At 31.7% G+C, this 144,179-nt stretch overlaps 1 protein-coding gene across 1 annotated transcript; it reads right to left on the bottom strand.

The window, feature by feature from the left end:
* Positions 1-28,925: 28,925 nt before the first annotated feature.
* LOC145279845 (transcriptional adapter 2-beta-like) lies at positions 28,926-123,000 on the bottom strand. Its single transcript, XM_080131288.1, has 2 exons — positions 120,937-123,000; positions 28,926-36,828 (listed from the first exon to the last, which is right to left on the bottom strand). Exon 1 carries the CDS (start codon positions 122,598-122,600, stop codon positions 121,128-121,130), a length of 1,473 nt encoding a protein of 490 aa, XP_079987414.1. The 5' UTR covers positions 122,601-123,000; the 3' UTR covers positions 28,926-36,828; positions 120,937-121,127.
* Positions 123,001-144,179: the final 21,179 nt, after the last annotated feature.

Below are 144,179 nucleotides of genomic sequence, written 5' to 3'. Positions count from 1 at the left end.
TGTTGTTTACTTGTATTAGTCTCCAAGCAGTGTACTTGGAATTGCTGCCCAATATGAGTACTCTGTCATTTTTACTGGCATTTATCAGGTTCACAAATTTATTTGATATGCCTACACATGTCTATTCGGATAATACCAACATTTTCTTGATGGTAGGAATAATATGATCGAAAGTATTTGTTTATGATGAATTCAAGGAACACTTCAGATTGACATTAATAGTTACGTCACCATTCCTCTTTATTTCATCTGACACAGAGGTGCATGGGAACGAATGATCCAGACGGTTAAACAATGTTTGAACAAATTAATTGGAAGGAAGAAATTAGAATATTTCGATTTCCTAACAATCATTTCAGATATTGAGAAAACTGTTAACGACAGACTACTCACTTATATTGCTTCTTCTGACAACACTCTAGATATTTCGACTCCAAACCATTTTTTGAAAATTAATTATAACCCACGTTTATTGCTGGGAAGTCATAGGGTTGATAACCTCTGTCCTGATCCTCCAAGTTGGATCGAATTGTTAGAAACTTTCCGATTAAGAAAGAACTTTGTGGAGAAATTCCTTAAAGTCTGGCAAAACAATTATCTCTTTCAAAGAAAAAGACAGGAATATGATGAGTCATTATACTGAGAAAATATCAATTGATGATGTTATTTTGGTGAAGTCGCCAAACAAGATCAGACCATTCTGGAGTCATGGTAGAGTTGTCTCATTTGTGGGAAGGATGAACGAGTATGTTCCAGCTGTATATTACGGGAAGGTTGTGGATAGATCCATTCCCTAAAGCATTTGTATCCTTCAGAAATTAGGGAAGTTTCTTCTGCAAATCATGCAAAGACTGAATTGGAAGAAAAGGGGGAACCTCATTTTTGTCGTACTTGTTCTGTTAGAAATGACGGTTCTTTTCCAATAATATGTTATGATTGCTGCAACAGATGGTACCACTTTGACTGTGTGGGAGTTTCTGAGGAAGAGATTGTGGAGAGTGTTTTTTTCCAGATTCTAAGGCTCAAAGCTCTTCTGTTAATCTTAATATGTAAAATATCTGTAAATAAAACTTCTCTTGTCTCATTTAGGATAAAGAGAAGATATAGCTTGAGATTAAAAAAAAAAATTCTTTGATTCTTATATAACCTTGAGTTTAAACATAATAAAACAATTAATTATTCATAACTTGTTGTAAAAGTTGAAAAATTATTCTTTATTGTAAAAAAAAAATGTTTAACATTTCTTCTGCAAGGTGGAACAATAAAATTGTCACCCTCAAGAAAACAATACTACAGATTTATTTTAAAACTTTTATTAAAAAATCAATTCAGGCAACTTGATTATGTAGTAGAGCTGACATCTATTCAATGTAACCGCCTTCAGCCTCAATCACCACCTCAATACAGGTCCAGAACTGGGAGCATGCCTTTTCCACAAGTGCCAGCAGAAGCTCTGTGAATACTTGGTGGATGATGGCGATCAGGCTGTCTTTGGTGTTGTGGGAGGTCATGTTGGTGGTGTTCTCAACATATGACCAAACGAAGTAGTCCGGCAGGTTCAGGTTGAGGTAGCAGAGGGGCCAGTGAGAGAAGGGTACAAAGTTGCAGCACTCCTGAAGCCAAACCTGAGTCTCTTTGGACTTGTAGGCCGGTGCCGAGTCCTGCTGCTACATCCAGCGTCTGCCAGTAGCCACCTGATTGCACCAAGGGATCATCACACTCTTCAACACTTCTAGATACAATTTGGTATTGACTTTCAAACCGACTTCGAAGATATGAGGTGGCATGATTGACCCTCACTTGAAACCACACTAAAGACCATAACTGTGGCCGGAAACTTTGTTTTTATCACCGTTATTTGTGGCAATCCAGCAATGCATTTTAAGGGTGCTGGCAATGGTCCTGTCATAACTTGGATTAGTAGAGAGCATGAGTTGTACAGTGGCGCACTTTTGATCTTGCTCGTTGAACATTGTGTCACTTTCAGACATGATAGAAGGCTCCCATCGCTCTTGGGATTTGTACACAATTGGTCAACTAGTAGATGGTCTGCAACAAAAAAAGAAAATCGGTTTTCATCAAACAGAAATACAAACGTCTTTTCTATGGCGACAATTTTATCGTTCCACGCTATATAAAACATGTAGTATTCTTTCTCTAGGAGCACTTCTGCTGGTGCATTTCAAGAGTTGCCTTTGAATGTTTTTTTTTTTCTGTAAATTGTAAAAGAAATTACTGTTTTGTCTCAATTTCTGTCATGAACTTTTCAACTATATGGTGGTACATATCATCACTATTCTTCTACGTTCTTAATTTGCTTCGGTGAAGAAGAATGGACTACTTAGATTGGCCACTACCAGTTCTGAATCGAGAAATTTGTTCAAGGTAGGTGTTATAGTTCTGTGAATTTCCTGTCTTCAAGGGTCTTTCACCTCTGTGAATTTTCTTCACAGTACTATCGGTTGCAAGTCCAAACAATGGAGGGGGAGGGGGGGGCTATAATTGGTTTCCTTTACCGAACTCTCGTCAGTCTCTGTTTATCTCTACTTCCCAGGAAAATTGTGGTTTGCATGTTGTGGAGGCAGACACAATTAAAAGCCAGAGAGTCTGGTAATGGAGATCAACTATATGTCCTCTTTGTTTGGATTTGAAAATGACTGTACCGATGTTATTCTGATTTTCTAAATAAACATTATGCTTTTATTTATTTTATTTTTCCTGATAATTGAGCACCCTGCTGAAATTTTCTCTTATTGTCACCGTGACATTTATTGGTGGAGATTGGACTAGTATTTTGTCTCATTTTCGATTTTTGAACAATTATCAATATTCCGAAGATGACTGGTTCATGTCCACCATTCTTTCTTGTTCTAACATAACACTCAACATTACTTGTGTTTCAAAGTAAATAAATGCTTTAAAATAAGTAAAAACCACAAACTTATCCAGGTAGGTAGAAGAGTAACTGATCTTGCATTTGGTATCATTTAGTTGCTATATATTTGATTCTTGATCACTTTTTCATTTTGTTGTCTATACGACAAAATACCCAAAATTTCTATCATCTCAGAAACGATTGTACATAGATTGATTGTTGATGTTGAATTCTTGGAGCCTACATAAATAATTTTCCCATAAATCACATTTTCTCTATCTCTCTCTCTCTCTCTCTCTCTGTATGTATGTGTGTATATAGGAATGTCATATGTTGAACCAAATATCTTGGTTGATGGTAAGAAATGAAATGTCACGGACAATTTTGTTTATCTGGGTAATACGCTGAGTAAGGACTGTATGCTTAATGCTGAGATAGATCAAAGAATAACCAAAGCCAGTTTTGCTTTTGGCAAACTGGAGAAACAGGTGTTGTCAGATCAGAAATCACATCAAAAACAAAAGCGAAGTGTTTAAGAAGTATGCGTCGTCACTATGCTGCTATATGGGTCAGAGATTTGGACAACATATAGAAGGGCTCTCAAGTTATTGGAAAGGTTTCATCAAAGTTGTATTTGGAGATTACTTAATATTAACTGGAGGACTCTAATGCCTGACATTGTAGTTCTTGAACGATCACTAGTACTAGTATAGAAATGAAAATCATTCAAAATCAGATGCGATGGACTGGACACTTGGTTAAGATGGACCACAAAAGACTTCCTGAACAACTGTTTTATGACGAGATAGATAAGGGTAAAAGACCACAATATAAACCAAGAAAAAGATTTAAGGATTCTCTGAAAAACAACAAGAAAAATATTTGAGATGGATGTACATTACTGGGAAGCCCAAGCAAAAGATTGATCACTGTGGAGAAAAACCATCAGAGAAAGATGTAAGATTTTTGAAGAGCAGCGTGTAGATCTTGTTGTTTTAAAACATGTTTTAAGAAAGCAGAACAAAAATATAATGTCAGAGAAATTACAACAAAAACTGAAGTGCACTGTATGTGGCAGATACCTTTTGTCAAAGCTGGTTTTGTAAGTCATCTGAAATCAAACAATCAAAGAAAGGAACAACAGTCTTATGAGGAGGCTTTTACAGCACATCCGGCAATGCTAAGTTGTAATATTTGTGGTCTAATCTTCAAATCTAAAAGTGGCCTGACACAACATTCGAGGGTTCACAATATTATCATGCGATCACCTTTATAAGAAGCAAAGTTTTTATGTTTTTTTTTTAATTTTCTTCCTTTGAAGATTGTAACGTTGGGTATGGGGCAGCCAAACCAGCTGCCAACATTGCACTGCTTTTTATTGAAACCAACCGAGAGCTCTTTTTAGTATCCTCATTGTTCCCTTAAGTGCAATTGTCTGGATCTCTTTTGCACTTGGTTCACTAGGAATATTAGTTAGGTAGGACTTCAGGTCACGTATGTGTACTTTCATGTAGGACTAAAGTGGTATTAAAAAGTCACGTGCGTGCACACATCTACGCAACACTTAACTGAAAAGATGGCAAACTTCTTTCAAGAAATAGCAATCATCATAATCTCTTCCAATGTTTGGATTTTAATCATGTCAAAACATACTTTATTTCCTTTGGACAGATTGATTGTTGCTATTTCTTCTGATGAGTTAAGGGCATAATAGATTCACTGATTGATATAATAATTAAGTGATTGGTTTGGCACTACAAAACAGATACTGTCAACTGAATTAAAGGAATAAATTATAAGATGGTCAACATCATGAATTTTGGAATATAGTTTTTTGTCATTTATTCACTATATTGCTCTGTAATTACATTGAGCTTCTTAAATAAGGATTGGTATATATAAGAATATACATTTCTACAGAAATATATATATATATATATATATATTCTTATGATTATGCATTACTATTAAGGTGCATATTCTATTTTAAACTGTCACATTTAAGTAAGCTTGATAAAAATGGATTTTCATTTTCAGAGCATGTATTATTATGTTAGCAGTTATCCTGCACCAGTGGGAGTTGCCTCCCTTTGTTTAATGTGTTTAATGTAAACTTTCGCCCAACATGAATAAAACAAGACTAAGCAGTCATCCATCTTGGTCTCAGTCAATATACTTCATTATTGTTCTATTTTCCTGATAAAAATATAGCAGAACATGGTGTCAGAACAAGGGATTTATGAATGAACATTAACAAAATACAAAGAAGGAATCAAACCAAGTATCGCACCCAAAAGTTGTACAAAAAAAAAAAAGTAAATAAATAAGTAAAATTTCATAAAAACCCAATATGACTGGTCATATGAGCCCACCAGAACCCTTTCCATTTGACCAACTCGAGTTATGGGAAAGATGGATCCAACAGTTCAGATATTACCAGACAGTATCCAGACTTTGAGAAACCAAGTCCTTGTCAGGTAGACACTTTGATATATTGCATGAGTGACAAAGCTGAAAACATTTTCACCACATTTAAGCGAGGAAGCACAAAATTTTGATATAATGGTATCAAAGTTCAATGACCACAAAGGCAACACAAATATAGTCTATGAACAGATTCAATCAGAGACATCAAGAGGAAGGTGAGTTGACTGATTCTTTAACCACAGATCTCCACACACTGGCTAAAAATTGCAATTTTCAGGACTTGCATGAGGAATTTGTGATAGAATTTTAGTCAGGTGCACGGATTCTAAGCTATCACTGAGTCTGCAAATGATTCCAGACCTCACCTTGAATAGGGCCATGAAACGTGCACGACAGTGAGACAAGTCACAACAATGATCACCAGAACATATCAGTGATGAAGGAATATTGCTGTCTATTCCGTTAGTCACAACAGAATTCGCAGACAAGATCAGAGCAAATACAAGACCAAATCCAGACAAATATCTCACTACGAGGATCAACAAAAGAAAGAGCGTACACAGCAGCATGAACTGGAGGCCGGGTGCCACCACTATGGTAACAAAACCCACCATCTGAAACGTGTATGCCTCATCATTTCGGTTACCTGCCACAATTGTGGTATAACTGGCCACTATGCTCAGTGCTGCCACACGGGAAAGCTACATGAAGTTAAACATGACTCAGATGACAGTGAAAGCGACCAGAATGCATACCTTGGTGTCCTGACAGTATCAGAAATCAGCCTGAGTAAACTATGGTGAACTGACATCATCATCAATTGAATACTGCTATAATTTAAGTTGGACTGGGGCAGGCAGATGTAACCACAGTCCCTGAACACATCTACAGGAGGGACCTATAAGCTCTCTCAGACACCCACAAAACCCTGCATGGTCTGAAACGTATTCCACACAAAGTGACTTGAATGGTTACTACAAACGTCTCACATAAAGAACTTGCAACAGATCAGTGGATATTTATTATCTTTAATCTTGAGAATCTGCTGTTAGGTAAACCAGCCATCAAAGCACTTGAGCTTGTAACGGTCCACCCAAACTTACATACTATCAGGAGCAAAATATTTCATCCTAAAAAGGAAATGCCAGCTCGTATTCACAGGCCTAGGCACGTTTGGGAAAGAATATAACATACATTTACACCCAAATGCGAGTCCATACTCAGTACCCTCCCCACGATGTGTACCAGTACTCTTGTTGAAGACAACGCAAGCAGAATTCCAGAAATTTACAAACCCACTGAATGGTGTTCTCCCATGGTGGTAGTACCAAAAGCAAAGAGGAAGGTTAGAATATGTGTAGATCTCAAAAAACTCAACAAGTGTGTAAAACATGAACTCAACATGTTCACCATAGCTGACCACCTTTTGGCTCAGTTAGAGCAAGTGAGAATTATGAGTAGGGCTGTGACAACAGCATATTCTTTTCTTTGTGTTGACTCTCGAGTATATATCTATTAATATCTTATATGTTTTTGCATTGACGGATGTGGTTTTTGATTGATTAAGTGTGTCTAACTGTGTTGGATATATACCTGGGAGTTAAAAGAATATTCTATTGTCACAGCCCTAATTATGAACAAACAGAACTCAGTGTTGACAGTTTGTGACAAAATCTGGAAAAACTTACTGATGTCTTCAAAATTCCCAACACTAACAAACAATAGAAACCTCCCGGTTCCAAGGCATGGTGAGCTAATTGGGAAAATTCATTCCACACCTGGTAGACATGACTAAGCCACTAAAGGACTTATTATACCAGAAATATGCACTTGTTTGAGACAATGTACAACAAAACACATTCAGCTCCATCAAAAAAGCACCGTGTTCAGCACTTATGCTATGCCTGTATATCCGATCAAATGAGACAGTGCTTTCTGCCAACACTTCATCTAACTGGGATGACACGAAATTGAATCGCATTGCCTATGCTTCATGAGTCATGTCAAAGACTGAAACTCGTTATGCCTGAATAGAAAAGCAATAACATGAGCTTGTGAATACTTTTCTGACTATCTTGTTGGACTACACTTCACAATGGACACAGATCCCAAACCACTGGTGCCACTACTAAGCAGCAAGGACCTCGGCGAACTACTGACAAGGATATAGAGATTTTGGATATGTTTAATGAGGTATGTATACACAAATCACTGTCTCTAGTAGGGAATTATATATAGCTGATGCTCTACCAATGACCCCACCAAACAAGGCAGGGACCTAGAAGAAGTAACAGCATTTGTCCATACCATGATGGAATCCTTACCTACCACAGAAAAACGTCTAAATGAGTTGGAGAGATCCATCAAAACTGCCAAAACCAGCAACTACATATCACAATATGTAAGAAACAGCTGGCCATCAAACGACCATGTTCCAGCACTGATCAAACCCTATTGGGTCTACCATAGCAGTATCACACACAAGAATGGACTACCATAGCAGTATCACACGCAAGAATGGACTACCATAGCAGTATCACACGCAAGAATGGACTACCATAGCAGTATCACACGCAAGAATAGACTACCATAACAGTATCACACGCAAGAATGGACTACTGATGTATGACACATGGATCATAATCCCATCACTGCTAAGACCGACTATGATTGCCAAAATCTACTCTGGTCATCAGGGAATTACTAAGTGTAGACAAAGAACTTGCCAATCCATATGGTGGCCAGGACTATCTGACCAAGTCAAAAGGACCATAGAAAACTGCCCAAAATGTACTGAGCTAAGATACCAACTGCCTAAACTTCTCATGACAACTGAGTTTACGAGACCATGGCACACTCTAGCCTCTGATCTATTTGAATGAAAGGAAACAGCTATCATAGTTATCAACTACTTCTCTCGATATGCAGAGGTTTCCATGCTTACATCAGTAACCTCCAGAACTTATATAAGTAGCCTGAAAGCTGTTTTTGCCAGACATGGAATATCTGTAATCTTAAGAACAGACTCAGAAAGTCAATACACCTCAAAAGATTTTACCAAATTCGTAGATGACTGAAGATTTCAGCATATTACAAACAGTTCTCGCTACTCTCAAAGCAACGGAGTGGCAGAGACTTGCGTAATAAAAAAAAAAAAGAAAAAAAAAAGAAAATAAAAGGATTGCTAAAAAAAGGCAAAAGACCCATATCTTTCTTTGCTTGCACACAGAGCAACACTAATGGACTGTGGGTTTAGCCTCAGTGAACTGTTAATGGACTAATTTACTAAACCCCAAATGGCCTGATCTTGAGGGCCTCAGGCAGAGGGAAAAGAACCAAAAGGCCCAATAATGACTCACACACTGCCTATCACATAAAGCTAAAAAGCTACAACCACTTGAAAATGGTATACCAGTATGGATCAAAAGTTCCAACCTTCCAAACCAAAAAGGCATCATTGTTGGAACAGCATCCACATCATTCCTATATTCTACAGACCAAAGATGAAGAGACAATAATCCAATGCAAGCGACGACATATTGTACCCAAATCTCCCAAAATAGTCGAAGCTTACAAATCTGAGTACCATAAAGGTGGTCATCCACCAAGAGAGGATACCTTGAGGACAGCATGTCCAACCATCATCTCTCAAGATTATACAACAACCAGATTTGGACATCAGTCATGACCACCTATTAAGCTAGATCCCTAAAAATAAATAAATAATAATAAATCAATTAGTTAAAGAATAAATAAATAAAAAAGATCACATAGCTTGAACACTGAAGAAGAACGTTAAAGACTATTAAATAAGAGGGAGATATTAGCAGTCATCTTGCACCAGTGGGAGTTGCCTCCCTTTATTTAACATGTTTAATTATCCAATGTGAATAAAACCTTATCCAATGTGAATAAAACAAGATTAAGACAATCATCCATCTTGGTCTCAACCAATATACTTTGTCTTGTCTTCGTCTTTCCCGATAAAAATATAAAACATGTATATCGTTAGTTATCATTCCAAAACCAGAAGACATTTAATTTATTTATATTTTATTCATATTTTTATGAAGTATGTCTTATGCGTGTTTCGTTAAATAACAGTTGAAAAGTTTTTGTTTTCCATCTTGAAATTAAAAAGGATTTAGTAAAGAAAAAATATTCATAAGAGGATATGGAAATATTTAAAATTTGCTAAATATAAGAATAAAAAAAAAACCACACACACTTATTTATTGCAGTGTTTATAAGCATCCACCCTAAAAAAATTCAAAGCACGTGTCCGTGGATGCTGTCTTATGCCCCCAATGCCTTTTCAAAATCAAATATTATGAATGTGAAATAAATTCACCTTCTGGTTTCGTAATTATAACTAATGATATACATGCTCTGAAAGTCAAAATTCATTTTCATTGCGCTTAATTGTGACAATATGAAAAACCTATAGAATTAATGGTAAATATTTCTTTGTAATCGCAACTATGTATATATCTATATGGTAATGTCGACTTATAGTCTCTGATGGCCGCTGATGGGTCACGTAACTCGTGTTTATGTAAAACTCAAACTAACGAACTAAATGAAACTGAAATGAAATAAATACACGTGGATCACCGTCAAGATTACTGCAGGACATTTTAATACTTGGGTCGTCTTACTTCAATGTTGACTTATTCTTTAATTTTTTAATGGTTTCATTCTTTGTTATTAATGTTATCAAGAATTTATTACAATTACATTTTCTTTGGTGCTTGTTAAGATAAAGTCGACAGATCGATTTTTTTTAATATGTAATTTTAAGCAAAAACGTTGCTTACTTGCTGAAAATAGTAATATATCCAAAAATTACGAAAATTCATCAGCACCTTTACTTTAAAAAAAAAAACAACAACAAAAAAAGCACAACAAAATTGTTGTTGCATTTTCTTTAATAAGAATTCCATTTCCCCAGCAACTATCGTCATGGTGGCTGGAAGATTTGTCCACAAAAAATTCGTCCATTTTTGCTAGTAAGAAAAATTGGGCCATTATTGAATAAATATCAACACATTTTATTGCCATTCTTGATTTTCAGTTAGCTACTGTCACTTCTTGACAGGGGCGGACATTGGTGGGAACTGGCAGACAAATCGTCTGCCTTCACTTGTCAGGATTGTCATAGAATAGGTTAAAATATTTAAAAGCACTACTGCAATGTTTTTTTTTGTAAGGTTAGTTTTAAAAAAGTAGATCTGATTAGGTTCAAGTTCTGTAGAAGCACCTCCCTCCTTTTTAATCTATTCTGAAAAGGGATACTTGTTAATAGGTATCCCAAACTAAAATTTTATTCTCATTACATCTAAAAAAAATTAATGTGGTCATATAGATTTTTGTAAACCATAAACAAAAGTACCAAATTTATTTTGGTAGCTCAATTAGCCATCAAGTTATGATCATTCAAAGTTTGTCGGAAAGTTGAAAATTTGCTATCATGGTCCAAAAGCCAAATTTCATAGTATATAACTAAAAATGTAAACTACTAACAAGTGAAAAATCCTTATAAATGTAATGTCATCTAGTGGTAAATGAAAATTAATACTAATGAAAGCAATAGTTATTAGATGAAACCAACCTAAATGCTAAGCAAAATCCCACTACCAATGGGAAAAAAGCGCAATTATGACAAGGAAATTATAACTTTGACTGTTCATATCAATTTCATTTCAATAGCTAATGTATTGAATCTTCTTAGTATGATTCATAACAAATTAGAGATCAAAATTTTTTCTTTTAATTATAAATTGATAAAACCACTGAATTATGGACCATGTAAAACAGACAATTTGGTGGAAAGGGCAAAAAAAAAAAAAAAAAAAAAAAAAAAAAAAAAAAAATGAGTCAAAAGTATACGTTACTGAAATTGCTGTAAAAATGTAACCATTGGAGGTAGAAGCTTGAAACTTTGCAACTTTACTAATTTTTGGGTGAGGAATAAAAAAAAAAAAAAAAAAAAAAATGTTTGCCTTGTTCCTATTTACAGTGCCTCCCCACGGGACAGAGTTAAATACCAGGGTCGTTTTTTAACGTGGAGAAAAGGAAAATGTTTGCCTTGTTTCTGATAACAAAACTTGGCCACAGAAATATTTTTACTTTGGGGAATTTAAACTCGCCAAAAAAGGGCCGAAAACAATAAGATTTAGAAATTTGTTATACAAAAAGTCACAACTCATTTTTTTCAAGCATTGAAAAACTTTCAACTTAAAAGACAAGTCAACAAGTAAGATATTTTATAGGCAGAGGTCTTACTAAAATTTCTTTCTTTATTGATTTTCTCACAGAATTTTTTCATAGGCTTCTGCTATGGTAGATATATCAAGAACACTCCAAATCCTACCATCACTTGAAACTGGCATTACCTCAAAACCCCATCTGTAAACAAAGGCTGACTCTACCTGTGCAATGTCATCTGACAAAGGCCACCAAAAAAAAATCTTTTCTAACTTTGGTTTGCGATAAAAATTTTATTACAGTGCTGGATGCAGACATAACCTCAATGACTTGGCCAATGTAAAAGTTGGTGTCATAGTAGACAGCAACTCATTGTCCTTGATGCTCATAACTGAAGATATCCTGAGATGGTTCTTCATCACAATTACAGGAGTTATCTGAATGTTCAGCAGATTCACTAAGGGACTTTTTTTTGTTGCTTTGGAGGTGGAAATGAATCAACTGGATTTCTTAAGTAGTCAGAGAGAGCAGCTTCCAGTTGAACTTTATTTCCAATGGTGTTGATTTTGACACCTAACACAACCTTGAGATATCTCAGTTCAAGTTTATCAAAAACACTTGATAGAACATATACGTCTTGGGGATACTTCTACAGTTTATTGCTGAAAATGGAGATACCATTTTCTTCGCACACCTGTCGTTAAAATCTGAGGGAGAAATCAGTATTTTAAACTATGGCCAAAGCATAAAATAAATAACAAAAAAATTAAACTAGATGATTTTTCGGTTTCATTTAAATTAATTTGTTGTTGACTTTTTAAAGTTGCCTTAATTTAAAAAAATGTTTCATTAAAATTATATTTTATTACGTAAACTTTTCAATAAATGTTTTTACAATTATATTTTGATACAGTAAATGTTTTGGTTTTTGAATGGCACGCGCCCAGTTTAGACAATTATGAATATGTCATTTTCATTTTCTGTTTTTAATAATAAAAATATATATACGTTTCATGAAAAACTCCCGTTTTCAGTAATTAAATAGAAACATTTTCAATTAAACAAGTACCCGGATATATGTTCTCTTTTACTTTCTTTTCATAGTTATTTCCGCAAGTAATTAATATCTAATTTAATTTTTTTGTTATTTATTTCTAACTTTGGCCATAGTTTAAAATACTGATTTCTCCCTCGGATTTTAACGACAGGTGCGCAAAAAAAAAAAAAAAAAAAAATGGCATCTCCATTTTCAGTGCTAAACTGTAGAAGAATTGGGAATTATTAAATAAACAAAAAGAAAAAATTATTTTTATAGTGAAATTAATTTTTTCATTTATACACCACATGCACATAACTCAACTATATTTTCGGTTATTATTTTTTAAGTAATGTACAGTGTAATAAAAAAATAATTTTAAAAAATCTTCAAATTTATCAAAAACGCCCAATAGAACATAAAAAAAAAATATGGACATTTTTATGTGAAATTAATTTTTTTTATTTACACATGGCTTGTTGCACATAACTTAAAAGTTAGCTATATTTTATTTTTTTTTTAAGTAATGTAAGTGTACAGTCTAATAAAAAATAATTTAATAAAATGTTAGATATATTAAAAACGCCCGACAGAACATAGAATTAAATAAGTAAACAAAAAAATGAGGCACATTTTATAAAATGAAAAAAAAAAAAAAAACCGTCAGAGTCACACGCAACTAAATGTTTTTTTTTTGGTTTAAAATGTACCCAATTTAATTTTTAAAAGATAATTTAACAATGCTGAAGTTTATCCAACCAAAAGAAGATAAAGCAAAGAACATGAAAGTTTGAAAGAAGATATCGAAAATAAACTGATATTTTTTAAATTGTAAATTTTCATTTCTTTCATTGATGCACTAAAAATATTATTTTAAACTTTCTATAACTTTTAAATAAACAAAAACTCGCCTAAGAACTTTGATATTAGTGAAACAAGTTTATTTTCGTTTGGTTGTGCGGCTTGTTCATGCTGACAGTTGATTTTCGTAATGATACTTCTTACTACGGTCACTTGGCATTAAGTTGTAAATCTTGATGTGTAGGTACACTAAACAGATTATTAAAGAGGAGATATTTCTCTACAAAATGGTGCCATTTTTTGAAATTTTGCAATTGAATTTCTTTCATATTTCTTTCACTGAAATTTTCAAGTTGGATTTTTTAAAATGAAAAACAACTTAAAACCCTTTTTTAAGCTCACCATATTGATAAGTGACCTTTTTTCTTTAAATGGTACTATTTTTTTATACATAGAGACTCACAATATCGCGCGCACCAAATTTGAAAAACACCAACATTTTTTTTGTGTGTAAAAAATAAAGCGACGTTCACCAAAATTAGCGATATAAATTAAAGTAGCCTTGAAAAAAAAATTATTAAAGACACAAGAAAAAGAATTATATATCTATAAAGTAAAAAGATTAAATTTTATTTAAATCAAAACTTTATCAAAATAACCACAAAAATAAATGAGATATTGCAAGTTGAAGTTAAGGGAAATTTAACTTTATTTACTAGTTTTTGCATCTTGAAGTAGGCTAGTTTGGGATACCTATTGTTAACTGTAAGCGTAAATTAATTTAAAGTGAAGTTTAGGTTTATTTGGGAAAAAAATCAATCTTGTTAGGTTCAAATTATCTGCTTATTTTGGATGATACCATTTTGTTTAGTAAGCGAGAGATATTTTTAACTATTTGAAATTCCCTCATTCCGATATTCATTTAATCTGATAAACATATGCAAGCAGCCAATGAAATTGGCTGGAATTTATGAAGGGAAGGGTCTTTGTTTTAAGCATTGTAAGCAAAAGAACTAATATTAAGCATATAAGAATAAAAGTATATATGAACAGTGCTGCAGTAAAAAAAAAAAAAAAATTGTAACAAGTCTAGCAAAGTTCCAGTCTTGTTGGAGAGAGAGAGAGAGAGAGAGAGAGAGAGGAGAAAATAATTAATGAGTAAATATTATGCTACCACCAGTAAGTATGACTTATTTTGAAATGTGACTCTCCTAGGAATAAGAATTTATGATAATGAATGAAAGCAACTGATAATATATGCATAATCTACATCAGATATTGGGCAGTAGTCTGACCATATTAAATTTATATGTGGCGTCAGCAAAGCTATGTTTTTTTGTAGATGAGAATAATCGATTTTGTTTTATTATACATAGAGAAGAAAATTAAATTTATGATGAGCTGGATCAGAGAGCTGGTAGGTGCCATATGTATTTAGGATGCATTAAAATTCAAGAACATAGAAATCACAAGGGTGGACAATTCAATTTGACTACCAAGATTTATACATTTCTCTAGAAGTAAGAGATCAATGGCTGCCAAAAATTATGCACCAAAAATAGTTGCATGCATTTTTGTTTATGCTCCATCGGCAGCCATTGGATAGGATAAGGCAAGACGCAGAAAATATCAAAATGTCTTGCAGTAATCTTAACAGTGACTCACCAGCATTTTAGTTTCATTACGGTGGGTAAGAGAGAAAGATGTGACTACATTTTTTTCTTTTTTTCAAATGAATGTAATAAAGTTTATAACATTGATAACACAAAAATGTAGTCTTAAAAAAGGAAGGAAATATAACAATAGTTGCAGAGGAATTGGAATTTTGGTGCCAGTCTATGGATGCGGTTCCCAAATGTTCGCATCGTTTTTACTTTGGAAAAATTAGATGACATAGTAGCAGCTGACTAGTGTCACATTAATTAACATAGCCTCCTCTTTTTTAATCCGTTACTTAATTGATTACTTTTATTGATTTTAATGAATAAAAAAAACAACAAAAAACCCCCTGAAAAATCAAAGAGCAGTTCAAAGAATTTTCCAGCATCTATTACTATAGACAACAAACCCAAAATATGCTTTTGTATCATTGTACATTCTGCAAATGTGACTCGTGTTGTTTATATCTGTTTCTATTTACTTGCTTCCCCATGAGGTCAGAGTTAGAGATAAGGTCAGTTTTTAATGTGGGTAAAATCCAGCTCCCCAAAAAAGGGCATTCTGGATAGGAACAAAAATAAAAATTGTCTCAGTCACAAAGGATTTCTCCTCCACTAACCGGACATAAAAGGTGAAGTGTAGTATCAGAACAGATACAACACTTTGTTCTTAGCCAAAAGGCCAAAGAGTTGATGTGACACTTGTCAGCTACATGTATATTATATGGCATTATCACATTGACCCACCGGTCCCCGTTAGTTCACCAAAGTTAAGCAACGTTGATTCTGGTCAATACTAAAATGGGTAACTATTTGGGAATTTCAAGTATTGTATGTGCTCTCTGCTTATCTCAGCATTGTTTTCAGTCATTTAGCACTTCTTGCCACCAGACTGAAGCAGTCAATTCAGGAGAGGTGTGGTTGCAGCTTGCACAACTCTTGCTTCACAATTATACATGAAGAGTTTGAGTTTGGTCACAGAAGTGAACAGACATGCTTCAAGTCAGCAATGAAAATGGGACTCTTGGAGAAGCATATATTATTCTTCTTATAAAAAATACCTTTATGTAAATATGAATTGTAATATATACCTGTGTGATAACTCTGATACAACAGGACTCAGTTTATATGTCGATATCATATCCTCTGGCTAAACAACAATACATACAATTTATACATTTATCTGGTGCCGTTTGGAGAACAATATATATCATCCTTCTATTCTAACTATGTAATATAACTGTTTTGGTGCGCCATTATAAGAATAATACCTCTCAATACAACATATGACTTCTTTGGTGCCATGAGGATTTTTTTTTTTTTTATTCATTAGAAATATTGTTAAAATATAATTAACATTGAAAATAATAATTGTGAGACGTCCCCTTACAAAGTGTTAAGAATCAAGAGGAAAATCTATAACAAAAAAATAGGAAATAAGTTTATCAGCAGAAAATAGATATAGGAAGTGGGGTTGGTGGGAAGGCATTTGAAAAGAAGTTGTTTACCAAGGCACACAGGCAACTAAAATAGTATTGTTAATCAAGGTGTGGCAGTAATGGAGAGAAAATAAAGAACAATAAAAGTCAATATATTTAGAGTTAATTTACAAACAGCTTTAAGAGTAGCAGTGAATTTTGTGACAGAGATAGTCTCGAGTTAATGACAGTTATCAGGTTGGAACAGTTGATGGTTCAGAGGTTCCTCTGAGAAATCAAAAACGGGTAAGAATAGATTGGGCTGAGAAGAAAATCACTGGGGACTGGTGCAATGCGACAACATTTAGGGTTTATTTTTCTATGCTACATGACGGTATCACACACAGAGCTCAACTGATTTACATCAAATATTCGTCTTGTGTTGTTTTATCATAGGTTGATCATGAAGGCGATTATCATGTCACATAATAAATGAATAAAAATAACTGCTTTGCCATTTCATTCACACATACAAATTATAGTCTAACCATACGATGAATATCAGTTGAGAGAAAGATCATGAATCCATAGTCATCTTTTAAAAAATGAATCTGTAGGATGTCCATAAAGTTTTCATACAATTTAAATAATTCATTACAAAGACAATTGATGAGATATTCTGACCAGATTTTTTTTTTTGTTTTAATCAGTATTTATTGAATTTTTTTATTGGCAATAAAATTTTGCATTGCACATATTTTGTTAAGGACAGCTGCTAAGTAAACACTTATAAGATGGTTACTTCTCAGGAAAAGGCACAAAAATGAAAATATTTTTAAATTGTAAAGAAACTTTATGGACACCCTGTATATTAAAATTATAGTAACCAAGATTTATTCAGTCATGGACTTTTTGTAAAAAAATGAATAAGAAGATTAATATAAAACACATTTTCTTTTTAATAATTCAAAAAATAATTTTTTTTAAAATTAAGACAAGAAAAACATTTGAAAAAAAAAAAAAAAAATTCAAAAAGGAAAAATATGGACAGATTTTTCAGACAAAGAAGACACACATTTTCATTTTTTTTCCAAATTTCCAGATATTTGATTATTTCTATTGTCTTAAAAATTGAGTAAGGCTTCTGTAAAGTCTCATATGCTGTTTTGACAATGTCACACTTGGTAGAATTCAATCTTTTAACCTCCTTCCCATCATTTTTTTTTTCTTTTGTTTTTAAGGAAGCAAGTTCGTTTTTTTTTTCTTTTTTGTTTTTCATAAATAGATAAATAGAAAAAAGGTGTTGATAAAGTCGTATTTAGACATAAAAATTGCTCTGAGAACTCCAACCCGCCCCCTTCCCACCCTTCAGAAACATTTTTTATTTGGAAGAAAATTGGGGATGTTTCTTGTATTTTCACTTATTTGGTTTTTATTTTTTGGGTAATTATTTGCAATCACCCCACTACGGAAAAAAGACCCCCATCTTCACTCTTAATAGTTTTATTTATTGTGCATATAAACTTTGGTTCATTTCAATAATAAATAGTTTTTATTTACATTTTACTTGTATGCCAGCCATGTTGTTCGTGTTGATATTAGATTGCAAAAAATAAATAAATAAAATACTATTTTGCCGCCTGGGCAATTTATGAACCTATTTTGGGGGCAAGTGATAAAATTATCATATAAACAAATAAATAAAATTTAAATAAGTTATTTGAAAATTAACGAAAAAGCTTAAAATAAGTTAAAAATTATATTATAATAAATTAAGGAATTTGAGGATATAAAATTGAATAATCGAATTTTTAACAAAATCTGCAAAAATAGGTTCATGAAGCAATCCAATGTTAAAATAGCAAATCGTTTTTTTTTTTTTTAAATGTTAAAGAACATGGTTGAAAGTGTAATGTAATCCTATTAAATATAATCTACAATTAAAAGAAATTAAATAACATTTGTCTATTATCGAAATTCATTGCTATTCCAGGAGTTTCTGACTATTTGAGTACTTACACCAAATGTTGGACTATTTAAAAAAAAAAAAAAAAAAGAAAAAAAAGGCATTTTTTCGTGATGAGGTGATTGTAAATAAAACACAATTCTTTATAATATTCATATTACAAATAAAAGACAAATAAATAAATAAATAAAAATAATGTTTGCAGGTAACAAACAAAATTAGTTTTGTCTTAATGATTAAAAAAAAAATGTTTAAATGTTTTTTTTTTATTCCAATATACAAAACAGTCAAATTTACGAATAATATTTTTCACATTAAATATTTTTTTTTTAAATTAAAAGCATTTTTTTTTTGTTTTTCAACGCATAAAAAAGTATTAATATTTTGCACCATTCACTGATGGTTTTTTTTTTGGTTTTTTTTTTTTATATATAAGAAGTTGGTTTTACAAATATTGAAAAAAAAAAAAAAAAAAAAATCAGAAAATAGCTTTTTGCTTCTTTATATAAATGTTAATTTTACTTTATTTAAGCTAATTCATATATATATATATATATATATATATATATATATATATTAGTAGCATGGTCAAACTCACATGCTTTAATAAACTCGATGAATATTCCACTTTTTTTATCCAAAGGTTCTACTATGTTATTCCAGAGCAATTATAAATTGATTTCGATTCCAGCAATACCATTGATGAAACAATCATAGAAAATTGAAAATAAACCACTTTACTTCATACATTTTTTTGGCATAGTCGGAACTGAAATTAAAAATATAATATATTTAAAGAAGTGACATGTTCTGACAAAAATTGTTTTTAATGAATGTAAATTTTAATTAATTTAGGAAAATAAAAAATAATTTTTTTATTTTAATTAAATTAATATTTTTTCTCTAAGTTAACTACACAATGAAATAATATTAATCAAATATTCTATCAATGCCCCCCCCCCCAAAAAAAAATAAACAGTCAAAGCAAGCAAGATACTGATTAAGTAGAGTCATGCATTTTTATTATTGCACCGACTGAACTCTTGTTTTGAGCCATGGAACCTTTATATAACAAAACAAAAAAAAAGAAAGAAAAATAGTTGGAATTAGACATTGCATCTTAAGATATCAGACATTCATCAGATATTACATGTCCATATGATATACTTTTGAGATCATTTTATTTACACATTCATAAAAAAGCAATAATTCGATTTATACACTTACTACTTAAACTAAAATATTTGAGCAGAATTTTGGTACTGCTATTAATGGGACATAGGTGGCAATTGATTTTTTTTATTAGTATAAAAAAAATTAATTAAAACTGAAAAAATGCATTTAACAAAAAGTCAAAAATAGTTTGAAATAAAAATGAATGAATGCTGCAGAAAAAATTTTTTAAATAAAAATTTGAAATGAATTATTTAGTAGTTTTTTTTTTTTATCACTAAAATAGAAACTTTAGAGAGGAGGAGGGGATGTCAATGTATTTCCTTTTGTATTAATTTTCCATTTTAGGCACAAATATTTCTTATGAAAAGAAATAGAAAGAAAAGTTTTAAAAAATCTTTGTACTCCAATTTTCTGTTTCAAGTACAAAACTTTGTGGAAAAAAAGAAAATACGATTACACACACACACACACACACACATATATATATAATTGTATGATTTATATTTAAATAATTTGCAGTAAAAATATAGAATTTTTAAACAAAAATTTATTATTTGAAGCAATGAATACATGAAATTTAAAGTTATTTCCTAGGAAACAACTTTAAATTTTGTGTATTCCTTGCTTTAAAAACATTTTTTGTTTAAAAATTCTATATTTTCTTGCAAAAAATTTAAATATAAATCATACAATTCTTCCTATGCTCTATCTTATATATTGAGCTATTCTATTTGGCTAAGGTTGTCTTATATAAAAATATTTGCTTCCACAATATTTTGTAAGACTGTAAACCACAAGATTAATTAATCTGTGATTTAACTCATCTCATTGTTCGGATATATATATATATTATATATATATATATATATATATATAAAAACACACTGTTTTGTATTTACATCTGCTAAATAGTTTTCATGGTAGACAACAGATGATCTTGACCATAATATTAGAACTAATGTAAATTTTGGGCAACAAACTAATGCAGTGATTGTAAAAGATTAACTGACTTACAAAGTTGTTTTTTTTTTTTTATTTCATATAGTTTTAAAAGTCGAAAAACTTTCAAGACGCATATATAATTTTATTTTAATTTACACTTTATATTAGTTTGATCTTCCATCGATATCTTCGGTTTCATGGAAATATTGGAAACTCAGCTCGCAGATGTCCTGATAGTGTAACACTTTTATCAGTGTGTTACTCTATCAAAACATCAACTGAAGAATTGGTTACATTCGGTATCTTTAGCCCTATGGATTGAGTTTTCAGTATTTTCATGAAACTGAAGTTATCGATGGAAGATAAAACTAATATTTAGTGCCAATTAAAAAAAAAAGAACATGCACATGTATTCTTATACAAATAATAGAGCACTCTGCAATAACACTAAATCACACACTCACATATATTTCCTATCTATATAAAGGAGTAAGTTTATTTGTTTATCATAAAAAACTAATATGTTAACAAATATTAAATTAAGGTTAAATTTTGCATGGAATATCATGACAGTATTCAAATTTTCCTCCAATTCATCTGAGCCCACCAAGGAGCAAATCAGATAAAAAAAAAAAAAAAAAAAAAATTAAGCCTCTTCGCCCCCCCCCCCACCCATTCACATAAATAACAAGAACAATGTTTAAGTTCATTCTATTCATAACAAAGCCCTGTAACAAGATTAAGCACAGCTTCACTTGAGTAGGATTTTACAAGAAGTTCAATGATGGAAGTTATGATTCAGTCTAAGTGCTAGATCATCTGAAATTTTCAATAAAATCTACTATGACAAAAAATGAACTGTTTTTGAGTGTTAAGGAGTATAAAAAAAAGTTAAAATAAATTGATATGCTTTGTTTTCATCTAATATATAAAGACGATTTTCATTTCTAGGTAACACCAGATATCTCTGCTAATAATATATATGTGTGTATGTGTGTGCATGTATCCTAATTTAGTCTAATAAAATCATAAGAAATTATTTTCATTCTGCTTACAATGATCTTTTACTCTTAATCTCTTTTCCCTATCAATTATTTTTCCTTTATTCATTTATAATATTATCATCCTCAATATGAAGACATCTTCCATTTCTCTTGGCATTTTCATATCTTAAGACGGTATATAATATACCAAAACAGCTCTGTTCACAGAAGATTTTCCAGTCATCTATATATATATTTCTTAAAGATCCTACATTAAAAGGAATAGACACACAAGTATTTACGCATTTTCAAAATGTTGGTCTTTTATTGGTAACATCTTGTTACCATTGTTTCATCCCCTGGTGGTAGATTTTTTTCCCCCCAGGTGGTGGCATACGAGTATACAACAATTTATCAATTATAATTTTGTGCAATTGGGCTTCATCAGCGTGTAGAAAAAAAAACAAAACAAAACATTTTTCAAAAGTTTTGCAGCCCACAAGTAGAATCTCTTTTATTAACACAGCAGGTATTCATTTTTATTTTATCCACAACATATAAACTATAAAACGGGGTTGCTCAGCATTTAAATTAAACACACTAGCCTTGCAATATAATAATCCCATAAATTCTTTTTACTGAACATGATTAATTTTTTCAAACTTCTGGTAATCACAGGCTAAAATTGTTGGGTTCATAGCAAGTTTTTTTTATTTGAAAAATTAATGAATAGAATTATTAAAAAAATTTGCTGCAAACCCAACAATTTAAGCTTGTGATTACCAAAAATCTGAAAAACTGAAACACATGCGATCGAAGGAAAAGAAATGCCAGCTACCTACTACTACAGAACTTGAGAATTATATTGCAAGGCAAAAATGTTTAATTTAAAATGCCGATTAAGTTCATTTGATACTTTATATATATGTTATGGATAAAAAATTTTTTTTAATGAATACCTGCTGGTTAATAAGAAAGGTCCTATTCATTGGCTGTGAAACTTTGGAAAATTGTTTTTTCTATACGCTGATAAAGCCCAATTATGCAAACTTATAATTGATGAACTGTTATATACTTGTATGCCAATACTGAGGGTTGAAACAATTGTACACAAGGTGTTACCAATAAAAGACCAACATTTTGGAAATGGGTAAATACTTCTGTGCCTATTCCTTTTAACATGGCATCGTGGAGAAAATATTTATAGCTATATTATCACACTATTGAGCTATCTAAAAGATAACTTTATAATATTTATTCACATATAATTATTATCCCAAGTAGTTAAATTATATATAAACATATATATATATATATATATATATATATATATATATATATATATATATATATATATATTGACGTTTTTTAAAGTAGAGTTTTGTATTTAACAGGTATATATATAACTTACAACCTGAGTCAACTACAAAAAGAAGAAAAACTTTAATCTGGCAGGATTTGAACCTGCATCTAAAACTGAGTTATAAGCAAGACTTGATTACTGATCAAGAAACTACACCATACACAATTGTTGAGGTTATATATATGTGTGTGTGTGTGTGTGTGTGTGTTTTTCAAGTGTTATAAAATAAATTTTATATTAATTCCCAATACAAAAGAAGTATGCTCAATATTGGGAACAGAGCATTATCACAAAAGAAAAAAAAATGATAAAGGATTTGAACCTGCATCTAAAACTGAGTTATAAGCAAGACTTGATTGCTGATCAAGAAACTACACCATACACAATTGTTGAGGTTATATATATGTGTGTGTGTGTGTGTTTTTCAAGTGTTATAAAATAAATTTTATATTAATTCTCAATACAAAAGAAGTATGCTCAATATTGGGAACAGAGCATTATCACAAAAGAAAAAAAAATGATAAAACAAATATACAGTTACATACTTTACAAGTTTTTTTTTTCAGATTCAAATAGTACAACAGACAAGGTTATAATAAAGTCCTTTAAATTATGTTTTTTCTTCCATTTGGAAAAACATGATTTAAAGGATGTTTTTATAAACTAATCCCCATTGTACTATTTAAGTATGTGAGTTTACATTTGTTTTATTATCATTCTTTTTCTTTCTCTCTCTCACTCTCTCTCTCTCTCTATATATATATATATATATATATATAGAGAGAGAGAGAGAGAGAGAGACGTAAGGTTAGTGGGAGGACGTTATTAGATGAGACTAGGATATGTGCACACTATTTATTTTTATGTACATAAAGTATGTATCTTCGACATATATATATATATATACTAATTAACTTAGGTGAAATATGCTGAAGATAGATTTTCATGTAAGTAAAATGAGTTATCTGTACAAATTCAGCCTTTGCTTGATCATAAGACTTGTTAATCAAGTAGTTAAATGAATGTCTGTAAGATGGTCCCTCTCCAAAGGCACAGGTTAAAAATCCTGTTCAACTCTTTGTGAATTTTTTATGTTTTCCATGTGAATAAGATAGAATAACCAATTATTTCAAAGATATTAAACATGCAAACACAAATATCAATCAAAATACTGTGTGATACATGTGCCAGGCAGAGGTACAACTGATGCTATCTCCATTGTGTGACAGCTGCAGGAGAAATACCTGTCAGTTAAGAAACCTCTTTCAATGGCTTTTGTGAATCTTGAAATTGTGTACCTCGACATGATATTTAGTGGATAATGAGGAAGCTTAGAAGGGATGATACATCTTGTTCAAGGAATGTACACTGATGCTTGGAGCAGAGGTCATGTTGGAGATACTATAGTAATGGGCATCCTGTGAATATTGGCGTTCATTTGGGTTCCATACTTAGCCCCTAGCTTTACATTTGGAAAATTCCTGGTAGATGAAGAAGAGGCTGACCTAAGTTACTTTGGAAGGAACTTTTGCAGAGAGGTTGTATGGCATCAAAGCTCTCTAAAATCGTTTCTCATGATAGTTTCTTGGAAGTATGAAGTGTGATCTATCATTTGTGCAGCTAGATCTAGACGGGAGTGTGTATATATAATTGTAAAACTGATAAATTTGCTCTTCAAGCTATCTATATATTACTAACACATAATTATGGCTGGTTTGCTTGTATATTGATTATGTTAGATAGTTAGAAGAAGAGTGAATAAGAAGAGAAATGAGAGAAACAGAAGGATTATATAAATAATGGCTGAATTAGACGAAAAGTGATAGGCATTTCATAAATAAATGAGGTAAATAAAAAATGGCATTTTGAAAAAAACTTTTGATTGGACATGTCATTATAAATTCATCTGGTCCATTGATTCTGTTACAGTTGCTTAAAACATTGGTACTCTTTCGATAGCTGAACCTCTCTGACCATTACACTTTTCCTTTTTATCTATTTAATGTATAATGTACCAATGTTGAACTAATATGTCACAACTCATACAGTAACCCGATTAAAAAAAAGAAAAGAAAAAAGACTTCCGGCTAAATAAATATCTTCTCCCAAAAATGTTTCATAAAAAAAAAATGTTGGGTTGGAGAAATGTTACTGCTGGTGAAAAATTATTTTGTAAGAAATACAGTTAGGAAATTAGTCAAAAACAATTTATTTTAGTTTACCTACTCATTTGTGAATTATTTGCATTGAAAAAAGTTTAATATAACTTTGTTAAGTTACCATAGATATTAGTTGTAAATAAAGTAATTAATGACAGTCATTTTGCTTTTTTTTCAGGAAGTAAGGTACCAGACTAAACCAAAAATGAGAGCCAAACATTACTTTATTCAAGCTACTAAATTTAAAGTGGCCTCTTTGATATGACCGAGGTAAATTTCTGGTCTGGTACTTTACTTCCTGAAAAAGGTAAGATGACTATCATTGATTACTTTACTTAGTGAATATTTACAGCGACTTAATTTATAATTTAAACTAGCAAGACTATCCAGCATCGCCTGCAGTAAAAGTGTATCATAACTTAGATCTCACTTTCTTTTCTTCCCAGCCCATTCCTCCCAGAACTTGAATGCCTACTAGACACTATCCTTGAGTGCCTAAGGTCTCTCTGGACAAAGATTTCTCAGGAAAACCTGACATGAGAATACTTTCTTCTACAAGTAAACCATGACTAAATATTAAAAATCGCATAGTATTTACGGCCCAAATAAGATCTTGGCATGGCTAACACATACTAGTCTTTTTATGATGAATGGTGCACCTTCTCCAAGTGATGTTACCTCAAGTAACAGCACAAAGCTAGATACTTAACCAGACAAAAGGAATTTTTGTTCTGGAATCCAGTAAGACCAAGAGACCACAAGAAAAGTATATTGTAACTTATTTAACTGGTCAATTGAAGATAGGAAAATTATATTACCAACTTCTTTACTAAGTGTTTGAGAGGTTAAGGAGAACTTTAATAGAATATTTGAATGTCTATGCACCTCAAATAGAGATCAAGTGTTAGCCCCAGGAAGGGGTCTCTTGATTCTTGAGAACTTTAAGTAAAATAAAACAATAAGAACTTAAGTTGTCATTAGGAAAATAATGGTGAAAAAAAAAAAAAAATAAATAAATGTTACTTCCTTTTGTATGATAACATTAAAAATAGTGTTTACTTTTTGATAATATTAAACAATATAAATGGATATTTGGTCTCCCAAAAGAAATCTATTTTTTTTCTCAATTTTAGATATTTTTCTAGGGTTATGCTGATTTAAAAATACCAACTTTATTGATGTTTGTTAAGTATTTTTCAAGTTTTAGTGAGACATAAAACATACACACAGACATTTACCCTTTATATTATAGATTAAATATTAAACTACTTTTTAACAAAGTATGAATCACAAATGAGTCGATAAATCGAAATAAATTGGGTTTTTTTTTTTACTAATTTTCACATTGTATTTCCTTTAAAATAATTTGTCACCAATTGAAATGTTCATTATTTTTTTTGGGGGGGGGGGGAGATCTTAAAATGGAAAATTAATATACAAAAGTAAATTTTGGCTAAAAGTACATTTCATATATTCATATTTTATCATTTTTTTTATAACAAATTTTGTAACATGCAAATTTATAGTTAAAAAAATTATTTCAGGCAGGGTATTTTTAAAACAAATTTAAACTCTTAAAATGGAAAATTAGAATACAAAAAGAAAACAGACTTTTTTTTAAAGAAAAAGATAATTTGGGTAAGTTTTTTTGGTATTGTATTTTTTTTCTTTCTGTTATTTAATAACATTTTAGAAAAGTCAGTATTGCCACCACAAACACCAACAACAATTGTGGAGACAAGTAAAAAGTAAAATTCTTTTCGATCATCAACAAGGCCAGCTCCAAGAGTAGAAAAATATTTTAAATTGGACAAATGTTTTGCATACACATTCACCAAATTGGAGATACATTTTTTTATCATCAAGGTTTGTTTGAGTTGGGCATTTTCATAAGATGGAATCTTGTATTTGTGGCAAGAAATGTTTAAAAATTTTTTTCTTTTTTCTTTTTATTAACAACATCGGACATTTGCTATTTTCCATTATTTCTGTAGCTTTTATATATATATATATATATATATATATATATATAAAATTCTCAGTTATCTTTCTTTTTAAATTATATATATATCTCAAGGTTTGTTGACCATTCAAAAAAATTATTAAAATTAATTGAAAAACTTCTCATCTTAATAAACCTTTTTGATTGGTTTAAGTTTCGTCTTTCTAACCAATGAAAGGAGTGGAAGCAAACAGCAATAAAAGATGGAGAAAAATAAATGCAACAATTAGTCAAAAAGGTTTGAAAAAGGGTAAGCATATTTTGTCAAGTAATTTAAATAAATTACAATAAATACTTTACCAGTACCAACTTTTAGATTATTATTTTACTATGAATAAATGCAAAAAAAAAAAAAATTTTTTTTAAATAAAAAAAAAAGGAAAATATACATAAGCTATATGTACACACGCACACACACATATATAACTAAATTATATTTTAGAACTTAAAAATATCGAATGCTTTATTGTGAAAAATGAATAAATAAAATGCACATAAGGTCTATTACAATGTTACTAACATTCTAGATTAGTACATTTATTCAGGTTGGTAAAACTTTACCTTCTGTTTGTCAGGAAAAAAATGTACTAACAACGAAACTATTTAGAACATAGTAGTTTTCCATTTCATTTATTTAAATATTGAACCCTGGTTTCATTTATGAGTAAAAATTTTAAAAAAATAAATAGAAATTGTAAACCAATGCATCTATATAATGAAAGATTCTCTTTCAAATTCTAAATAGATCTTTTTATGATTTTATTAATATTATATAATAAAATGCAGATCACATTTATGGTAAACCTTCTTTTGCTTTGGGTAATTGTATGAATCTTGGATTATTGTCATATATATATATATATATATATATATATATATTAGCAAAAATACCCGTCGTTGACTGGGTTCAAAAACAGCCTACAAAAAATGGACTCTGATTTATAAAAGTATGATAGGTTATGAAAAGGAAGGGTTGTAAAGAGATAGCTTCGAATTTGGGGGTATCAAAACCAAAGCAAAATATGATGAAAGTAAAAATAAAATAGATAAACTCCATAATTTATTATACCATACCTGTTCACACTGAAACACTTATCACAATATTCTGTGGATCTATATTAAAAAACCTTGTTAAACTTTGTGACATATTTCCATTCTATGGAGGTTAGGCGCGAACGAATACCACATAATTTTATTATACCATATTTCTTTAAACTGAAACATAATTATCAAAGTATACTTACTCAGATTAAAGTTTGTGCCTATTTCCATTCTATGGAGGCCAGACGTGAACGCAGACCCCACAATTTTATTATACCATCCCTATTTAAGTCAAAACATACTTATCAAAGTATTATTACGTACATCTATATCAAAAACACTTGTAAACGTTTATTTTTAATTTTTAAATTTTTTTATTTCCATACTTTGTGGACCAGGCGCTTATGCAGACCCCATAATTTTAATGAACCACTGTTCTGCCAGATCAAACATACCCATTCCTGTGTTTAGATACATCTTCTATCATTATATGTAATCAATTTTTTAAAATAGTCAACCATATAGGAGCCTATTCATGACCAGACACACACCCAGACATTCAGCTTTATATTATATATATATATATATATATATCAATTATGTATAATAGTATTTAAAATTAGACTTTCAAGTCCTATTTTGAACAAATTGGGATGTCTTTTTTGAGAGAAAAACATAAATCATTTTAATTTTGGGTAAAATAAAAACAAATATATATATATATATATATATATATATATATATATATTATTCAAATAGAACATAGCATTTACAATACCCTAAAGAATAATTGTTACCAATACTTTATAATTTATTTATTTTTTTTAATTTATGAGCCCTGTTGTGAAAGATACTCAATTATAAAAAAATGTTTTTCTTTTTAAATATGCTACACCAGAATCAGTCTGACTTGTTTGCTTATGGCATACTAAACATTTAATGGGTGATAATGAAACAATATATATTGTAAACAATTAATTGAAGACAAGTTGCTATCTTTCCCATACCTCCAAAATGAAGCCATACCTTTCCCAATGATATTGGTACAATGATACATAAATGAACTATAAGCTAATGAGATTTGATTTTTCTGTTTCCATTCCATATTCTGTCCTCCAATCAAATCTCTGGAGTGCAGTTTCAATTTCTGTTGTGCAAGGCTTGCAGCCATCAACAGCATTTCACCGTTTAAATCAGAAATAACAAATAGTCATCCTGCGTGTTTAATTACATTATCAATCAGCATCAAACAGTGATTCTTTTGTCTAATAAATATTAATTCAAGAGCAATCAAACAGTTGTATGCTTGTTTAATTACTGTAGGATATGTCGGTCGTCCAATTGTGGGATTCTGTTGGTTAAGAAATACATTGAACAGCTTGTTTGATTACTATATTATATAGTCAAATGGAGTGATTTCCCTGTTTAATAAATATATTCAACAGCAATCAAATAGAATTATCCAATCCTCGACTCTCATACTCTACTCCTACCACCTTCTTCACACACACACATACCAAGACAAACTTCTTAGTAATAGGACTATGATAAATAGATACACAATACATTTCATTATGGTTCACTGAAGATTAATTTGAAAAAAAAAAAAATCAACAAACTCAAGCAACTAAAAACATCTGTTGTTTGATCTAGATAGATCTTATAATAGATTTTAGTTTGGTTTGGTTGTTTTACGGCATATCAACTATTTTCAGGTTATTTATTAATACCGAATTTTTTATGCTCCTTTATATCTTCAACTATTTTATCATGACATTTGGTTTTGTTTTGTAGCAAAAAATTGTTGAACAGATTGAATTTTGCAAAGGAAAAAAGAACCCCCCCCCAAAAAAAAAACAACAATATCAATATTTGGTGCACTTTAGGTTAAGAAGCTGGTATTTTCAGACAGTCCAATCTGCTAGCACTCATAGACTTTATATAATAAAATATATATAAAAACTGTTAAATCCTCTCCCCTCAATCTTCCAGAGAAAGAGGAGGTTAACGGTGACATTATTGAAGCAAATAAGTATATCCACTAAATGAAATGCTTGTTCCATTATTTTCAATACTCTTATAATATTCATCTTCATTTAACTGATAATCTATCCATCTCATTAAACCTTATACTCAAGTGACTTTAAGCCTAATTGCTATTTCATTAATAAATTAAAAATATAATTCCTCATTTGAAAAACTCCATAAAATACATCTTCAGCCATCTTGCTAGTGTTCTTCATCAGTGTAAGGTGAGATTACAGACTTAATATTCATACTCCCACGAGAATACACAGGACTAGCAAATTTACCGAATATAGCTTGGATTGTTGAAACAAAACTTGGGAAAGTTAGAGTCTCCTCATTTTGCTTATTCATTGCTAACATAGTACAATAGTTCTTTTCTAGCAATCTGTCTACAATCTAACAGATTGATCATTTGTTATATAATTCTTAAACAAACTTATCAGAGCGAATAAAACCATAAACTTTAAAATACTATATATCAAAATGAAATGCCAGGATGTGTGAAAAAAGACAAAAGAAAAAACAAATTAAAAACAGAAATATATTATCATAAATAGCTTTACTGGTTTTCTCCCAATTAATGAACCTCTTCAGAAAAATGATTTATTCCTATGTTTAATTATTTTTTACTTTCGTCTTTTTTAGCAAAACAGTTTTTCTGTTAAAGACTATATAAACCCCACCCCTCCTCTTGGGTTGAACACTGTCATTAGTGATATTGTCAGCTATTACTATAAGTATAATGCAAAGCTTTTTATAGATCAAATGAAATATTGTCTAATCGCTGACAATGTTTACATAAAACCATTGAGCTATCATTTGTCAAGAACATTCATCTCATAGTTAGAATCACTGATTATCAACTAGTTGGAAGTTTAATTCCAGTTTAGGGCAGTTGTTAGCCTAACTGTACTAAAGAACTGTGATACAGTGAAATAATCTGGATGACATATATACATATCTATATATATATATGGGAAATGGTTATTGTATCTTGAATAAACTGAAATGAAAATAATATTCAATTACAGTGTGCATGCATATATATAATAGTGCCAGCATAATCAAGTACTACTTTTTATAAAGTCATATTCTCAGGAATGAAACTGGCCAGCCATCTGGTGTGAATGGTGACAGGTCACTCAGCAGAATAAACAAAGTCTGTCAAAGGATAAATAAACCCATTTGTAAAGTTACCAGCTATCTAACATATAAAATTTCAATAGGGTATTTTTTTGATTGTAAAAACGTGCAGGTTGTTTTATGTTTCCCTTGTGGCTGGATTTTACTCTTTAATGATCAAAAAATGCTATTGAGATATGTGCACTCTCAAGGATCTCTTCGCACTGAAAACTTCAATTTCATAGCTATATAGAGACTCATACAAGACGGTTATCATTGGACATAATAGACAACTAAGAAGAGAAAGGAACATACAGATAAAACAAATACGTGCATGAATGGCCTAATACATACTGATATGGACTATGCAATCAGCTTAAAAGAATTCAAAGGTTGTGTTCATTTATACATTTTTATCTCGAGAAACTGTATGATTATCGCACAACTGATACGAGTAAAATAGTAACTTTTGTTCAACAAATTGTATACAATAGATATTGTAATTTAGAAGTAACTAAAATCATTGATATGTTGTAAAATGATTAAAAAAACAAAAATCAAGATAACTTATTAAGATAAAAGGAAATTTAAAGTGTTTCAGGATTAAGGTTTCATTTATGTTTGGTTGGTGACTGTTTAACATAAGACCTTTCTCTTGAAACAAGTTTTCAATTTATTTTTTACTTCATCAGATATTTATACATATTTGTTTTTCAGTTATGATTATATATATATATACATATACATACATACATACATACATACATACATACATACATACACACACTACTTTTAATCAGTCATTATCAATGGTTTCATGCTCTGAACGATTTTAAGACAGTTTAAAGCGTGATCCAAATTGCCATCTTGTAGTTTCTTTGTGTACTTCTAGTTTTGCATAACTATTCAGCACCAGTCACTGGAGTTATATTCACAATCGGGATTTTGACTCATAAATTTAATATTAAAATGCATCTATAAGTGTGTATATGTGTACATATAAATACTACTTTGGAATTATATCAGTATATCTAAAATTCCTTTCAGAGAGATTATTTCAAAACGTTTTTCAATAAGGAATGTTAGGTTCAAATCTATAAAATAAAAATTTCATGTTAACTATAGAAAATAGTTTGTTTTAATCAAATGCATGTTTTGTTCTTCAGAAATGTTTTTCTCATCTACTGAAAAATATTATCATTTAGAATTATTTACAGCTAGACTGGTACACTTCTGTTGGTTGAAACATTGTGTATTTCCAGCACTTTAATTATGTAAACAGCTGACAGGAACAGATTTAGCACTATATCAGACATCATCCAAATGCTGCACCTTACTAAACATAAACAAACCATGCATTTTCTAACTGATTTGGTTTCAAAATAAAGCATTTAAAAGTTCCAAATTTATGCTAAAAGATGTGGCATTTCAATTTGACAAAGATAATTTAATAAAACCAATTATTTTTACACAAAATTATTTAGTTCTCATCCAAAATTCCCTCTTTTATTAAAACATAAAAAAGAAAAACATGTATGATGTGTGTACCCATGACAAGACAAAAATATCATATTCCAAAAATTATGTAAATTGATAAAGTAGTTTTATTTTTATAAAGAAAATCATTTTTAAGCGATTAATGAGAAATCAGAGGTATTTCTACACAATTTCCGCAAGTTTGAATTATTGAGTTATGTCCCTGTGATATTTTTAGGGGTTGGGATTGTTTTGAAAATGGTGGACAAGACAACTGTTCTTCTGTTACTCATAAAATTTGATTTTCTTAAAAATAAAACTATTTGATCAATTTAAGTTATTTTTAGAATATAGTTTCATTTTGTCATGGGTACGCACATCATACACAATTTTCTTTATGTTTGTTCTTTAACAGAGGGAATTCTGAACAAGAACCCAATTATTTAAAAGAGAAATGCAGAGAAATGTGTGAGAATTACAATTAATCTTTAAGGAAAACATTTTTAAAAGAAAAATTAAAAAATAAAAAATAGATAAAAAATAAAAAGGATAATACAACCTGATTAGCACCTTTAGTACGGTACCACCATAAAAAAAGTTATTGGTCGCAATTTTTTCTTTCTTTTTCATACATTGCGGAAAAAGATGTTTTTGAGTAAAGGAAGCATAATACACTCAAGTTTCCATTAAAAGGTGATAACTCGGTCAATTAATTTGCATATGTCATATTGACATGAAATGAAAATCGAGCAATGTTTGTGCTTTTAATTTTTCAAGTTAGAAAAACTTACAAGTATTAATTTGTTGTCAAAAATAAATATACATTTTTTGCTATTATTACAACCCTGCGCCATATGCTAATTCTCTGGAAATAAAAATAAGACTTTACAGTTTTTTTTAGATAATTACATCTGAACAACCGGAAAAAGGATAGGGTTTGAACTTTAAATGGGGGGGGGGGTGACTTTTACATATAAATTTAACATAAAACGATCACCCATTTCTGGGTCCTTGATAGTAATGCCCACCCATTTCCAGAGCAGATAGCGTTTTTAAAACACACTATCTGGTCCCAAATTATGTTATATTTACATGCAAAAGTGATTTTCTACCATAAGTTTCAAAATATTTTTTTCTTTTTTGAAATTTCTTATTACCATTTAATTTTTTTTTTTACTTTACATGTAATCACATAAAAATTTTTTTTTTTGTGAATTAGCAACGGATGCAGGGCTACAGTTTTATCCACTTTTGTAAGAAGTAAAAATACATAGTTTTGGATGTTTTTATGATTTTTGAAAAATTCTGAATCCAAGTCATTTTGAAAAACATACGTTTTGTTTATCTTTAAACGTTGAGTTTTAGTGATGTCAGATATCATATAATTCTAAGTACATAATTTGATTCTTGTCCAGAATTCTCTCAATATTAAACAAAAATAAAGAAAAATCTGTGTGATGTACATACCCATGACAAAACAAAAATATATTCTAAAAATCATAAATTAATCGTTTTATTTTTATAAAGAAAATTATTTTTAAGCAATTAATGGAAATTCATAGAAATTACAGCATAAAATCAAGTATGAATTATTGTTGAGTTATCTCTTCATTTCTTGAATTGTTTTCCAAAATGGCAAGTGAAACAGTCACTTCTCAGATGCTCATAAAATTTTATTTTCTTATTTCCAAATAAAACTACTTAATTTATGTGATTTTTGGATTATGATATTTTTGTTTCACGAGTGCATACAAAATACAAATTTTTCTTTACTTTTGTTATTTAATGTAGGCAGATTTCTGGACAAGAATCCATTTTTTCTCATCTACCAGCCTAATTAAGGTGCTGAAAATACACTTATTCCATCAGTTTTTATACCTTTTCAAGTTTTCCCTCTAGTCTTCTTCACATAGCTTCACATGGGTAACCACACTTTTGCAAACAAATGACACTGAACATACATTTTCGCAATACAGAAGTTATCTTAAGGATGAATCAGTTATGATGGTATAGTCATGTGAAGTGGTTATCTCTCTGGACAAACCCATTGAAGAAGCATAGATGTCTTAAATCGCAGGATAACATACCAGACAAAGAAAAACTTAAAAGCAAGATTGTAGAGTAGAATTTGGAGACAGTTGATCAGCTGAAGAGTGAGAACTGGAAAGTGAGTTTGCAGGGAGAAAAGGTTTAACCTTGGACAAGTTAAAAAAAAAAAAAGAAAAAAAAAAAAAAAAGAAAAAGAGATGGCTAAGTAGATTAACAGTGGCTAGAACGGTCATCTGTTGGTGGACAGTTCAATCCTTCTGTTTTGATTAACAATCAAATATAAATGATCTCCCCTCATCATTGACACAAATCCAAACCCGAAGAAAAATTTTCAGGTTATCAAATATGCCAGAAAACTGACAGAAGGATATGGTAAAGAAAAGCAACAGTAAGCGAACTGTTTTACTGCATAAACATTGTATGATACAATTCCTCATCTTTAAAATTGTGACATGGCTGAAATAAATCATTTTTATTCTTGCATTATTTAACTCACTACCTGACTGTCTCATTTTCCAGCTTATTTTAGTGGAAACATCAGGGGTGCTTAGTCCTGATACTTCACATTTTACACAAGATATTTGATGGATGATAGCCACTTTGTAGGAATAAATCCCGACAGTTTGTTTGGATGTTCTAGCATGTCTTCTTAGCTATCATCCAAGGCAATGTTATGTCTATGATGTCATTCTGCAATGTCTGTATTTCTTGTTTCTACTTGACAATGTACAGATCCTATTTTTTGTTGAGATTTTTTTTGTTTGTTTTCTTACTATTGATCGATTGTTTCTTGAAATTTAAAAAAAATGCATATTACTTCTTTTTGTTGTTTTGAAATTAAATAAATTGACAAACCTCAACTTTTTTTTAAAATAATTATTTTTCTTTTAAGCCGTTCTATTTTATATAGCAGGGGTGTCAAAGATACAGCTTACGGGACGGATTCAGCCATGTTTGATTCATCACATAGCTTAAGTATTATTATTACAATTCAATTTTAAAATATTCTGTTAAATATATATACAAATAGAGATTTGCACAACAGTTTACCATGAACCATTAAGGGTTTATATTAAACTGATAAAGGTTGACAAAAAACAAAGTAAAAGAACCTTTTATTGCTGCAGAGATGTGAACTTTCTCACTGCAAAGGCATAAAAATGTCTTTAAAAAAATCTGTATGGAACACGATCATTAACACCTCAGATTCATTCTTTTATTTTTGATAAAATTCATTATTGCATATATCGACTGCCTTGTCCTTCAAAATTGGTCTCCAATTTGGACTGGAATTTATAGAAATATTTGTCCGAATACGACCTATAAGGTCTATATAATTATGCTTCGATCCAGCCCGCAAAAAACAACAAGTCCGACACCCCTGTTATACAACGTAACATTTACAATCTCTTATTAGCTGTTGCGTCTTCCTCTCATTTCTTCAAAACAGATTTTCTGTAAGGTTTTATTTTTTAGAGTCGGCTTTATTCGAGATGAGAAATAACTGAGAATTTAGGTGGGAATCTAGATATGAAAAAATATTCTTTTTTTAAGCACATCAATTTGTTTTTTTGAAACAAAAATTTACAAACGCTTGGCACCATATACCTACCATGTTCCGTTTGTTATTATTTTTTCTTTTACATTAGAAAAAAAAAAAAAAAAAAATGGCTGACCATCAAATTTAATTTAAATAACACCAAAGTCGTTTTGTTTCTGTTTTTTCTATTCTACTTTGTCTGTATGAACAGTTTTCCAGTTATTCATGTCATTTTATGTTTTTGCCAAATTTGGTTGACTGTATTAAAATACACAAAAACATAAAAATAGTCTTCAGTTTCCCTCGTTTGGGTCCTTTTGTCATGTTTCAAACCATTTCTTTTTCTTTATGTGTGTATGTATTAAACAGTCTCACCTGAGAGTCATCAAAAACAGTACCTGAGCAAGAGTGTACAGCCGTCTTAATGGACAGCACCATGACAGAAATGGAGTTTTTAACAGTAGTCAAACTGTATGGTTCTTTTGGAGGAAGAAAAAAGAAATGGGATAGGCTGGAAAAAGAGGCTTCACAATTATTGGTCAGGCATCATTTGTTGGATCTGAAAAAAAAAAAAAAAAAAAATTAAATGGATAATTAAAACATGTACACAGACATGACAAAAATAAATAGGCACCCTTATTAATAATGAAGACTCATGTCAGATGCTATTGCTCGAATAGGAAGAGGGGATATTCATTATTTTGCATCTCTGGTGAATTGGACAATTACTAGATTTAGAATAGAATACAACAATCTGCATTGACTAAAATTCAGATTGACCCATAATACAACTCCTCTGAAATATCGGAAATTCAGTTTATTTACTTCTGTAGAGAAAAGTCATTTTTGCATACACACAATTTAGTGTTAGGACAATTGATCAGAATTAGGTACTGAAAAAAAAAAAAAAAAAAAAAAAATCCGGACTTTTTGGAATATCGGAATTGTGTGAAAATTCCGATGCCAAAAAACGATTCTTTTAAATATTTTTTGTTTGTTCAAAAAGAAAATTTTCCTTTGCTAGGACTAATAATGAAATAATAAATATTCCTTGATTTTAAATTACTTGTAAAAGTTAAATCTATAGTCTTTAATTGGAAGTTATGTTTAATTTCAGAAAAGTTTCTGGTGGGTAGCTATTCTATACAAATCCTGGAGATGAAGAAGTGCAGGTTCTGGACTTTATAATTTTGCAGCCAAAGAGCAAAAGATCCTTCTCGTGTTGACACAAAAAAATCATGGGCTAGAATACTAAAAGAGTCAATTTCTATGGAGCAATTATGGTTTCTGATTGGTTGATCGCAGGATGTGAATTAATTTGATTTGTCAGTTTCCATCAGCAGCGTGTATAAATACAATCTCCCAACTTTCAGGGAGCATACTCCCAGTATATATAAAAAATATTCCAATGTAAAGTGTATTTTTACATTTGTGAAAATATATGCACATATTACATGGGATTTTAAGGTAAACAACCCCCCCCCCCAAAAAAAAGAACAAACAAAGGAAAAAACAACTCTATAGCTATATATATTTGAAGATTTAAAAAAATCGGAAAATCAGAATCAGGAAAAATACTAGAATCATCCCATCATTATATATAAGTCCTCGCGTGAAAGAGCAGGACACAAACTGTTTTAAATAATAACAAAGACTTTCGCTGGCGAGGACTACTATTGACCATAACCAGTTATACATTCCTTTTGAAATTTTCATCTATTTTTCTCGTAATGTATTGATTATTTGTTAATGAAACCTATATGAAATATGTTCCTTATTAAATTTTAAAGATTTTCTATTCTGAAAAAAGTTTTAAAAAATTTAATCTAAAAAAAGTTATTTTAAAGTTTTCGTTAAAATCTTTTTAGATTTTCTCATTATTCAGACCTGTATTACAAAGAGGAAGTTGCAAAAAATGAGTTGTGGTGTGAGGAGAAATACAAACTGAAATAGAGAGGAGAGTTTTAAAATATAATCTTAAAAAGATAAGATACAAGTTAGAAAAGCATTTCATCCAAGGCATGAAAATTGTTAAACAAAATGTTTTAACTATAGGGTTTAAAAATAAAGGTACAAGATTCAATTTGAAATTTATTTATCTTTAAAGTGCACTTTTATAAATTTTACAAAGTAAGGTATAAAAATTTAATTTAAATTGAATCAAAAAATTGCCTTGGATTTATTTTATGTAATGTACATTTTGTTGCAATTTAAAAACATTATCTTTCATCTAGCAATTAATGATATAGATAAAAAATTTTCAATGACTTTTTTTTAAGTGCAACAGAATGTACATTACATAAAATAAATCCAAGGTAATTTTTTGATTCAATTTAAATTAAATTTTTATACCTTACTTTGTAAAATTTATAAAAGTGCACTTTGAAGATAAATAAATTTCAAATTGAATCTTGTACCTTTATTTTTAAAGCCTATAGTAAAAACATTTTGTTTAACAATTTTCATGCCTTGGATGAAATACTTTTCTCAGTAAAAGTTTGTTCTCTATAGGAAATCAAACAGTTATACTAAATAATATTAAATTTATATAATTCAAATCAGTTTTTCCAAGGAATTCAACACATTTTCATTAATTTTTCATACAATAGATTTTGAGAACTTTATAAGCATTGATTTTTCTTTAATTTTTCAAACCAAAAATGGTTTTAAATGAAGGAAAGAAAAATAAAAAAAACAGTGTAAAAATGGTGCTTGTTCAAAATTTCCCCTACATTAAAAAACTAAAATAAAGAAACATCTGTATGACATTTGTACCCGTGACACACAGAAAATATTATATTCCAAAACTCATAAATTGATCAAATAGTTTTATTTTTAAAAAGAAAATCATTTTTAAGCGAATTTTATAAGGGAGTCACCACTTATCAAGACCCAAAGGCCACTCAATTCGCTTAAAAATGATTTTCTTTTTCAAGGTTAATGAGTGTATTGAGGTCACCAGGACAACAGTGGTGGAAATCGAGTAGAATTTGACTATTCAAGAGGATGGCTCATAAGCAAGTACATTCTTGAACAAAATGTTTAAAAATCCTCCACTCTATAATAAATAGTAATTTGTAAATTATATATCCATTTCATCACACTTTAAAAGTTTATCAATTCAATTGACTAAGGAAAGGAAGAACACAAATCTATTTCCATCTCTGCTTTCTATACTGATTTTGTTTCTTTTTAAAAAGTTTTCCAGTCTGACAAGTTTGTCCTTTCTTGTTTTTCTTTTTAACTTTTGCTAACATCAAAGCAAAGACAATGGTTGTGATTCTTTTTTATGTTATCAGAAATTACTTGGGGGGGGGGGGATAAAGCATTTACTCTAAAAAGTCAATCGTAGGTGGTTGTTTTTTTCCTTTAAGTCGTCAGAAATGATAACTTATATATGAAAAATTCTATAATTTTATACCATCAGATTAATTTATACTTGCTCTCAATAATTGTAACATAAACTGAAATGCAATGAATAAATCTGTTTCACAATCATAAAAATATGCAACATTACAAATAGTGAAAGAACACTCATGAGATACACAAAGATAGAAAGAGGGAGGTAAAAAAACAAATAAATACTACTAAGACAAAGTTCTCTTCTTAACAATTACAAGAAACCTTATCAAGCATCAATTATCATAGCTAATAGCATACTACCTGAGAATCCAACATTGAAGTTTCTCCAACGTTCATTGGTAACATGAATTAGAATAAATACATAAAATAAATATTACCAAGGAAAGTGGGCTCCTTCTACCATGCTGGAAAACGTCTCACACCTGCAAGTATCCTATATCTCTACAAAGCCATCAATCGCTCATTCATAGCATATCATTGTCATATAACACTATTTTCATGCATCAGGTAGTATTAAATTACCTTGATTACAGGCTAAAAGTTAGGCGTGATCAGGTGTTGACACTTGGCAAAACAAGTCTCATATGCCCAGAGAAATGATAGAATGTGTTTTTGTTGAGATATCATGGAGAAAAATTAATTTCTCAACAAAGTAAAAGAGATTTGGATGACACATTGTCTGGATTGACATACATGAAAATATCACCAGTAAGCCATGTGTGTTATGTCAAGTAAGAGTCCACATTGCAGATGAGAAATAACTTCATGATGAAAAAGAGAGACAGAGTGAGTTCAGAGAGAAAAGAAAGAGAATTAAAGAGAGATATAGATTGAGAGAGAAAAAGGTTTTGGAGGAAAGAAAGAAAAAGGTAAAAGATTCAGAAAAAAGAGGAGGTAAGAGATAGAGGAGGAAATGCTAATCTCAGAGTTAGGGATTTTCATAAAAGACTTGTTTTTAACATAAGAGACTTGCTTGCTGGCCATTGAAAAGTGCGCATCAGTTTTTTGGCTCTTGCTCACACCTAGAAATTCCCAAAGATGCTAAGTGGAATATCACCTCTTCATCCTCTAACCAAGAAACTATCTGAAAAAATTTAAGTTGAAAAATCCTGCATCTTGAAACCACTATGTTGATTAAGTTCGAAAGAACTGGAGTAGTTTAACTTTTCCATTGCACAATTGTACGTGAAATATTTTATGCAATAATTATTTTTGTTTATAAGAAAGTAATCTCCAAGCTATCATTGAATTGCTTTGATTTAGAAATAGTTATTTAAAGCATTGACACAACCAACATCAGAAAAGAGAAGTGATATACCAGCCATTCACCAAAGCACCTCCAATAAAGAACTCAACCACAGCAGCTGACAAACAACCAGCGAGTTAAAACAGACTTAGGCTCATGCACATTTTGTGTGCTCTGAGCACCAGAACGGTGATTTCCAGTGACCAGCGAGTGTCTGGTCACATTTTGAAGGGTCTATTACAAAGATAAAAGTGTAGCCATGTGGACTTAGCATTAGTCCCTGTGTTTTGGGGCTGGTGATGATCTCGTGAAGCAGGATTGTTCCCTCCCCTCAATGTAGTTATAGTCACATCTGGACTAGTGTCTCTCCTTTTTAGACAGGGTTCAAAAGAAACTCACTAATCTAATAAGTCTCATATTGTCTGCCAAGCTTCAGCCCCTGTTCCATTACTGCAATGTTATATCCCTGTGCCTGTTTTACAAGTACTTCAAGGGAATACATTCTGAGGAACCTGCTGCTCTAGTATCCTCTAAGCCGACAGTCAGCTAAATCCCACCCCATCACTGTTGAGATCCCCAAATGCTGAAAAGCTTTTCACTCAAATAGTAGCTTCTTTATTTGAGCCAGTAGCCTTTGGAATTCCATCTCTTCTGCCTATTTTCCTGACTGTATCAACATGCAGTAACTTAAATGTAATGTGAACAAACATCACACTGCTTAACTCTCAACTATGAACATGGCTCCAAATCTGCAACATCCCTTCATGACTCCGTGACAATATGCTTTGTTTGGGATGAATTAAAGTAAAAAAAAAAAAAAATTAAAGGAGGGATGGGAGGGGGTCAGCAATGGTCAGAGACACTGTACTTGTTTAGGAGAGAACTGACTCAACCCAATCAGATTGGTGCCCATTACAATTAAGTAACAGATGTGGCTTATCTAACCAATTTGCTTCAGTTTCATGAGATATCCAATTAGAAGTTTATAATATCCTCAATGTTTCCATAAATTTGCAAATAACTATTATTTTATTAAAATGATGGTAATGAAACAACACTAGATGATAAACAGTGCTCAACAGTAATCGAGATTGAAGAAAAAATCCAGATTGGTTTTGTTTACTTGGAATCCTAGAAACTAGAAGAAAATTTCCAGTAAATCGAATAGGATTCATTTGGTTAAGATATTTTCTGTTATCGATTAAGCCTAAATAATTTAGTGTGCATATATTTTTAGTACAGTACGCACTATGTGTTTTTTATGAAAAAAAAAAAAGAAAAAAAATGTAACATGTACTAGAGAGAAATCAGATCTCTGTTAATCCTACAAGTTAGTGATTTTAGATCATAAACTGAACTCCTATTTATATTTAAGTTAGTAAATAAACAAAGCATTAATATAAACACACACAAACACACACTAGAAAAAAATGACACATTCAGTTGGATCTACATTGTCTGAATCAGGAAAAAACGAGTTAGTAAAGCCAGTTAGACTAAAAAATAAATAAAATGACAAAAAGGCAAGACAAAATTAGAATCTTTTTGTTGGCTATATCTCTTTCTTTATTTCTTTTTTCTCCAACTAAGGGTTAAATAGGATTAATAGTCAGCTAACGTCTTCCCCAATTTTCTGCATGACTACTACTACTGTGGAACTCGGCGAAGAGACAAAGCAGCCCTTTGCTTTTTTTTTTTTAATTCAATATTTGTATTTTGAAGTGATTTACTGAAATAAAATATAAGAAAAGGACATTACTGAAAAATATACAATAAAAAACAAAATTATACAGATAAACATAATACAATTAGTCTTTATTTGTACTTTTAATAACAAAATTATAAAAATAAACTTTTTATTATTTGAAATTTTATTTTTATGTTTTCAATAATTCTTAATAAAAAAACAGAAAAAAGCGGTTTTCCCTGAAAAAAAAAAAAAAAAAAAAAAAAAAAAAAGAGTATATACACATGGAAGTTATAGACGTGAGAGAAAATAGTAAAGGAACTATTTTTCTTCTTCACCGGTTTCGGTAACAGTCACGTGAAAAATTAGGGAAGATGTTTGCTGACTATAAATTTAAATAGTATTAATAATTATGATAATATTCCTTGTTTATAATGAACTACTCCAAGTTACTGTCATATACCCAGTTATATTCATAAGCAGAGAGAGAGAGAGAGAGAGAGAGAGAGAGAGAGAGAGAGAGAGAGATGCATAATATAAGAACAAGAGAGGAAGAATCACACAACATACAGTGAAAGAGGGTGAGAGTAATAAAGAGAAACTTGATAAGAGATGCACAACTTGTTGAATAAATTTTGAATTAGGGCTAATTAGAATAATTAAAATTATTTTTTTCTTTCAAACATAATCCCAATATAAAAAAATAAATTCTAACGTGTATTTATGGGATTAAAATATATAAAAACTGGAAGGAGGGAAGAGACCCCCCCCCTCACCCATTGGAATTGTAGCTTCTTTCTGATTATGACATCTTGCCAGTTGGTATCAGATAAATCTGTCCTATGCACCCTGTGTGATGAAGTGAATAGGATATATATTTTTGGCAAATGTCATCTGAGCTGTAGATGGACAAGTAACACATTTTTATTTCTCTTGTCTTCTATAGTTCTTATATTTAGTTTTACTAAAGATAAAAAATACTCCAAAAGATCCTTGAATTATTCATTCTGATAGTTCTCTCATATAAAATATATAAATAACATTTTATATATATATATATATATATATATATATATATATATCAAACGGGATATAGGGATTTTTAAGGTTAAAGATTATTTTTAAATTGTCTGAGGATTATATTCAAGTGGTTTAATACCCCCACTCCCAATAAAACAACTTTTTAGTTATAGGCAATAGCCAACACTTATAATATTAAGCCAATTTTCTTTGTAGTACTCTTCCCTCTCCCACATATTATAAAGAGTTTTTTTTTTTTTTTATCTATTCCATTGACCGGTTCAGTTAAAATTCTATAAAATGAACATGACACAGTAGTGTATGGAAAAAAAAAAAATTAGAACAAGTATCATATTTGTATATCTTATTGCCCCTCCCCCTTTCCATTCAGTCTCTTTCCTTAATCCTTGCCACCTGCAACCGAGTTAAGTTTGATTGATTGTGCCAACATCTGTCTAACTCATTTTAAGAGGACACACATTTAAGTTCAACAAAAATGAATTAGTACTTATTTTTCTTTTCAATTAATACATTTTGCTAATAAGAAAGAAAGAAGAAAAAAAAAAAAAACGGTTCTTGTCCAAAATTCCTCCATATTTAAAAAAACAAAAAAAAACAAAACAAAAACAGGAAAGAAAATTTTGTATTGTACACACCCATGCGAAAAAAACAAAAAACAGTATTCCCAAAATCATAAATTGATGAAGTAGTTTTATTTTTAAATAAGAAAATCAACTTTTATGAGTATCGAAGGTGACTGTGATGTCTGCAAAAAAAAGAAAGAAAAAAAAAAAACTAAAAGGGAGACAACTTAATAGTACATACTAGATTTATGTTGTAATGACTCAAATTCCAATTACTTTATGAAAATAAAATTACTTGATCAATGTACGTGATTTTTCAAAAATATATTTTCGTTTCATCATAGATACGTACATCATTAGGTGTATCAGAATTTTTGTAGGAATTTTTGACACCACTAACACGAAACTGCGAATAAAATATAAAAATATCGTAATTTCTCTGTTAAAAGTGGGTTATTTATTTTCTTTATGGATTATACTTCCAAAATAAACTATTAAAGTTGTTTTAAAAGTAATAGAAATATTTTTTTTTTGAAACAGTAATGAATTTTCCGAACTCAATATTTTTCAATTTTTAAACTTTAAAAATCTATCAAAATTTTTCTTTTGATTCTATTTTTACGATATTTTCAGGGTCAATGTGAAATTTTATGTTCTTTCCAGTAAACAGAATATAATATTTTAGACAAACGTTTTTTTTTTAAATTCACGCCCCCCCCCATTTTCAAGTGTCTATTAAAAAGTAAATAATTAATTTACTCACCGAAAAGTAAATAATTAATTTCCTCACAAATTGAAGAGAAAAGGTCAATAAATAATATATTCAAATTTAAAAAAAAAAAAGTAGTGTTTTTTAGAATTTTACCTGTAAAGTTTGAAGTTTAAAACCTTTTTTTTTTTAAACCACGTTATTTGTTTTTTCTTTTTAATGGAACCTTGGTCCTTGCTCCTTTAATTGAAAAATAAAAATTAGGGCTTGAATTACATTTTTCGATGAGTTATAAGCTTGGAAAGACAGGGGGGGGGGTCGAATAATTCACGCCTCCCAATTTTGAAATGTCTATTAAAAAGTAAATAATTAATTTATGTACCAAAGTCTTATATATCACAAATTGATGAGAAAAGGTCAATGAATAATATATTCAAATTTAAAACAAAAAAAAAAATACTGTTTTTTTTTTTAGAAATTTACCTGTAAAGTCCGAAGTTTAAAACCTATAAAAAAAAAAACAAAACAAAAAAACAAAAAACAAACACGTTTTTTTTATTTATTTTTTATTTTTAATGAAACCTTGGTCCTTGCTCCTTTAATTGAAAAAAAAATTAGGCCTTGAATTACATTTTTCGAGGAGTTATAAGCTTGGAAAGATGGGGTGGAATTATTCACTATTTTCACGAAATTTCTGACACACCTAGTACATCATAGAGATTTTTTTTTAATATGGGAGAATTCTGGAAAACTTATTCTGTATTTAAAACGAATATTTAAAAACAATGTTATAGTCTTTGAAAAACTGCATAAAAAAATCAGTCTCGACTTTAAAAAGATTAGTTACGAAATGAAAGCAATAGATTTAGGTATTAAGTGTGTATCCAGTTTGATGAGGGTTTAGATTTACTTACTATTAGTTGCCAAACAAGTAGTCACTTTTATTTCATTCTTTTTTTCTTTTCTTCTGTAACTTAATAACATTTCTAGTTTACGCTACCCTCAGATAGTTTTTTTTAACTTTGAAGATTTTTTTTTCTTTAGATTGACAGGGGGGAGACTTACCCCAGCCTGACTATGCACATTACTTTTATTATTTAGATTCATTTTTGTGGTCAATAGCTTTCTTTTTTTTAAAAAACAAGTTTAATAAAAAATCTGTTTTGTTAGTAAGATCGAGGACATACTGGTTCATGTAAGAAATGAAAATGTTAGTTTCAACCAACGTCTTTATTATTGATATTATAAGATGAGAATAAAGGGCAATCAAAGGAACAAAGTGCCCCCCCCCCACTACATTTTTCAGTGTAGTAGCTAATGAAAAGGGAGACCATGATCAATTCATTTATCTTATTAAAACTTTTAAATCATTTTTCACTTCAAGATCCAAACTTTGGTCTATAATAAAAAACAAAAATAAAAAAAATGAATGCCATTTAAGAAAAAGTACAAAGCAAACATTAAAATTAACAAAATTAAATAACATTCACCCTTGGAGGGTTGAACCAGCTTCCTCAGAAAATAGAAGTTTCTAGGAAATATCAATTCCACAAGAAGTCCTTCAGTTAGGAGAGATCAGGGCGTTAGGTGTTTCCAGTTCTTGCAGGGAGGCACCGACGTCATCCTACATACAGCGCTTGGTATTCTCAAATGGTCACCCATCTGATACTGACTAAGTTCGACGTTGCTTAACAACGATAAACGGTGTGTTAACTTAATTATGACGTTCACAATAAAGTTAAGCTGTCACTTGAATAATAATTGATGCTACAAAAACAGACTACAGTTTGTTTGATTGAAAACATTCTGTTTTTCAAATTATTAAGACATAAAAAGTATCTCATAATGTAATTTATCAAATGTTAAATTGCTCCCCCCTTCTTGCTACAATTTAAAAAACTTCCTGCATATGTTAAGATGAATTACAAACATAATTTTAGTAAGTTAGCTTTTGAAAATCAGAAAAAAATAGAAGTAAAAAAAATAAAAACAATGTTGATAGTAGTAGTAGTAGTAGTATAGTACTAATAATACTAAACACCTAAAAAAAAAAAAAGAAAGAATAGAAATAGAGAAATAAAGACAACAGGAGTAGAAGTATGAGGGAAAAGTTTAAAGCATCGATAGTATAGACAACAATAATAATAAAAAAGAAACGGGAATACAAGAAACCAAATTATAGGTGTAGTAATATGTACAAGCAACAAAAGTAATAGTAGCATCAACACAACAAAGGCAATATATATATCTTCTTCTATAATATAAAGCTGAACGTCTGTGTGTGTGTGTGTGTGTGTGTGTTATGGGGTTTATCCATTTTATTTTTACTTTCATATTTTGCTTTGGTTTTGATACCCCCAAATTCGAAGCTATCTCTTTACAACGCTTCCTTTTCCTAACATTATATATATATATATATATATTTATTTATTTATTTATATAAAATGGGTTAAGAAATTCCAACGAAAGAAAGATGTATATTTAAATAAGGGCGTAGTGTATATATAAATAGTTACAAAATGCAACAAACCGCGATGTGGAGTATGTGACATAATAATAGAAGGAAAAACATACACATTCAAAAACCTAGCACAAACATTCAAAATAAAAAGATCTAAATTACACCTCCAGAAATGTAGTATATGCACTAAAATGCACAGCATGCAACAAATTCTACATAGGCGCCACCAAAAATGTCAGCAATAGAGTAGCCTTACATAAGAGCAACATCAAAATTGCAGATAACAGATACCTCTGTGTTTCAAAACACGTACACACATGTAGTGGAAACAGCTTCAAAATAATGCGAATCTTCCAAACAGACAATTATTTGTATTTACTTACACAGGAAAAAAACTTCATCACAAGATTCACTCCTGAACTGAACAGAGCCTAATATCAACACACAAAAACATGAAATGCAAGGCACACTCGCATGCACATCCATATACATATACACACCCACACATAAATCAGAACCGACACATAAAACGCGCGCGCGCATACAACCACACACAGACATAACACCCCTATCTCTAATACAACACACTGAACAATACCAAACCTACGTAACCTCGAAACCAACAACACTAGGAAACACCTAGAACCATAGTACAATATCTGTTCCAACATCTCGCTCCCCTCTCAGTCAGTGGAGGAGAAATCTCTCATGACTGAGACAACTATCATCCCTTCTATCATCCCCTTCCCATACCTAAACCCCTCCAATTGCCCCCCCCCCTCTGGGGAACGAGATCTTTCCCACACTAGGAACCGATCCTGAGTCTGGCCATACCCACATGGGGAGACAAATAAATAGAAACATTAAAAAAATCCCCTATACATATTTTTAAATACACCCCTCTATCTAAACAAACATAATATAAAGAATACCGGAAAAGACTGAAACGAAAAATCACAATACTAAAATCTAAGAATCCAAAAAATAAATATCAAAATAGAATGAAAGCACCTCTACCCTTATTTCAGAAGAGCTGGTTCTCCTCCCCCCTCCACACATATACACATTAGTAACGACCTTGGATCACAGTCACCTTCCTAGGGAAGCAAATAACCTCATAATACTATAAAACTGTACACACATTTTCAAACCAATAAAAGAAAACACACACACACACATACATACATCCTACCCTAAAGGAAAAGAAAAAAACACAAGCAGAAAGAGAGAGTGAGAGAGAGAAACACAACACTGGAGTGACTACAGCCGACTTGCCACAGCCCAATAAAAGAGTAATAAAAATTGAACATTCCAATGAATAGTAGACACTTACACGTTTCCACCCCTTGGAAACACTTCAAATGAACTATGAAAATGCTATTTTTACATTTCCAACACATTTTGAAAATAATTTCTGAAGAGGACGCTTCACAGAACGTCTGAAACGCCTTAAAAACAATTTCAATGATTTAAAAACATTATTACAATTATCTAAACATAATTCTCAATGAAAAACCAAGACACGGAATAATAAAATAATGTTAAACAATACACATTGTTGGTGACTACCCCCTTATATAAATATATATATATATATATATATATATATATATATACATACACACACACACACTAGCAAAAGTACCCGCCATTGACTGGGTTCAAAAACAGCCTACAGGAAGGGTTGTAAATTTGGGTTGAGTTTGGGGGTATCAAAACCAAAGCAAAATATAATGAAAGTAAAAATAAAATAGATAAACTCCATAATTTATTATACCATACCTGTTCACACTGAAACACTTATCACAATATTCTGTGAATCTATATTAAAAAACCTTGTTAAACTTTGTGACATATTTCCATTCTATGGAGGTTAGGTGTGAACGAACACCCCATAATTTTATTATACCATATTTCTTCAAACTGAAACATAGTTATCAAAGTATACTTACGAAGATAGATATGAAAAGTCTTTATTAAAGTTTGTGCCTATTTCCATTCTATGGAAGCCAGGCGCGAACGCAGACCCCACAATTTTATTATACCATCCCTATTTAAGTTAAAACATACTTATCAAAGTATTCTTATGTACATCTATATCAAAAACACTTGTAAACGTTTTTTTTTGTTTTTTTTTTAATTTTTAAATTTTTTATTTCCATACTTTGTGGACCAGGCGCGCCTGGTCCACTAAGTATGGAAATTTTAATGAACCACCGTTCTGCAGGATCAAACATACCCATTCCTGTGTCTCGATACATCTTCTATCATTATATGTAATCAGTTTTTTAAAATAGTCAACCATATAGGAGCCTATTCGTGACCACACACACACATTTATATTATAGATATATAGATACATAGTAGTAGCAGTAATACTACAAAGGAAACAAAAGTAGCAGTAGTAGCAATATCACAAAGCAGCAAAAGTAGTAAAAGCAGCAAGAGCACAAAAGCAGTTTGAAGAACAGATACTACACTTTGATCTGGACCAAAAGTAAAAACAAATGTAGTATTAGTTGAATGTAAAGGAAAAGTAGTAGTAAGGTGACAATCATAGTAGTAGTAATAGAAAATGTCAGAAAGCAAAAGTAAAAGTAATATTGACTAAAAAAGTAACATAGTGTAAAATAATGGTAACAGCAACAGTTGGAACAATAGTTTATTTGCTTTAGGGTATATTAATCTTTTCTTGATTATTTCATGTCTAAGCACAGTAAAGTTTGTAAATATATACATTAGCAGGCTGCCCGGCATTGCCCGGTCGTTAAAATATGCTTAAATATGATATTTTGATTAATGCAAAGTTTGTATTTATTATTATATTATATTGGACTCAATATATAGTAATGATTTAAAAAGTTATAAAAAAAAAAAAAAAAAAAAAAAAAAAAAAAAAATGACTTGTGCGCCACCACCGAGCATTGAAACCAAAACATTTATATTTAGAAAAAGTAAACAAGTAAAAATACTTTTAAAAATATATTATGGGGAGTGTAATCTCTTCTAAAAACACTATCTCCTTCAAGAACAGTCATGACGTGTTTTCAATCAATATTTATTCAATAATTAGCGAGGGTACCCAGCGTTGCCGATAGTTTGAAAAAGAAAAAAGTGTTAGCAGACAGAAAGGCTCGAACACGCAACATAGAGGAGGCGGAAAAGAAAGTAGAAGAAAACGTGACATGTTACCGCTATGCCAAGACGGGAGCGGAAGTGTAAAGTGTTGAAATTTAGCGATGTGAACCATCACGCCATAGAGGATAGCCAAGTGAATGAGAAATACAGCAAAAAGCTGTAAGCTTAACTGGCTGTAGGCCAGTTTAGCTTTCAGCTTTCTGCCGTATTTGCTTCACCATGACGTTTAGGAAAACCAGCGCCCCAACATGAGGGGGTGCTCTAGCAGTGTTTTAATGAATAGCAATTGTCTGATATGAAGGGTATTCCCCACAGTGATCGAAGCTGATTGCCTTCAAGACGTGTCGGCCATTTTCTTTTTTGCAATAAAATTTATATTGAATTTTAGAGGTATGCTTTGTTGTAATTGTTATGTTTATTTTTTGCCACTGTCTTGGAGCAAAAAACAGGTGAGATAAAATATCTTACAAAGTACAACAATGTTTACACTTAAACTAATTAACCGAACATTATGAATTTTAGAACACAGCTATAAGAGGTCGAAATGTGGGCTATATTTATTTTAATATAGTTTTATGAAAAGGGAGTGAAATTTTTTTTTTTTTTGGTAAATTTTCAGATAAGGTCAGGTCCACCTTAACAAATTTTCTTTTAAATGACGACTTTTAAAGCTTTTCGGCTATGCTGAATACGAACATCGCATTGAGATTTTGCAGAAATAAGTAGTTATCGCGATATAAAAAGTTGTATTATGCATTGTATTCTTTGTCGGCCATTTTTTACGCGCGTGCGCCATAAACAAATCTACTCATCTACGACATTGCATGCACGTAAAAAAAGATGGCCGCAAAAAAATACAATGCATAATACAACTTTTTATATCTAGATAACTAATTATTTCTGCAAAATTTCAATGCAATTTTCGTATTCAGCATAGTCGAAAACCTATAAATGTTGTCATTTAAAAAAAAAAATCGTGGAGGTGGGTGGACCTAATCTAAAAAAATACCTTTTTTTTGTAGAATTTGAGTGAAACAGGTGAGATGAAATATCTTACACTGTTTTTTTTTTTGTTTTTTTTTATTGCAAAAGGGAAACTTACGTTACGTTTAAATTTAAACTCGTAATTGTTTTTTTTTTTTTTGCAAGAAATAATATTTTAACCTTTTAATTATTGCTAAATAATTTGTTAAAACTTAACAGTTTAAATGTATAATCTTTCCAACTTCTGTTTAAGGTAGCGTTAAATGCTAGATATTTCAGAACAATTAAATTTTTATATGTTTATTCGGTGATTATTCGTTTATTCATACTGATTATTGTAATTGTAAAGAAAAACAAACTTTCTGTCATTGCGTAAATTTTAAAAATTAACCCATGAGGTGTTTTGTGGCTTATAAAAATTAATTAAGCTTAAAGCTTAATCTTCAAAGTCTTCCTTAATGAAGATTTAATTTAAGTCATTTGCATTTAAGTTAGTTTTTCCTTACTATAAAAGAAAAAAGAAATAATGATTCACGTTTCAGTATGTTTTTTTTCTTTTGTAATTGACTAAACCATACTTGTTTTATCAAATGTTGTGTTCTTGTCTGCTGTTTAAATGTTAAGATTTCAGTTAATATTGTTTATTTGGTCTCATTTGACGCACGCTACCGGAAAAATAAATAAATAAATAAATAATTACATTTTTATTAAGGGCGCAAGAGTTATTTCCCCTGGAACGTTAGTTAAAACGGTCGTTTTTTTTTTTTCTTTGCCAATTTTATTTTTTTCTTTCCTTCTTAGTTGGAAAGGGTTAGTGTTATTTGCATAAATTAACGTTCGCTGTTCGAATATAATACTTCCCTGGCTTTATTAAGCCCTGGTCAGTTTAGTTTTTTTTTTTTTTTTTTTTTTTCCACCCCTTTATTTTTTCTTTCTGCTGCGAGCTGCTAACCATGGTTAATAATGAAGATCTAGTCTCCCGAATCGAAGCGAAGAAATTTTGCATTACCAGCACACTAGACTGGTTGATTGAAAATACTACTGGACTGGCCTCTCTCGAATCTAGATCTTTGGATAAATGGTTAACTGAGTTAGATCCTCTATTCGACCAGTTGATTCCCCCACTGAAGGAAAAATAAAAATATGCAGAGATTCAGTTGATGCGAGATAAAAATACTCGGGATGAAACCTAGTCCAGAAGAATCTGGTTCAAAACAACCTACTGCTATTCAACTGATGAGAATGGAATTGGACTCTCCTAAATTTAGCGAGTTTCCCTCATAGGATAAATTCGCATTTCGTAGCTTTCTCAAGAGATTGGAGTTCTGTTTGACCAACATGGGGAAAGCGGGCAAACTACTTTTATTAAAATCAAAATTAATGGACAAGGCGTTTAACCTTGTTTCAAATTTAGACATAACTCCTGGTAATTACGATCAGGCATTGGCATGTTTAAAAGAGAGCTTGCTTAATCCTCTTTATTTAAAAAAAAAAAAATCAAATTTTCGAGGAAATTACTCCTCAGTCAGAAAGTATTACACTATTGGAAGATCTCCAGGTCTTCCTCGAATGTGCCAAACTAGACTTATGCGAAATAGACAAGTCATTTGGTACGGATTTCCTTTTGGAGAATGCAATGTCAGGAGCTATGATAGCCCATATCGTGTTCACAAAATTCTCAAACAGTGTACATAGGTAAATTATGAACAGGACAAATGAACATTTCCCTTCTCTTTTTTCTATAATGTCACAAAGTTTTGACATTTTGGATGGCAGCACCATTAGACGCGACAAGGCAGGAAAATAGTCTGTCCAAAATGTCCACTTCTTGTTTGGAATCAAGGTTCAATATGGCGGCCGGTTCCTACTCCAAACCCATTAACGTAAAGAAGAGTATGAACACCTTCAGGACACTCACTTATAATGGCGAAACTAATAAAATTTGTAAATTATGTAAGGTTCAGACCATTCTGTTAAGGACTGTCCCAAATATCAGAATTTTGATGCTAAATTTCAAAGGGCCAAGGAACTTAAATTGTGTACCAGGTGTCTTTGTGATCACTCTGAAGTTAATTGCAAGGGCATTAAAGGATTTCCATATCCTGATGTTGTTTGTGGCCTAAAGAATCACTATTCTATTATGTGCCTGAAAAGTCCCGCATCCTTTAATGGGACAGGAAAACTGTATTTTTCCTGTAATTAAAATCTCAATGAGGGTAAAAGGCCACCCTGTTTATTTCTACTGCTGGTTAGATACGGGAAGTCAGAGGTCATTCTTTTCACAGACAGTTTTAAACCAATTAAGTTGTAGAAAAAAATTAAATCCAGGGACGGTTGAGATTCCAGTAAATACTCTTATTGGGTCTAATTCTTTGAAACTTCAGGAATTTAAAGTCTTCCTGTTTTTTTTAAAGACCCTTTCTATTTTCTGCTCTATTTGCTAACGACCTGAAACTGAATTTTCACGTGGACAGGTTTGACGAAATCACGTCTAAATTGACTAATGAGGGTTGTTGTCTTTGCCCAGGATACTCAAGATTGCTATGCTATTCATGGAATAATAGGTCTGGATCTAATTCAACGGACAAATAACCCCCATTTAATCAAATGTTTGAGAGGTACTGTGTGGAAGATTTCCAAGTATGTAATTCCTTTCGGTGAAGGGTCCAAATTTTTAAATTTTAATTCAAATGTTAAGAAAGAGTTACTAGCCTTTGATAAGGTGCTAAATGCTTTCCCTACATGCAATTCTTTTTTTATTGATGGCGTGCTGAATCCTACTGTTACTTATGAGGATGCACTTCACCCGTGATTTTTCCGTAAAGCGCAGAATGGAGGTTTTTCTCTCTAGATTCCATTGCAATTGATGAGAACAATAAGTTGTCTTCCTGTGATGAAGACAAGATAAATAAATTTAAAGAATCTATCATCCTCAGGGACAGTAAATATTATATTGATCTGCTGTGGGACTGAGAAACTTTCTAAAGTAGAGTCTAATTATGTGCCCTCTCTGTGAATAATGCAGAGGGTGGCAGAGTTCTTAAATAATAAGAGTCTATATGATGACTATCTGCAAGTTTTCAGAGAATATGAAAACTAGAATAATTAAATCCACCTGGAAGATACGAGAATTACATCTGGATTCCCCACTGACCTGTTATTAAGGACGGTTTGAGGGTAAGAACAAAGTCGGTCCTGTCTTCAACTGTTCATTAACATTGGGGGTGGGGGTACTTCAATCAATGATGCCGCTTACTCTGGTGTCAATTTAACTGCTCAACTATTGGACCTATTACGAGACTTCAGAAAAAAAAAAACAATTATATTCTTTTAGGCGATTTGCATAAAGCCTTTCTACAGATTCATCTGATAAAAATATATTTTGCTTTTTTCTTAAGGTGGACGATAAATTTTACACCTTTAGATACAATGCTATTATATTTGACTTTAATGCCAGTCCTTTTATTTTGAGTTTTATTCTCAAATTTCATGCTGGAAAATATAAGGTTGATTTGGCCTCTTATAAAATTTCCGACAAGTTTTATGTTGACAATTTGGTCACCACTAGTTGTGACCATGATTCATTACAATCAGTTTATAGTAATGTCCGTGGCAGGTTAAATCAAACAGGGTTTGAGCTACGGTCCTGCAATTCCAATTGTGCGAACTTTCAAATTAAAATGTTGGAAGATTCTATTACATCTTCACTTCCCACCCATGAAAAAGTGTTGGGTTATCGATATTCTCAACAAGATTCTTTTAAACTTACTCCCACAGCTATAGATGATAATGATAAACGTAGGGCTCTATCTCAGATTTCGAGTGTATACGACCCACTGTCGTTGCTTCTCCCTGTCACTATTCAGAGGAAGATTCTAGTCAGTCAATTATGGAAAAACAACTTATGGGATCAGCAGATCCCTGAAAGTTTTCTTTGTGGCAAATTCATGCCAAAGAATTAAATAATTTATAGGACTGAGTTCCCCAGATGTGTATTACTAGAGGACTCCTCAGTTGAAATCATTTGCTTCTGTGATGCATCTAAGCATGCCTATGGACTTCCATTATATGCGAAACAAGAGACCCAATGTTCCTTGATGTTCGCAAAAGCTAAAGTGGCTCCCATCAAAGGGAGATCACTCCCTGTCTTGGAATTAATGGCTATATATCTGGCCCTAAAGTTATTCCTCTGGTCTGGAAGGCCCTATCCATGCCCTTTTTTTTATCAGATGCACAAGTAGCCCTGTCATGCGTTTTAAATGGGAAGGGGTCCTACAAATTATATATATATATATATATATATATATATTTATGGAAAATTATATATTGGATAAATTCAAATTTAATGCTGTTTTAATTCTAATTTTCCAAGCTGCTTTATTTGTTTCTCGTTACATTAGTTGCCTTCCCCAATTTAAAAAAGGGGGGGGGGGTAATTAAAAAAAATGAAAATTGTTTCTCCCACAAATTAGCAAGAAACTATTTTGTTTTCTCTTGTTAACAGTATTTCTTGTTCCTTCATTCTTCTTTTTTCCTGAGTGAAGTAGCTAAAAAACCAATATGGCGACCGGTTCCAACCTCAATTCTATTGATAATAAAAAGGGCTTGGATCTCTTTAAAAATTTCACTGATAATAGTGAGAATAATATTGTTCAGATAAAGCATTAATTCTTAAAATCAGTATTTGCGGTCAATTGATTTAAAATAAAGTCACTTTCCTTCTTATTGTCAATAACTGATCTAAACAAACTAGATTCATTGTACACAAATTCATTTAACAGCAGACAGACACACACATTTAAATTCAATAATGATAATTAACTGTATTAAAGTTAAGTCCCTCGGGACAATCTTTGTTAACTGTCACTTATTGACAGTTTTCAAAATACCTCATATTCTAATTAAAAAAAAAAAATAATGCATAACCATTACTTTTTTCTCCTTTTCTTGGCAGTGTGTGAGAAATTCTACAATTATAAGCAAGCCCTTCATTGGCTGATTTGGCCACCCACTGTCTTTGTTTAGACCAATGAAATGTGATGAGTTTGGCAGACTTTTCAACGCCTTTTCTCGTTACAGGCAGTTCCAGACATGCAGCCGAACAAGACAGGATGGAACTCAACTCTCTCTGAATATGAGACAATTTGGACGCCTCTAACCTTCATCTCCTTGAGACTTTATTTTTAAGCCTAAATGATTAGTCTAAGTTATTATTATATATGTCTCCCAGAGATTTTTTTTATGGTCAGAATTATCGACCTGTCATTAATGACTTTTCCTTCAACAGAACATTAATTATGACATTCTGTAATGTCAACTAAAGTCAAGAATTGAATCTTTTCATCAGAAGGCATCATACCAGTTTTATGAAAAGGGAGTGAATTTTTTTTTTGTTTTTTTTTCAGAATTTGAGTGGATATTTGACGTCATCAATAAATAGTTCACAAATGTTATTTTTTGAGGGAGTATTTTAGAAAGCATAATATATAGCACAACATCCCATTTGAAATTGTAAATATATCAGTTCAGCATTGTATTTGATTCGTACCCATTGGACACCAATTAAACAAGATTCCCTGAATTTCAATTACTTCTTAAAACGATTATTTTTACAATTAATGTTTCCACTTCTCTTCTTGCTTCTTCGTTTAAATTCATTTTGGGTGTCTTTTGATTAATAAATTGTTAGGTGAAAGTACAAAAAAATGCAAAGAAAGCCCCCTTCCTAATGTTAAGAATGGCTTTTTAAATGACATTAAAAAAACAAAAACATTCTTAACATTAGGAGTGCATCGGACATTAAGATGGAACCGATACTACCAGTCAGTATGTAAGCCTTCTAAAGCTTTTTCTCACAACTTCCCCTGAGCTATGTTCATGTTCAGTTCTATCTCCTCTGAGATCATCCGACCACTCCGTTGTATCAGTTAAGATAAAAATGAAATGTAATAAGTCTTCAGACGTACCTCTCCACCGTACTGTATATCGATATTCTATGGCTGACTGGGATAGCTTCCGTACATTCATATCTGATCTACCTCTGCATTCCATGTTTAAAAAGGATGTGTCCTCTACAGTATCAGACTTGACCAAATGGTTAATTGTAGGCATAGACCGATTCATACCATCAAAAAAATTCCAACAAAAACCTAACAGCCATGGTTCTCCCTAGAATGTGCTGCTGCTACCATCGTGCACAGAAATCATTTTTTCCATAGCTACCAACGTAATAAATGTACTGAGACCAAAGCTGCTTTCAGGACTGCCAGCAACCACTGTAAAAGAGTAATAAAAAATGCAAGAGAGCTATATGCTCAGTCTGTTAAATCCAAAGTAGCTGAGAAGTGGCTTGGTTCCCACCAGTTTTGGCAAATAGCAAACAGGACCCTGAACAAACGCATACGTTTTATCCCAACTATCATCAATGGACCTGAGGTCATCTCGTCAGCATCAGACAAGGCCAGACTATTTGCCAAGAACTTTGCAGCTAATTCTACTCTATGCGACGAAGGTCATCAACTCCCTGTATTTCCTCCTATAACAGACAACACACTATGCAACATACAAATATCTGTGCGTAATGTCACCAAGCTAAGCAAGAAACTTGATTCCAGTAAAGCAACTGGCCCTGACAGCATTCCAATTATAGTGTTGAAAAAGCTTCAACCAGAACGTGCCCCCATACTTACAAAACTGTTTAAGCATTGCATTAAGAAGTGCTTTCCAACACCATGGAAAACCTCATCAGTATGCCCTGTATTTAAGAATTCAGGTGATAAGTCATCTCCCACTCAGTACAGAACAATAAGTCTCCTGTGTGCCATGAATAAGTAGCTGAAATCCATATTTAATAGAGAAGTAATCAACCACCTCAGCAGAAATGACCTTAGTGACATGCAATATGGTTTCCGTTCTGCTAGATCTACAGCAGATGTGCTAATGGTTATATCTCATAGGATTAGTGAATCTCTCGACAAAGGCTTCCTTTCTAGGGCAATTGCTCTTGACATATCAAAGGCCTTCGATAAGGTATGGCATAAAGGCCTACTTCACAAGATTTCCAGCTACTGTATAACTGGAAATGTTTTCTCAATTATTAAATCATTTCTCTCTGATAGGCTCATAAAAGTAGTGGTTGATGGGCAGAAATCAGAGGCCCACAGTATTAATGCTGGAGTCCCTCAGGGGTCCATCTTCCTGATCTACATCAATGATCTCCCAAAACACATACTTAAATCATTCGTTGACATTTATGCTGATCACACGACCATCTATGGCAACACATCAAAGGCTGTAAATGACAAAGTTCTCTGATTCTCTCTCCTCTGATCTTGAGCGCATGGTACACTGGGGAAGAGGTGGCTGATTACTTTAATGCATCTAAAACCAAGCTCCTATCTTTACATCATCAACGCTCTGATCCCCATCTGGCTGGCTGGTTGGTTGTTTTATGGCATATCAACCTTTTTCAGGTTATTTAATGCCGATCTAGTTATTTTGAGGAACGATTTTTTAATGGAGTATATTTTTTTTTTAAAGTCAGATTCTATTTAACCCATAGTTGGGACCCTAACAGGTATTACCACTCCGGGTCAGAGTGGACCTGGGAGCAATGGCAATTAAAGGGTGACTCCACACTCCCCAAAGCCCGCAAGGTGGGGCCTCACCATCGGATATAGTTTTAGGTCATATCTAGGACCCCCCCCCCATCTGGCATCAATTGAAATGGATGGCTCTCGTTTTGGGGAGGCTCCATGTTTTGACAAGTTTCTGGGTTTGACCGTTACTCCTGATCTGAAATGGAACATGTACATCAAGTCTGTTGTCAAGGTCGTTGGGAAGATGGTGGGATCCTTTTACCGCTCCAAAAGATATCTTACTACTGATGCAATTCTCTATTTATATAAAAGCCAAGTACGTCGAAGGATGGAGTACTGCTGCCACATCTGGGCAGGAGCTGCTAAAAAACAGCCTATCCTGCCTTGACAGAGTACAAAATAGACTTCATGGCTTAGTGGAGGATACCTTTTCTCTTCCCTGCAACCTCTCTCCCACAAAAGAGACGTTATGAGCCTGTCTTTGTTTTATCGTTATTTCCATGGCATCCCCTTTTCTCTTCTCTGCAACCTTTTTCCCCATAGAAGAGACGTTGCGAGCCAATCTCTGCTTTATCGTTATTTCCATGGCAAGTGCTCGTCTGAGCTCCAATCTCTGGTCCCCCTTCGCCAATCTTTCACGAAAAACACCCGTCTAGCTGAAACCACTGTCAATAATTTTCCTTACTCTTTATATGTGCCTAAATCAAAGCGTAGATTCCATGAGCAAAGTTTCTTTCTTAGAAGTGCACGACTGTTAACTCTCTTCCGTTTGCCTGTTTCTCACCTCACTACAACTTAGATGTCTTAAAGTCCAACATAAACAAATTCCTGATGAACCGCCTCCTTAAGTAAAACACTATCAAATCTCCAATACTAACGATTACTAGGATACTATCCCATTGATTACTGTATACGCAATAACCCTTATCCCCGAGTGGCTTCCGGGCTTTGATAAGTGGTTACCATGTAAAAAACAAACAAACCAGTAATTGTAAAGACAACACTTACATTTAAGATATTTTGTACAATAAAAACCATATTAATGGATTTTTAAAATTGTAATAAGGATTCTAGACACAAAGTTTAGTAGCCCTGATTTTAATCTTTGTAAGGAGCATAAAAGTGGTGCAAAACTTCTGTTCGAAGAATTAGTTTTCTTGGAACGGGTATTCTAGTGTTTGTGTAGAGAAATGTCTTACGCTTAAAACTAGATTGGCAGCTTTTTCGTTGTTTTATTTTGCTTTGTGTCAAAATAGGTTAACAATTTAATCTTCTAATGACTGAAAAGACTAGTTTTTAACCCTTGCCCTTCCAAGTTAGTATTATGCAATAAGCATAAATAATGGAATCCTTTAGTATGCGATACCTCTTCCTAAAATTATATTCCCATCTCATATAATGCACATTAAGATTTTAAAAGACTATGTTAACAAAACCGTAGCCTTCATAATCGAAAAGACACGGAAGAAACATAAACGAATTTAGAGCATGGGACGAGATGTGCAGACGTTCTATATATTAGCCAGTTAGTCCCCTCCTCCGAGTACAACGCCATGTACCTACGATATAATATTGCAGCGTATTCTTAAAGAAATTTGTTGTAAAAGCATCAACAGAAAAGGAGGTTAACATTAACATTACGTAACATTGGCTACGGCATTCCCAGTTGCCTTTTTTATTATTTGTTTTTAAATACCCGCCAATTTTCTTCAGTTTCGTTGTACATATACACTTAAATATTGCAAATATTACGAGCAAGAAGACAGGAGACGCTTTAGTAGTATTATTATTATGGTTCCCCTATCACTATCAGTCTAATATCACGACATAGCAAGAAAACATAATATCCGGAAGAAATAACAAGGTCATATTTTCACTGCTGACTGTCAACATCGAAGTGATTTTTTGTTTTGTTTTACAAATCAAACCAGGAAGAACAAATAAACTCTTGATTTTTTTAAAAACACAATCGAACATTAATTTCCTTTAGAAAAAAAAAGGTTTATTTCATTTTCACCATAAAATTCTCAAAAATTATTTTAAAATGTGATAAACTATTGCAGATTAACAGGTTTCGCAAGACCCCCTCCCCTCCCCACCGGAAAAAAAATGATATCCTACTTTCATATGCGATTACGCCAGTACACCCCGAAAAACTTGGTGTGTGTGTGTGTGTGTATATATATATATATATATATATATATATATATATTAGAATTTTGTGTGGAATGAGATATGTTTCGCATATAAATTTAACATGAAATGATACTTTTTTTTTTTCAGACCACTGTAGCGTTTTAGGACAGTTACCCCTTTTTTTTCCGCTGTGAGAGGCAAAGTCTATGCGTATTCTGGGGTGGGGGCCGGGGTCTATATTTTTAGGCAATTATGAGTGGTTTTACGACTTTGCCAGTTGCCAGTAAGACTTAGGGGGGTGTAACGGAATAATGAGCGACTCTACATCTGGCCATATCGGTTGAGTGAAAAAAATAATAGTCCGGTTACGAAAGAGTTACGTTTTTATTGTAAAACAAATAAACACATTTGCAGAAAAGAAAATGTGAAACTTTTGCAAACAATTTTTTTTTTACTTATATTTTACAAAAATAATACTTGATTAAATTTCGCATTAGTATTATAAAAATATATTACTTTATTAAATATTTATTGATTTCTTTAACTTTATATTATTAGAATTGCTTTATGCACTTATGTTACCATGCTAAAATAATATTATTTAGAAAGCTATTCTTAACATGGGACGGGAGGGAGTTTTATAACTATTCTATACTTTCATCTAACAATTAAATAAACATTAACTTGAAAATACGATTTAAAAAATAGCACGGTAACAAATGCATCAACACTTTTTTTTTTTTTTTTTTTTAAATTAGAATACAATGGTTTGGATTTGTTTTACTATTATAAAATATTACTTAATACAATATCTTTGTGTGTGTAGGTGTGTATAAACATTTTGAGCCCACTGTCTAAAAATTCACACAAAATTTAGGAAATGAACCAATTTTAATGAAATTTTCAATAATTATCAAATAAGACCACGAAACAAAGAACCCATTATTTTTATTTGAATCTTAGTAGAAATGCATTTTGTTTAAACAAAAAACACCGGGTTTGTATTACTGTGAGTGCACAGATTCGAAAAAGTTGTCAAAAAACAAATATATAACAAATGAATGTTATCAAAGGCAAGATAAGTTACTTTTTCTACCTAACTGGATATGTTTTTAGTGTTTTTATTGATTGTAACATGTTTATTCAACTCGAAAAACATACAGTGTTTACCGATGTATTGGAAAATTTAAAATAGCGCCCGAATCTCTCTTTGACACGGTAAGTTTGGGAAAAGGAGTTACAAATAAAAAATTAAAAACATAGGCTGACATATATTCGGTGGGGTTTTAACAGTATTTGGCATATTTTTACAATCAATAAAAATACTAAAAACAAATCCAGTTAGGTAGGAAAGTAACGGTACTTGTACAGTTTAGTCAAGACATTAAAAAATGAAAATAGCGAAAAAAGTTTAAATTGTATGTATCCGTTAAGAAACGAAGTTCTCCGAAAAAAAAAAAAAAATTCACTTAATTTCATCAAATAGTTTTTTTTTTTTTTTTTTTTTTTACAGTGGAAAAACGCGTTTTTATGAGATCGCGTTGAAGGCAGCCATCTGGGATTAAAAAAAAAACAAAAACAAATTTGTTTGAATTTTAGAAATGCCAAAGGGAGATAACTCCAGTTAAAGCGCTGACACTCTTTCTCATCTTTAATACTAGTTTTTCTTCCTAAAAATCGAACATTTTGCTCGGTATCATAACAAATTGTTTTTTCGCTGTAAAAAAAAAACAAACAAAAACTATTTTCATTTTTTAATGTAAAAATGTTTGTAAAAGTGAGAAATTATTTTAATATTCATTTAAAAAAATTGATATTTTTTTTTTTAATTAAATTTTTTTTTTAACCTCCACAAATGTTAAGAACGGCTTTTGGAATGAACCCCACACCCCCGCCCCCATGTTAAGGACACTTTCAGAATAAAAAATTTTGGGGGGGAGGAGGGGGATGCAAAATTTAACTGATATTTGTTGTCAGCATACCCATCTGCAAATACTAAAAAAAAAAAAAAAAAAAAAAAACGTTTTCAGTGTCCGTTGCAGTTTGAATTGATTATCGAGTTTCCAAAGACATCGCGGTCATCTTTTGTTCCCCGGCAGCGTTCAACATTACTCGTTTTTCGAACCGAATAAACATTTTACATTGAAGAAAAACACAAAACAATTATCCAAATAGGTAGAAAAGAATTGACTTTGATAACATTTATTTGTAATATTTTTTTTAACATCTTTTTTCGAATCTGTGTATAGTAAAACAAACCCGAAGTTTATTACAAAAACGCTTTGTTTTCGCACCATTCAACAGTATGTTGTTCATCCGTGCATGTAAATTAAAAATATTTGTAAAAGTGAGAAATTATCAGTAAATGAGGTCCACCTCCACAAAAGAACGGCTTTCAGAATAAACACCCTCAACCTCCCCATGTTAACAACGGATTTCGGAATAAGCACTATTTGGGGGAGAAATATTTGCAAAATTTAACTGATATTTGTCAGCATACCCATCCGCAGATACTATATAAAAAAAAGTCGATAAAAGTCGTCATTTAAAAAGAAATTTAAAAATGAATGTTTGTAAAAGTGAGAAATTATTAATAAATGTTTAGTAACTTTTTTCTTTTAATATTCATAAAGAGTAACACTTTTTTTCAAAATAAATAAATGTTCGTAAAAGTAACAAATAATCGTTTAGTTACTACGGCAACGTCAGTAAATAAAAAAGGAACTAAGGGAACAACCATTAAATTTTTCTGCTGGTCGTCATGGAACTCAACGCCCAATGAGTATCATTTTTCGAATCTATGTGTACAGCAATACAAACCCAAAACATCTTTACTTAAGTTATGGTTTTCAGTAGAAAAAAAAAAAAAAATATTTTTGCTTTATGAAAATAAAGCGTCGTAAATTGTAACAATAAGAAAAAAAAATTTTTTTTTCAGGAACATTAAGAAAAAAGCCCCTAAACTCCGTATTAATGAATTCAATATAACCGGAAGAAAAATTAGGCACTTGTTTAAATCAACACATAAAAAAAAAAAAAAAAAATGAAAATCTCGAAAAAAAGGTTATATTGTACGGATCCGTTTTCGACTGAAGATCTCTGGAAAAAATTCATTTAATTTGGTCGAGTTGTATTTTATTTATTTATTTATTTATTTATTTTACAGCGGAAAAACGTTTTTACGACAGCGCGTTCAAGGTAGCTATTTTAAATTTTTTGAACACGCCACGAGGAGATAATTCAGTTTAAAGCGTCGACACTCCCTCCCCATCTTTAATACTAGCTTTTCGTCCTAAAAATCTAACCTTTGCTCGGTATCACACCAAATTGTTTTTTCGCTGTAAATAAATAAATAAATAAATAAATAAATAAAAATCTACTCGATGAAATTAAGTGAATTTTTTTTTTCCGGAGAATTTCATTCCATAACGGATACATACAATTTAAACTTTTTTTGATAATGTACAAGTACCAAAAATTAATTTCTCGAACTACGATGAATTAAGCATTGTTTATTTAATATTTTCACACGCAAAAAAAAGATAATAATTGCAAAATATATTTCCTCTTTTTATAGACCACATTTTAGCGTAATTTTTATAGGTAGGATTCTAACATTTTCCTTGCCTGAATAAATGTGTAATCTTCAGCGTAACATAATTTTTTTATCATCTTGGAAAATAATTTTTGTTTAAATTTAGAAGTAGGTACACAGAAAAATAATTAAATTAAAGAATGGTAAAAATTATACAACGTTCACAGTACGGATGCAAGGCTGAGAAAGAAAGAAAGAAAGAAAAAAAACAGCACTACCTAACGCCACTTTTAAACAGCCTTTTGACTTTCTGACATTTTGGGCTTTCGTAGAAGCCATGCTTAGACGACTTCGTTTGTTCTGTTTGAGCGAAGCCAGAATCTCTAGCTTTTGGGGCTAATTAAGCTTTTATTTTTCAAGATGTTATTATTATTATTAACTCAATATCTTAAAACTTTACTTTATTAATTATCTTTTAAATAAATCCAGAAAACTAATATTTATCTTTCAAAGGATTTTTACAATGAATTTATTCAACTTCAACATTTAGCTGAACTTTTCAGTTTCTGAATGTTGCTGTGAAAACATTTTTCACGTTTACAAAAATATTTTTTGCCCTTTGTAAATTAACTTTAGGGTTTAATCGTTCAAATGTAAAAAAAGTAATCGGAAATCGACAAAAAAATGATGATAACCCAGCTTTCAAAACTATGTTCCCTTATTAGTTTTCCGTCATTAATGCCTGTGCCTACTTTAAAAAAAAATAGTATTTTCAATTTAAATTCAAGTTTTATATTATTGTCATGGTACTTGTACAGTTTAATCAAAACATTAAAAAATGAAAATATCGAAAAAAAGTTTAAATTGTACGTATCCGTTTTGGACGGAAGATCCCCCCCCCAAATTCCCTTAATTTGATAGAGTAGGTTGTTTTTGTTGTTTTTGTTTTTTTTACAGCGGAAAAACACGTTTTTATGAGATCGCGTTGAAGTCAGCCATTATGAAATGAGCATGCCACAGGGAGATAACTCCAGTTAAAGCGCCGACACTCCTCCCCATCTTTAATAATAGCTTTTCTTCCTAAAAATCGAACCTTTTGCTCGATATCCTAACAAATTGTTTTTCGCTGTAAAAAAAACAAAAACAAAAACAAACTAATTGATGAAATTAAGTGAATTTTTTTTCAGAGAACTTGTACAAGTGGACTTATTGATCAGTGCTGAAATAATAACGTTATTATTTAAAAAGCCATTATTAACAGTGGGAGAGGAGGGTGTTTTGTACCTATTCTATACTTTAACCTTACAATTGAAAAAACAATTTTTTTATTAAACGTGGAAATACGATTTTAAAAATAGCTCGGATTCAGTAAGTGCACTAGCACCATTACACTTTTTTTTTTTTTCGATATTTTCATTTTTTTAATGTCTTCGTTAAACTGTACAAGTATTATTATTATTATTATTATTATTATTACATTGTTAAGTCAAAGTATAGAATAGATACAAAACACCCTCTCCTAATGTCTTTCTAAATAATGTTATTTCAGCACGGTAACATAAGTGCATAAGTACCGAATAACATGTTTCTAAAAATGATTTATTTTTTATATTTTTAGAAAAATAGAATACAATACATTTTTTTTTTTTGTAAATATCCAAATACGCTACAAGAACACCGACCACTCTAGTTTTTTTTTTTTTTTTTTTTATAGTTAATTGAGGTCGCTGACAACGAATCTGATAGTCAAACTTGGGTCAAATTTACCGTTTGCATGGTATTAACCCCTGAACCCATGAACTACTTTCTACCATTTTGCAGCTTCCGTTTACGGTACGCGCGCGCTGTAGCATAAACGTGGGGGCGGGTGTGGTGTGGGGGCGCGTGCCCCAACACCCCCCCCCCCGCTCGCGCCCCCAATGTAAACAGTAAAATCTTCGAAAAATCTTAAATGGTATTCTAATTGGTAAATGTCGGTGCGTTACATACGGAAAAACTGTTAACTAAACTGCAGAAGCATCTATTAAGCCACATAAATTCTATAATAATTGAATCCCCTTGCCGCAAAAAAAAAAAAAAAAAAAAAAAAAAAAAACGAAAAACAAAAATGTTTGGTGCTTATGTTTTTGTAAACCGCATTAAAAACTACGTGAGACAAAAAAATAAGCCCCAATTTGTTGTACTTTTCTTTAATTGTCAGCCATTCCGTAATTTTTTGATACGCCATGTGAGAAGGCAGTTTGCTAGGTGAAGCAAGCAAGCCGTTGTTTATGCTGCAGCGCACGCGCGTACCGTAAACGGAAGCTGCAAAATGGTGGAAAGCAGTTCGTGAGTTCAGGGGTTAATACTATGCAAACGGTAAATTTGCCCCAAGTTTGACTATCAGATTCGTTGTCAGCGACTTCAATTACCTATGAAACAAAAAAACAAATTAGAGTGGTCGTGGTCGGTGTTCTGTTGTAGCGTATCTGGATATTTATCTTTTTTTTTTTTTTTTACTTTTGTATTATTTAAATATTTTTGAAAGAAAAACACAAACAAACTTTAACAAATGTAATGCATGCGGATATGGTGTAACTTAAAAAAAAAAAAAAAAAAAAAAAAAAAAAAACTTAAACATGGCTGAAACTAAAAATAGGAAGTCCGGAATAAATGTACATGAGTAAGCGATTTTCAACTGACACCGGCTATGGTCGCCCATTGTTCTGTTACGCCGACTTAGGGTTACTGATAAAAAAAAGTTGGTGCTGGTGCAGTGGTGCAGTGGTGCACTTACTGATCCGCACTATTTTTTTAAATCGTATTTCCAAGTTTAATTAAAGTTTTATGTTTTTTTATTCAATTGTAAGGTTAAAGTATAGAATAGGTACAAAAGACCCTCCTCCCCTCCCATACGGATCAATAAGTGCACTGCACTATTGCACTAGTATCAAAAAATTAGTTAATCGCTTTTAAAACGTTAGAATGGCTTAGAAATTAATCATTTGACGTTAAATTCATGTTTTCTTCTTTCCTTCAAGTTTTTTTTATGGTGATCAAATCAATCTACAATGTCTTAGTTTTCATACTAAAAGTATTGATTTGCATGTTTTAACTTATTTTTTTTTTTTTTTTTGCTAAGGACTTAAACAAATGTAATGAATTATTTGTTTTAAATGGTTTAAAACAGTTCAATTTCGTATATATATTTTGGACGTTAAAAAATGGTGCTTATTTAGAATCAAACATATTAAAAAAAAAAAAATAAATTGCAGAAAAATCTTTATCATGTACGTACCCGTCAGGGAATGAAGATGTCATATTCCAAAAATCACGTAAATTGATCAAGTAGTTTCTTTATATAGAAAATCATTTTAAAAAATATTTTAATAGGAAAGTGTAGCCTTTACAAGGCTGATTTGGGAATTTAACACAGAAACCAACATTACTAAGGGAGAAAAATCAAATATAAAATGTTATAGCCAATAAAAATGACTTTTATACCTACCTGGTTCATTTTTTGTGTTTTAAAGTCATTTTAAATGCTCTATATTTTATCTGAAATATTTACTTTTCACGGAGTCTAAGCCAACAAAGATGGCCACTGTATTCTTTAGGTGTCGGTGGCCATCTTTGTTGGCTTAGATCTCGTGAAAATTCAATATTTCAGATGGGGGGATATTTAAAACTACTTAAAACACACAAAAAAATGAATTAGGTAAGTCACTTGTATTGGCTACGGTAACATTTATTTATTACATATGATTTTTTTTACCCCCTTTTTCGTTTGTTGGTTTCTCTGCTAAAAAAAAAAGTTTAATAACAATTAAGGAGCAAAATTTCTCTATTTATCCGTAATTAAAATATTCCAATATGATAGAATGAAAAAAAAAAAAAAAAAAAAATTCATTAACGTTTCGTCTTTATTACAATACGTTCTCAAGATGCTTAATTAGAAGAAATTGTACTTGTGCGTTATTTCTTCAAATCAATCAGCCAGAGAAAGTCTTGAAATATAGATGAAATGTTGATGGATATATAATTAATTTAGTATTTCCTTTTTCATTTATGTCATCTTTAAATAACCTAGGTCATTCTTCAACGTAATTCTAGACAGCACAAAAATATGCATTGTCTATCATATTTTCTGGAACTCATACAAGCATATTTCTTTAGAAGTTTGCAAAATCGTTCGAGTTTCAATCATATATATATATATATTTTTTTTTTTTTTACTTTAAGTAAAGAAATATATTAAAAACAAAAATGAGTCGGTTTCCTTTTTTTCTGTTCAAAATCTAAGGAATTTCATGAATGCTTCATTAAAAACGCTTAGACGAATGGAAAAGAGGTCATGGAGAAGAATAATGACAACAATTAACAATTAAATTTTGCTACAATCTGATGATATGCCATTTGTTTATTTTTATTTGCGATATTTGAGCGAATTAAACGATTTATACAGAAAAACATTTTACCTAAATGCTATGTGGGAATACATATATACATACATATATGACATTGGAATTTATTTCCGACATTATTTTATGTGTCACGTTGCTTGTTTGCGGACACTCATCTTTGCATAAGGAATATTATTAATAAACAATTTAGTTCACATGGCTGGGAGTAAACAAAGAACACCACAAAGTGAAAAATGAAACATTTCCCATAAGTTATATTTAAATAAACATTGATGATTTTTTTTTTTTTTTTTTTTTACATTTTCCTTAAAAATTAAAAAGAAAAAAAAGAAAAAGAAAAAAGTCCTATGCAACAGCAAATATGTTAACCGATAACAACAGTTCATAATATGAACGAAACTTTCTGGTTTGAAGCTTTGATCATATGTGGTTTAATATCCGTTTTACACGCTACTATGCATTGGACAGCTTTTAGATTTGTTAAGTCAACCTGTAATTTATTTTTTAAATCATCAGATGTCATCAAATTATCAATAAAAGTTCTGACAGTATAACAAAAAATAAAAATCCCATTAAAAGTGCTTAAGATTGTTAAAGCACAGCTATTTGAATCATAATACATTGAATTACATGTTGGGAGGGGGACTACTATATGATGCGACACAATAGAGTGTGTAAATATTTCTACCAGACCATCTGTAAAACTTTGAATATAAAATCCTGGGAAAGAACAGTTGGAAATAAGTCATACACCATCCACTATGACTATGCAATTCATACAGCTACATACCTAGAAAAGAGAGCTATTAAACAAAGTAATATGAAACAAGAAGGAGAAAGAAGCAACCTTAAAAGTTAATGATGTTGGGTTAAACAGAACTGAGAGGGAAAAGATACTGAAATACCAAGGTCTTATGTATGACATGAAAAGAAACGGGAATCTTAGGAAGATCTCCATCATTTCAGTAATTATAGGAGCAACCAGACTCATGATAAAGAATTTAAAATACTATCTGGCAAACATAGCCGGAAAACATAATGCAAGAGATACAAACAATTGCACTTAAAGTGATGGCTAGAATCTTAAAAAGATCTCTTGGTTGAAATGTCTGCGAAAGCATGTGATATCTGGCATTCAGTGTGATGTCCCATCCCCAGCTACAAAAAAATAAGAAAAAAAGTTTGAATTATCTACTAGACACCATCCACAAGTGTCTTTTGCTTCTCTGTACAAGGGTTTATCAGGACAACCCGACATCAGGATACTTGACCCTACAAGTAAATCCTGAGCAAATATTCAAAATATAGTATTTGAAGTTCAACTAAGATCCCTTTAACACAGCTATACACTGGTTCTTTTGAGGATGCATGTTCTAATATTGGTTTACTCAAATAACAGCATTTAGTTGGATACTCCACTGGACAAGATGAATTCTTGCCCTGGAACCTGGTATGATTAAAAAACATTAAAGATAAACTCAGGCATAATTAAGTGGTCAATTAAGGAGAGGAAAAATAATGTCCTTCACTGCGTTTGAGAAGTAGATAAGAATCTTCATTGAACACTTGAATATCTATGTGTAGCTTATATAAAAGTGAAGCATTAGCCCCAGGAAGATGTCCCCTTGATTTCTTAGAGTTGAGTGAAGTAAAAAAGAAAAATATACTGAAACTTTGTGGATCTTGTTTGCATTTTTTCTTCGTATTTGTACAGAATGGATGATACCACAAGGAAGCAATTTCATCCACTTAAAACAGTAGAGTTACAAATCCTCTAAAATGTCACAAAATGATATGTTGAGATGACAGCATCCATTAAAGCAGAGAGACAGCCCATGATCCAAAGAATCATAGGTTTTTATTTGGTCAGTGACTAAATATATATCTTATACATTAAATGAACCATTTAGATGGGAGAGTCTGATATATTACTAAAACTCTAGATCTAATTTGTTTGTGCCTGTGCAAAGTGGATGATATCACAAAGGACAGCAACCACTTAACAGAGTTGGAAGATACTAGGAAGAGATTCTTTATAATGTAAAAAAGTAACAAAAAGGATGACATCATCAATTAAAATGAATAAAGTGGAAATTATATATATATATATATATATATATATATATATATATATATATATATATATATATATATATATGACTACCCATTCACGTGAAATCACTTTTTTCTTTTTTTGCTTCACCCCATTCCCTCTGCTTCACTTTTTGTTACAAAGTAAGATCTATGACTTACTTGTAGTTTCATATAATACTTTTGCACGCAAAATCCGATCCCACATTTTGCTAAATCCTACCCTCTGATGAGAAGGAAAGTATTTCTTCAAAACTCTGCGGATTAAGGACTATCCACTTATTTAGTGCTTCCTTTTTAAAATTAAATTTTTGAACTCTTTTTTCAAAGTGTTTTTAACATTTTATTAACTACTTGTTCTTATATATATATATATATATATATATATATATATATATATATATATATATATTACAGAGTGTAATAGATAGTGTCTAAATGAGCAAAGTCTCAGTAAAATATATTTAAAAAAGGTGCTGTGTTCTGAGTATTGCAGTTATGATAAGCTCAATAGGTGTAATTACCCAGAGCTATATAAATAGTTATCAATCAAGTTTTCATAGAAGGAAACATAAAATCATTTTTATATGTACCATTGTTTTGGAAATGATATCCTTTTATTCATTCGATATTTACAAATAAAACCATCGGTAGTTTTATTTGTAAATATCGAATGAATAAAAACATTGTTTCCGAAACGATCGTACATATAAATATGATTAGGGTTGGATCAAATACAATTGTATTTGTATTTCAATTGTATTTAAATACAATTTTAATGTAATTGTATTTGTATTTTTAGATTTAGGAATAAATGCATTTGTATTTGTATTTTTAGACTTAGGAGTAAAAGTATTTGTATTTGTATTTCTGGTAACCTAAACGAAAGTATTTGCATTTCAATTGTTAAAAGTCAGTATTTGATCCAACCCTGTTCACATACATGTTGCATACGTGTACCAGTCTACCAGCCCTGTCCACTTCCAGTCACACACTCTGCTGCTAGTTGAGTGACGATAAGTCTGAGTCAAGTAGCTTCAATTCAGGGTTGCCAGCTTGGCTTTTTTAAGGCCAAATTTCGCGAATTTGGCTTTTTTTGAAGCAGTTTGGCTTTCAAAATTTTTGTTTGTTTTTTTTTCAAATTTATGCTTCAAATTTGGCCTTTTTCGGATAATTTTATATAAATATTTATTAAATATGGATTATTAAAGAAAAAGTTATAATAAAGTAATTTAAACAGTTGTTTGGATGTCTAAACTTGTAGATTTTAAAAAAAAACTTTTGACCTCCCACTCCCATTCATGGATTTACACCCTCTCCCACTAAGCGAATCTCACACCTAAATGTTTAATCCGGTTTCACAGTTACTTACTAAATGTCTATATGGACCCTTTCAAAGAGTTCACAGTTGAGTATGAAACCATTTTGGGGACATTTTTTAGTGCTGGCGCCTTGTCCCTGCCAATTAGGTCACTGAGTATATTTCCTCTGAAATAATTAATTCTTGTATTTTTCGTTTGAAATTCTTTAAAAGTAGTGTTTTGAAATTAATTGAATTAATTTATTTTCAATTTATAGAAATTTGAAAACTTATAACTATAGCTATTTAAAGTTGTATTTAAAATGAATATTTTTAAGTATTCATATACTTTTTCCTGAGTAGTCCCAAAAGTTTAATTAAAAGTCAATAATTATAGATTTTCTAACTATCTTGGATTAATAGACACATTTGCCTTAATAATGACGCATAGATTGTTCTTGGAAACAAAGTCTAGTTTTAGAGTTATGACTAAAATTAAATTTATCAATATTTTAGAGATATTTTAAGTTGATACCTCCAATCCCCTGAGTAAATTTGGTCTTCTGACGACTGACATAATTCTTTTAAGAATATGATTGACAAATAGAAACTTATTTACAAATTGTACCAATAAATATGGTATGGAAAAAATGGCACTAGTAAAAATGGTAAGTAGATGTGGAGTCTAAGATAATAACCAACTACTTTTCAATTATGCTGTCATCTTAGAAATCTGTCGATTATACTCGCATGTTTACTCATTGTAAGTGTTTTCTTCAGATTTCATGTGTAATATTAAATAGATTGTAACTCCGGGTCATTGCTTGTGATAAGTTTGAGGGGCGACACACAGCTGTAAATATTGCTACAGCATATGAGGATGTAGTGACTAAATTTGGAATTCGTGGCAAAGTGAGGAAAGTGGTTGCAGACAATGCTTCGTCTATGGTGAGAGCATTTGATATATGTCTACCAGGATTATATGGAAATGAAGTGAAAAATGAAAGTATCAAGGAAAATGGAGACATAGATAACATTGATATTTTGGAAGAAGAACTTGATATTTTGGAAGAAGAACTTGATCTGAATGAAGTCCTTGCCCTTCTTCCACCGGATCGGTCCAGTTGCTTTGCACACACACAACAAATCTGCATACGAGATGCCTTCAATGATCCCAGTGTCAGATGCAGCGCAATTGCAACTGTGATACACAAGTGCTGTAGTATTGTAGCTGCAATACGGCGATCTACTGTGGCAGCACCGTTCTTGGAAAATATTGGGATTTCACTGCAGGCTGCTAATGCTACTAGATGGAACTCTCAACTGACTATGCTTAAGTCAGTTCTCAAAGATGTCAATGGCGTCAACTCAGCTATTTGTCTCCTAGGATCGTGCAAGAACATACGAGAATTGAACGTAGTGGAAATAGCAATGCTAAAAGAAGTGGTGCAAATTTTGGACCCATTCCAAGAGGCACAGTTGTATTTGGCCTTGAACACAGCCTCAAACTATTCATGGAAAGTAAACCAACCTACTGCTTAAACTTGGCTAATGCACTACAGTCTTCTATCAAAAAGAGATTGCATCCGTTTCTTGATAGGACTGATGTCATTGCTGCAGCTGTCATGGACCCCAGGTTTAAGCTGTCATGGCTGTCATGTGAAAAAATGAAAAATAAAAATATTTCGAAGATTGTGGACCTAATTATTTCGCAGTCAACTCAGTTGTCTTTGAAGAACACAGTTCAAGAGAGGAAGTTTTTCATGACCGTGAACACAAATCAAGACGAGGCTGACATGAATGCAAAATGCCCTCGTCTTTTTGCCTACATGCCACCAGCTGGGAAGCTAAATGTAAGTCCATCAATAAGCGACACTACAGCGGTAAAGGCAGAACTCGATTCCTACTTAGAAGAATGTGTTCTGGCTTTTGACGTCAACCCACTGAGGTACTGGCGGGAAAACAAGAGCTTCAAGATTTTGAAGCCTTTCGCTAGAAATATTCTAGGGTGCTGTGCAACATCGGCACCATCTGAAAGAGTTTTCAGCAAGGCTGGTAATTTTTATACCCCAGAGCGAGCCAAACTTGGCCAAGAAACTTTCAGAGCTCTAATGATGATAAAATGCAATGAGGACATGATATAGAGTGTAATGTAGATGTCAAATTTGGAAGGAAATATTTCTTCTTTTTTCTTCTTTTCTTCGCATATTTTCAGATTGTTTAAATCAGTTATTGTATTTTTATTTGTATTTTGAGATTGAGGAATAAAAGTATTTGTATTTGTATTTTTAGCGTTAGTATTTGTATTTGCATTTTTAGAGTTAGGAATAAAAGTATTTGTATTTGTATTTGTATTTCTGGTAACCTTAACGAAAGTATTTGTATTTCAATTGTTAAAAGTCAGTATTTGATCCAACCCTGAATATGATTTGGTTATGTTTCCTCCTATGAAAACTTGATTGATAACTTGACACCCTTTCTATATATATATATATATATATATATATATATATATATATATATATATATTAGATGAACTGTAGCATCTAGTATATTATCTAAATTCTTTCACTTTTGTTATCTTGTTTAATCCTATGCATACTGAAGGACATCATTCATTAAAACAGGTGGAAGCCATTGGAATGATCCTTTATAATGTCACAAGTAACTAACATTATCCTGTGATGTCATTGATTAGAAAGGGGATAGAAGATATTCTTTATAATGCAAGATATGATGAACTATTAAAAGATGACAATTCTTTCTCAGTGCACTTGAGAACCCTCACTTCAGCAGACTTAGTTTCTCCAGATCATTTGGATTCAATTGACCTTCCAAGTTCATCTTGAAAAAGAGCTTTAATCCATCATATGTTTGTTTTGGGAACCTTGTGCAACCCATCCTGATCAACAAACAAGACAATAAAAGTTTGTTGAAGGGAGTCCTTTCTATGCTCATCATTTATAAATTTAAAAGAAAGTTGTCTTTTCAACTTGTCTGTACAAATAAAATGGAATAATCACATTGACACACCAGTTCCATTAGATCACTGAAGTTAAGTATCATCCAGCTGGGTCAGTACTAAAATGGGTAACCATTTGGGAATACCAAGTGCTATATGTGCTCTAGCTTATCTCAACATTGTTTCCAGTTATTCTGAACTTCTTGACACTTGAATCAAGCAGTGCTAACTCGGGAGAAGGGTGGTTGGGGGATTATGCAACACTTACTTCACAATTCTTTGCGTATCATTCATCATCCTCATCAGGATGATCAGATTGTCCTCATCGTTCCGACAGATGAAAATCCACAACTAAAACTATCAAAAGATACATTTATAAACTTTACATATTGTAGTTTAGTATGACCTCGAACAGGTCATGGTAAAACAATTTATTGTAATATTCATTCATTTTGGTTGTTGGTTTGGTTGTTTTTGTTTTACGGCATATCAACCCTTTTCAGATTATTTAATGCCGAATCCAAAGATTTAAGAAAATTTTTTTAATAGAATATATTTGTTTTCAAGTCGGTTTCTATTTAATCCATAGTCGGGACCCTAACAGGTATTACTACTCCGGGTCAGAGTGGACCTGGGAGCAATGCCAATTTAAGGGTGGCTCCACACTCCCCAAAGCCCGCAAGCTGGGACCTCACCATCGGATATAGTTTAAGGTCAAATCCAGGACTTCATTTTGGGTTTATGAACAAAATTGGTGGCTGAAGACACACACACAGCAAATTCATTCAATCAAGAGAAATAATTTTATAGTCTCAAAGTTATTTGCTTATAATCAACTAAAATTGAAAATTACAAAAATCTATGTAATAAAACTGAATCTGGCTCACTTCAATAATCATGTATACAAATTTGATTTTTATGAGCAAAAAAGGGTTTAATCTTAATAACTGATAATTTTCTATATAATAAAAGTGAACATATGTCTTTCCAGCATGCTTAACAATATTTTGAGGGAGAGGGAGTGAAAACAATAATTTTGTCTTTTCTTGATTAGTTTAGTTTCAATGATTGCAAGTAGTGAGAAGGAATTAAATTGTGGATTAATAGCTGGCAGTAAAACCAGTTAGTTTAAAAATAAGAATAAAAATAGTAATATAAGGAATCAAAGCTGAGAATAGGTGTAGTGGTCTGTATTTATTCCCAGGCAATATGCAATATTTCTAGTACTTTGACAACTCACATGGAAATGAAAGAATGTGCTGAAGGAGACTTCGGCATTTATGTGTCAGAACAAATGTAGTGTTATCAAAGTTGGTAAGAATTGTTCGACTCAGACCAACAAAGTAATATTTGTTCTGATATTACTCCAGGCAATCCAGATTGCTCCTATTTTAAAGGAGTTGGATTTTCCCAAATTAAAAACGGCACTTGTGTTTAACTTTGTCCTCATAGGGAACTAAGTAAATAGGAACAAACGATTAAAAAAATAAATATAAATTTTTGTGCTGTTAAATGGTTGTCATTTTTAACTACTTAATAACAGAAAACAAAGTTGCTGTTTGGAGTATTTTTCATCATGAATTACTTATAAAATAGATATAAATAAATTCATTTATCATATATCACAAGAAAATCAACTACTCAAAATAACACAATCAAGTTAACACAGCACATCTTGGAAAAACAAAAGTCTCAATATCCTACTGAATACAGTTGCATCGTAAAAAAACACACACACACACAAAAAAAAACAAACAAACATAAGGCAAACGAACGATGTTAAATCGAAAAAACAAAAAAAACAAAAATAAACGTTAACCCCCCCCCCCCTCAAAAAAAAAACAAAAAAAAAAACACGTGAAAAATGGCTTAAATAAGCCTGTTTCGATATTACAATTTTTAAAATCGGTGGGTACCCGGGTGTTTTTGGGTGTGTGTGGTCGGGATGGGGGTGTTAATGAAAATCTAAGAATAAGCGAAGTAAAAAAACAAAAAAAACAAAAAAAAACGAACGTTACGTGAAAAATGGCTTAAATATTTAAATTTGAAAAATCGAAAAAAAAAAAAAAAAAGAAAAAAAAGACATCTCACACCATGATTCGAACCCAAAATGTTTAGATAATGAACCAACGCTCTAACCAACTGAGCTAAAACAACGTACATGAAATTTAGTTAGTTCTTCAACTATTTAAACTAAATCAGGTTATGACGTCATCTGACGCAAGCATAGAACCGATCTCGTCATGAGAGGACGGTTTTTGTTGACCCTCCTACCCTGTAGAAAACTGTTGATTTCGGGGTGAAAAAAATTAACGTTTTTGGCCAATTTTTCGAGCTACCGAAATGATAATACCAAGTTTGTGAATTTTTTGTTCTGTCTGTCGAAAGTTTTTAGCAGACACACAAACATACATACAAACATGCATACATACACACATTTTTGCTTTTATATATATATATATATATATATATATATATAGACTAGCGGGGGTACCTGGTGTTGCCCGGGTGTTTGGAGGTGTGTGTGTTGTTAAATAAAAAAGAAACCGGGGGGGGGGGGATAAAAGTTGGTAGGATTGAACCCGAAGCCTGAGGCGAAGTTTGAAAATAAAATCGGCCAGCCAGAATGAGTTACTGAAAGATGTTTGAATTTATTTCAGTAAGAACCAAATTGACAGGTGCGCGCACGACGTAAGTGGGTACCCGGGTGTTTTGGGGCGTGTGGTCGGGGGGGGGGGGGGGGAGTGAATAAGTGAAGTAAAAAAACAAAAAAAAAAAAACCCAGAAAAACGAATCTTATGTGAAAAAAGGCTTAAATAACACTGGTTCAATATTTGAATTAAAAAAAAAAAAAATCGAAGAAAAAAAAAAATCGAAGAAAAAAAAAAAAGACATCTCACACCACGATTCGAACCCAAAACGTCTAGATAATGAGCCAACGCACTAACCAACTGAGCTAACGCGACGTACATAAAATTTAGTCAGTTCTTCACGTATTTAAAGTAAATCAGGTCATGATGTCATCTGACGCATGCGTAGAACTGGTTGTCGTCACGAGTGGACGGTTTTTATTGACGCGCCCCCTCCCAATCGAAAATTGTCGATTTTTAGGTGAAAAAAAAAAAAAAAAAAAAAAAATTAACGTTTTTGGCCAATTTTTCGATATTTTTCGTGCGAAGGATGGGGCTTCAATATGATACAGAGTTTGTGAATTTTCGTTGTGTCTGTCGAAACTTTTTAGCGGACACACATACAAACATACACACATTTTCGTTTTTATATTTATAGATAACTAGAAAAACTATGGCCTGTTGCATCACCCATCGACCTAGAGTTAAATTGTTTAAATCAGGAAAAAGTTGAGTTTGCAAAGCCAATTAAATTTAAAAAGGTAAAGATAATATAAAAATTAACTTTTCTGTTAGCTATCTCTCTCTTTTTTCAGTTACGAGTCAAATAATATTCTCTTCTTGCTATTTGTCTTTATCAATATAGAAAGAGAAAGCTGGGAAAAGGTGAAAGAAAGCAACGATGGAGAGGAAGTGATTACCTTTGACGCTTAATAAACAGAGAGAGAGAGAGATAACTCAAAATAAGGGGGGGGGGTCAAACAACATACAGTAAGAGGGAATGAAAGTAAAAGAGAAAGAGTCAAAAGAAGAGTCATTTAGTGGGTCAATTGCAATATACAGCTAACTAAAACAATTAAAATGGAAATTTATTTTCAAACATGTCAATCTGAGAATTGAGAAATATGTTAACATGAATTTTGTGTAAAATATATAACAAAAAACTCTTAATGAAACAAACTTTGATCAAGTGAGCTTTAGTACAATAAATAATATATAACACGGAAAATATATCTAATATATAAGTCAGCTAGATTTTAGAAGTTATAGCTAAATATTTATGTTGATGAATCACAGTTTGATTTTGACTAGCAAATTTGAATTTATTATTGTTTTCTCGTGTTTTTTTTTTAATAAAATAATGCACTTTACTGCAATTTCTTTGGAAAAATATTTATTCCAGCTTGGAAAACTGGTAATACAGAGAACTTTCAAGCAAAGTCCAAGTCAGCATACATCATTAAAAAAAAAAAAAAAAAAAAAAAAAAAAAAAAAACCCACTATTGCTTGCTATTGCTTGTATGTATTTCAGCTATCAGATAAACAAATGTGTCTAGATTAAATATTACACTATTTACTTTTTGAAATTATTTTTCTTTGATTACATTTAAATGCAAAAATAATATTGTTTCTCAAAATTTAGATATTTTTAGTTACTTTATGCACAAATCAAGTTTAAATATTTCATATAAGCAAATTATAGGCATTTACACTCACATTCTCACTGCACAAACGTCTTAAATAGTTTTTTTTATATAAATACAAACAAATAAACAATACAAACATTTTTTTGTGGGATGAGTTTGCTTCATTAACTTATACCACTATGGTTGTTTATTGTAGTAATAATCTATTATATTTATTTTATGTTAACACATGAGTTTACAATGTCTATTTTTCACTAATTGATTAAATTAAAGCAAATACTGATTACTACATAGATTTCATTTATAAGTATGTTCAATCATTAAACCTGATCAAAACTTCCATATATCTTTATCACTGATTGTGGTGGCTTAGTCTACAACATTTGATCTTCCTTACCCATGACATACTTCCATATAGAACAAAAAAAAAGAAGGAAATAAATGTAGTGGAGGTTATAGATTTCATTTTTAGCTTTCTAAACATGTTAGAGTTGCACATAAAGCGATTAGATATAAAGTTTGGGAGTTCAAAACTTAGTTGCTTTATTGTAGCATATAGATTATAAGGACCTCAGGAGATTGAAGGCACAAAAACACATCTTTCGTGCAACACTCTTTTACCATAACCTTCGCACACAGCATTCTGTAAACAAACATATTCCCCCGAGTTGTTCAATTTTTTTTGCCAAGAATTTTTTTTTTTTTTTTTTTTTTTTAATTCACAAAACTTTAATAAAACTATTTGAACAAAATATTTTAATAAACAACTGAGAAATAAATTTTTATTTTAAGATCAGAGGGGAGGAATAAATATTCGTTTTTTTTTTTTGTTTGTTTGTTTGTTGGTGGTGAGAGGAGGTAAGGTGAACAGAATTTTCCCTACATTAGAAACCGATCTTAGAATTGAGAATTTAGCATGCTGATCTTTTGTCCTCGGCCACAGAAGTGGAAATCCTTCTAGACAGTGGATATTTTTATGCATAATTAAATCACATGTTATACAGAGTTTTATTTACACCATATGGAGGTTATTTTAAATTTTGTTTCAATCCAGAGTCCCCTATTTTGAGAGGGACAGGATTTTTTTCTACATTAAAAACCTAATCCTAGAAATGTATAAAAGGATACATTTTTAATTAAAAAATAAATAAAAACTTTTGGCTTCCTTGCTAGGGCAGATGGACAGAAGGTCGGTTTTTTAATGTAAGGAAAGTCCAGCTCCCCAGAAAAGGGCACTCTAGATTGGTACAAAAATTTAAATTACCTCATTTTAGAAAGATTTCTTCACCACTTATCAAAGAAAGATAAAGTGTAAAAATCAAACAAATACTACACTGCTTGTAACCAAAAGGTCAAGGACAATTTTGAAAATAAATCAATATTTTTTAAATAATCTTAAAATAGTACATTTTAATTTAATCTCATGATACCGGTAACAGAGGACAGAAAAGATCAGTGTTATAAAATTCTTAGGTTGGTTTCTAATGTAGGGAAAACCCTGCCCCCCCCCCCCCAATTTTTGTACTCCACATAAAATAAATATTTTCCTCTTCCTATTTTCTTAAAATAAAACTTTGTCCTCCGATTGTTTATTGAAAAGTTTTGTTAAAATAGTTTTATTTAGATTTGTGAAGAAAAAAAATGAACCTTAAATTAAAAATAAAAAAATTGTTTTGTTCTGTTTACAGAATGCCATGTGCGAAGGTCAGTCAACGGGTGTTGAGCGAAAAATGTACTTTTGTGTTTCCAATCTCCTGGGGTCTTTATACCTGCTACATTTTAATTTTCCTGGTTTTATGCAAACTTAAAATTATCAGTTCAAATTAGAATATTACAGGATTTCTACAATTTTCTCTTTTTGGAATTTCTTTTACAGCATAATTTAAGAAAATTATAATTCAAGGAGACACCAAGTTCTTTCAATGCCTAAACGTAAATGCAAAATACTTTAGACTTGCACCAACAATGTTTTTTTTTTTTTTTAATAGGACACTAAAAATCCCGAAATTTGCTTCCTATTATTTATAAGCTACAATTGGTTTTAGCTTTATACAAACTTACAAATTCTATATATAAAGAAAAAAAAACACTGTCTCTTAACATGATATTTACATATTTAAGAATTATAAAGAACAGCTTTAAACATTTTTGCAAATACGTCGGATTTAAATATTCTGGGAAAATATATTAGTGGCCTGGCAAGGCCACAGGGGAGACAACCAAGAAAAAAAATCCCCGAAGCAAAACGCATCTCAAAGCAGAATAATTGAACCTAGCCTGCTAATACACTATATATACAAATGTAGGCAAATTTGGGCATATTTTATTTTCAAATATAGGTTCTTTTTACCAATTGTCATAAAATTTTAACCATAAGATAGTATTATAATCTTCAAAAAGCCTGCAAATTTTCATGTAGTTTCGTCCCATAGAACCAAAGATATGAGCATTACAATATTCAATTTGGCTATGAGTGTGTGTATATACACACATACCACCTTTTTTCCAATTTTGTAAGTTCGAAATCTCAGCAACTATTGATCAGAATTCAACAAACGAAGGCTCATTGGAAAAGTAATGACCTAAATTGTGTAGTGGGCTATGTGACATTTGCCCTTAAGGTTTCACATTAAGGGGATCATCCATCATACAGAGCCTATTTTTGGCACTTTTTACAGCTATAAAATGTTTCAGTAAAGATGCAGTATCTTTCCACACTCAAAAACTCCTTTACAATTACCACTATTACAGGTTTTCGAGGATGCTGAAAACATTTAAAATTCTAGGGAACGAGTAGTTGCCAAGATATGAAGAAATTATAGTTTCAAAAAGTGGGGGATCACTTTTCTATATTAATTGAACATAAAATGTGCACCCACTTTCTGGCCACATTTGGTGGGGGGGGGGCTGCTATTTTTTTTTTTTTTTTAAGGGGTGGTGTTTATTGTGGCCCGATAGACCAACACAAAACCTACCTTAAAAAAACTATTCTTTAGGTTTTTAGGAGTGCTGAAAACGAATGTCACATTTAAATCTTTTGCAAGTAAGTATTTTTCCGGGTATTAAGAAAAAATATACACGCGTTTGCGTGTACAATAATAGCCACCACTTATAACAATGAATTACGTTGCTTAATACCTGGAAAATATACTTATTTGGAGAAAATTTAAATGTGATATTCGTTTTCAGTACACCTGAAAACATATAGAAAACAAGTTTTTTTTAAGGTAGGTTTTGTGTTGGTCTACCATGCCGCAATTATCAAATACCCCCCCCCCCCAAAAAAAAAGGTGGCTTTAAAGTGGGCGCTCATTTTACGTCAAATTGATATAGAAAAGTGATCCTCTACTCTTTTAAACTATAATCTCTTCATATCTTAGAAACTACTTATTTCCTAGAATTTTAAATGTTATTTTTGTTTTCAGCACCCTCGAAAACCTGTAATAGTCGTAATTTTAAAGGATTTTTTTTGAAGTAGAAAGATACCGCATCTATACCAATGTTTCAATCATAGTCATTTGTTTTCCTAGTTTTGCATATGAATTAAAAAATATCTGAAGTTTCCTCAAAACCTCTGGCTTTGATAGAGAGGAGACTAAAACTTGCTGCTATGGTTTCAAATGATCTTAAATAACAGCAAGGAAGACTTGATTCCAAATATTTCTCATATGCTATATCTTCCCCTCTTTGGTTTTCATACATAAAGTAAATTTCAGTGTATAAGGATTATTTGATACTGGAGATATTCATAATTGTACTATTTCTAAAAGAAGGGAGATATAACATGAGAAATATTTTGTTTAAAAAATTTTGTCTACCAAACTCTTGTAAGTTTTTGGTTTACAGACATGAAACTTTATAGAACCCATGCAAAAACTTTATATTTGGGTTTTTAGCAAGGGAAAATCGGTGTAAAAGTGTGAAAAATTAAAGAAATGGAATTTGCCAGGTGACGGTCGAATGACAGCATTACGAATATGCATGTGTAAGGTAATAACTCTTGGTTCATGTTTTAATTTTTAGCCTTGCAGTAAAATTCTCTTCATAGCTCGGGCATTAACGTCAAAGGAAAAAGTAAATTGTAAGCTAAATATTTTAGTTTCGATTCTCAGTGGTGGCGTACAAGTTTTTTTGTATTAACTTTTTAAATCATTGCTATATATTGGGTTCAATATAATATAATAATGAATACAATATCTGCATTAATCAAAATATCTTTAAATGTATTTTACAACTGGGCAATGCCAGACGGCTTGCTAGTATATATATATATATATATATATATATATATATATATATATAACATCCTTTAATCAATTAATTTTCTTTGCCTTTACATACCAAACACAAACTTGAAATTCTTACAAATTATAAATTTTCATTGGCTTAAATTTTTTTTTTTATAAACAAAAAAAGAAAAAATTGGATAAAGGTATCTCTTCATCCCTATTATATTGATCGATTTTAAATCTAAATCCTGAATACAAACTTTAAAGCCAATCTCTTTTCACACATATAAAAAGAAAGACTCATTGGGTCAGTATTTGTTGTATATATACATATAAATAATTTAAAATAATGTTTCTGAATGTATGAAATGAGGATTGAATATGAGGAATCATTAATTATAAATAATAGATAAAAAAAATATATGTATCTATTCATGTGTGTGCAATTATGTGTAATAAGTTGTGAATATAAAATATAACTATATATAATAATGATATGTAGTAATATCTAATCCATACAAGGATCCTTAACATATTGAATAAAATACTTGGCAAATCCAGTTATAAGTTACACACTTCTGGAAGGTGAAGGTTCAATTCTCATAATACAACGGTGAATTACTTAGGACACCTACCCAGTCATGACTATAAGAACGAGAGCATGCTAGCCCTGTGGATTAAATAAAGGGTTGCATTTGAAATTCCATACAGATTCCTGTGTTCAACAAGATACACCTAAAGACTGAAACATTGTGAAAATAACACTCAAGATAAGAACAGTAGTCCACAAAATCCAAATTATCAATCCTCATCTAAAAAATTTTGAAACGTAAATTAGAAGTAGATCGCAACCTAAAGAATTGTGTAAATTCTAAGCTTATCGAAAATCAAAAGAATCATTGATAAAAAACAATGAAAGAAATTGTTAATCGAAAATATCTTTTTGCAAAAGAGAATACAAATTAATGTTAGACCTTCCATTACTTAGACTTAACTAATATATCAGAAAGCTAAGTTGTTTCTGCTGTGTGAAGCGTTTTAATCTCACTGCTTTAATCTCACTGTTTGTGTAAGAAATAGCACAAATTTATAAATATACAGATGTTATTTCACCCATAGTAGAGGATTAGGGGTTTATACCTTTTCTATGCATTGCTGCAAACTAAGCATATTTGATTTGCATTCGGCACAGCCAATTTCATAATTCACAGTGGTATCCATTACATGAATCATGCACACTATCCCAAAATAGATTTTTAAATAAGTCAACAATTACTTTGTCAGCCATATTTTCTACAAATATTATTTACAATTCAACTCAATATACAGAGAAACTGTAGCATGTACGATGAGATGAGAGCACAAATAACCAACCTGTTATAGTAAAAATGAGGGACAATAAAGGATGTGAGTAGCCAATGATAAAAAAAGCTGAAATTGAAATGATTTCTCCAGTATAGATGGAAGGGAAGGGGGGAGTGTCACAGACTCCAGTGTGTGTAGATGCGTGTGGAGAGAGCACAAAAGGTTTAAAATTTTTTTTTTTTTTACTCGGGAGGGATTGGAATAGTGGTTCACCGCTTATCAAGGCTAGTGGAGAATAAGGGTTAATGAGTGTCAGGTAGACTATGAGATAATAATCAGTAATGGTGGAACTTGGGTATGGTTTAATAATTTAAGAGGACGGCTCAACAAGTACTTATTTACATTAGACTTAAAAACAACCATGTTATAGTCAGCTGGAAAGCAGTCCCACAGTATTGTGTTCCACAGACAGTTCTAGGAAACTAGGAGTATAATGTTTTGCTAGGGGAGGGAACAGATTGAAGCTCAGTCGAGCACTTGCCATGAAAATAATGATAGAGCAGAGATAAACTCAACATCTATTCTGTAAAAAAGGATGTAGGAAAGTGAAAAGATCCTTGCCAATTAGATTTCAAAGAAAGTTTTGTACTCTGTTAAGGCAAAAAACGGTACTCTTAGCATCTCCTCCTCAGATGTAGCAACAGTACTCCATATTAGGGCAAACAACCAAGAAAATCAAAAGTAAGAGAAAGACAATGAGTGTGCATATATACACTGAATTATGAACCATCAGTTATCGTCATGATTATTCATAAAATACAATTATTTAAATCCTCTGCAGAAGTTTAGACACAAGGTTAAGTAAGGTTTTGAAAAAACAGAATACTAGGTGGAGTACGCTCTGGCCTAAAAAAAAAAAAAAAAAAAAAAAAAAAAAAAGCTCGAATAGCCATATCAGCATTTCCCAGTATAGGGGCACCTCAGACAATTAGGACCCCCCCCCCAAAAAAAACCTAATGTTTTGTTAGAGAGAAAATAAAACCTTAGAGAGTAGGCCTAAAACTGAATGGACCTAAACCTCAGGCAGACAGCGACAAAGCCACTATCAGAAGGGATTCAAGTTTATTTTTACTTTTAGAAAAGTTTGTATTTCATAAAAAAATCTTGAGACTAGTATATATAAAATAATATAGTAGAACCCCGGGATAAGGTTGCCTTAGGATACGTTTTTTTCAGGTTATGATGTGGAATATGAGGTTTTTCCGGACCCTGGTTATGGTATTTGCCCTGCCTTACGCTGTTATTTATGTTATTTTTTGATTATATACATGTGTGTTATATACTGTACTGTATTTTGTTACTAACTCACATTAGCTTCTCCAAGTGATGTTACCTCAAGTAATAGCACGAAGTTGGATACTCCACCAGACTAGATAAATTCTTGTCCTGGAATCCAGAAAGACCAAGAGACCAAAATGTAAGATATACTACAACATATGAAAATGGTTAATTGAGGAGAGGAAAATTATGTTCTCAATTTCTTTACTAACTCAGTGTTTGAGAAATAAAGAACTTAAATAGAACATTTGAATATCTGTATCTCATATAGAGTTCAAGTGTTAGCCCCAGGTAGTGGGCACCTTGATTTCCGAGAACTTCGACTGAAGTAAAAGAAAACAAAGCAATTGAATGCCTACTGGACACTATCCTTGAGTGTCTAAGGTGTCTGTACTGAAAATTAATATTCTTAATTTCTTTACTAACTCAACATTGTAAGCATAAAAGAGATTTAATGGAATATTTATGTATCTCATACAGAGATAAACTATTAGCCCCTAGGAAAAGGGTCCCTTGATTTTTTAGAACTTTGCAGTAAAATGAACAAAAAATGTTTCTGAATTTTTGAGATGAAGATTGGTAATTTAAATTATTCAGATTACTGCTCTCATTTTATGTTTTTTTTTTCTTTCACGTTTCACTCAATGTAACTTCTGACCTTCTTCAAGTGTATCTTGTTAAACTTGGAAATCTTTGTCAAACTCAGGAATCTTTTAGACAGATCAAAATGTTGTGCAAATAAAACTCCAAATATAAACAGTAGTCTGAATAATCCAATAATATGTGACATAGTTAAAATTCTTCTTGCATAACTGAAATTAGTTTCTTTACTTCTATATTATTCTTATGGATAATCTTTCTCTCTCTATATATATAATAAATAAAAGTGACCATGTCTGTCTGAGGAAAGGTCTCTACCAAACTCCTATCAATTTTTGGTCTACAGATATGAAACTTTATCTATAGGGAATTTAGACCTGCAGAACAAATTCGATTTGGTCTTTAGATGGTAAATAATAGCTGCTAAGGAGTCAAAATTGAAAACAATTGAAACTTGGCAGGTGTAGGTCGACTTAAAGTGCTCTTCTACATATACGCAAATATCTTTTTACAACATTTACTTTTTTAGTTTTTATATGTGTGAGGACATAGTACAGATGGTAACCAATAAGATTGGAGAGTTATGTTTTGGTTTTGATTCTAGCTGAAGGCACCTAAATCATTTTTTTTTTTTTACTTTTTGGAACTTTACTATATATTGGGTACTATATAATAGAACATTGGCTCTAAATACATACAAAATCTGCACAAATTAAAATATATTTAAGCATATTTTATGACCAGGCCACGGTTAGGTACAATACAATAATTAATAGAGAATTGTATGAATTAAAATATCACATTTAAGCATATTTTACGACTGGGCAATGCCGGACGGCTTGCTAGTATAGTATATCATTTCAAAAATTTTATTTAGTATATTACTATATTATCGTTATGGATAATATAGTATAGTCTTAAAGGACTTACTATATTTGCTAACTAATTTACATATGAGTTTATGGTATATATAAACATACTATGTTAACTAGCTGAAAAGCAAAAAAGAGAGGGAGTCACTCTTCCTCTAAATGTTCAGAAACATTGAAAACTATTGCATCAACTTTTGTTTAGAAAACTCACATTTTGTGTAAAATATCCCCCAAATTGCTGTACATACCAAACCATAATATTTTCTAAAAGATAATTTTATATACTTTTCAAATCACTAGAAGTTTGGTATAGAAACTAGTCTTATTTTCAAGCTATTAACTAGATGACAGTGAACACATTCATTTATGGATCCTTTAACATCCAAAATAAAGTCATTTATGATCATATCTATGTATTCTAAAGCTTTTTATTTCAAATGAATCAATGCTATGCTGTAAATCTAAAAAAAGATATTACATTATACATTACAACAGTTCAATATCATTCGATCTTTCATCTAATTAAGATTTATTCACTAGGGTTATTGCTCTTATAGTTATTTTTACCCATGCCCGATTAATGCAGCAAATATAAGGACTTAGGAGTGCAGCCATTCAAGAGACTAAATTTGTAAAATTTATAACTTATGGATTCCTCTAATGATGAATAGCAATTAAATATATCACTATACATGGTAACAATAATTCCGGATTATGATTTTATGTAAAAACGATTGGTAAAATGAACATAGAACCCAAATGGACAGTATATAGGCTGAATAGTCAACTGTACACAACACCTGATATTCCTAAATATTCATCTATTATTTTAGTAGTGCTCAACCAGTCTTAACATCACTTAACTTTGGAGACCAGTGCGCTAATATGATTGTCATAAGTACTTGGGACTAAAAGTTTGTTTTTTACCATATAGTTTTAACAAGCGAAAAACTTCCAAGACTCTACATAGCACCTGCTATTTCCAAATGGTTACTGATTTCAGTATTGATCAAGCTTAATATGGCTTAAAATCGATGATCTAATGGGAACCATGTTTAAACATGATTATGTTATATATTTAACAATATAAGAGATAATTAATAAATAAAGTATATTTGTTATAAGTGTCAGTAAATGATAGATATCTTTGAGAAACGTTACACTATTTTGTACTTCTCTTTGTCTGTTTCACTTTTTCTTGGAAATGACCGGGCCTATCTGACTGAAATTTTGTATGAACTTTTGTTATAAGGTGCAGCAAAATAAATATAATGGTATTTGTTCGATGCATAGTTAGGTCTTAATAGGTATGAGTATTTAAGATTCACCTTTTCTCAGAAACTATTGGATCGATCTGCCTGAAATTTTGTACAGACCTTTGTTATAAAGTGCAGCAAATTAAATATTAAAGTATGGATTCGATGCATTGTTAAAAGTTAATAGGGATTAGTATTTAATACAAAAATGAGCACAAATTTAACCATACTCAACCATCAACTTGTCATAAAACACTTATTTTAAGTCAACAAACTATAACCATTGCCGGCTTTTAATGGGTTAAATTGTCTAGTTATGCTATATTCTCAAAGAGATTATTGGTGAAACAGAATGAATGCCATTCTAATATTAATACTGCTTTGATTATCTATACACACATGTAATTAGATTTAATTCAAAATAGCCTAATTACTACAGATTAACAACATCTGCTAACTACGTTTCACCTATGACATACCACTGATATTTAGTAAGTATAATCTCCTACCGATGCAATTGGCCATGGTATGTCATATTTATCCTCAATCTTAGAAAGGGATACAGAGGGTGCACAAAATTCCCCACAAATGATACCTCTGAACGAAATTTTAAAATTACTTAAAAGATACAAAACTGGAGAATTGTTTATTTTGTGAATTTATGGTTTCAAAATGATAAAAATTTGAAGTTCTTTTAAGACCATAAATTCACAAAATTAACCATTTTCTAAATTCATATCTTTCAACCATGAAAATTCTATTCTTATATTATTTTCCTCCAAAACATTTAAAAGAATCTGTATTGCTGTGAAGTATTTCAAGGTATTAAAAAGTTCAAAAGCATCTCAGTATTATAAACCAAGCCCACGACAGCTATTCCTGAGACACCTTTTAAAAATTTAGTCCTTTTAAGTGTAATACTGTGTACACCTAAAAGTAAAAAACTATAAAAGCCAAACAACCACAAAGTTGCTATATTATATTTAGAAAAATTAATTCTCTGAGGATCAACTGAGCAAGGTTCTGTCAAGAGGTGGGGGGGGGCAGTATTTTAGACATTTTATTTATTAATTAAAAAAAAAAAAAATGGCTTGTTCATCGAGGAATCTCTTATAAAAGTTCTTTATCTATGCCTAAATCAAAACATAGATTCCATGAACAAAGCTTCTTTCTTAGAACTGCACGCCTGTGGAACTCTACCGCTTGCCTGTTTCCCTCTTGACTTCAACATGGATGTCTTCAAGTCCAACATAAACAAATTCCTGATGAACCGCCCCCTTAAGTAATGACACTTTATCAAATCTCCAATACTAATGAATACTGCAACACTATCTCATTTATTACTGTACACAAAATAACCCTTATCCCCGAGTGGCTTCTGGGCCTTGATAAGTGGGGACCTCTATGTAAAAAAAGAAGAGGTGTCTGTACATGTGTATGTCCAGCTAAAGAGGAATGGGCTGAACAGGTGAAAAAGAGGGTTGTGGAGAGGGAGAGGAGAAACGTGGAAGGAGAAAGAGAAAAATAGAGTGATGACTACATTAGAAGTTTTAATAGAAATAGGTAATACTTTTGCCCCAGGTAACACCAGGTAGCCCTGCTAGTATATAATAAAGAAACATGTTGAATAGCGGCACAAATACACTAGTATTTTATGAATAAAGTTAGGTACCCAAATCAAAATGTTATTTTTATTATATTAAAAATAATGTGGGTATATAAATCTTTGCAACTGATAAACAATGTTACCACATTTATTTTGATAGCTCAATTAGCCACCAGATTATGACTGCTCAAAGTTGATTGGAAATTAAAAAATTAGTAGTTTTGTATGCTTTTCGTTCAGAAACTAAATTTCAGTGTATAAGTAAAAATGCAGTCTTCAAACAAATGGAAAATATGTCATCTTGGAGTAAATGAAAATTAGTCATAAAGAAACAATAAATCAAGCAATTCTAAATAATGGGCAAAATCCAAATCTCCTGTTTCCCCTCAAAAAGACATGAAAGTGACACTTTATGTAAGTTTCATTTCAATCACTAATATTGATTCTTTAGTTATGTTAAATAAACTTAGTACTTTTTGACTTCCATTTTCTGTTTCGCCAAAGTCTTATATCGAGGAAAAGTCGTTTCTGATTAATACTTATGTAATTGCAGTTTAATTTTAAATCTTGACATAAAAAAACTAGTATTTAATTTGAAATTCTTTTTTTTTTATGTTATAAACTAAGTATATATTTTTAGTTTTTCCCTTAAAATATTTTTAGAATGATTTTATATAATAAAAAAAATATACTTTAAAAGTTTACATGAAATATAGTCTTTAATTTTATTTAATATCTTTATAATAAAAATGTATTTTTTTAGTCTTTACATTAAATGTTTTTTTTAACATTTGCATAAAAAATTGTTTTTATTTTGAATAAAAAAATATTTTTATTACAAGGTATAAAAAAGAAAAACATTTAAAAGTAGAACATTTTTATAGAAACTTTGGTGCTAATGCACTTACTGATCCGTGCTATTTTTTTTAAAATCGTATTTCCAAGTTTAAGTTGTTTTTTTGTTTTTTTTATTCAATTGTAAGGTTAAAGTACAGAATAGGTACAACCCCCCCTCCCCATGTTAAAAATGGCTTTTTAAATAATAACGTTATTATTTCAGCACGGATCAATAAGTGCATGAGTACCGAAACTTTGAATATATTTCTTATATAAAACATTCTGAAAAAAATACATTTTAAAAACTAAATATATTTATTCAAACATTTTATTGAAAATACCCTCCTCCACCTCCTCAAAATAAGCAAGAAACATTTGAAAATAAAAACTAGTTTTTTATGCAAAATTTTAAAATTAAACTGGAATTGTGTAAGTATTAATCAGAAGAAACTTTTCCTTGGTATATATACTTCCGCTTTCTGTTTAGTGGAAGTAAAAGAAATGTTTCTTATCTAACATAACCAAATTATATCATTTGTAGCACATTAGAGATCAAACTAGATTTGTCTTTTAATAGTAAATAAAAAAAACCCTCAGATTTGAATCATGTAAACACAATTTGATAATAGGGCAAAGTGGATAAAAAGTATTATAATAGATTTTCATAAGATATCATGTTAGGAAACCATTGCTATTAAGGAAACTTGATATTATATAATTCCTACAAACATTTGTGAAAATCAAACTGATGGAATGGCTCTTGAACACAAGTCATGTCTAATAAATATATGCAGTGACAATGAAGTTTGGCAAATCAGTCATCTATGGGTTATTTAATGCCAATTAAAGTTGTGAAATGAAATCCTAAGGTAAGTTACTTATTTTATATCATTTTTGAAAAAAAAATTATTTAAAATTATAATTTTTTGAAGGGTCCAACTTCTTTGATGAACTCTAAGATATTTGTTAAGTTTGTGTCTTTAAACAAGTCTTTTTTTGAGCTGTACTATTTTCTTGATATCTGATATCCAGCATAATTTCACTTTTCTCTACTTATACTAGCAGTTATTTGCTGAGCTTCGCTCAGGCCCTATGAACTGTTCATAACAATAATATATATATATGAGTTTGACTCATGCCCAGGTAACCTACATCTAAAATTTCAAGAGTTTAGACCCAAAATTAGTGGAGGAATTTAGTACAGTTTGCAAAGGTCAACTCTTTCAACTTTGACCTCTTGGCGATCAAATTTTCGCCCAAAAAATGATTAAAAAGCTTGCTACATGTCTGATTACACGTTATGCAAAATTTCAAATGTTTAGACCCAAAATTGGCTGAGTAATTTAGTAGACACCGCAAAGGTCAAATTTTTTTTTTAAACTTTAACCCCAATTTTTACCCCATAACATTTGTTTTGGGCTGAAATCAAATTAAAAAGTTTGATTCATGTCTTAGTAACCTACATCTAAAATTTAAAGTGTTTAGACCAAAAATTAGCGGAGGAGTTGGGTAGAGTTTTCAAAGGTCAAGTCGTTGAACTTTGACAACCAAATTTCTGGCCAAAAACCAATTAAAATTTTTTTTCTAAATCTCAATACCCCTTATGTTAAATCTTGAGTCTGTAGACTTAAAATTGACAGTAGTTTGGTAGGGAAATGTACACATACAGACACACACACACAACTTCACATATATATATATATATATATATATATATATATACACTAGTAGGGGGGGGGCTGGCGTTGCTCGGGTGTTTGGAGGTGTTTGTATTGGGGGGGTAGATCAAAACAACCCTGTTTAAAAAAAAACGTTGGCCGAGTGTTTGTAGGTATAAAAGAAAAAAAGTTTTAGTAGGAAGGTGGGCTTGCACCCTGAAGCCTTGATGCAAAGGTGGAAACGAAGTGGAAAAAAACCCTAAGACCTAACCATCTCGGCCACGAGGGGAGAGGAAGTAATAAGCGTCTTAAGTTAACGTTTATAAAGTGAAATTGACAGGTGCAAGAAAGTTAAGTCGCGTGATGTTTGACCTAGTTTTGCGCTGCAAGCCAGTTTCTGTTTCCTCCTTCCCATCATTTGCTTTTTTTATACTGAAAAGCGTAACAAAATATCTCGAAAATAGCACGTAAAAGTCGGGCAAATTAAAGATAGCCGCGACCCCCATTCTTAAGTCGTAGATATCATGATTTAGACAGCATATAAAAAGTTTTAAGGAGTGAGCCGACTGAGAAGCCCGGCGAAAAAAGCCTTGGTGGACATACACAAAAATGGCCACACACACATTTTCGCTTACATATATATATATATATATATATATATATATGCCAGTAGCATTCAACCTAAGTGGGTTGAACTGGCTTCCTCCGAAGGAGAAAGTGTCAAGAGAATATAAAATTCACAAGGGGTCTCCAATCACATGTATATCCCAGTTATGAGAAATGATAACATTAGGTTTTTGCAGGGAGATGTTGATGTCCTACATACAATGCTTGGTATTCCAAAACATTCACCCATCAAGTACTGACCAGGTTCAATGTTGCTTAATTTAGTGATCTAACAAGAACCAGTGTCTCAAAGTGATCATGTCTTATAGGTAGAGTTATTCTTATAGGTAGAGTCTTGTTTAAGATTTGTGGTAAGGAGTTATCCATATTTGGTTCTTCAGCGCTGTAAGCACTGATAGAGATCAGAAAAGATGATAAAGTTATCAGTCCTATCATTTATTTTTAGAGCCAGTATTTGGCTATAACCTCTGGAAGTGCCAATGAGTATATAGACCTAGAATATAAAATATAGATAGAAAATAGTGTTGCTAAGGCGTTCATAAACATTTTTCATAGAAAAACAAAAAGGGGGAAAAAGTGAGTGTCAAACAGAGTTAGAGTCAAATGGTGTGAGATCAGACTCAGATTCTTAGAATTCCAAAATATCCGACTTTGTTTCTTTATTTTAAAGTCTTCCAATATTCAAACTGTTGATTCTTCGAAAACTAAATTAAAAGAACGACTCCAATTCATAACATTCTTACAAGTTTATCTCCTTCCAAAACCTGGTGCTGAAAATCCAGCTGAAGGAATGAAGAGTAAAACCGTGCGAAAAGGAACAGAGATAGGACATTAATACTCTACTTATATGCCACCATCACTGTTAGTTTAGAGCATTAGACCGAGATAATGTTTGGGAGTGCTTGAAAAACATACATGATTATGGATAATTAATTTAAACTGTCCAACTTTCATAAATGCTGGTAGAGACTTTGCAACCATAGCTTCATATTTTATGATTTTTATTGATATAAAAAAATTAAGATAAAATTTTAGAGAATTATATAATAATCACATGCAACATACTTATCAACTTTTAATACATATATACACATGTATAGGTAAAATAAAATAAAAAGAGATTAGAATGGAGATATCTATATGAAACAAAATAAAATCAAAGACGTGTAGACACGATATTTCACCTAAAAGATTTATTGAGGTTTTCTCAAGATGAAAACAGATGACAGGAGAAACTTAGCAAACATTTATTAGCAAAAAGGACCTATGAACATACAAGTCATTAAAATGATGTCAAAAATGCTTGAATTTAATCATAGTTTTAACTTTGCTAAGCTGTAATAGTCAAATATGCACATTATGCCCCCTGGAAACAGCTTTGATTGCACAATGTTATCAAACAGCAACTTTGTTTCTTTCAATCTGTTCTATCCAAAAACAATCGTGGAAAACAAGGATTAAATTATACTTCTAGTTACAGTATACCTTTTAGTTGCCTTTTCCAACACAACACACATATATATAATCTTTCTATCTTTTTATACTAAATCTATCCTATGACTGCTCACAATAATCCTACTATGTTAGGCCTTTTCTGCTAATATGCTTACCCCTTACTTCCACAAACACCATACTATTTTATTCACCATATCTCTTAATTCTCCTACTACAGCCCCTCTGCATATATGACAAACCTATTTTTGCTCACACTTTACTAGCACCTGCACCATTTCAATTCTCCTACAACATATGCCTGTATGTATAAGCAGAAATCAAACGGTGTATCTACCACATGATTGTTCAGAAAATTCTTCTGTGACTGTGAAACATGTGCTACAAGAATAGTTGATCATTAAGGTAAGTATTACATTCTGCATTCTAGCTATGCTGACCGTCTCAACGGCTGTCCTTTGTGAATGCCCAAGTTTCAGGTCCTTGTAGTCCATATTGCTACAATGTTGTCTAGTAATTAGAATATGCGGTTTGTCACTCAGAGGAAGACTTCATCTGTGACATACTTTTCCTTGCACAGATTGAGTAGGTGATATTCATGCCAGTCAAGGATATGTCCTTGACACAATCTGTCAGTCTTGATCATTTCTGCATAGGTTGCATCTGTTAGGCTGAGGTGTAGTTCTGGGTAGGTCTAGGAGGTTCACCCTCCCAGGTCATTACCGGGAAATGCTGACAGGGCCGACAATTTTTAAAAGGACAGAGTACTCCTTTAGGGATGCTGGCTTGACTCTTTGCACCTTCTGACCCTGTGTCACATCTTCCTGCAGTGGGAAGGAAGTAAATACCTATTTCTTTCATCTTTGATGGTTGTTGCAAAGTTGTTGACGACGCAGCTAAAGACACAAGTGACAACAATTAAGGAGAACTTTGCAACACTGATCCACAAGCCTTTGGTGGTGGAATCATGAGTGGTTGGGTTAGCTACTTCATGTGACTGGAATGCTAGGATTCAAGATGTGGTGTACACCAGGTAGGAAGCTGGGAATGACTTAGGATTCTCAGTTGATACTTGGGGTTGACTTATTTCAAAATCAAAATTGCTACTTGAGTGTTAACATATGAAAATAAAATTAAATTAAAAAAAAAAAAAAAACGACTATTCTGCAAGTTAATTATTTTAATCTTTTCTTCATAACAAAAAAATTATTTCGTGGTCCCCTCAAATTGAAAGAAATCCTGAAACTGTTAAATAAAAAATAATTTCTTGCTTTAAAATTCTTAGCAAATTCATGTATTAAAGATTGGTCTATTATGAAGCATGGTAAACTAAAAAAAGGTGAAAAAAGTGGACAAATAATTGTTACCAGATTTACTTTTCTACCTACCTGCTTAACTTTTGTTTTAAAATATGATAAAGCGTTTTTATTGCATTATAATATTTAGTTCAAATTTGATCGTATTAAAGTTACATTGGGAGAATCGGACATCTCGAAGTTTTCTTAGTTTGTGAGGGGTGAAATTACACACACACACACAATTAACTATCCCAAACTCATTAAAATGTACTTTTCTACGTAATTGAAAGAAAATGACAAAACAAAGAAAAAAAAGTTTTGACTCGGAGATGTTTGGCGAACGTCTATTGACAGGCCTTTTGGGTTTGTATTACTATACACAGATTTGAAAAAGTTGTCAAAAAACAAATAAATGTTATTAAAGGCAAGATAAATTACTTTTCTACCTAACTGGATAATTTTTTCTGTCTTTATTTAATGTAACATGTTTATTCAGCTCGAAAAACATGCAGTGTTTACCGATGTATTGGAAAATTTAAAATGGCACCCGACTGTTGAACACAGTAAGTTTGGGAAAATGAGTTCAAAATAGAAAAATATACAAAATACTCTTAAAAACCCACCATATATATATGTCAGCCTATGTCATGGTAACATATATTGAGCGTGTTTCTAATAGTATTTTGTATATTTTTTTAATTTTTATCTCATTTTCCCAAACTTACTGTGTTCAACAGAGTTTGGCGTCATTTTAAATTTTCCAATACATCGGTAAACACTGTTTTTCGAGCTGAATAAACATGTTACATTAAATAAAAACAAAAAAAAAAAATTATCCAGTTAGTTAATAATTCAATGACCAAACGATAGCATAATTAAATTTTGCTTTCAACATCCTATTAAAAAAAACTGTCAGAAATAAAAAAAATGCATTAGTTTAAAAAAAGAAAAAAAAAAAGGTTACTTTTAGTTTAAATCAAGACATAAAAAAAAAAGAAAAGTAATAGTAGATTTTCCAATACATCGGTAAACACTGTTTTTCGAGCTGAATAAATATGTTACAACAGAAAAAAATTATCCAGTTAGGTAGAAAAGTAACTTATCTTGCCTTTAATAACATTTATTTGTTATATATTTGTTTTTTGACAACCTTTTCGAATCTATGTTTATAGTAATACAAACCCAGACTTTTGAAATAAACATTAAAAAGAAAAAAGAAAAGGAAAATAGGTAGGCAGAAAAGTAATGTTTATTGATTCTAGTAGCAGTTATTAACTATTTGTTTTTTCTCGTTTACTAGTATTCACAAATTCACAATTGCTAAAGATTGGAAGATTTTCATCCTATTTTATCCATAAGTTTATAAAATTTCAAAGATAAATTAGTTTAATAATTTAATGACCAAACGATAACATAATTAAATTTTGCTTTCAGCATCCTTAAAAACTGGCAGAAATAAAAAAAAATGCATTAGTTTAAAAAAAAAAAAAAAAAAAAAGGGTACTTGTAGTTTAATCATGACATAATAAAAATGAAAAAAAAAAAAAAAAAAAAAAAAAAAAAAAAAAAAGAAAAAAAGTAATAGTGTACGTATCCGTTATGGAATGAAGTTCTCCGGAAGAACATTTCACTTAATTTGATGGAATAGTCTTTGTTTTTTTGGCAGCGGAAAAACGTTTTTATGACGGCGCACTGGGGGCAGCCATGTTTGGATTTTTAGAACACGCCATGGGGAGATAACTCAGTCTAAAAAGCCGACACCCCCTCCCCATCTTAAATACTAGCTTTTCTTCCTAAATATCGAAACATGGCCACCTTTTGATGGGTTTTATAACAAATTGTTTTTTTCGCTGTAAAAAATAAATAAATACTTGGATCAAATGGTAAATGTTACCTTACGCTACAACAGAACACCGACAATACTTGACCTTTTGGCCAAGATCGAAGTGTAGTATCTGTTCTTCAGATGCGGCACTTCCATTTCTCGTCTTTCAGTGGAGGAGAAATCCTTCACGACTGAGACAATTTTTATTTTTGTACCTTTTTTACACGTTAAAAAACGACCCTAGTGTCTAACTCTGCCCCGTGGGCAGGCATTGTAAATAGGTACAACAAAACACCGACCGCTCTAATTTAGGTTTTTACAGGTATTCGAGGTCGCTGACAACGAATCTAATAATCAAACTCGCTGCAAATTTACCGTTTGCATGATATGAACCCCTAGACCTTGGGACTATTTTGTGCCATTTCACCGCCTTCCGTAGTGTTTTTCTTACATGATACGTTCCGATCAAACGGGCGTAGTGGGGTGTCCTATCACATCGCGTAGGAATCTTGGCATGCCGGAATCTTTAAGCGGTTATTTCAAAGAAAGTTTAAAAAAAAAAAAAAAAAAAAAAAAAAAAGTGGTTTATTTATTTATTTGTCTTACGTAGTTTTAATGCTTTTTAATTGATCTAAAAGTTTTCACGAGCGGTTTACAAAATTATAACCACCAAACATTTATGTTTTTCGTTCTTTTTTTTGGGGGGGGGCATTCCATTAACAGGTGCTTCTGCAGTTGAATTACCCCCCCCCCCAAAAAAAGAACGAAAAACATAAAAATGTGTTTGGTATTTATGTTTTTGCAAACCGCTCGTGAAAACTATTTTTTGATCAATTAAAAAGCATTAAAACTACGTAAGACGAAAAAAAAAAAAAAAAAAAAAAATGAACCACATTTTTTTTTTTTTTTTTAACTTTATTTGAAAGATTCCTACGCGATGTTATCGGACGCGACCGTAAGAAAAACACTACGGAAGGCGGTGAAATGGCACAAAATAGTCCCAAGGTCTAGGGGTTCATACCATGCAAATGGTAAATTTGCGGCGGGTTTGGTAATCAGGTTCGTTGTCAGCGACCTCGAATACCCCTATAAAACCAAATTAGAGTAATCAGTGTTCTGTTGTAGCGGAAGGTAACATTTACCGATCAAATTAAGTGGATTTTTTTTCCGGAGAACTTCATTCCATAACGGATACGTACAATATAACTTTTCGATATTTTCATTTTTTAATGTCTTGATTAAACTGTACAAGTACCAAAAAGAGAGTAAACAAAAAATAAAAGCAAGAATATTTTCGTACAGCACAGAATGTTTAAAACTAGGGCGGACCTGAACGAGCTTTCCCCCAGCCGTAAAAATTATTATCGTCGATAACAGACTTAACTTTCATATTAGCTGAAATTTTTTTAAAAAAGTTTATTTAATGACAACGTGGGGGTGGGGGATCACTTTTAAATTATAAGGTTCTATTAAATTTTTCTTTTACATCCACATAAAAATAGTTTAATAAAGAGAGTTTTACTGATTGACAGAAAAGCGAGGTATCAATAGCACGTTATAATTTTAAAGTGATCCCCACGTTAAAATAAACTTTTTAAAAAAATTCCTGCTAATATGAAAGTTAAGTCTGTTATTGATGATAATCTGCAGAAGAAAAAACAAAACAAAGAAACGTGAAAAGTAATTAATATTATAGCATGGGGAAAGCTCGTTCGTTCAGATCTGCCAAAAATAGTTATTCCTGGTATCGTTTAATTGTATTTTTTAATAATCGTAATTCTCTGCTTCAATACATCAAACTAAAAACAAAATGATGCAACAGTCGGAGGGGAAAAACGTGTTTTTTTTTCTCCTCTCTTCTGCTTGAGAAAGTACGGCTCCTCTACGAGAACAAAATGTGATGATGACGCATGTGCTGACGTCACAGAAACACGATTTTTATCCGTGACAGAAAAACGCTGTGACCACTCGCCCGACTGCCCCACTCCACTTTCGAACAAAACGATTACGATGATTTTTTTTACGTTTTTTTACGTTTTTTTTTTGTTTTTTTCGTAAAAAATACCCATGACGTCAGAACGCACGTCACTCCTCCGCCTTGGATCCTTATATAAGACAAATATCAGGTTTTATTTTGTTTTTCAGTACCTAACAAAAATAAAATAATCACTTAGTTCAGCTAAGGTATATATTTCTTGTCTAAACACTCTCCCTCTCTCTCTCTCTCTCTCTCTATATATATATATATAGCAGGTCGCTCGGCATTGCCCGGTCGTAAAATATGCTTGAATATGATATTTTGATTAATGCAGATTTCGTATTTCCAATACATATAGTAATAATTTAAAATAAAATATTAAAAGAAAACTCGTGCGCCACCACCGAGAATCAAAATCAAAACCTTTAGCTTAACTTTTTCTTTTGACGTTAATGCCTGGTCTATGATGACATGTTTGCTGTGAGGCTAAAAATTAAAACATGAACCAATAGCTATAACGTTACGCATGCATATTCGTAATGTCATCTTTCGCCTTCACCTGGCAAATTCTTTTTTTTCTTTTTTTTTTTTTTTTTTAATTTTGCACCGATTTTCCCTGACTAAAACCCAAATATAAAGTTTCTCATGGGTTTGAATACCCTATATATTAAGTTTCATGTCTGTAGATCAAAAACTGACAGGAGTTTGGTAGGCAAACTTTTTTTAAACAAATATATATACGCATACATAAATATATATAGTAAGAGGTTTGTGTTTTATGCAATTACGCAAGTATAAATCATCCAGAATATCTGCATGAATATAATTACATTTAATAGTTAACTAAAGATTAATAAGAAAACGGGAAAAAATTATTAGGGAATTAATTAAAATGAATGTTTAAAAGAATATGCAAATTAGCTAGATCTTTTGCAGATGAATGCAATTCCACAACCCACGTATAACAAAGTTCTATTTTCTTTTTAAATAAATAGAAAAAAGTGTTTTTAATATGAATATCAATACACGAAAAACCACAAATTCATGGGAGTAATATACATATTATATATATAAAAAAAAGGCTGACGAGAGCTAAATGTTTTTACCATTAACTGGTTCCCCTTATATTTGGCTCGAAACCGGCGGTACCAATTTTTTTCTTACCTTCTGTAGAGTTTTTAAATAAATATAAAGCTCTTATACTGAAAATTTTTGGTCCCCCGATAAAAGGACGATGGACCTGTAAATTCACCCTTGCCCGTTTGTCTGTCTGCACTTTTCTCAATAACTACGTCTTGGAATTTTTTGAAATTTTGCACTAAGATTAAACATGATATGAACGGTTTTTTTTGGGTTAAAATGGCTAAAATTGAGACTTGTCAATTAAAAAAAAATATTGATGCCTTGGATTTTTATAAAACTTTCTGAAAAGTTGTAACTAACTGATTTCTAGATAATTTTGCGATAACTTTTGGGTGTGCCTCAAGGGCTCTTTTAGGGCTAATAAAGACACTCCATTTTTGGGACTATTTTACCATATTTGTCCAAAATTTGTATGTCTATTTAGCAGTTTTGCATGTTGCTGAACTGAAATTTAAACAAGCCATGCGTCTGTGGTCCTCCTCTGGTGCTGCATGTGAGATGACGCCACAAAAAAAAAGTGAGGATAAATGATGAATGTGAGAAGTGTGAAGGGCCAACGTTGCCTTCAAATTTTCACCAAGTTTCAGAAAAGCATCCAATGGATGGGACCAAAGTTATGGGGTAAAAAGTGTAATTTTTTTTAAATTTTGGGGCATTTGTGACCCCTTTTAAGCTCCTGGGAATGCCAAATCCTAGTGTAAATGGAAAAACGGTGAAGTGTCACACCTTAAGACATGTATATTTGAATTCCACACAATGGAAAATCACTATATAGACATACATATCAAGTTTTTGAGTAATATTTAAAAAAAGAGCTCTAAAAAGGAAAGTTCTTTAGTCCTAAAGTCCCAGAGGGATGCGAACTAGAATTTTGCCAGGGTCACTCATATTGAATTTATATTAAGAACAATGGCCTCCACATATTGACCAAGTTTCAGGAAAATCTAATGGATGGATCAAATGCCATGGGGTAAAAAGTGTCATTTTTAGCCATTTTGGATTATTTTTTACCTCTTTCGAGCCCCTGGGGGCCCGAATCGCAGTGTAAATGGATAATGGTGCAGTTTCAGACCTTAACACATGTATATTTGAGTTGACCACTGTGAAAAACCACTATATAGTCAGACATATCAAGTTTTTGTTGAGAAATATGGAAAAAGAGCCACAGAAAGGGACGTTTTTAGCACTGAAAATCCCTGGGGGTGCAAACCAAAATTTTGCCAGGGTCACCCATACTGGATTTATATTAACAATGGGATCCACATTTTGGCCAAGTTTCAGAAAAATCTAATGGATGGATCAAAAGTGATGGGGCAAAACGTGTCATTTTTGGCAATTTTAGGACAATTTTAACCTCTTTTGAGCCCCTGGGAACACAAAGGGAATTTTTGCAAAAATGTTTTTACTGTACACATCTATGTAATGAAATACAATTTGTGGCATAATTCCAGGAAAATCTAATGGACATTTATCTGGCAATCGTCTGGACTAATGGATGCACGGACGGATGCCACTGAAAACATAGGTCCCTCTCTGATAAATCAGGGGACCAATATGTTTAGGCCTTGGGGATTTGGGAGCTAAATGGGGGGGGGGGAACGATGAACTTAGTCATTTCATTTTTGCATGGTGCAGAACTCAAATTTACATATGTTAAGGCCTAAAACTGCACCATTCGTTCATTTTCACCAGGATTTGATGTCTCCTGGGGATTTTTGGAGTTAAATGGTGGGATGAGGGACAAATGCTGAACTTAGTCGTTTTTTTATGCCTCATTCACTGTGCACTCACGAGGGACCATGATGTTTCACTTGTTTCTTTATAATTGAGCACTTTGCTGAAATTCTTTGCCCACAATGAACTTCCCCCCAAACCTCTGGCCTTGATAAAGGGGAGACTAAAACTTGTTGCTATAGATTTAAATGATCTGAAATAATACCAAGGGGAGACTTGATTCCAAATATTTCTCATGGTATATCTCTCTTCTTTGGTTTTCATACATTAAGTAAATTTTACAGTGCATAAGGATTATTTGATACTGGAGATATTCATAAGCGTACCCTATTTCCAAAAGAGAGGAGATATAATATACCAGAAATATTTGGAATAAAGCTGATATATCGGATCATAGTAAGTTTTAGTCTCCCCTCTGTTAAAGCCAGAGTTTTTGGGAAAATATCAGATATTTTGTAATTCATATGCAAAACTAGGAAAGCAAATGACTATGATTGAAACATTGGTAAAGATGCAGTATCTTTCCACCCTCAAAAAATCCTTTAAAATTACCACTATTATAGTTTTTTTTTTTTAAGTGCTGGAAAAGAAAATAACGTTTAAAATTCCAGGAAACGAGTAGTTTCCAAGATACGAAGAAATTATAGTTTCAAAAAGTGGGGGATCACTTTTCTATATTAACTAGCAGTTCAGCCTGGCTTTGTTTGGGCCCTAACTTGCCCTACGTGTGAATACACTTTATGCAAGAATTCAAATGTTTATACAAAAAAAAATTGTCTGAGTAATTTCGTTGAGACTGCAGAGGACAATTTTTTAAAACTGACCCCAATTTTGACTCTTTAACATTTATTATTTTGGTCTCAAATCAAAATAAAATTTCCAGTGTTTAGACCCAAAATTGTCAGAGAAATTTGGTAGAATTTGCAAAGGTAAACTTTCAATTTGGACTTTTTGGTAGCCAAATTTTCGACCCAAAACTGATTAAAATGCTTGCCGCATGTCTGAATACCCGTTATGTATAAATTTCAGATGTTTAGACCCAAAATTGGCTGAGTAGTTTGGTAGACACTACAAAGGTCAAATCTTTTGAAATTTGACCCCTTAGACCAGAAATTGGCTGAGTAATTTAGTAGAGACCGCAGAGGTGAAATTTTAAAAAAACTGACCCCAATTTTGATCCCTTAACATTTATTTTTTTGGGCTGAAATCAAATTAAAAAGTTTGATCCATGTCCAAGTAATATACATTTAAAATTTCAAGTGTTTAGACCCAAAAAGAGAGCAGAGGAGTTTAGTATAATGTTTAAAAAAGGTCAAATCACTGAACTTTAACCCCTTGATGACCAAATGTCTGGCTGTAAACCGATTAAAAAGATTTTTCCAAATATCAAGTCTCTCGACTGAAAATTGACAGAGTTATTCGGTAGGGAAATGTACACACACACATTTTCACTTTTATAGATATATAGATTTAACGTAAAATTAATGCCTACTTTATAGCCACCTTTTTTTGGAGGGGTGGCGTCTTATTTTTTTTAGGAGTGGTATTATATGATAATTGTGGCCTGGTAAACCAACACAAAACCTACCTTAAAAAACAAAAAAAAAATTTGTTTTCAGGTGTGCTGACAACGAATATCGCATTTAAATTTTCCGCAAATAAGTATTTTTCCGGGTATTAAGCAATGTAATTCTTTACGTTATAAGTGGTTGCTATTGTTGTACATGCAAGTGTGCATATTTTTGCTTAATATCTGGAAAAATACTTATTTGCACAAAATTTAAATGTGATATCAGCATGCCAAAAAAACCTATAAAATGCAAAATTTTTAAGGTAGGTTTAGTGTTGGTCTACCAGGCCACAAAAAAAAAAAAAAAAAAAAAATATAACAGGACCCTTCCTCCCAAAAAAGATGTCCATAATAAAGTGGATACTCATTTTTACATTAAATAAGAAAGTGATCCTCCGCTTTTTGACACTATAATTTCTCCATATCTTGGAAACTACGTTTCCTGGAATTTTAAACATTATTTTTGTTTTCAGCACTCTGGAAAACCTAATATAGTGGTAATTTTAAAGGATTCTTTGAGGGAGGAAAGATACTGTACCTTTACTGAAACATTTTATGGCTGTAAAAAGTGTCAAAAATTGGCTCTGTCTGGATGATCCCCTCAATGTGCGACTTTAAGGGAAAATGTCACAGAGCCCATTACCTTTCCAATGAGCTTTCATTTGTGTTAAATTCTGATCAATAGTTGCTGAAATTTTTAACTCATAAAACTGCTCAAAAAAGTGGTGTGTGTGTATATATATATATATATATATATATATATATATTGATATCTATACTCTATGCTCATATCTTTGGTTCTATGGGACGAAACTACATGAAAATTTGCAGGCTTTTTGAAGATTATAATACTATTTTATGATTAAAATTTTATGACAATTGGTAAAAAAGAAGCTATATTTTCAAACCAATAAAATATGCTCAAATTTGCCTACATTTGCTTATATATAGTGTCATGACAAGCCAGCTTCAGTTTTGTTGCTTTGGAATAAATTTTGCTTGGGTTTTATTTTGGCTTGGTTGTCTCCCCGTGGCCTTGGTAGGCCATTAATATAATAAAGTCATGTAGTTTGCTTGAAACATTGCGTATATGTACAGAGTGATCACAGAAGGTTGTGATAGTCACTACACCCCTTCCTATATATTGATATTTTTTGAGATTTTGTTAAAAACTAACAGGATCAGGTTTTTCCCAGTATTGAATAAGGAACCTTTCGTTATCAGCCAATAACATTATCTTTATTTTATTGGTAAAAGAGAAAAATACCCATTTCATTATGAGCGCCATATTTCAAATTGGAGTTGCGAACCGGTGTTAACTCTTAATCTTCAAATATATTTTGATTTGATTATTTATTTAAAGAAATATAAGCTTGCCTAAACGAGAATCACCACCCACTGCCAATTATTTTTGGAATAAACACCCTCAACTTCCCCATGTTAAAAACGGCTTGCGAAGTTGGGGGTGTTTATTCCGAAAGCCGTTCTCTCAACATGGGTGGTTGCAAGAAAAAGGTAAAAAAACTTTTAAAAAGGTAATGATTCATTTCTATGCTTAAAAAAAGAATCCGGGTCAAATTATGCAAGAGTACCAAAAAAAAAAATTATAAAGAAAAATCTTTTCTTTGTTTTTTTTTTTAAAAACATAATATTGATTTTATGTCCAATTTTATTTACAACTTTGAGGTAAGCGAAATAAACAGGATTTTATATATATTTAAAAATAATTAATTATTTAAGCTTTAAGAAATGTTAAAATTTTTATCGACCTACATTTTGTTTAGTTTTCGGACCATGAAATATGGGGGGGGGGGGGGGTCGAACACCAAAAAAAAAAAAAAAAAAAAAAAAAAATAATATATATATATATATATTTCCTCTAATATATTTAACGAAACCTACTTTTATGTAAGTTTATTTAATAATGAATAAACATCGAAAATGTCACGAAGCTATGACTTGATTTTTGCTAGATTTTTAAAACATGGGTGTGTCTATGGCTTCAAAAACATCACTACATAGGAACGCCGTTTTACAGCGTCAATAATGTAAACACTATTTTTGTCTCGCATTTTCATTATTTTTGTATGCTGTAAAATTTGTTTTTTTTTTTTTTAAATATTAGCAGTTTATTCGAAGCTTCTTTTAAAATGGTAAAATTGTTAGAATGAAATATTAAATTAAAATGACATCGTGTTACATATAGGAGTGGGGGTTAAAACTGTGGTGCGCGTTAAGGTACCTAATATATAGTATTCAATTTTTGGAGTTGGGCCCAAAGATATACTTAACATTCCCTAATGTTAAATAAAGTGATATTAAATTTTAATAAGTTTCGGTATAATAAAAACGTAACGACATTCGCTGCTCGAAATTTGTTTGGATAAACAACAGTTCAGAGTTCATTTTTTAAATGCTCAAATCATGTAAATCTATCCTTGTAAATATAAAAAATATTTACCAACGATAATCTTGTAGTTTCGTTTCATTTCCAACGTATCAACCTCAATCTATAATAAAGTTTGTTTTGCGTGGGTATACCTTAGAAATTATTTTTTCTAAACGTCAAACCTCCAAAAGGTAAACAGTCTGTGTAATGGCAATAATGGACAGTTACCCTCCCCCAAGAAACAGTAAAATTTAATACACACGTGAGAATGACAGCATGAACACGTTTCACAATAGAAAAAAAAAAAAAAAAAAAAAAAAAAAAAAAAGGTTTTCTTGCTTTCCACCATAACAATCACTTTTAAAATGATGTTTCTAGGTTTTCGAGTATGCCGAAAACAAATATCAAAGTTAAATTTTCCGGGTATTAAGCTATCTAATTCGTTATTAGATGTGGCCATTGTTGTACGCGTAAGCGCGTGCATATTTTAATTTAAATGTGATATTTGTTTTCAGCAGACTCAAAAACCGTCAAAAGTCGTAATTTTAAGGTGATTGTTAAGGTTGAAATCAAGTAAAAATTTACAAAAAAAAAAAAAAAAAAAAAAAAAAAAAAATTGATATTTAAAAAATTGATTAAAATTAAACAATTTCTAAAGAAAAGGTAAATTAAAAATTAAATAATCTACCGCCAATTCTATTTTTCGCTGGATTTTTTAATGGTGGGTGGGGGTGGGGGATAAAATAATTTCTTTTAGAATTTAAAAAAAAAAAATCACAACTTTTTTTTTGTACAAGTAATTTTTTTGGTATTATTTTGAAAATATTTTTTAATTTATTAACCAAAACAAATAATAAATTCAAACTGTTACTTAAGTTCCAGGTTAACAAGGTCAATGCAAGAGGGCTCAATACTGAAGTGGGATAAGACACTTTTTTGTCTTATATGTCGCTACATATTCATGAGAAGGTTTCGGTCAGTCAGTTACAAGTAACTAGAAACATCTCCAAGACATATAACACTAATAATGGCAGAATTTTCCACCCCCAGAGCAAAACAGTACAACCTTGTAAAATAAAATTGATTCATAGTAATTGTTGCTGTATTTAATAAGATTATTAAAAAAAAAACTTGTTCTCTTTTTTACTCACGTACAACCGGTGAATTTTTTAAAAAATTCACTAAAAAGCTCAAAATGGGGGGAAAAAAAAAAAAAAAAAAAAAAATGGAACCCAATGTTATTTTTACATAATTTTAACGTAAACAATAAAAACGTGATTTTTAAAATTCTCAAAAATCAATTGATCAATTTCGTTATTTATTTTACAGTAATGAGCTAGTAAAAGATATAGAAATATGCTTTTCTATGGTAGACCGCATCTCTAGCAGTGTCAGAAAACGCAATTAAAAATGTGTGATAAAAAATTGAATAATTCGACCTCCTATCTTTCGAAGTTTAAAACTACTTGAAAAATGTAATTCAAACCCTAATTTTTTTTTTTGATTAAAGGAGCAAAGACCAAATTTTAAAAAAATAAGATTAAATAGCCAATTATGCAATATTTGTTTTTTTTAAAAAAATCTGTTTTCTTTAAAAAAAAGATTTCCAGAAAATCAACAAATTTTAACTTATTTCGATAAAATATATGTATATATAAATTCCAAAAAATCACTTACCTATAAAAAATACTATTCAATGGGTACTTCCATTCTTCATTGTTAAGAATTTATCCATATTTATATTTTATATTCCATATCCTTTTTAAATAAAATACTTTAAGCGAGTATTAAAAAGAACAAAACAAAAAAAAAAACGCGACTTCAACTCGTCACAAATGGAAAAAAGCGGAGATAACCGTCTCATTTTCTTAGAGTTTTGAACTATGGTAGCCTGTAAGTGACAGAATTAATGTCTCTTTCTATTGGTGGCTGTAAACAAAAGTTAGTAAATATGGGCCACTGTAGCTGGAAAATAGTCCCATTTCAATTATGAGTCTTTGCTGATAAAAAAAAAAAAAAAAAACAGTCAAGCGATTTTTTCTTTTTTATTTTCTCAAAGAAATACATGAGTTTTTGATTTTATATATTTTATTTCTACTTTATGGAGTGAATTTTATATATATATATATATATATATATATAATATATATATATATGAATATATAAAAAAAAAAAAAAACATTGAATGAAAGAAATAATTGTAATTAAACGAAACTTTCTGTGCAATATAACAAAATTATAAGGTTTCACTAAAAAAAAAATAAAAAAAAAAAATTCAACGTGGTTTAAAAAAAAAAAAAAAAAAAAAAAAAGCTGTTAAACTTTGGACTTTATACGTAAATTAGCAAATAACTTCTTTTTTTTGTTTTAAAAAAGCTCATTTTATTTATTGATCTTTTATCTTCAATTTGTGATATATAAATTTGAGGTGAGAAAATTAATTATTTTCATTTTAGTAGACATTTCAAAATGGGGGGTGGGTAAATTTTTAAAACGTTGTCTAGAATATTATATTCAGTTTATTGGAAAGAGCATAAAATTTCATATTAAATTTGAAAATACTGTAAAAATTGAACCAATAGAAAAATTTTGATAGATTTTTAAATTGAAACAAATTTAACTCGTAAAATTCAATTGATTTCATTACGTAAACAAAATGGCTGCGTGAACGTGTGCAGGCACTTTGTAAACACTGCTTTTTAAAAAATAATATTTCTATTATTTTTTAAACGACTTTAATAGTTATTTTGGAATATATTTCATAAAGAAAATAAACAACCCACTTTAAAGAGAAATCAAGAGTTTTTTATATTTTATTTGCAGTTTTGTGTTAAGGGTGTCAAGAATTCCCCAGGACTCTACAGACAAATTTATCTTTAGTTGATCTTTGACAACTAAATATTTTCATTTACTAGCCAAACCCACATGATTTTTAGAATATGACATCTTAGTTCTGTGCCGAGTATGTACATCATAAACATTTTTCTATGTTTTTTTTTTTAATAAGTGTAATTCTAAATATACAACAAATTTTGTGTTGATACTTGAAGGTATAAACATTCTAATTTCCTCAGATATTTTTTTAAACAGCCTCCGTTAAAAAAACAAAAAAAACATGAGTGAATTGTTCTATTTAACTTTGTTCGTTTTATTTAAAAAAAAGTTGAAAAGATATTTTTCATTCAGTAGTGAGCTTCGGAAGATTGTCAGTGAAAGAACTACAATTGCTAAAAGATAAGCGTTTCATTATTTCTAGTTGCCATTTTGAAAAATCACTCGCAATGAAGAGCCCTGTTCCCCCAAAATTCCGACACACCTACCGCATCTCACTAATAAAATCATCGCGTAACATTCATCATTCCTATTTATTTGCCTCCTCATGAGGCCAGAGTTAGACACAAAGTCAGTTTTTAATGTGGAGAAAATCCAGCTCTTCAAAAAAAAAAAAAAAAAAAAAAAAGGGGCACTCTGGTAGGAACAAAAATAAAAATTGTCTCAGTCATAAAGGACCCCTCCTTCACTGACCGAAGATAAAAAAGGTGAAGTGCAGCACCAGAACAGATACTACACTGATCTTGTCCCGAGGGCCATAGGACAAAAACATAATTTTTAAATCGAAGTTAATTAAATTTCTTTAAATTTACAATCTGCTAATATTAAATAAAAAAGTGACTTTTAGTTTACAATTCCATACAAAAATTATGAATTGAAAATAAGTTTCGATAAATTTAAGGCTTTAATGAAAATTTAAATAATGTTTAGTTTTACGAATTAAAAATTAATATTTCGTAGAATAAAGAGAAATTTAATAGCAACAATTTAAATATTACTTTTTTTTTGGGGGGGGGCTACAAATCTATGATATTGGAGGTTGATAAGGATATTTTGACAAGGATATTTTGTTACTTAGGGTCGTCCACAGGAACCGGAAGTTAATTGTTTTGGGTGTTGTCTGCTAGGTGTGTCAGAATTTTTTTGGAATTTTTGACACCCTTAACACAAAACTGCGAATAAAGTATACAAAAGTCGTAATTTTTGTTTTTAAAGTGGCTTGTTTAATTTCTTTATGGAATCTGCTTTCAAAATAAACTATTAAAGTTTTGAAAAATAATAGAAATATTTTTTATTTTTTAAAAAACAGTGGTTACAAATTGCTTGCGCACTCATGCAGCCATTTTTTCTACGTAATAAAATGAATTGAATTTTACGAGTTAAATTTTTTCAATTTAAAAATCAATTTTTCTCTTGGTTCAATTTTTACAATATTTGCAGGTTTAATGTGAAATTTTATGCTCTTTCCAGTAAACCAAATGTAATATTCTAGACAAATGTTTTTTTTTTTTTTTAAATTCACCCCCCCCCATTTTGAAACGTCTATTAAAATGAAAATAATTTTCTCGCTTCAAATTTATATATCACAAATTGATGATAAAAGACCAATAAATAAGATAATCTAATTTAAAAAAAAAATAAAAAGTTTTGTGCAAATTAACCTGTAAAGTCAAGTTTAAAACCTTTTTTTAAAAACCATGCTGATTTTTTTTAAGTGAAACCTCACGTTTTTAAAATTGTCCTAAAAAGATTGAATACCTACAATTTTTTTCTGCTTCACTCAATTTTCTTTTAGATGTAAAAAAAAAAAAGAAAAAAAAAATATCACTCCATAAAGAAATTAAATATATTAAATCAAAAACTCATGTATTTCTTTAATAAAAAAAAAATAAAAATAAAAAAAAAAAATGGAAAATTTTTTAAACAGCAAAAACTAATAAGTGAAATGTGATAATTTTTCAAGTACGATGGCCCATACGGACTAACTTGTTTACAGCAAGCACATGCCAGAAATAGAAAGGGGAGATTAATTCTGGCGCTTATAGGTCACCGTAGTTCTCAACTCCAAGAAAGGGGACGATTGTCTCCCCTTTCTTCCAGTTGTGACCATCTGATCTCGCAATATTTTGAATCCTTGTTTAAAAAATTATTTCATTTAAAAATATTCTTCCTAAGTGAAACTGGCATTAAGCTGACCGCTTCCCTTGACAAATTCATAATTAAAGGATACTCTAACATCTAAATCTGACCCCCAAGATCGCCATGGACATGGAATATGTGCCTACATTAAAGATGGTTTTCCGTGTGGTAGGGATATCTCCAGAGAAGACCCTAATTTACCTTATATGTGCTTCTGGGTTCCACTTGCGTACACCACTGCATTTATATTCGCTCTTTATCGCCCCCACAACAGCGGAGTTACTATCCTTAAGAGCATATCTGAAAAAATTGACCACATCTTGTCTGCTCACCCTTCATCCATATTTGTGGTGACTTCAATGTCCACAATGCGGAATGGCTGACCCACTCTAACAAGACAGATGATGAGGGGAGGTTCTGTTATGATTTTGCCATTGCCTATGACCTCACCCAGATTGTCCACAAACCCACCCGAGTGCCCGATACTACTTCCGGTCAGTATGCTAGTCTTCTAGACTTTTTCTCACAACTTCCCCTGAGCTATGTTCAAGTTCCGTTCTGTCTCCTCTGGGATCTTCCGACCATGTGGTTGTATCAGTTAAGATAAAAATGAAATGTAATAAGTCTAGAGACATACCTCTCCACCGTACTCTATATCGATACTCTTCTGCTGACTGGGATAGCTTCCGTACACTTATATCCGATCTACCACTGCATTCCAAGTTTTAAAAAAATGTGTCCTTCATAGTATCAGACCTGACCGAATGGCTAATTGTAGGCATAGACAGATTCATACCATCAAAAAAAAATTCCAACAAAAACCTAACAGCCAGCCATGGTTATCCCTAGAATGTGCTGCTGCCATTGCGCACAGAAATCACTTTTTCCATAGCTACCAACGTAATAGATGCACTGAGACTAAAGCTGCCTTCAGGACTGCCAGCAACCACTGTAAAAGAGTAATAAAAAATACAACAGAGCTATATGCTCAGTCCGTTAAATCCAAAGTAGCTGAGCAGTGGCTTGGTTCCCACCAATTTTGGCAAATAGCAAACAGGATCCTGAACAGTAGCGTATGTTCTATCCCAACCCTCATCAATGGACCTGAGGTCATCTCGTCAGCATCAGACAAGGCCAAACTGTTTGCCAAGAACTTTGCAGCTAATTCTACCCTATGCGACAAAGGCCATCAACTCCACGTATTTCCTCCTATAACGGACAACACACTATGCAACATACAAATATCTGTGCGTAATGTCGCCAAGCTAATCAAGAACCTTGATTTCAGTAAAGCAACTGGCCCTGACAGCATTCCAATCATTGTGCCGAAAAAGCTTCAACTAGAACGCGCCTCCATACTTACAAAACTCTAAGCGTTGCCTTAAAGAGAAGTGCTTCCCAACATCCTGGAAAACCTCATCAGTATGCCTTGTATTTAAGAACTCAGGTTATAAGTACTCTCCCTCTCCAATAAGTCTCCTGTGTGTCATGAGTAAGCTGCTGGAATCCATATTAAATAGAGAAGTAGTCAACCACCTCAGCAGAAATAACCTTGTTAGTGACATGCAATATGGTTTCCATTCATCAACATCTACAGCAGATGTGCTAACTGTTATATCTCATAGGATTAGCGAATCTCTTGACAAAGGCTTCCTCTCTAGGGCAATTGCTCGACATATCAAAGGCCTTTGATAAGGTATGGTATAAGAGCCTACTTCACAAGATTTCCAGCTAAGTTATAACTGGAAATGTTTTCTTGATCATAAAATCATTTCTCTCCAATAGGCTCATAAGAGTAGTAGTTGATGGGCAGAAATCAGAGGCCATCAATATTAATGCTGGAGTCCCTCAGGTGTCCATCCTAGGCCGAACTCTCTTCCTGATATACATCAATGATCTTCTAAAACACATACTTAAATCATTCGTTGACATCTATGCTGATGACACGACCATCTATGGCAACACATCAAAGGCCGTAAATGACAAAGTTTTCAGATTCTCTCTCCTCTGATCTTGAGCGCGTGGTACAGTGAGGGAGGAGGTGGCTGGTTACTTTTAATGCATCTAAAACCAAGCTCCTATCTTTACATCATCAACGCTCTGATCCCAATCTGGCATCAATTGAAATGGATGGCTCTCGACTAGGGGAAGCTCCATGTTTTGATAAACTTCTGGGCTTGACATTTACCCGACCTGAAATGGAATATGTACATCAAGTCAGCTGCCAAGATCGCTAGAAAAATGGTAGGATCCTTCTACCGCTCCAGAAGATATCTCACCCCTGATGCAATTCTCTATCTGTATAAAAGCCAAGTACGTCCAAGGATGGAGTACTGTTGCCACATCTGGGCAGGAGCTGCTAAAAAACAGCCTATCCTGCCTTGACAGAGTACAAAATAGGCTTCGTGGCCTAGTGGGTGATGCCCTTTTCTCTTCCCTGCGACCTCTCTCCCACAAGAGAGATGTTGCGAGCCTGTCTTTGTTTTATCGTTACTACCATGCCAGGTGCTTGTCTGAACTCCAATCTCTGCCCCCCCCCCTCGCCAATCTTTCACTAAACACCCGCCTAGCTGAAACCACTGTCAAAAATTTTCCCCACTCCAAAGGCCGTAAATGACAAAGTTCTCAGATTCTCTCTCCTCTGATCTTGAGCGCGTGGTACAGTGGGGGAGGAGGTGGCTGGTTACTTTTAATGCATCTAAAACCAAGCTGACAAAGTTCTCAGATTCTCTCTCCTCTGTGCCAAAATCAAAACGTAGATTCCATGAACAAAGCTTCTTTCTTAGAAGTGCATGCCTGTAGAACTGTTCCGGTTGCCTGTTTCCCACCTGACTACAACCTGGATATCTTCAAGTCCAATGTGAACAAATTCCTGATGAACCGCCTCCTTAAGTAAGACACTTAATCAAATCTCCAACACTAACGTACGGTACACACAATAACCCTTATCCCTGAGTGGCTTTAAGTGGTGACTACCTTGTAAAAAAAAAAAAAAAAAAGTACATGGAATATAAAATATAAATAGGGATAAATTCTTAATGAAGAATGGAAGTAGGTAAGTGATTTTTTCGAATTTATATATATTTATTATATTTGAAGTAAAGTTAAAATTCGTTGATTTTCTTGAAATCGTTTTTTAAAGAAAACCGATTTAAAAAAACAAATATTTCAAAATTTGGTCTTTGCTCCTTTTATTGAAAAAAAAAAAGAAGAAAAAAGTTAGAGTTTAAATTACATTTTTCAAGTAGTTTAAGCTTCGAAAGATAGTAAGTCTAATTACTCAATTTTTTATCACGCATTTTTAATGGTGATTTCTGACACTGCTAGTTGTCTGCTAAAATGTGATATATATGCCTTTTTCATAATATTTCAAGCCAAAAGGTAAGAATTTTACTGTTACATTTCATTTAACTAATGATTGAACCAAAACTTTAACAATGTATAATGTATACTTGGGTGCTAGTGCACTTATTGATCCGCGCTATTTTTAAATAGTATTTTCAAGTTTAATTACATTTTTATGATCTGTTTTATTAAACTGTAAGGTTAAAGTACAGAATAGGTATAAAACACCCTCCCCATGTTAAGAATGGCTTTCTAAATAATAACCTTGTTATTTCAGCACGAATCAATAAGTGCACTAGTACCTATATTCGTATGAAGTTGTTTTTGTTTTTTTTTTAAATATATTTTTAGTGTTTAATTTAGCTGTTTTTCTTAAATATAAGAAAAATTTGCCGCCATTATTATTTTTTGTCATTTTTAAGGTTTTGTCATTTTGAATGCTCAAATCAAATTTTGCCGGTTTTATGGAGTGTAAAATAAATGTTTGATTTTAAACCTTGATTCTTCTTCACTATAGAGTAAAAATTACGATGAATTAATTTCATTTTACTAGTTTTTACTTGTTATATGGGTGTCCAAGATTAGTATCATACCTAGATATTGCTTATATAAAAATTACTGGCTGAACTTTTGTGTATCGTATGAAGAGGTCTACTTACTTATAACTGCTGACCGAAACATGCTTGAATGTGTAGCGAAATATTAATGCTTATGTAAAACAAAATATATATATATATATATATATATATATATATAACATTGTTACAAAAGCTATGCGGAACTAAATCGGGGATTTTTTTTTTAGGGGAGGGAGGAGTAACACCGGTTCACAATTTCTGATTTGATTTCAGATACAGCAGCAATAATGAAATGGAGACTTTCTATTTTACCAATAAAACTGACCACATTTTTATTAGTCGCTTATTTGACGAAATGGTACTCATGTACTTATTGAACTGTACCGAAATAACATTTAGAAAACCATTCTTAACATGAGGAGGGGAGGGTGTTTTGTAACAATTTAATAAAGATATTGTAAAACTTTAATATTACTTGAAAGATGAAAACAGAAAAAGAAATCGAAAGAAACATTTTAGCCAATAAACACTCAAAAAAAATGCTGTAGTCTCTTGCAGTTAAGTCCCGGCAAAGTTCGACAACTCTAGAAGGAGCACATCAGTATTTTACACCGTCAAATCACGAATATTACGAATTAATAGTTTTAAAATAAAAAAAATATGTAATTAATATGAAATTATTATATAATATAAAAAATATGAAAATTTGTTCCATTCCCATCTAATAAAAGTTGTGGAGACGGCGTGAGAAAGGACATGCATTTCCACGAATTATGGGTTTGTATTACTATACACAGAGATTCAAAAAAGTTGTCAAAAAACAAATATATAAATAAATGTTATCAAAGGCAAGATAAGTTAATTTTCACCCTAACTGGATAATTTTTTGTGTTTTTATTTAATGTAAAATGTTTATTCAGCTCGAAAAATATCCAACGTTTACCGATTGGAAAATTCAAAATGGTGCCAAACTCTGCTGAACATGGTAAGTTTGGGAAAATGAGTTAAAAATAAAAAAAATATACCAAATACGGTTAAAAATCCACCGAATATATGTCAGTGTTTTTTGGTCAATGTCAAGTTCCTTTCCAACTCCTCAAAAAACTTTAAAATGACTTGATAGGTTTTCGGTGGTGCTGAAAACGAATATCACATTTAAATTTGGGGCAGATAAGCAGTTTTCATGATATGAAGAAATTACTTTTTCTAAAAGTGGAAGATCACTTTCCTATATAAATTTAACGTAAAATGAGCACCCACTTTCTAACCACCTAGTAATTTCTTCATATCATAAAACAAATTTAACTGATATTTCAGCACCCCCCGAAAACCGGCGCTTTATTTTTTTTTTTAACAACGACGATTCGACAAATCTCTTAGTAAAAAAAAAAACACCCGCCCCTCCACCGCCCCCAATGTAAACAGAATTTTTGTGAAATATTAAACTGCAGAAGCACCTGTTAACAACTATACAAGTTCTATAATGAAAAAAAAAAAACAAAAAAAAAAAAACGAAAAACAAAAGTATGTTTTCGTAAACTTACTGACAGCATAATTAGCGTCCTAAATTATGAGATGAAAAAAATGAACGAACATCTTAGTAAAAAAAAAAAAAAAAAATTACTAGGTGGCCAGAAAGTGGGTGATCATTTTACTTTCAATTTATATAGGAAAGTGATCCCCCACTTTTGGAAAAAAGTAATTTTTTTTCATATCATGAAAAATACTTATCTGCCCCAATTTTAAATGTGATATTCGTTTCCAGCACCACCGAAAACCTATGGAAGTAGTCATTTTAAAGTTTTTGGGAGAGTTGGAAAGAAACTCGACATGGACCATTTTTTTTTTATTTTTAACTCATTTTTCCAAACTTACCGTGTTCAGCAGAGTTCGGCGCCATTTTGAATTTTCCAACACATCGGTAAACAATGTTTGTCGAGCTGATTAAACATGTTACAGAAAATAAAAACACTAAAAAATTATCCAGTTGTGTAGAAAAGTAACTTATCTTGCTTTTGATAACATTTGTTATATATTTGTTTTTTTGACAACTTTGGAAAAGTGATCACCCACTTTTCGAAAAAGTAATTTCTTCATATCATGAAAACTATTTTTTTGCTACGGAAACAGTTTGCAGATTCGTTTTTAGCACATCGAAATCTACAGGAAAAAAAAAAAAAAAAAAAAAAAAAAAAAATTTATATACGAACGTGAGACGGGCCTTAATGTAAAATTTTACCAAAAGAGGGAAAGGAGAGTTAAAAGTAAAAAAAAAAAAAAAATATATATATATATATATATATATATATATATATATACACACAAAAAAAAAAATACTGTTAAAAACCCACCGAAGCCTATGTCATGGTAACATATATGAGCGATTTTATAACAGTATTTTGTCTAGTTTTTTTTTATTTTTAACTCCTTTTCCCAAACTTACCGTGTCAAAGAGAGTCGGGCGCCATTTTTAATTTTCCAATACATCGGTAAGCACCATGTTTTCGAGCTGAATAAACATGTTACATTAAATAAAAAACACTAAAAACATATCCAGTTAGGTAGAAAAGTAACTTATCTTGCCTATGATAACATTTGTTATATATTTGCTTTTTGACAACGTTTTCGAATCTATGTGTACAGTAATACAAACCCTAAATTTCAATTTCTTTGTAAACAAATGACCCATTTTGATGTTAATTGAAATTATGATGAGATGCGAATTCATTACCCTTAAGAATTTGAGGAATTTGGAAACATTTAAACTGTTGAAGAGAAAGTCATTTCTGAATGCTATTTTTTAAATCGTATTTCCAAGTTTAATTAAAGTTTTGGTAAATATGAAGAATTATTCCACCCTCGAAAATTCCTTTAAAATTACCACTTTTATAGGTTTTCGGGGTCGCTGAAAACGAAAATAACGTTTAAACATACAGCAAACGAGTAGTTTCCAAGATATGAAAAAAAAAAAAAATTTTTAAGTGGGGGATCACTTTTCTATATTAATTTAACGTAAAATGAACACCCCTTTGTGGCCACGATTTTTTTTTTGGGGGGGGGAAGCTTTTTTTTTTTTCCACCCTCGGAAAATCCTTTAAAATTACCACTAACTTTTTAAGATTTCAAGAAACAAGCAGTTTCCAAGATATGAAGAAATGCAGGTAAATATTCAGATACGTTACAACAGAACACCCAACACCGACACTAATTTTTTTAAGAGTAATCGAGGTCGCTGACAACGAATCTGATATTCAAACCGGAGGCACATTTACCGTTTGCATGGTATTAACACCTTAACTCACGAACTACTTTCCGTCATTTTACAGCCTCCGTTTACGCTACGCGCGTGCGCGGCGGCATAAACGACGCCCCCCTCCAGTGGAGGACTGGAGGAGTCCTACTCCTCCACCACCTCCCAAATGTAAACAGAATTTTTGTAAAATATCAAACAATTCTTCTGCTCGGTTAATGTCGGCGCGTTCGCGTTACTTGCGTTAAAACGGTTAATTAAACTGCATAAGCAAAGCACCTGTTAAAAAACTATACAAGTTCTATAATTGAATATCCCCATCCAAAAACAGAACGGAAAACACCCCCATAAAAAAGGTGATTATTAAGTGAGTGCATTTCTTCATATCTTGAAAACTACTTGTTTCTTTGAATTTTAAACGTTAGTAGTAATTTTAAAGGATTTTCCGAGGATGGAAAGAAAGCCCCCCCCCCACTCCGAAAAAAAAAAAATAATGGCCACAAAGTGGGTGCTCATTTTACGTTAAATTAATATTGAAAAGTGATCCCCCACTTTTTAAAAAGTATTTAATATCTTGGAAACTGCTAGTTTGCCGTAATTTTAAACGTTATTTTCGTTTTCAGCGATCCTGAGAACCTATAAGAGTGGTAATTTTAAAGGAATTTTCGAGGGTGGAGTAATTCTTCATATTTACCAAAGTTTTGTTTTTTCATTTTATTCAATTGTAAGGGTAAAGTACAGAATAGGTACAAAACACCCTCACTCCCCATGTTAAGAACGGTTTTTTAAATAACGTTATTATTTCAGCACGGATCAATAAGTGCACTGCATTTACTAAGAATTTTGCGGTCAGAAATGGGTACTCATGATGCAGTGCATATCATGAGTACCCATTTCTGACCGCAAAATTCTTAGTAAATCCTGTTGTATTGACATTTTTCGCAGCTATTTCCATCAAATACTTGTATAAACGAAATTATAGCTTTATAACAATTTGATGTGGTTAATTACTTTAATGGTTAAATGATACCGTAATTAAATTCAACTGTTAAAATCCATTTATATATATATATATATATATATATATATATATATACACACACACACACACACACACACACACGGGAAAACAACAAACTTAATTTTTTTTAATTGTGCTTTCACAGAATTTTAACCAAAGTCACGTTTTCGCAATTAAACTTGGTTTAGAGTTTAAAAAAAAATAAAAATGTAAATAGTTTGGTTCAAATTCTGTAGAAGTACTAAAACTTAAGTTAAAATACTTTTTAATAATAATAAAAAATGTTGAATACCTGATTTAATTTGTTTCCATTTCCGTTTAATTTCTTCATAAAAATACTGTTTGATTCTGTCTTTTTATTTTTTATTTTTATATATATAAAAAAAGAATCTGTTAAAAAGAAAAATTAGCGAACTTTCTTTCATTATATATAAAAAATAATAAATAATTTAAAAAAAAAAAAAAAGATTGTTTTATGTTTTACTACGTAACACGTATCCAACCATTATGTGTGAAGAAATTGATAATTTTCCGCCTGTGCGTTTTATCCAGGTAACTTGGGTACCGGATTTTAAACGGATGCCCTTGCTGCCAATGTAAACAGTCTTTGATGATACAGGTTTTTATGGTGATGTAATTGGATGGGGTGAGCCGAAGGTTGCTGCAAAGTTTCCTCTCACTACTCGACAACTGTTCAAAGTTCGGTAAGGATGACAAATCCTTGTTTTCCGTGTCGTCGTCATCCATATCATCATCGTTGTCATCATTATTGTCCGTCGGTTTGCCTTCGTTCTTTTTCGACGAGGCCGAAGATGACACGGTTGAGCGTTTATTGGTCAACGAAGAGCTAAATGTCTTCTTCGCCCGGTCAGCGCGACGTTCCTTCTTGTTTTTGTGGTCCTCGAAGGCATCGACCTCCTCGTTTTTGGAGAGGCCATTCCGACGATACCGTGAGAGTTCCTTGATCTTGTTGCGCAGGTCCTTCTCGCGCTGGAGGTTGTCGCAGTACTGTTTGTGGTCCTTGAACGAGAGGAAGCGTGCGAACGTCCGCAGCCTCTCCACGATGTCCTTGTCGTCCTTCGAAGACGATGACGACGACGAGGATTTAGTCTTCTTGGTCTGCTGTGATTTCGGTTTACCACCGCCAGAACTGGACGTGAAAATGGTCGAAGAGGACAACAACCCAAACTCACGAGCCAGAACCTTCCTTTGTTCGCGATCGGCAAGACGACACCGATAACGGTCCACTTGAGACAGCTTGAACAAGATGTCCATTTCCTCGTCGTCGTAATTTATAGCAAGGGAGCTGATGACCGCTTCCGCTTCGTTGTCGTACTCCCTCTCAAAATCGCCACGATGCATCATGTAACCGAGATCTTTCTGCTCCGAGGCCGACAGGTCGACCGCAGGGGAGGCCGTCCCGTTGGTTAAGCTAGATTTCTTTTTGCTGTCGCAACTACTATTATTGCCCGACCCGTCGTCGTCCGTGGTTGCCCCACCGCTTGATCTGCTGCTTCGGATTGGCGGGGTACTGTCCGCGATGGGGCGGTAATTCGACCTGGAACCATCGTCTGGAAAACAAACTGCGCCGACGTTTCCGAGTATATAAAACGTGATAAAGTGGTCTTGACATTCGGTAGTAGACCGGCTCTTCACATGGTTGGCGACGTCTTCCCAATTCCCGAAGCCGTACTGTTCGACGGCGTCCAATAACATGGTCTCCTCGGCGATAGTCCATGGTTTGGCCGTCTCGAAGACATGCGCTATCTTTGGTGGTGGCGGCGAGTTCTTCGGTTGGACGATCCGGTAACCATGTTCTTTGCGATGGTTACCAATTTCAGCGGCGTTTGAAAAACATACAAGACACATGTCGAATGAGGTGCATTCCGTGCAACGGATGTATTGAGAATCATCATCAATATCATAATCGCAATTAGCACATTTAGTGCTTGCCATGTTGGTCGCTTAGAAAAAAAAATCCTTCCTGTCGACGGCTGCGTGTCGGTGTTGCAGGCTAAAGTCGACGAAAGAATAAAAAAAAATACTGAGATAAGTAAAGGAAGAGGGAGGAAAATAAACTACAACAATAAAGGGGGTGGGGAGAGGGAACTCGAACTGGTAGTAAAAAATCCGTGTTTTTTTTTTAGCTAAGCTGTGTTAGCTTTCAAAAATTGCAAAAAAATAGATGGATACTTGAACGAAGAGAACGATGCACATCGTTGAGTAGACACTGGAAGATCGATGAGGGCCCGTTATAAACAATTTTTCGGAGGTAAAATGTATTATACAAATTTTTCAGCCATCTTGCTTTGAATATAATGAAATCGAGAATATGACTGACATCTATCGGACAATAAAGCGAACTAACAAAGGGAAATAACTCATCTTTTTAAAAGCCTTGTAATCAAATGGCTTTACCCCTGATTTCAATAAATCTTTATTAAATAAAAATTTCCTTAAATGAGAAAAGCAAACAATTATTTGTTTTATATAAATTTAGGGTTAAAATAAAGTATACGGATTTCATTTCAAGTTAGATATAAAATATAAGAAAAACTTCGTTGAAATCATTTTTGTGATACTTAATTAAAAGGTTGAAAATAAAATATATATATAAAAAAAAATTATTTTCAAACTTTTTAAAAATTATTTTTATATAAGATGTACCATAGCACCAGATTTCTCTAAAATTTTCTCTAAAAGTTTTGAGAAAAAGTGATTCTACTAAATACTAAAATCCAAGATTATAGAAAATAATTGACTATAAAAAAGAATCCTAATAGGGATCTTTTTTGAAGTTCATGATTATTTTTTATAATTTTGGATTTTAGTATTCAAAAGAATTATTTTTTAAATCTCACAAATAAAAATTTTGAAGACAGCCGGTGCTGTGATATACTTTCGATAAAAATAATTTTTTTAGAAGTTTTACAATAATTTTTTAAATGTTTAATTTTAAAACATTTAATTAAATAACACAAAATTGATTTCAGAATATAGAATATAACAACATTTTTACTTAATTTTTATTTGAAGCTAATCTTATCTTTCATTTTTTACTTTATATATATATATATATATATATATATATATATATATATATATATATATATATATATATATATATAAACTGTGTAGAGATTATAAGCAAAAGAGGTATTGTCAAATATTTTATGTATAATTAGTAGATATGTGCTATCGAATGAAATAATTTGTACTATTATGTATAGCAAGTAAGTATGAAAGCATTTAAGTCCCAATTTTCAATTTCAGATTAATATTTAGTATTTTTTCAGTAATTTTAGCAATTTGTAGTGTCAAGAGATTTTTTGCAAGAACTAAAATTTAGTATTATGGTTCATAAAAAAGAACTAACAATGAATGAAAAGAACTTTATAATCAAAGAAATTAGCAAAGGAAAGCCTTTGTTTCAAATTTCTAAAGAATCTGAATAGGTATCATCGAACAATCAAGAAAAGATTTCAAATGGAAATTCAACCAAGGAAAAAAGGCTTGGGCCGAATTCAGGAATTTATCAAAGTGAGATCTATTACATATAATTAATAATAAAAAAAAAAAAACAAATGTGTCAAGTGCATTCATATCTGAGGCCAATGGAGCTCCTATGTTGTCAAGATAAAGAAGGTGTAAAGCATTAAGAAAGTTTACTGATGTAACAAGTAAAATAAATAACTCCATTTAATAAAAAAAAAAAAAAAAAAAAAAATGAGGGAATAAGATTGCAGTAGGTAAAAAATACAGGGAAACTGATTTCAGTAAAGTGTTTTTACAGATGAATCAAGAATCACTCTTGATAAGCCCAGTGAATGTGCTCATGGATGGGTTTTCAAGCTACATGACTCAAGACAATTTTTAAATCCAAACAAGGGGCGATGGCATGAGCTGGAATTATTAGTAACGAGTTCTTCAGTCCACTTAAAGTAACAAAGAAATGAATTCTAACTGTTACTATGATTTTTGTAGAGCAACATTTCTTTGAATGACTTGATAAACGGTCTTTGCCAAAATGTTGATCTATAATCTTTATGCAAGACAATGCACTTAGGTCTGCATCAAAGTTTACTAAATTCTGGTTGAATGAAAAAGGATTTGTTGAAGAGTTTCTTATAGACTAGTCTTTAAGTAGCTGTGACTCAAATCCCATTAATAATCTCTGGAGAATCCTCAAGAGAGATATTCATTCTTATGGACGACAATTCAACAGCATGTGTGAACTGACTAAAATTGCAAACTTAACTTCAGATGTTGACAATAGACTGCTAAGACTTATTGAAAAGAAAAAAGGATTTGTGCAATAAATTTTTGGAAGGTCTTATTATTTTCTGTTAATATATCTTTATTTTGGAACTAAAATGTTTTTAATGTTTTTCCTTTAAGAAATTGATGCATTTGTTCTAAAATGTTTTCATATAATGCTTTTACATGAGTTTTATAAGGTACAATAATGTAAAAGTATCAAAACAAATAGTTTCAACTAAACGACTGACAGTCAAATTAGTCTGTTTTGTGAACTTAGCAATTTTTTTTCAACCAAAAGCAATAGTTTTCTCTATCGTGAAATATTTAACTTAATAATATTGAGGAGAATCTAAACAATATTATAAGAGGACTTTTAATATTAAAGATGCACCTCTTGAGAAAAATTTAAAAAATAAATAATAAGTGCGCAACAGCAAAGACATGTCTGTCTGTATGTTTTTCTCCGTAATAATTTTAAAATAAATAAATGACAAAATAGCTTGTACATCAAAGAATTAGAAATTTATTAAAAATAAAAAAAAAGGGATTAACAAAGCTTACTTGTACATATGTCATTTGTAAAAAGGAAAAAAGATACAATAATACTCACAGTTGAAACTTTACAATAATTTTTCCAGAGAAAATTGTCTTGTGTGTGTGTTTTTTGTTTTATAAAATTTGTTCAAAAGTTCTCATTGACAAGTATTTTTTTTTTAAGGAATTCTTTTTTGTTGGAAATCTTGCACGACTGGGGGCTATAATTCAATGAAAACGGTTCATGTCTTTTTTTTACTGAAATCTTGCACGACTGAGGACAAATTCAAGAAAACAGTTCTTAATTGAAAATATTATTTGGAATTGTGAACAAATCTGGGGTTCATGCATTTTTTCTCTTTTCTTCTTTACTTTCTCAAGTAATAAATAATAAAATATTACTTGATACTCTGAAAATGAAAATGTTTATATCCTAACCTAATATTATATATTTCTTTGTGGTGTTGAGAGGTTCTGGGTCGCCTGAGAAAGTCTCATTGACTTAAACAGATGGCTATTTGTAGCGACCATATGTACTGTTTACCCTCAAATAATATATATATATATATATATATATATATATATATATATATATATTCTGACCAAAATACAAAATATTTGGAATATTTTCGATATTATCACTAAATATAGGATACATTTAGCTTTTGCTTTCTCCAAATATAACCATTGTTAAATAAATACATTGTCACAATCTTTTACTTTAAATAAAATAGTTATTATTTGGGGTTTCTACAAATATAACTTTGAATAATGACTTTTTTGTTACAAATTCTTTTCTGATTCTGTGAATCTTTCCAAGAAAAATAAATACAACAAAATAAGTGTCTTTAATTTTTTCAAAATTTAACATTGACTCTCTGTCAACGTTTCTTTTTTTTAATTCTCAGAAATGTTTTTCCAAGAAATGAATTCGTCTTCTCAAAATATAATTTAATTATAATATTTACTTAACTAAGAGATCAATCATCTCAATTTCTCTATATTTTAAAAGTATGTTAAAATTAAAAAATTTTTTTTTTTTTAATTACATTTTCACCCCAAACAAGGCACATTGCTACTTTGATGTAGGGGGCTACTATCAGGGACATAAGCTACAGGGTTACTATGTGGGGAGTTGGCAGCAAGATGTCATTTCACGTTACACTTGAACTTCTGCATGCCAGTACAGTTGAGGAAGCAGGAACCCAGAAGGAAATTCCAAAGTCTAGTGGTTCTGGGGAAGAAACTACTGGAGTAGAAGGCTCTCTTACATCAACTGTGAAGGGGTGGGATTTTGCTGCATATCGGGTTTGTTGGGGATATTTACGTCGAAGGGGTACAAGTGCTTGCAGTTCTTCGGAGCATTCCCCGTTAAAGTACTTGTAGAACAGGCAGAGGGATGCTACATTTCGTCGATGGGACAGAGGCTGAAGCTTAGATGACAGGTCAGGACCTATTAGGTTAGTGACTTTCAGTGTTTTCGCAAGTCACCATTGTTGCCACATGTGATGTCGCTCATATCTAACTCTGTCCAAAAGGATGCGAAACTGTGCCAAGTCCCAGCAACAATTCCATGATTTCCAGCCAACTTTTCACAGACTGATTAACCGCTGCTCAAAAATTATCACTATGTGGACCTCAACTGCTTACACAAAAAAGCGGCACAAATAAAAGTGTCATATAAAATCTGTCAACGGACAGAAATAGTCTATTTCTTACTTAGGAAGCTATGCAAGCAACAATGGATGAATATTCTATGCTCACAAACTTTTTCTCCCTAGTATTTCGCATTCGTAAAGTTTTCTTCGTAAAATTACGCTGACATTAATGACTTTCTCAGTCTTGGAGGATTTCTTCAGTCACTAGAAGCTTCTATCAACACATTTACAATTATGCAATACTCTTTTTCCACTTGAATGATTTTTCCGAACTCTTGTCTTATAAAAAATACACATATCACCGCATTATTAATGGAACCCAATCTTTTTAATTTCACCCACATGGGGAGACAGTGCACATTCAAGAAGCTCTGTGACTTATATATACAGCACATACAAAAATGATCCTTTTCTGGTTAATAAACATTATTTTAAGTGTCTGTAATTGTTTCCGAGTCGTCGCTATTTGCTAATGCTTTTTTTTTTTTTTTTTTTTTTTTTGATAGAGAAAAGAGTTTGACCTTTCGTTATGAATTTGGAGACCGGTCGATCCCCTTTCACTCTACATAAGTATATAAAGCTTTTTTTTTTTTTTTTTTTTACACAGTGATCACCACTTATCAAGGCCCGGAAGCCACTCAGGGATAAGGGTTATTGCAAGTACATTAAGTTAGTGAGGAGATTTGCTGAAGTGTTTACTTAAGGGGGCGGTTCATTATGAATTTGTTAACATTGGACTTGAAGACATTCAAGTTGTAGTCCGGAGGGAAGCAGGCAGACGGAACAGAGTTCCACAGGCGTGCAGTTCTAAGAAAGAAGCTTTGTTCATGGAATCCGCGTTTTGATTTAGGCACAGATATAGAGTGGGGGAAATTTTTCACAGTGGATTCAGCTAGACGGGTGTTTTTCGTGAAAGATTGGCGAGAGGGGACCAGAGATTGGAGTTCAGACGAGCATCTGCCATGGAAATAACGATAAAACAAGGACAGGCTCACAACGTCTCTTCTGTGGGAGAGAGGTTGCAGGGTAGAGAAAAGGGCATCCCCCACTAAGCCACAAAGTCTATTTTGTACTCTGTCAAGGCAGGATAGGCTGTTTTTAGCAGCTCCTGCCCAGATATGGCAACAGTATTCCATCCTTGGACGTACTTGGCTTTTATATAGATAGAGAATTGCATCAGTAGTGAGATATCTTCTGGAGCGGTAGAAGGATCCCACCATCTTTCCAGCGACCTTGGCAATAGACTTGATGTACGTGTTCCATTTCAGATCAGGAGTAAAGGTCAAACCCAGAAGCTTGTCAAAACACGGAGCCTCACCCAGACGAGAGCCATCCATCACAATTGATGCCAGCTTGGGATCAGAGCGTTGATGATGTAAGGATAGGAGTTTGGTTTTGGATGCATTAAAGGTAACCAGCCACATCTTCCCCCACTGAACCACGCGCTCGAGATCAGAGGAGAGAGAATCAGAGAGAACTTTGTCATTTACAGCCTTTGATGTGTTGCCGTAGATGGTTGTGTCATCAGCATAGATGTCAACGAATGATTTAAGTATGTGTTTAGGGAGGTCATTGATGTAGACCTATCAAGATGTTGGACCTATCAAGATGTGTAAAGCTCAACAGGTATGGTGGAACTTAAATATAATAATAGCAAAGTCATATGTTGGTATACATAGATTTATTAATTGATTAAATAAGGAGACGCAGTAATTGGGGGAGGTGTTATACACTTTCCTTGTAAATTAGTGTATATTATATACTGTATTTCCTTATTACATCAAGAACTAAATCTATTTATACCCACATATGACTTTGTCTTGTCTATAATTGCTATTATATATATATATATATATATATATATATATATATATATATATATATATATATATATAAAGCTGAATGTGTGTGTGTGTGTGTGTCTGGTCACGAATAGGCTCCTGTATGGTTGACTATTTTAAAAACTAATTACATATAATGATAGAAGATGTATCAAGACACAGGAATGGGTATGTTTGATCTGGCAGCATGGTGGTTCATTAAAATTGTGGGGTCTGCATTCGCACCTGGTCAACAAAGTATGGAAATAAAAAAATTTAAAAATAAAAAAAAAACGTTTACAAGTGTTTTTGATATAGATGTACATAATAATACTTTGATAAGTATGTTTTAACTTTAATAGGGATGGTATAATAAAATTGTGGGGTCTGCATTTGTGCCTGGCCTCCATAGAATGGAAATAGGCACAAACTTTAATAAAGACTTTTCATATCTATCTACGTAATAATTTGATAATTATGTTTCAGTTTGAAGAAATATGGTATAATAAAATTATGTGGTGTTCGTTCGCACCTGCCCTCCATAGAATGGAAATATGTCACAAAGTTTAACAAGTTTTTTAATATAGATCCACAGAATATTGTGATAAGTGTTTCAGTGTGAACAGGTATGGTATAATAAATTATGGGGGTTATCTATTTTATTTTTACTTTCATCATATTTTGCTTTGGTTTTGATACCCCCAAATTCGAAGCTATCTCTTTACAACCCTTCCTTTTCATAACCTATCATACTTTCATAAATTAGAGTCCATTTTCTGTAGGCTGTTTTTGAACCCAATCAACGACGGGTACTTTTGCTAGTATATATATATATATATATACATATATATATATATATATATATATATATATATATATATATATATATTGTTCAGAAAGTGTGAGAGAATATATATATAATGATTTTCCACAGCCAAACCAATGTCGCAGCCCACAAGAGCCAAGAAAGCCAACAAACCGGAAGTCCAAGACTCGAGTTTCGCCCTCATTTGGGCTCATCAGTTAGACATATCTAGGCTTAGGATTTGAAACCCAAACCTCTTGTATGCTAGGCGAGCACTCTACCAACTGAGGAAACACGCCACACACACAAGAAAGCCTATTAAATTACACAGATCAAGCAACCCGCGGTACAGATCCGACAGTGGAAAGAACCTACCTCATATCAAACAAGGGACGAGGTTTGGTGGCAATCATATAGAGATGGTGTTTCACTTCAGTGGATAGGTGTCAGAAAGTGCATCCAACCTATAAAAATTTTGCATCAAATAAAGAAATGACTTCCAAAGAAAATGTATATGGACCAAAAGGTGACTTTGTGGCTGGGTTTGAGTCTCATGAATGGCAGAAATTGTTACTTTACACTGATGACTGTGTAAGCATGAAACACTAGTGTCTGTAGGTATAAATGAATAATTATTATTAATTAAGTAAATTCTAGACAAGTTAAATGGTCTGTCTCATAGCTCTTTCTTGCACAGATAATTTCCTTTTTGGTGTTTTTTTTTTGTAAGACATGTTATAAATTGTTTCTCAGCATCCCCAAGCTATAATACATGCATTCACACAAGTGTGGTCTATTCGCTTTTCATATATAGAACCAGCCCGCTACATGCAATGAATGCAACTGTTGCTAATCAGATAGTCTGATCAATGACATGCTGTAGATTCCAGGCGCAGTTATTGTTTTTAGATATAATTTATGTCACGTAGCATAATAACGTAAATGCATACATTGCACGAACCATAATATACCGTAATAATGTGAATGCATGCGTTAAGTGCCATTAAATCGTTGTCATTAAATTAAAACTTGTTGAACTTAGGGGAGAACGACATATCATAAACACTACATTTCCTAACCTACTAAAATATCCGTCATATCATCACCAAATACATCATACCATACTTAGGCCTATAGCCACGTCAAGAGAGTGAACATTGTGAGAGCTATTCCAATTATTATTAAGCCTCCCACTGAAAAACCGTTATGTGGTTACATGCTGGCAAACACACTGTAGTGGGGTTCACAAGGAGTGCAATTAATTACTAGGATTACTGGAATTTGCACAAACGAGATGGCATTTTCTATGTTATGATCGAGCGCCGAGTTGCCACTTAACAACATTTCCAAAAACATTATCTATGTATAAGTCGACCCCCTCTCCCAGAAATTCGACTTATACACAAAGTATATATGGTATTAATGGAAATACATTAATAAAATGTTGAAAGATTGGAAAGGAAAAGACTAATTAACACAAATAATTGCTAACTATCAGCTATTATTCGCCAAAATACCTCATTCATATGAAAGTTGTTCCAAAAGACTCCTATTTTTAACTCAAAAAGTTAAAGAGCTACGAAGATAGGAGTGGTACCATTAAAACGAGCAACCGTTTGTGCTTCAGAATTTATTTTTCTACATAGTCACCATCATTTTCAATGCATTTTTGCCAGTGATGAATGATGGCTGTGCATGGATATGCTGAACACACTTTGTCATACAACGGTCGTTCCAAAAGAAACGCCTCCTATTTTTTTTAACTATGAAGATGCGAGTAGTACCATTAAAACGAGCAATCTTTGGTGCTCCAGAATTTATTTTCTACATAGTCACAACCATTCTCAATGCATTTTTGCCAGCAATTCAATGATGCATCTCTGCTTCTGATTCACGTCCATAACAAGGATTACTTTCTTAGTCTTACACCATTAATATCTGCAAGAGAGAGATGAACCTTTCAGGTCATGGATGCATAAGTTCAATCATTATAACAATGCAATTGACATTTGTCTCTGATCCATTCGGGTGGAATAAAATAGGAGGTATTACTTTTGGAACGCTTTTTATACTATACACCCTTTACCATTCACCAAAGGAATTCATACTAAGAAAAACTACGTAAAAACTATATGTATAATATGCAAAGGGGGGGGGGGTAATTACATTTTTTACACAAAAACAATACATGGAGTATTGTTGCCACATATGGTTTCATGCATCTACACAAGTTTCTCCCTCTTGTACATGGTCCAAAAAACATCTCAAATCTAATAGGTTCTGCATTATCAACAAAGCTCCAACCTCTGTCCCATCACTGCAATGTTGCATCCTTGTGCCTGTTTTACAAGCACTTTAAAGGAATGTGCTCTGATGAATTCATAGCACTTGTGCTCCCTTGATGTACATAATCCTGACCAACCCGGCAAGAAGCAAAATCCCACTCTTTCACTTCTGAGGTCCCTAGATGCCAGATAGCATTCTACTCTAATAGTTTCTTCCCTTGAACTGCTAGATTTCGGAATTCCCTCCCTGTTTCTTGCTTCCTGCTTCCTTGACTGTACTGGCTTGCAGAAGTTTAAATGCAATGTGAACAGACATCTTGCTACTCAACTCCCCTCAATCCCCTTTAAGAAACGATCCTAAATATTGGCCCACTATGTCCAAGTGGAGAGACACCTTGTTTTGGGTGAAAAATAGTTAAAGAAAGAAGAAAAAAAAGAAAATATTTATACTGAAAATAACACCAGTTAGTAAAAAGACTCCTCCATTTCTAAACTGCGACAGATATGCAGACTTGCCAGTCAAAAATAAAAGTAATGCAGGCCCAACACTTTATTAACATACACCTCCTTCAGAAGTTTTGAAAGGTGACTTGAATCTATGGCAAATCATGCAATCTGCCACCTAGATGAGGATGGGATTGGGGAGTCAACAAGTTAATTAGGAGGAAGGAAGGAGAGGATGGAAAGGACAAATAAAAAGGAAACAATGAAATCCTTCATACATACACTAAGTTATGAACTAAAATTCATTATTAAGTGGTCAACTAGATGACTCCTAAATGGCCCAGGACTAACATTCGTTTCTGCAACTCAAAATCCTAAGGCACATCTAAAGATCACTCCAGTTAGCTTGTATCACCCAACACAACTACACAACATGATGGGCATTGTATATGTTGAGAGTTTAGGTATATCACAGGTATCGCCATGGAAGGAATCAAAATTTCTGTTCATCGGCTTACTATTTTGATATAGATTTATTACTTTTGGGGCTTGAAGCGACTTTCATTGGTTAAAAATACTTGGAGTTAACACGTTTATGTGAAAACTTACTAGATTTAGGAAGTGACAAAGGCAGCATATTAAAATAAACCAGAGAAAGATAAAAAGTAACTAATACAAGCCATTTGCTTTTTAGTAATCATCAGAATCGTTTCACGATTCTACTACAGATTTATTTAAGAAAGTTACCAACTCTAGTTTGATATAAGTGGAAGAAAGTTGGACAGTGTCCGAGTGAGGAAAATGAAGAGTTGAAAGTTCTTTTGGGCTATCAAAGGTTTGTCAGCAGTTATCTTTGAGCAGAGATAGTTTATGCTGAAGCGTTCAGTAGATAGAGACAGGAGGAAGAGGAAATGTCTTTTCTCGTTGTTTCCTGAGTTCTCTTAACTGACTGACCCAAAGGGGCTAAAGAAGTTTTTCAAGAAATAAATGAAATTAATGTGCCTTGCAATCTAATTGGTCAGTATATAAGACTACCATTTCATCTGTCGGCTTTTCACCTAAGTAGGAGTCTTTATTTATGACTACTACTTAGGTGAAAAGCCAACAGATGAAATGGTAGTCTTTCGATAATTGTAGTAGTTGTTGTAGGAGGATTGTTGGAAATTTTACCAACAATTATGTAACACACTATATATATTTTCGTATTATTTGTTGTATTTTATACTTTTATTGGATTTAGTTTTCTACTTTCAAATTTCGTACCTTCAATTTTCATATCATCAATTTAAAAAAAAAAAAAAAATGCAATGCCAAGTGCAATGTTTCTTTTGTTACTTGGTGTCCTTGGATGCCTGCTGTAGTGATATGCAAATTAAGTATAATTTGCATATGAGCAGATAGCACATATTTATAAACAGACACCAACTAGAACACTTTGGTTGTGGAACGCTTACTTAGCATTATACACGACATATCAGTGGTGTCGTTGATAGGAAACTCTCTGGTCCTTGAAGACCCAGAATATATAGATATGTGGATTTGATGCTTCGCTGCTAATGCGAGATGCAAAAAGTTGAAAGATAACAAAAAACAAAGGAGGGGAAAAAGAAATCCAAATCTCAAAGGGAAAGGAGAGAGATAAAGGAATATGTTCAGGGGGGCACAAGAAGCAGTACAAGAAGTACTTGCCACATAAAGCTCCTCTGTTGTAGGGAGATGTAGTGATATGCAAATTAAATATAATTTGCATATAAGCAGATAGCTCATATTTATAAACTGACACCAACTAGAACAGCTTGGTTGTGAAATGTTTCCTTAGCGTTATACATAACATGTCACCTGCAAAGGGAAATAATTTGCAACCTATTGTATTTCCCTTCGAGAATTCTCTGTAAAATAAAATATTTTCCTCTTTATTTATAACAAGACCTTTTTTTTTTTTTAACTCTGTTTATCCCCCTCCTTTTTTATTTTATCCTTTTATTTTTTTAGGGTTTTTGTATTTGGTTGAATTTACCTGAAAACGGATAAATTTCAATCATAGGTTTTTAGTTTTTTATTTTATGGAAGTTGTTCCAGACAAGGCATAAAGCTGCTTGATGTAAGGAGCTGACAAAAAACAAAAAATGATTATTGCAAAGACAGGAGATGCCTATTGATCTTAGTCTTGAAAAGACCAAGGCTATAGGTAGGAGGAAAACATTCAACAGGAAGAGAGTTCTTAGAAAGAAGCTACTGGAATAGGAAGATATATTCTAATGAGCTACATAAACTGCAAATCGTCAAAGCTCACGAGACCAACAAGTTAAATAATCAGGAACAAAAGAAACGGAATAAATCAGACAAATTCTCAGATAGGATGAGTGAAAACGTTTATTTCATAATATAACCCACCTAAATGCTAATATGCCGTACCCCCCCAACCTCCACCGCACCCCCCCCCAAAAAAAACAAAAAAAAAACAAAAAAAACAAAAAAACAAGCCAAATCATTATTTATTGGTGGTATGACTTCATTGGTTTCTTGTTACCTGTCTTTGACATGAAAGAAAATATCTTCTCTCAGTGATATTATTATAATTCTAATTACAAATAAGGGTTGTACTAAAAAGAAATTGGCCTACAAACACCAACCAGTAGATAGAGGCAGGCGTATTACTCAACCCTGACATAGATAGGGCGGAAACTGGGAGGAAGGAATACAAAAATAATAATAAAATATTAAAAAAAGAGATAGAAAAAAATGATGGGAAGAATTTCTTTTCTTTTTTTTCGATGGGTGGGGGTGGGAGTAATTACGGGCGACGTCAGATGTGCGAATTAGAGCAATGATGAGAATGTTTGTTCACGCGTCTATGTATGAGGAAGGAGCTATAAGTATGCAGGTAAGAATATCACAGCCAAAATTACTGGCATGCTTATGTTCTAGATAAAGCTAAGAAGCATCTCAATGGCAAAGCGTTGCTCGGGGTCTTAAGAAAACAAACGTTCAATAGTGTGTGTAATATCTTTGTATTAAAATTTCCCCCCCCCTCTCTCTCTCTTTCTTTCTCTCTCTCTCTAGCCGACCAAGAATATACTAACTTTGTATGTGTTTGCTTTGTAGCTTTTTGACTTTTAAACGTAGACTCCATGAACAAAGTTACTTTCTTAGAACTGCACGCCTGTGGAACTCTGTTCCGTTTCCCTGCTTTCCAACTGACTAGAATATGGTTGCCTTCAAGTTCAACGTGAACAAATTCTTGATGAGCCATCCCCTTAAGTAATCCAATTTACCAAATTTCCACTACTAACGATGACTGTCATGTTCTCCTTGACCACTATACACTCATTAACCCTTATCCTCGAGTGGCCTCCGTCCTTGATAAGTGGTGACTCCTTTGTAAAAAAAAGAAAAACCTGGACACACACACACACACACACACACACACACACACACACACACACACACACACACACAGAAACAACTGCCCTTTATATAATAGATTAGCTGGGCTACTCAGCTTCTCCCAGGGCCATAAAAAATCAAAATAAAAGTTAAATAGTGTGGTTAACATTTTATATTAAAACTTATATCTCTCTCCCCCTCTCTCTAGTCATATCTCTATCATTCTCTCTTTTCCCCTCTCCATCATTTTTTCAGAGAAAGCCTTGCACATTGACCGTGGTATTCATTGTCCATGGTCTTACATACTCAAACCCCACAAGGCTTGGGTATGACTACTTAGTATGTTTTGTACAGCTGAAGTAAAAACTAAAAAAAAACAGACACATTTCATACAATTGAACAATGTTAATACTTCCATAGTGTTCCTTATCTTTTGGCTGACAATCATTCTGCCTTATTACCCCCCCCCCCCCGAAAAAACAAGTTAAATAGTGTAGGTAACATTTCTATATTAAAACTTGTTTCTCTTTCCATTCCTCTCAAGACCTTTCTATCTTTCTCTCTTTTTCCCTCTCTATTATTCTCCCCCACCTCTCCCAAACTTTCTATTTCTTCTCTAATAATAATGCTATCAAAGCTGTTTTAAATATGATATTGTAATCTTACATGTAATCTTGTAATCTTACATTTATTGTCCTGAACAATGCCAAGAACAAAACAAATATCATTCTCTATTCTGGGTAGTTCCCTCCTGCCTTTCTCACAATAATATGAAGAGAAATAATGTTGATAATGAAAATAGTCCATAGAGGTTGAAATTTAATACTGCAATATACATTTATTCCTCTTGGACAACACCAAGTAGAACAACAGATTCTGTTACTCCCTAACTTACGAAATATAATGCAGTAATGTAAACATGAAAAATTCATTGCTCTTTGACTACTCCGAGTAGAACAAAAATTTCTATACCCCCTCTCATACACAGACTTACTAAATGGTAATCAAACTAGACCTTCACAGTATTGCCAAAGTACAGTTAAAAATCAATATATGAAGAGATATGATTTTAATAATGACAATTTATTGCTCCTGAACAATGCCAAATTAGAACAAAAGTTTCTGTAATCACCTTCCCACCTTCCTCACTTAAAAAATACAGGGTGGAATGATAAAATTGTTGCTCTAGAAAAGACGACATGATTCCATTTCCGTTTGATGAAAGCCAGCTTTCTTTCTTTTTGTTGTTGCAGACAATCTACTAATTGGACAGTTGTGTATAAATCCCAAGAGCCATAGGAGCCTTCTATCATATCTGAAAGTGACACAATATTCAATAACTGAGATCGGAGTGGCTTCAACCTTACCATTTTGCCCTGTAACTTGTTGAATAAATTTGATAAATGTTATACTTCATCTGACGTTCATTTTTGAGTTGATATTAAATTGATAACATGTATCATTAGATATGACAGAAAAGAAAACGATTAAAGACTGTGGCATAGTTACTAGCTTGGGAAGGCCATTTTGGACAACGATAGCTTCTTAGGGTATCACCTAGAACCATGCCGGTATTTAATATTAACTGTGTTTAAAATATATTTTTTTAACAATGAATTAAAATAAAGGCTATATGTAGGTGCTCACATGCATGTAAAATGGAAATAAATAAACATTAAGAAGAATAGAAGGGTCACCAAGTAGCAAGTGCTATCTAAAATAAAAACAAAGTTTATAACTCTAATTACAGATAAGGGTTGTACTAAATGAAAAATGAAGAAAAACAAAATGTTATAGCAAAACATTTTTATATAAGAAATAAGAATAGAAAAGTTACTTTCAGCCATTTATGTGTACACATGTTTGGTCAAGAAAGTTGGGTTGGACTTCACAAGTCAAAATATCATAGTGTGAATAATATGTGTATGTAGGTAATAAATGTATGTGAGAATTTAGTGTTGTGGCATTGTTGGTTTACCTTGTTCTTGTTAATGCATGTATAACTGTGAGTTACAATTCGTTTCTGTTTGCATGACTGTTACAAGTGTGTAGTGAGATTATATAACATATATGCCGAGTGTGAGATCATAACCTACTGTTACTTGATCACTCTAAGATCGTCTGTATAAAACGTTTAGCTTCATTAATGTAAAAATTTCCCTTAATTTTGTGGCGATGAACGGTGGTCCTTGCTAATGAAGCCAGCATTGATTATTATCTCCTGCACTGATGATTGCACAAGCATGAAACACTAGTGTCTGTAGGTATATAAAAATAATTATTCATAATTTATAATTATTGTCACCCTTTTAAGAAAAAAAAAATTCTGCAAGTTGAACACTGGCGGAAGAAATTGATTGTCTGTATTAAACGAAAAGCTTCATTAATGTTAAAATTTCCCTTAATTTCATGGCGATCAATAGTGGCCCTGGGGTATGTTCTTTGTTAATGGAGCCAAAGGTTGTTTCAATGCAGGGTTCGAATCCTTTGACCAGCATTGATCATAATCCTCTCCACTAATGATTGAGTAAGCATAAAACTCTAACGTTTGTAAGTATATAAAAATAATCTATACTCCTATAATTTTTTTTTTTGTGTTTTGATATTCATATTAAAAATCCTTTTCTATTTATTTAAAAAGAAAATACAACTTTGTTATATATAGGTCGTGGAATTGCATTCCTGTTGGAATTTATTGTTGCTTAATCTTTCTTCTTTTCTATTTCCTCTTCTTCTTTCTCACTCTTTCTCTTTATTTCGGATGATGATGATAATGGCGATTGTTGTATAATGTGACTGAATAGTACTTGCAGATTGGCTGGGTAAGTTCCTGCTTATTTTGTTTGAAGATTTGTGATATTTTCGTCAGTTGAGGATTCGGTGTCCACTAGTGCGGACATGTGAACTTTGTCTCTGTCAATAAAGACGTAAAAATTAGAAGTTAGAGATTTGCAGTCCGATAGTGCAGATATGCGATCTTTGTCTCCATCAATAAAGACGTAAAAATTAGACTTAACTGGACCAGTTGATAATCAGGAAGTTGGAGAAGCTAATCAAGTAAAGGTTATGTTTTTATCCCGATGTCATGATCTGAATATAAACTCGTTGAAGAAGAATTGTCAGTAAAGACATAAAAATCTGAAATATTCCAATATCAAAAGAAAATTGTTTATTGTAATGGAGAATCGCTTACTGTGCGAACGATAGAGAAAGATAAACTCTGCTAGACTGGGAAGTGAGGATTCTGCTATCAGAGATACAAATCTATGCGGACTTCCAAGAACTTTGAATGAACTTTCGTGGTTATTTTTCATCAACAAAAACTTTAAAGGATATGTTAGGTACGTGCAAAATGAATGCCGATGCTCAAAATGTATAAACATTTTGACCCCTCCCTTTACTTAATAATTCACCAAAAATCAGGAAATTAACCAATTTTAATGAAATTTTCAGTATTTATATAATAATGATCGCGGAATATATTGAACCCATTATTTTTATTTAAATCTCAGTGAAAATGTATTATTTTGTTTAAACAAAAATACCTTTACTAAAGTTATGGTTTTCTGTAGTAAAAAAAAAAAATGAAGAATTTATTTTTGCTTTTTTTATGAAAAATAAGCATCGTAAATTATAACAATTTTTAAAAAAATTATTTAATTTTTACAGGAACATTACGAAAAAGACCCTAAAGTCTGTGTTTATGAATTCAATGTAACTTGAAGGAAAAATAATTTCCTGAACTACCGATATTACCATTGAATTAAGCATTGATTATTTAATATTTTCATACAAAAAAATTATAATGACAAAAATATTTCTATTTTCTTGTTTTTTAAATTAGAGATTTCGCATAATTTTTATATGCAAGATTTTAATAATTTCCTTGCTCGCACCTTTCGGCGTAACATAATTTTTATATAATCTTAACCAATAATTAAAAAAAAATTTAAATTTAAAAACAGGAACATAAAAAATAATTAAATTAAAAAAATGATAAAAATGATACAAATGTTCAGGATAGGAATGTACAAATGCGCGTCTGAGAGGGGGGGGGGAGAAAACTTTAGTCTCTAATCTTTCAGATACAATCAAAAAGTAGTCGGAAACCTGCAAAAAAATTATGATAAACCGGCTTTCAAAACTAAGTCCCCCTATCTTTATTCGTCCATTTTTGCCCATACCTAGGATATGTTTATCGATAAAAAAAAAAAAATAAAAAAAAAATGAGAGAGAGAGAGAGAGAGAGAGAGATGACAATTAAGGGGAAATAACTTTGGTTGAATTATTTTCTGTGCAGTCCGTGCAAACGTAAAAAAAAAAAAAAAAAATGGTTGACCTTGTAAAAAAAGTACCTCAGTAAGTGTTTTCCTAATTATCTATCTATCTATCCTGCACTCTCTCTATTTTTTGTTATAGTTACTTTGAGTTTGTTAGACCACGCTAAAGGAGCAAATTTAGCAGTTACAAACACTAGTGAATATTTTACATCTTCTATTATATTTTTTAAAAACTTTTCTTTCTTTTTAATAAATTGTTTTGTATTATAAACTGTCGTTTCTTGATTCCTACTTGTTCTATTGTTGTATAATTTAAGAACCTTAGTAACTATGACCCGCAGATAACCGTCGTTGGACATAGCAGCTTGTTTTTCCATATACAGCTAATTTATACTACATTGCTAAATTTCTGATATCATCTGCAAAAGATCTAGCTAATTTGCATATTCTTTTAAACATTCATTTTAATTAATTTCCTATTAGTTTTTTCGGGTTTCTTATGGGATTATCATCTTTAGTTAACTATTATGTGTAATTATATTCATGCAGATATTCTACATGATTTATACTTGCGTAATATTTGTTTTAAAAGGTTATAGTAAGCACAACACACTTTCTATATATATTTATGTATGCGTATATATATTTGTTTAAAAAATGTTGCCTACCAAACGCCTCTGTCAGGTTTTGGTTTACAGACATGAAACTTAATATATAGGGTATTCGAACCCATGCAAAACTTTATATTTGGGTTTTAGCCAAGGAAAAATCGTTGCAAAAGTGTGAAAATTAAAGAAATGGAATTTGCCATGTGAAAGTCATACAACGGCATTACAAATATGCGTGTATGCATTTGTAATAGCTTTTGGTTCATATTTTAATTTTTAGCCTTGCAGCAAACGTTTTCATATCTCAGGCATTAATGTCAAAGGAAAAAGTAAATCGTAAGCTAAACATTTTGGTTTCGATTTTCGGTGGTAGTGTACTAGTTATTTTTTTTTTTTTTAACTTTTCAAATCATTACAATATATTGGGTCCAATATAATAATAAATACGAAATATGCATTAATCAAAATATCATATTTAAGCATATTTTATGACCGGTCAATGCTAGGCGGCCTGCTAGTTATTTATAATTAAGAATTATATATATATTATAATGTGTACATTTATAATATATAATCATACATTATAATGAAGATATTTGTATGTTATTCCATGTATGTTTCTACAGGAATATGTTCAGAGTTATATGTGGTGTTTTTAATTTGTTATATTTTATTTTGATACTTTGAGAAGTCAAAATGTAGGAAAATGAATCCAAATGAAAACCGTTGAGAAAACTGAAAATATTTAGGCAGCATTTATGCTTTGTTATAACATGCATGCAAAATCTTGAAACCGTTTGACAAAGAAGAACGTCATCTTAAAAGAAAAATGTTTTTAAATTTGTAAATGTGTGTGCTTTTGATCGAACCGGCATTAATATAAAAACAACAACTGATTTCATCATATGTATAAATAACACTAAGAGTTGATAATAAGATGAGAAACTGAGAAAAACGTATTAACAGAAAGATAATAGTATAATGAAGCAATACATGTATGATATTATATACATTACATTTAATCGTCAGGTTTTAAGGTTTAATAAGCTACAAGTAATTAATAAACGCCAGTAAGAGTTTGTGACTTTAGGGGTTTGTGGTGCTGTTTTAGGTGTGTCAGAAATTTTGTGAAAATAGTGAATAATTCCACCCAATCTTTCCAAGCTTATAACTCCTCGAAAAATGTAATTCAAGCCCTAATTTTTTTTTCAATTAAAGGAGCAAGGACCAAGGTTTCATTTAAAAAACAAAAAAACAACGTGTTTTTTTTTAAAAAAGGTTTTAAACTTCGGACTTTACAGGTAAATTTCTAAAAAAAAACGTTCTTTTTTTTGTTTTAAATTTGAATATATTATTTATTGACCTTTTCTCTTCAATTTGTGATGTATAAGACATAAATTAATTATTTGCTTTTTAATAGACATTTCAAAATGGGAGGCGTGAATTATTCGACTCCCTGTCTTTCCAAGCTTATAACTCATCGAAAAATGTAATTCAAGCCCTAATCTTTTTTTTTCAATTAAAGGAGCAAGGACCAAGGTTCCATTAAAAAAAAAAAAAGAAAAAACAAATAACGTGGTTTAAAAAAAAAAGGTTTTAAACTTCAAATTTTACAGGTAAAATTCTAAAAAACACTACGTTTTTTTTTTTTTAAATTTGAATATATTATTTATTGACCATTTCTCTTCAATTTGTGAGTAAATTAATTATTTACTTTTCGGTGTGTAAATAAATTATTTACTTTTTAATAGACACTTGAAAATGGGGGGGGGCGTGAAATAAAAAAAAAGACGTTTGTCTAAAATATTATATTCGGTTTATTGGAAAGAACATAAAATTTCACATTGACCCTGAAAATATCGTAAAAATAGAATCAATAGAAAATTTTGATAGATTTTTAAAGTTTAAAAATTGAAAAATATTGAGTTCGGAAAATTCATTACTGTTTAAAAAAAAATATATTTCTATTACTTTTAAAACAACTTTAATAGTTTATTTTGGAAGTATAATCCATAAAGAAAATAAACAACCCACTTTTAACAGAGAAATTACGAGTTTTTTATATTTTATTCGCAGTTTCGTGTTAGGGGTGTCAAAAATTCCTACACAAATTCTGATACACCTAGTGCTGTTTCCAAAACGTTAGATATGCAGAGAATTCAAAACTTTATGGTTTGGAATTTTCTAGATGAGGATTGATAATCTGTATCATTTGAATTATTCAGATTACTGTTCTCATAATGAATATTATTGCCAGCATTTCGGCTGATGTAACCTCTGATCTTCTTTGTGTGTATTTTGCTGAACTCGGAAATTCTTATGTTATACTCGAGAATCTGTACAAAATTTCAAATGGAAGCGTTTATTTAATCCACAGGGGTAGCTTGCTCCTGTTCCATTAGCCATGACTGGATAGAAGTCTTAAAGTAGTTTGTAATTGTATTTTTAGTACATCAACTCGAGAAAGCTGATATTTAGAACTGATTATTACTTAGTAAAAACCTGTGGCACAACGGATGTAAGTCCAAATAATGCAAATTTTAATGTTAAATATTTTATGATCTTTTTTTTACGAATCTATTGAAATCTTGAAGGAAAATTTCTGAAAATATATTTATTTGAAAGCGTTCTTTTTTTTTTTAAAGTAATATTTCAATTTAAAAATAAATATTTTAAAGCAGACAGGAAGACTATACTATCGATTTCTAGGATAGTTTTTCTAGTGTGTGCTACTGCTAGTTCTAACAATGCCTAATTAAATGGAGATGGCTTGTAGTGGGTTACCTCCATGTTCTCAACATTAAGCTTCTGCTGGTCTACTGTATGCCTGAGTGATCTGTTATTTTCTGAGGCAAACACCATTCTAGAACACCAAGTTGTAAGTATATCTACTAGAACTAACTGGTGCCTGTAAAATAAAACTTTCCACCATTGTGATAGTGCGGTGACACCATGATAATTTTAGATTCATAATCGTGCCAAGTGGAGAAAAAAACTATTTGTGATAATAATCTTTTTATTCTTTCCTTTCTTTATTACTTTCAACTGTTAATAAAGAGAGAGAGGGGGGAAGGGAGAGCGGGGGAAGAGATAAAGAAGTTTTGGCAAATCGCGGTTAAATAGAACAATTAAAATGGAAGTATTTAAATCATAGCTTAATTTTGAAACCGAGGAATATTTCAGCATGCATATTGTATACGTGAGGTATATAGAAAAAAAGAGCCTTATGGAAAAACTTAATTTTTGTATAATAATAAAAAACGCAAAAAATAGTTTAATGTACCAAGGGAGATAATTCTTAATTCATAATCTTTGAGTTATTTCCCTTTACGAGCATTTTATTCAAATTTATATATATATATATATATATATATATATATATATATATATATATATATATATATAGGATAAATTTACTCACATATAAACGTAATTACAGCAATAACACAGACAA

The sequence above is a fragment of the Euprymna scolopes genome, chromosome 7 (genome assembly GCF_053919585.1).
Source record: "Euprymna scolopes isolate OS-2025 chromosome 7, ASM5391958v1, whole genome shotgun sequence".
In the NCBI taxonomy this organism is placed as follows: domain Eukaryota; kingdom Metazoa; phylum Mollusca; class Cephalopoda; order Sepiida; family Sepiolidae; genus Euprymna; species Euprymna scolopes.
The sequence above is the reverse complement of the archived record's forward strand: the minus strand, read 5'-3'. Positions and strand labels throughout refer to the sequence as shown.

Coding starts and splice junctions, on each gene's coding strand:
- LOC145279845 (XM_080131288.1), bottom strand. CDS start 122,600: ATGGCAAGCACTAAATGTGCTAATTGCGATTATGATATTGATGATGAT.